This window comes from Carassius auratus, chromosome 19 (assembly GCF_003368295.1).
Source record: "Carassius auratus strain Wakin chromosome 19, ASM336829v1, whole genome shotgun sequence".
Classification (NCBI taxonomy): domain Eukaryota; kingdom Metazoa; phylum Chordata; class Actinopteri; order Cypriniformes; family Cyprinidae; genus Carassius; species Carassius auratus.
The window spans coordinates 25,500,771-25,612,375 of NC_039261.1; the positions used below are offsets into that span (position 1 = coordinate 25,500,771).

The window sequence follows — 111,605 nt, forward strand, 5'->3', positions numbered from 1 at the left end:
TCAGACAGATCGAGTTTCTAAACAGAATGGCTCCTTCAGGACGATCAGAGGTGGCTCGTGACCACGGAGACAAAAAGTCCTAACAGAGCTCTGGATGGAGCTGAAATCTGAGAACAGAACAGGAATCTGTATGAGAAAATGTGCAGGTCTGTATGTGCATGTGTGTGTGTGTGTGTGGTTTAATCTGTGTTTGTGCTGGACCACAGTAGAACTCACTTCTCACTTCCTGCTCTCCTGTGCTCCACTAAGACTAAAGATTTTTGTGTTTCTCCAAAATGTCATATATATATTTAAAATATTACTGAAAATTAAAAAAAAAAAAAAAAAAAAATATATATATATATATATATATATATATATATATATATATATATATATATACATATAACTTATTATATAAATATATAACTTATTTTTATAAAAAAAATTAATAAAAGCAATATAAAATAATACATAAAAGATAAAAAAGGACAAAATAGTGATTTTAATGACTATTGGGACAATTTACAAATATACAATAAATTAAATATATATTAATTTATAATTATTATAATTAAAATGTATATATATATATAAAGAAAGAGAGCATTAATAATATACATTTATATCAAGTTTCTATATATAATTGTATATATTATATATTAATTATCAATACGTATTGCCACAACTATAACACAACAAATGGCATGCATTACACTGACATAATTTTTTTGCCTCTGGAGTACATTTTGTTATTTTTATTTACCAAAATATATTGAGAGTGTGGAAAAATATACTTTTGCCGTAGGATACAACTGTGGTGGTCGGTCTTTTTCCATATGGTCCGAGCACAGTCTCCATGCACGGCAGCCGAGCTGAACAGATCCTGGACTGGCACTTCTAATCTCGACACCAAGGTAGGCTCCAAGAGCGCTATGGTTTCAAGCACCTAACAGAGAGCTTTTGTTTGAGATCAGGCAGGCCTGCAGGAATGAGGGAAGACACAGGACATCAAACTGGCCAGCAGAAATCTGGCCACATCTGCCAACAAGAGCAGCTGATGTGTAATAATACAGCTTTTCAATATGTCTTGTCATTCCACACTGCTCCTGGGATTGACACTGTACCAGCAGGTGGACATTTCTACTAGCAATAGTAGTCTAGTACTCGAGTACATGCAAAGCATTTTTATGAACAACTGATTCTTCCAAAAGCAAATGAGCCTAATATTTCTAGCAGGAAATAACTAAAACAAAAGCTAGCTGTAGTTACACATAATGTAAGCTAACATCTTTTACATTGTTTGGATTCATGTATTATTTTAATATGATAGTTCAGATCAATCGAAATACACACACACACACACACACATACAGTTCAACAAAGAAAGCTTGTTTAGCTCAAGAGCTCATTAGCTTTGTTGTGACACACGTCCATTTGGAGGAGTTTATCACAGAAATGCATTTCGAGGCCCGCTGGTGTTCGTTACATTGTAAAACAGCTTGATGTTAACTGGCACTCGCTACAGGAATGCAATCTTCCTGAGAGCTGCCAGATATTCTGTTACTGTGAGGGGACAGGAGCATTAGCTTATGCAAAACACAGATACCATAGTACTTGAATGGACCACGCTAATCCATCACAAGTCATTAAGTTATTGTCTTTCTCGAAAAGGCCTAGCAACACTTGTGGTCTTTATTTACTGAATATCATGCATAAATAAATGCAACAATAAAAAAAGTTACACATTTCTAGACTATATACATTGATTAATATAGATGCCTTATTTTTTGTTATTCAATATTTAGAAATATTGTACTTTAAGGTGTGAGATGTCATTTTATATTATAATGTCAGTTGTAAAAATGTAAAAAAAATGCTTACTGATTTTTTGATAATGTTTTTTGTAAACAAAGGTGAAAATAAAAATCTGAATAAAATAAATTATAAACTATAAAAGTAAATAAAAAGATAAATAAATAAAAAGATAAAGATGTAAATAAAGAAATGTATGATATAAAATGTCTGATATAAAATTTAAATAAATATGAAAATATGATTTATTAAATAAAAGCATATGCTTCAAAATAAGGTCCACCATTATCCATTCTTTAGAGTATTGCAGTGTTTTTGTAAGAACCAAATCACAAAACAAGCGTGAAAGAACCATCAGAAAACCTCTGATCTAAAACCAGCTAGGTGATCTTGTTTTCCAAGGGTGAACAAATGAGAAAACACCTGTAACTTCCTGCATGAGTTCCTGTGGCTCTGGTCTGTGTGTGATGTTGTGTAGGTGCCCTCCACTGGTTGAGCTGCCTTACTGATTCCACGCTGCCTGCTGGGCCAGAGAGATGATGGGACATACCATGAATTTGTATGCTATTCATCCAATTTTTTGGTATAATCAGTCAACAGCAAACGCGCAGAAGATATTCCTCATCATTTCTGCACTTTGATAAGTGAAGACACTGCAGATCTGATCTGAATATAAATTATGAATCAAAAATGTGTCAGTACTCACTCGTGGTTTGATTGGTGGGAGCAGGTTGAATGGCAGGGGCTGGGGTTAGAAGTCCTGCCCCTTACCAAGATGGGGGGCTGCAAGGGTATAAAAAGTATTTTGCTGGCCAGTCTAGCATAAGGAAGTCAAACGCACGTTTGCTGGTTGCTTTACGTCTGCTGCACAGTTTCCCACATAGACCTGTGCTAAAGATGCTGTCACGGTAAGTCAATGATGATTGATACAGAACAACTAATATCTCTGAAACTGACATCAGCGGACTAACTGAATGAGCAATTATCTATCTATCTATCTATCTATCTATCTATCTATCTATCTATCTATCTATCTATCTATCTATCTATCTATCTATCTATCTATCTATCTATCAAGAATAAGCAGTGGATTGGTTTATCAATGGCCTTGAATGAGGGGTTTATGCATTTATTTAACATGCATTCATTATTATATTCCTTAGGAATCAAACCCATAACTTTGGTGTTCCTAGCACTGTGTTTAAGCTACAAGAATGTTTTTTTTAATAGACTAAAAGCATGTTTTGGATAGGATTTGATGCTTATGACTTATATCTGGTTTAAAGTCTGTGTTGCTCCAATAATTTAATGCTGGGAATCTCTTTTAATAATAAAACGTGATGTAATGTCTGATAACTGAATGCTTTATGATTAAACAATGAAAAACTTGGAGCATAAATTGATGAACGAACATTGTATGCAAGTTAAATTTGAATTCATCTAATATTAAAAGCATGCATTTCTCAAGAGAATTAATTTGAATTCCCATTGTCAGATTTTTGAGAAATGCTTCACATGTGCTTATTCTGGACTCTTATCATTTTGCTTTCACAGAAATCTTGTAATTGCTTCAGTGGCTGTAGTGTTTCTGGCGTCCACCGTATCAACGGCTCCTGTTGAAGGTATGAGCTCCTTTCCCAGAGGGATTATTTAATGACACACTCCTATGTTTAACATACAGCGCCCATGTTCATTAAACAGCTCAGTTATTTCTCCGGACAGATAAGGAGCCTGAGGAAAATGACTTTGAGGCTGAAGAGGGTGAAGAAGAACTGTCTGAGGAGGAAGAGGGTAGGGGATGAAGTTCTTTTAGATGTTACTTCATCAACATCCTGATGAGAGCCGACCGTACCACACCAAGGAGCTCATATTGTAGACACTTTGACACTAGATGTGATCCTGCAAAAGGACAAGATGAGAAGTTAATTCTATAATGTTCGTGATAAACAGTTCTAAAGTAAACCTGAATTTATTTTTAATCCGTTCAGATTCATAAACCCATCAAAGTGGGTAAATGCAGTCTCAAAGAGAAAATAAAAGAGCATTTAACTTAAAACAGATCAGTGAATTCTAAACTCTGTGGACTCGGACAGAAAGAGGAGAAGGGCTAAACAAAGGAGCGGTTGTTATAAACTGTATCGATTTTCCCTTTTCTTTACAGATGATGATGACTCCAAAGGTCAGCATATGAAGGGTGGGTGACAAGTTCACAACTAACCACCATTGTGCAAAACCTCAGTCATCTTTAATAATCACATAATAAGTCATAATTTACTTCAAAAGTCAGTTTTTCTTAATGAGGCTGAGCTATTCAAAACATTTGGGGTTCTGCCATAATCAGAAATTGCACTTACAAAAAAAGTACTGTAGTACTTTTTGTTGGTATTCAATGATTTTTGGACATGGGATCAATGATAATACTTTGTTTTTCTAAGCTTGATTATTAAGATTTTAAAGTATAGTAACCATACAGAAAACCTAGTACAGTGGTGGTAATCTTATCAAACTTCGGTATACCATGATATAGTATTTGCAACATTCCTACATGGATTTAAGTACCATAATATATTTTAAAATACCATAGCATTGCCATCTGATACAACCATAGTACCAGTGTTAAAGACTAAATACTCATGATACATTTAGTTCTAATGGGGTAGCGACATTGCAAAAACTAAACTCAAATCAGATCTAAAATGCACATAAAAGCCAATAAAAACAACTTAAAATGTATATAGCTGGTTTATACAAGATGCAAAACCCCTTAAGCACGTGTAAAAAGAGTGTCTGTCTTTTATGAAGCCTCCTGGCCAGAATAGTTTGATTGGCCTGTGAGAAATGATCTCTGGGAATCTGTGTAAGAATATGTTTCTTGTTCCTCTCCCTCTTTTCCTAAAGGAGCCGGATCGCATCAGGCCACTGCAGCACCCAAAGGCTTGGGTAAGGTGAAGCTAATCCTCTTTAGAGCTGGAGGCAGAGAACACTGAACCTCTCAGCACTGGAAAATAGTTCACTGGGTGCACCCTACTCAGTAAGCAGAGTCAATCAGTACTTAATCTGGTTTAGGGATCAGGTATGTGGCTGAACGACATTGCTCGATTTATTAATAAATGTGGAAAGACGAAACATCAGGTGCACAGATCCGTGGAAAACAGAGGCCTGTAGCGCAGTGAGATTGCATGATTGTTGGGCCGATGTTTCAGGACCTTATGCACTTTAGACTGAAGGGCTGTTTTTCTCCAAGGTATGACTCCTGGCAGCGCCATCGCGGGCCAATCCCCAAACGGTAAGGAAAGTCTACTCGATAACGCAAAAACAAGTTCTTTTCGGAGTGCATTAGCCTCTCATGACCTCTGGTGAAAGGTGAATTTGTTGAGAGCTCAATGGCCTTTCTGAAGTCCAATACATCTTTTGACAAAACCTTTGCTCTCGTTTCCCAGGTCAGAAACTTAATGGCGGCACTCAAACTGGCCAAGTCTGTAAGTGTGAACCTGATCTATCAGGGGAAAAACTTTCACAGAAGCCACACTTTAGAAAAGCAACACAGACTGACCTTATGTAGGAAATGCACTACAGAGTTATATACGCACGGTCATAGCCAAACATCATGAGGTCAAATCTAGATATATTTTCTCTTTCTTGGCCAATCAGAAACTTAACTGGTGTTTTTGTCATTACAGCATCAGGCAGCACATCAACAGCTTCAAATGGAGCAAACGGTAACCAGCATTTCAGTCAGAATATGATATAACCTACTATTGTAAAAAAAAAATATATATATATATATATATATATATATATTACCTAATATTACCTAATTTGATGATACGGAGTTAAAAATAAAAATATTTTTTCACAAATGTATGTATTTATCTGCCTTAATGCACTTATGAAACAACAAAAGCAGCCAAATGTCAAAGGTTTTCACAAAAACACAAGTATTCAAAATTTATAATTTAACTCATAATATGCAAAGAATTAGAAAAACATATGTTCAAAATAAATTTATAAATATACATTTTCCACAAAATCTGTCATTTTCTGTTGCTGTTTGCATGTAGGAAAATGTTTGAAGCTCTAGATCATGTTTTCATTTTCTTCTGTTGCTGACCTTGAAATTAGGCATAAATAATGTTCGTACATGTGAAAAGTGGCTGAGAATTTAACAAATAGTTGTACTGGGCTCAGAGAAAGATAGTAATCTTGTCTTTATGGCAGTTTTTTACAATGATTAAGGGATATAACAAGACTTCCTAACCTTACAAATTGTTGTAGAATGCAAAAATGCTACAAAATGCACATTGTATTTAGTGTGAAAATGACGTGCTAGTGCCTAATAGGCACTATTTTTCGAATCTGCATCCATAATAATAAAAAATAAAATAAAAAAAACAGGGTGGTTCATGGTGGTGAATCATTAGTTTTGCTGTTAATGAAACCACTAACTGCGTGTCATGTCATTGGATTATTGGAGCAGTATCAGTATTGACATCTATCTTTCATTACTGGACAAGGGATGTTCTCTCAGAAATGTTTCTTTGTGGGTTACAGGAAGTAATGGAAGAGACGGGTTATCTCGCCCATCTGGCTCTAGTTCTCATGGTACTGGACCTGTTCACCTGCTGTATATGGTTTTCTTTTTGCCCTAACAAGTTGACTGCCTAATCACTGTATTCATTTTACTTACAGATGCAAGTTATGGTGGACAAGATGGGTCCAAATCAGACATAGTTCCTCCAGGTACCTGATCACTGATTCTGACATAAATAAAATAAAATAAAAGTTGCACATTTATATGTCACTTTTATATTTACCTTAAAATACTAAAATGTTTAATACAACCATTAATTTTTATATAAATAATATAATATACAGGTGCTGGTCATATAATTAGAATATCATCAAAAAGTAGATTTATTTCACTAATTCCATTCAAAAAGTGAAACTTGTATATTATATTCATTCATTACACACAGACTGATATATTTAAAAAAAAATTCATAATTAAAACTGACAACTAAGTAAAATAAAAAATTCAGTAACTCAGAAAATTTGAATATTGTGAAAAGGTTCAATATTGAAGACACCTGGTGACAAACTCTAATCAGCTAATTAACTCAAAATACCTTCAAAGGCCTTTAAATGGTCTCTCAGTCTAGTTCTGTCGGCTACACAATCATGGGGAAGACTGCTGACTTGACAGTTGTCCAAAAGACGACCATTGACACCTTGCACAAGGAGGGCAAGACACAAAAGGTCATTGCAAAAGAGGCTGGCTGTTCACAGAGCTCTGTGTCCAAGCACATTAAGAGGCGAAGGGAAGGAAAAGATGTGGTAGAAAGAAAGTGTACAAGTAATAGGTATAACCACACCCAAAAAACAAAACCCATTCAAAAATGTGGGGGAGATTCACAAAGGTGGACTGCAGCTGGAGTCAGTGCTTCAAGAATCACTTTGCACAGATGTATGCAAGACATGGTTTCAGCTGTCGCATTCCTTGTGTCAAGCAACTCTTAAACAACAGACAGCGTCAGAAGCGTCTGGCTTTAAAAAGGACTGGACAGCTGCTGAGTTGTCCACAGTTATGTTCTCTGATGTAAGTAAATTTTACATTTCCTTTAGAAATCAGGGTCCCAGCGTCTGGAGGAAGAAAGGAAAGGCACACAATCAATGTTGCTTAAGGTCCAGTGTAAAGTTTCCACAGTCAGTGATGGTTTGCGGTGCCATGTCATCTGCTGGTGTTGGTCCACTGTGTTTCCAAGTTCCAAGTTCAACACAGCCGAATACCAGGAAGTTTTAGAGCACTTCCTGCTTCCTGCTGCTGACCAACTTTATGGAGATGCAGATTTCATTTTTCAACAGGACTTGGCACCTGCACACAGTGCCAAAGCTACCAGTACCTGGTTTAAGGACAATGGTATCCCGGTTTTTAATTGGCCAGCAAACACACCTGACCTGAACCCCATAGAAAAGCTATGGGGTATTGTGAAGAGGAAGATACAATATGCCAGACCCAACAATGCAGAAGAGCTGAAGACCACTATCAGAGCAACCTGGGCTCTCATAACACCTGAGCATGTCACGGACTGATCGACTCCATGCCACGCCACATCGCTGCAGTAATTCAGGCAAAAGGGAGCCCCAACTAAGTATAGAGTACTGTACATGCTCATACTTTTCATATCCATACATTTCAGTTGGCTAAGATTTCTAAAACTCCTTTCTTTTTATTGGTCTTAAGTAATATTCAAATTTTCTGAGATTTCTGAATTTGGGATTTTCCTTAGTTGTCAGTAATAATCATCAAAATTAAAAGAAATAAACATTAGAAATATATCAGTCTGTGTGTAATGAATGGATATAATATACAAGTTTCACTTTTTGAATGGAACTAGTGAAATAAATAAACTTTTTGATTATATTCTAATTATATGACCAGCACCTGTAATATAATATATAACAACTTAACAATAACAACAGTTTGGGGTAAGAGGAAAAGTAGTAATTTCTTTAAATAAATTAATGGTTAAACAGTAGTGCATTACATGAAGAGTGATAAAGGGAATTATTCTCAGGTGTAGGAGCTGGAGGAGCAGGTGCTAATGGAGGTTCGGGATCAAAAGTCCCTGGTAATGGCATTTAGAAACAAAATGTTCAAAATATGATCTCAAATATTTGAAATTTTAGTAAAATCAGAAACCCAATATGTTTAATTTGTTTCAGGCACAGATGGGGGCGTCCATTCGGTTTCCATTTCTGCTGGTAAGAGGTTGTTCTGTTTATCCTAAGGCAGCCATGCCTTATAATGTGTATTTATATTATGCACATAACATCTAAATATAGCATTCACCTCATACCGAGATATCATTGTCAATATCACAGTGTCATCAGGTCAAGGGTCATCAGGCCACATAGCAGCAGGTCATGGGTCCACAATGATATCCAGCCAAACATTTGGCCAGGCTTCAGCAGGACAGATGTCAGACGGTGTGGGTGTAGTTTCCTCTGAGGTCCAATCACAGCCTGCAGGTATTTCAATCAAAAAGATGCAATAGTTCACCCAAAACTGAAAATTTGCTGACCCTCAGGCCATCCAAGTTGTAGATGAGAAATCTGTTTCAATGAAGAAACAAACTTACCCATCTTCGATAACCTGAGGGTGAATACATTTTCAGCAACTTTTAAATTTCGGGTGAACAATTCCTTAAAAAATTATTTTATTTTTATTATATATAAGGCTTCAAGTAAAAGATCTATGCAAAAGTTATACAATCATAATGCTCTTTGCGTGTGTGTTCAGGGTCAGAGGGATTCGCTCCACAAACAGATGGCTCACAGAATGAAAATGGTATGTGTATACCAGGGTCTTGCTATTGTATCTCATGGAGGTCTTTTCTTACTTTTTAAATGCTTTACACAATAATCAAGAACACATCTTGTCTTCTTGCATCAGGGGAAACAGCTCATGATGGATCTCAAATAGAATCTCCTGGTGATGAACATTAAAGTTTACATTCAGTTTACAAAATGTTTTCTATTAAATCATAATTATGTCATTTTTGTCTTGTACATTCAGAAACCCCTGAGATAGAATCTAACGGTGAGTGTCATTGTGTGTTAATGCACATCAAACAAAATTGTGCACCATATTAATCAGAAGAATGAGTGATGTAGTCTTTTTAATCGGGTTCCTCTCATAGGCAATGGACACAAACAGCTTCTGAATGGAGGAGAAACAGGATTTACAGGTGAGGAAAAAATTTGTTTTAATTGATTGACATTTCATATGACATGAAAAATAAAAACTAACTAACTGTCTCTGCTGTTAATTTGCAGGCATGGATCATTTCATGGCAGGCACATCTCAGATACAAGGAACAGGTATAAAAGCATGATTTAAAATCCTACCGAAAAACCATTCATTTCTGAGATAGAAAAAAGTATACTTACAGTGTTTTCAGTTTTTACTTTGTGTCACAGGAATTAACAACATTTTAAAAGTATTAAAATTAAGACTGTATTTTTGATCAGACTTCTTAAACATTACTGAAACCAACCTTTAATCTAGTGTATACATTTAAAATCAAAAACTTTATACATATTCACTAAATAATAATGTGAGCATCAGACCGTACTAGGAACTCAAACATTTAACTGCACATTTTTATTGCAGGCATAACAGATCAGTCAAGCCATGACTTCCTCGTTGGCTTGATGGGTGAGCATTTCTTTGTTCTCATTAATGAGTGGAAGAAATACTGAATGTGATTCTCAGTGTGGACCAGAATGTCTCCCTCTACAGGTGGAATAGGAGAGACCTTTGGTCCAGACACCCAAACAGACGGGCTAGGTACGCTTTTAGACCTCTTAGACAGTCCTCCAGACGTTCCACACACATACCTAGTAACTGACGCTGTCTCAACAGATCACATGGGACTCGCATTTCAGGTGGATTCGGCAGGTAAGCGTCCACTTCAACTCATCCAGGCTTGATGTTTATGGCTTTTGGGCTGCGGCCATCTGAATTGCTTTCTAATGATCTCATTGGCCTTGTAGCAAAAAAGGACGTCCCACACTTGTTAAGTTCACTTGATTTACTTTTATGCCCATGCTGTGAAACGGCTCACATACGGCACTGAGAGCCTCCCCTCCTTCTGTCCAGCTGTCATGCTGTACTAATTATGGGCCGCGCGAACAGAATAAACCAGCCAGATCCTGTTCTCTACCTAATAATTTATTGAAAGACGACTGGTGTGAATCAAAGCTGTCCTTTTTCTCTCACTGGTTCTCCTTTCCAGCCGCTGGCCTGAGTCCAGGGCACCCGTCCAGTGGCGGTCCGGTTCTAGAAGCTCCTCCAGGTAATGGCTGCTGGCTGCCGCTCTGCGCTCCTTTAGGTCCTGTAAATTTAGAGTGCTTTTACCCCAGTAGCCGTGGGATTATCCCAGCACACGTCTAATAAACTCTGTCAGACTTACAATCCTGACACTGGCTCCGAAGGGGGCATTACGACAACTTTCAGAGACGTTTTTAGTGTCATGAGAGGTCACTGGGGTTTCATGCATCCGTTTGAATTACACAGACTGATCACTGAGCTCATAACTCAGTTTACTGAATGAGTGTAGGAGCTTTTAAGATGGATAGATAGAACAACTGGTAGAATGAAGGAACAATAGGTGGAATGACACAAGACAGATTGTCCCTTGTTCTGTATATCAGACTCTCCAGGACTGGATTACCTGTCTGTTGACAATGGGAATGGTGTTTATACTCATTCAATCAGTAAGTAAAGTATTAATAGGTTTACTAGCATTACATTTGTAAAAGTATATTATGTTTCTAATAATATCTTTTATAATATCTCCAGACATGGCTGATAATGGAGCCCAATCCAAATCACCAGTTGATACAACAGGTAAACTGATGTTAAACAACATTTTCAGCAAAAATCCTGCATAGATTGGTGGAAACGGAAAGTGACATAAAATGCAAAAAAAAATTGAAGTTTAATCTGATTTTTACAGATTCTTCAGTAATCTTTGGCACAATGTCACATCCGGGCCATTCCTTCTTAGATTATTCAGGTAAGACAACTATTTTAGTAAAAGTTTGCAACAAAGCCTCATTTGTTAAAGGAATAGTAAAAAAGAAATTGCTGTAAATTTTCTCACCCTCAGGCCATCCAAGATAGACAGGTTTTTTCTTTAACAGACATCCAGAAATGTAGCATTACATCAATTGCTCACACTGAATGGGTGCCGTCAGAATGAGGATCCAATCTGTTATTGTGAAAAAAACTTCACTTGTAAAGCGAAAAGCTGCATGGACCTTCATTTTGACGGCACCCATTCTGCAAAATTTCTCAAAATCTGTTTTGATAAAGAAACAAACTCATCTAAATCTTGGGCTAAGAGTAATTTTTTTTTCCAGCAAATGTTCATATGTTTTGGTGAGCTATTCCTTTGACATTTATTTTGACATTTAGTGCCACATTTATTAATCTTTGTAAATGTTAATAAAAAGTTAATAAAAATGCAATTGTTATATGTATTAGTAAAGTTGAAATATATATATATATGAGATACGATATTATATTTATCAGTTTTGTTGTTCTCCTCAGATGGTGGGGCAGATAATAATGGTGCAGATTTACCTGATACAAATGGTGAGTTACAATCAACAAAATTCCAATCATAGCAGTTGTTGGCTACTTTTCCATGGTCCAAGCTGTTTTAGGTGGTTGACCACCTGCAGGGATTTCATCATAAAGTATCATTTTGACACATGATTCATAATTGCATTACAGGAAATGGAAACGGTCGGCACAAACCTGTGGTAGGCATGCAGAAAGGTATGTTGAAATGTCTATAAAAGCATATGAAACCTATGAACAGGATAGAACTACAGTGTGTGTCTGGATTCATTCACAGGTGACCCTCCAGGCATTCATCTCAACATCAGTATGTATCTAGCTATAAAACAAACACAATCAATCAACACACATTCACAACGTCATATTATTGATGGACTAATATCCTGGAATTGATGTGAATATTTCCAGTATCTTTCCAAACAGGCGGAACAGGCCATCAGGACGCTGCAGTGGAGATACATCACACAGCTGGTAATATATCACCTGGTTCTATCACACCACTGAAAGTCAATTGATTTGTTAGTCATAATTCAATGTTTATGGGACTTCTCCTGGCTAGTCTGTCTAGAATAGTGGGGTTGTGTGGGTTTACCAAAGGCTTGTGCTCAATACGAAAAATATTTTTCATGGCAGGTTTAAAGCCATGAAAACAAATATCAGAGTTTTGTTGATTTTAGCTCACATCACATCTATATGCTAGTGTACTACTTTCTTTTTTTTTTTTTTTTTTAAGTGGGAAACTTAGTTATTTAAACAATAGTTAAATTGTCAACATATTCACTTCTAACGTCTTGCCTTAAATGAAATTTTGCCTTCCTATACATCATTGGTTTGCTCACACAGTGAGGTCGGCAGCATTATTTAATGCATACCCAAAAACCTAAGGTATTTGGGAAAACAATCCCAGAATGCTTTGAGGGGAATTAGACTTGTCATTCACCTACCAGCATGCTAACTTCAAACTTATGAGTTAAGTCTTCCAAATACTATTTTATATATAGAAAGGCACCTATCTATTTAGACAACAAGGTATCCCACTAGATTTTGGAACAGCACTAATAAGTCAACACTAATCATCTTTACACATATATTAATCAAATATTAAACCACTTCGCCCTTTTAGAAACTATTTTTGTTGTTGCTTTTATTTTCAGTTGGTGCTCTAGATCAAAGTGACCACACTCTCAGTCCTTACGCTGACACGACCGGTAGGTAACCACATATAGAAGCCTGTTTCCACCACAGATTAAAATATATATATATATATATATTTTTTTTTTTTTTTTTCTGTGGTGGAATTCTGCAATTCTGCAATCTCTTGCAATTCTGAAGAAATCCGGAATCAGAATTCTGAATTTAAAATTCAAGAAAAATTTCGCAGTTCAAATTTTAAATATCGCAATTTTGTTTGTTTGTTTTTTTATGCCACAAAATAAAATATTAAATTTGTAATTCTTGCAATTGCAATTTTCATATCTCGCAATTCTGACTTTAGATTTCGCATTTCTGAAAAAAAAGTTTAACTTGTTACTTATAAACAGAATTATAATAGAATTTACAGACTTCCATAATAATCCTTATCTATCAGTTTAATATATTAAATAATAATTATAATAAAATAATTCACTTATTTTTTGTAAATCCATCTCTCTTTGCTTCTTTAAGATTAATTTTTAATATAATTCTTTGTATGTAATGCATTTTAAATTACCATTGTGTTTGAAATGTGCTTCATAAACTCGCCTTGGCTTCTCAAAGGATTTGACGGTGTCACCGGTGCAAGCATGCAGACAGATATGGCAGGTATTATCTTTAAGATTTTACCAAACATACTATTTACGAAATACACCATGAGTGAATGTAAAGCAGCATTGGATTTTGTGCACGTTCCTTTAATAACGGAGCCATGTGGTCAGGTGCGGCGGGTGATCCAGTGACTGAAGGACAGACTCAAACAGACATGACAGGTGAGTACAACACAATATGCAAAGAAATAATTAAAGTAAATCTGAAATATTTATGACATGCTGTTTCCTGTTATTCAGGGCAGGGAAACTTAGCTGTGACTGACGGCGTGCCGAGTTACACAGGTAAACGTGTTTCCTCAGCGCACCCAGACACATGTAGTCAATCACTCATGCAAGGCTTTCATGTGTAGTGTGTGTTTCTAAAAAGCAGATTCTGTGCGTGCGACTGGGACTGGATTTACAGGTGAGTGACCTTTAGATTATATGAATAAATCAGAATGAGCAAGTCACAGATAATATAAATGTTTAGAAAATATGGATATAAATATATATGTAATAATCAGCTGAAGTAACAAACTGTATGATTTTTTATGTTGGCATTTCAAATGTTCTTGTCAAACTTTCAGATGCCTCAGAGACACATGGTAGCATGGTTCAGACAGACTTATCAGGTAAATTACGTGTGAAAACCTCTGCCTCATCAGGTGGACTAACCATTCAGCTGCCCTTATAAAAATGTACCATGGTAAATGTAGTTTCTGCAGAAAGAATGACAAAGATACTGAAAGCCTGTTTGAAGGAAATTCTACAATGTAGAGTACAATAACAATGATACTTGGTGGAAACTGTGATTACCAAGGTCAATTTTCGCAAGGGTCTGCTTACAAAGCAGAAATTGTGGCAAACGTTTATTAAAAGTTAAAAATGAAACAAACCTTTTTTTAAACTCAACTCCAGTCACAGGGGATCCATTCACAGGGGTTTCCTCACAGACAGATGCCATGGGCACAGGTGGGTGACACACACACACACACACACAGGTATACCTATGGGACATTCCATAGGCATAATGTTTTTTATACTGAACCAAATGTATTTTCTATCACTGCACCCCTCACACAATTTTTAGATTTTCAAAGAACTTCATTCTATATGATTTAGAAGCTTGTTTCCTCATGGGGCCCTAAGAAATGTCCCCACAAGGTCAGAATTAAGTGGTGTTGCTATCATTGTGGGGACATTTGGTTCCCTTAATGTGGTGAATACCAGTTCAAACACACAATAAGGAAAAAGTATAATTTTCATTTTTATTTTTAAGCTACCGCTGAACCTCAAGGGACTCTCAGGAGTCCAAGTAAGTTTTTCTATACATACATACATGCATGAATGCATACACTACTAAATGTCTCTTAATATCAGTGTCTCTTAAATCATGTCAAAATGTCATTTTTGATTCACACTACATCTCTAAACCTGCTTTACCTGCTAACCCGTACATATTAAAGTAAACTAACAGGGTAAATTCATAAAATCAGTGGTTTTGATGTAAACCTCTGGTTTGTTCTCCTCTGACAGGCCAACCTGGTGCTACGGAACAGACACAGCCAGCTGGTAAGCTTCATGGGAGTTCAGATCTCCTTCACTTCAATCACACGATTCATTCTGATGATCTATCTCGCTTTCACCTCAAAGCCATGTCAAACCTGTCCATGAAACATATCGTTCATAAAACCAAATAAAGAAAATTCTAGAACAGAAATTAAATAATGAATACCTTGTGAATAAATCCCCGTTTATGTCTGATTGAGATGCAACAATGATGGAGTGTCTCCAGTGCTGGTGAACAGATGCTCAACAGCTCTTCTCTTTTCTCTGTTTTGCTTGTTCTGTCCAGTATCAGCAGGTGAACAGTACCACACATCTGGTCAGGGTCCTGAAGGTGGGTCTGAAAATTCTCCATGCAGATCATTCATGCTGAAACATCTATCAAATGAATAGAGCTATTCAAAACAAACGGCCCAAACCATCTCAATAATATTGCAAAAACAGTTAATAGGCAATTTAATTGTTCACACATTATGGCCCGGTTCCACAGACTGGGCTTAACTTAAAAATTTTGTAAACGTCTGTCAAGCTGTTTGGCCTCACTGAACTGATGTGTGCGCTTTATGAAAGGTGCAGAAAATGTGGAACTGGAAGATACCTGCTGATTTCCACATGAAGCCGCGAGTGAGGTTTCTGCGCTACAGATTCCAGTGCACAGACCTGAACGCCTGGCAGAGGAACCCTGAACCCGCTCGCTAGACTCAGCTCTCCTTTATCTGTGTGTGTGTGTCTGTTTGTTTTATTTTCGACTATTTAAACATTCAGAAGATACTGTAACTTAACGTTTTATTGCGCCTGTTTATAAAACTGCCCTGTAGCCTAAGTATTTTATTCATTAGTACAACGAAAGAAAAATAAATAAATCACGATTTTAAACATTATTTTCTGTGTAAATGTAACGGTTGTTTCCCCCATAAATGTCGCTACTGTATTTTCTTGCCTAGAAGTTGAAGCAATATCCTTTTCCAATGTCTCAGATTGTATATTGCTGAATGTATGTCATTTGATGATAATCTTTACATTAAATTGAACATCTATGTTAAACATCAAATTCTAATATTTGTAATTTTACCCGTTCGGAGGAATCGGCTCAAAAACGGGTAACGTTATTTGGATAATGGTTGACTGTCAACCCTAGGTTAAAGGGTAAGTTCACCGATTTTCAGACAACTTTGTATCGCTCATTGTCAGGTGACGTCACACTCGTGGAACACGAAATGCATTATGGGTATAGCCGCCATTTGTAAGGTATCAATGCTAGTGTGTTCAGTTGGGAGGATTGTGTTGGTCTTAAATGTGGTAAAATGGTACGTTCTTGTTGTGTGATAGGCTGCATATCTAGTCTCATGACAGAATGGGTCAAGAAGCTCAGATGCTGAAATTAATGCAAGCGTCATGCGCTTCAGTCTATGTAGTAAACAAACCAGCACTTGTCTGCCATTCATTCACACAGAGACGCGCAGAACACGGATTCATATTTCAAACAACTTTTGCTGCTTAACATGCACAGATACTGGTCCATATGGAGATTTGATTTGATTAATTTATGCTAACTTTGACAAATTCTGTGACTGTCCATATTAAAATGTAAGTTTCATTTCCATGACTGGATTTTGAGATTCCGTCCTCGTTTTCTGCTTCGCGGAAATCATAGCGCTGAACCGGGTTTGAACGGGACCTCGGTACTACCCGTACTTAAAGAAACCTGGTACAGTCACATTTTAAAAAATTTTAGTACCGACTTCTTTTGACAACACTATACCATAAAAAAGATAATTTACAATGTCTAAGTATGAGGATGAAGGTAGCAATGCGGGGTCAGCACTCCAACTTAATGCAGTCAGCTCATATGGATCTATGTTATGAATGGATGACAATTTCTCCATATAACGATCCCTGGCATCTTTATTGAATTTATCTCGGTACGGCCTTTTCTCAATCTTCTTTTGCTTCTCCAGGTTTTCGAGTTATATTTACTTATTATCTAGATAGTTATCTAAGTAGTTATATTAGTTATTTATTCTATTATTTACTTCTATTCTTGTAATCGTGGTTGTTTCAGTCAATAGCGATACTTCAAAAACGGCGCCGCGGTGACGTCACACACAACAAAACCACGCGTCTGACAAAGAGCGATTGTTACAATGTCGGCGGTATACATCAAACAATGGGCATTATTTTTTTCATCCAAGTATATTTGTCAGAAAAAGTACGCAATGTGACGTGAGCGCGTCATCCAGCGGGCTTTTATATATATATAGAAAGGGGAAAAAGATATTTGGTTTCTACTTTGTTTTTTATTGCTTCTCTCGTCTTCATTTGTAAGTGGCTTTGGATAAAAGCGTCTGCTAAATGACTTAATGTAAATGTCAGACAGTAAACTTTCAGGAAGACAAAATCTTGCCAGCTATGATAAACTATTTAGACCAGCTAATGATGACCAACGAGAAACTATGAAAATAAAAAGCTGGATTTAGCAGGTCCTAGCGGGGAAAATAAAAATCCAAACTACCTCCAAATACTTTCAAAAACATTTTATTTGAAACATCTCAATACACAAAGTATTGTTCACATGCGTAATAAAATAATTTATGCTTAATATTTATGTCTCTCTGGCTATGACAGTCACCCAATGACTAAAATGTGACTGAAAATGATCAGAATCAACAACAAGTGACATTCCTTTACCGAGCTGTCTGACCATCCCAAACATAAACAAGTGTTGAATAATGGAAGTCTATAGTGAACAGCATGTGTACAAATCACACCACAAAAAAAAAAAAAAACTCAACAAAAAAACAATTCCTATTTCATTTGGTTGTTTTGGTATCTATTTTGCACGTGAATCTTACAAAAAGGTTCATAAGATTCGCCTATTATATTTTCTAGTTCCTTTTGCTGAGCAAACAAAGGGGAAAAGTTAGAAAAAAAAAAGAATAAAAAGGAAAGCAGTGTGTTGCTGTGAAAGTTAAGTTGAATTATTGCACAAATTCATCAAAACAGATCATCTGATACACCTGTTATCAATGCATAAAATGACCTATCAATCTATAATACACTTATTGTGTAATTCATCCCTGCTGAATGTTTTCAAAGTCTGAAATGAATGTTTAATCAAAACAAACGCAGACTCTAAACTACTTTAAACTATATTCAGATGTATGTCCTATATACAGCATCAGTGGCTGTCCTGCTTATTAGAACTTTCAACAGCAAAAAAAAAATAATAATAGTAATATATGATTTTATTACAAAAACGTTTCATTAAAATGCACCTAAAACTGGCATTTTCAGAAGAGATACCCATCATCATCAACCAAGATTAGATGTTATATGTTGAGTAACAGCTATGGCTTTGAAGACAGCTAGTGGAAAGCTGGACAATTTTACGCAACATCGATTCTTGATGCTTGTTTTATGTTTGTCAAAATTAAACCGACTGCATTTTCTGGCTATAAAAGGTATTGGTTATGTTGTTTTATTGTTTTGTTTTTGCTTTAACAAGCATTTTAATATATATACTACAAAGAAAATATTCCTGAAGATAAATACTTTGCATACTTATGAGACGTAGGTGTCCAATATAACAATCTGGGGGGTCATCGCATCATAATTAGATCGAATAACAACAACCATAATAGCAGAAAAATGCACGTACAACAAGCCAAACTTGAAGTTTTTGAAATTCGGAAGTGGTGTCATACTGCAAGAGAATTGCTTAACATAGATGCAAACCCAATCCAAATAAATAAAAGGTAAGCACACAAAGCATGGGCGATAAATTTAGATTTACATCTGCAGCACTACACATTTAGTCTGAGGTTTTCTCACTGCCGGAAACTACCGAACCAACAAATAAAAGCTAACTTTGATGTCTCAACTCCATGACGGAGAGTTTTCAAGAATAACTGAATTCTCTCCACTGTTTTTTTTTTAGCGATTTTTCCCAGACTAAATGTGAAGAGAAATACCGGAGTAAAAATCTAATGGCTAGCCCTGACACGTTAAATGACCAAAAAATAAAAAACAAATGCAGAGAATACATCTTTAAAAAACCCACACGGACATAAATCCCTTTTATAAAAGCTGCTCTCTCTATGATAGTTTGGGGTCCTCAGGAACAGGGGACTGGAAGTTAAGAAGAGAGATGGTGGGGTCTTCAGCTGGTTCTGACCCGAAATACGAGTCGCCCTCCAGCTCCAGGAGGATGGGCAGGTCGGGGCCAGTGCTTTCAGTGCTGACGGGGTCAGGAAGAATCACGGGCTGAGACGTGTACTGGACCAGCTGCTTGCCTGAAAACACCATAAGTGCAAAGTCCAGTTGCTTACATTAGTAGCATTAAAACGAAACTCCATTTACACTACTAAATATCAAAAGACTAAAAAAAAAAATGCTTGCAATTTTAATGATAAAAGAATGTAAAAACGGTACAGGAAAAACCTGTTAGTTGGCTAACAGCAAGTTTTATATATGTGTGTGGTGAAAACCTGTAACAGATATTGTTACAATAAAATAATAATACAGATTTTGGACATTTTTACAGTGAATAACCATAACCTGCCATTTTGTTAAAAAATGGTTGTTACAAATTTTTGTACGAATTATGTACATATGGGTTTGATGCTACATCTTATGCTGTTTGTGATAAACTCCTTTACCACATTTACTGTTATGGTGGTAAAATGACAAAATATATTACTTTAGATGGAATATGAACACTATATTAGTTCATGAAATACACAGTTGTTCACCATCAAATTTATTTTAGTGCATAAAACCGAAAATACTGCTACCAAATTTTTTACGGATAAGCGGTGGCAATCATAACTGTCATTTCTTGCTTCATTTTTCCGGTTTATTATTGCACTATAAACAAAATGTTAATTTTCAAGCGTTCTAAATACCTGAATCTCCGCTGTTCGCACCAGATTCAGTTTCTTTCACAGGTTCAGGTGACAGAAGGTCCTGGATCTATAAAGAGACAGCAGATATGTGATTAACTAAAACAAGCAATATTCACATTTCTGCAGATGGAAAAAAAATGATGTTAAATTACTTCACACACACGATGCTTTTATGCAAAATGTAGGTAAGTTGTTCAGATATCTACAGTTTAACATCTTTACTACAAGCTGTGTAACATACATCTATCAACTGAAACAGTGTCAAATATTTTCCGTTAAACAGATCAGACGAGTTTGTTTGCATTCTGTACATTCTGTGAGCTGTGCTTCTTCTGGAGCTGACAGACACTGAACTTTGGCAGTCACACCAAAAGTCTGCTTTCTAGATTTCTTAATATTTGGACAATCTCTATGCTTTAAATAAAAAATAAAATAAAAAATAAAAACAGCTGACAGAAAAATCATATAATTGATAAAAAAAAATATATATAAATTAATATAAAATGTAAAAAAAAAAAATAATAATAATAATAATAATCCATTAGTAAATAAAAACTTACAATAGCCAGGCTGTCCAGATCCACATCACCTGAAGATGATGTGAAAATCTGTGAAACACAACAAACAAAGACCAACATCAAGAATAGATCGCTGACAAACAATAATACATAAGATAACAAGAACATTTGCTGTAGTAATATATATATATATATATATATATATATATATATATATATATATATATATATATATATATATATATATATATAAATAAATAATTCAACATTTTATTATGTACGTTTTAACTACAGTGATTTATACAGGCTTACATACATAAATATTTATATGTTAAGTCAAAGAAATGTTTAAAAATGCAATTATTAACAACGATGATAAGAACAACAATAATAATAGATCTAGAAGTATCAATTTGAAATTTAAAAGTACTTGGTTCTTAAACTTGGTGCTAGAGACTGAAAGAATATTTACATCAAAGAAAGGCGAGGTGTCGAAGTTAATGGACTGAGCATTGAGGATCTGCTGAAGGTTTTCTAATCCAGAGTCAATGGTCTCTAGATGATCACACAGTTCTGTCCTGTGGTAGAAAAGAGAAAACTAAGAAACTCCTCTCTCAAACACCACACACAAACCAGCCATCCACTCTCCAAAGACCAAACACTCAATTAAATGTTTAATTTTACAAAAGCAGCCGATAAAATTCAGCAATTTTGCTTCAGCAATAACAGGAAGCATTTAAACACACAGTAGAGAGGCCGGTCCCCAGAAAGACCACAACTGTGATGATAATGATGTCATTGAGGGAGGCGGGCAGCTAATCTCATCACATTAGCATCCACTCAGAGGTAGGAGGGGAACAGGGATCAAAGGGTGATTGGGTAATTGGGAGGATTCAAAACATGCATCTTGCATCAAATGCCATGCCATACTCCGTACTTCCTTCCCACTAGATTGTGCGTTCATGCCATTGCACTTCTCAAATTAAGCTCAGGACACCCTGAACACCCTATTCACACTCTCTACCATCTCCAGCACACCTGAGACCAGCAACAACCAATCAGCATTGAGCGTTTCTCAGGTATCCTGGGTATATAAATGAGTGAATGAGTCTGAGGCCCCGTCCACATGGAGATGCATTCAGCTGTATACGCATTATTTTTTATCGTATATCGGATCTGGCGTTTTGGGAGAGTGAAACCGATATATTTTTTTAAACCGGGATAAATGTGGATAAATATGAAAATGACAACCTTGTGTTTTCACGTGGACGGCGAATCCGTACATTTTCTGAAATGAAGACGTCATCAGTCCACGTCTCGCCCCTAGTCGGACACCGCTATGTCACGTAACAGCTACAAAACATGCACAAACACTGAACGATTGTCTTCTTATTAACAAACATTGACACAGATTAATAAATGTATTGTTCCATGTTCGTTTGAATACCACGCGCAAGGTTTATGCACATAGTCCAAGTCTCCTTCTCTGTTTTTAACGCATGTCCATGGCAGAATTACAGCACCACATGCTGGTCTGGCATGAATACTACATCATTTTGTGTCGTTTCATGGTTTCGTGTGGACGCATAAAATTCTTGAGATGAGGGGAAACGAAATTGGACAGGGAAAGTTCTGGCTTCGTGTGGACGTAGCCTGAGAAGACAAGCTAAACGCAGTTAGTGCTATGCGTTCTGGGGACGGATCGGCCAACTGAAATGCTGACCCGTTATGAGGCCTGAGGTGTAGAGACGAGGTGGAGAAGCCGGAGAAAAGGCGAGAGATCTCGGACATCTGAGGATAACTGAAAAGACAGAAGCACAACATGGGAGCGAAGACAGCAGGGGGCGCTACACACACCATCGGGCATCTGCCACAGTCAGAAACAGGGCTGTTTCAGAGGAAATTGGAACTACAGCCAATGGAGGCAGGGGTGAAGTACAGATCGTTCTGGGTTTTTATTGAGGTCCAGGTGTTTCGAAGCCACCAGACATTACTGAATGGTTATAGAGTGTTGTAAAAGTGCACTATTAAAACTATTTCCTCAATGAAAATCAATTATGTCCTTGGACAAACCTTAAATTCCTGTGAAAAAAATACCTATCTATCAATTTATCTATCGCCCTAGTGTTAGGTCTGTAAATCTGTTAAGGTGGACCAAATATCCAGTTAAGAGATTTGCACAGTAAATTTGAAACGAATCCAACTCAATTCCTGTGCAGCCGTATGAACTTTGAGTTTATGTTTAGCTATTTATTAACAAATCAAGCTTAAATTAGCTTGCACTTTAATTACTCGTCAAATAAAAAGGCCATCAAATTCAGTGCCATAGGGCCATGAGATGAATTGACATATGAAATAATGCACTGGCTCATAAAAATATCTGGAAAAGTATTAGTATTAGTCACTTTTGGGGCCCTATCTTGCACCCAGCGCAATTGACTTTGTACACCGACGCATGTGTCATTCCTATTTTGCACCCGCGCAAAGCGCGCTTTTCCCTCCACAGAAGCACGTCGCTAAACTAGTGAATGAACTTGCGCTCCCTGGGCGGATCAGCGCAAAAAAAGAGGCGTGTTCCGGCGCAAACAATCCCTGGTGCTATTTTGCTGTTCCATTAAGCAATTGCGCCACTGACCAGAAAAAACCTAGTCTAAAGTCAGTGGCGCGTTGCGCGCTGTTCATTATGCTATTTTAAGGGCGCATGTTTGACCTTAATGTATATAGCGTGCACAACGCGCATACACTTTGCTCATATAATCTACACAGATTTTTATTAAGATTCATAAATTGTTACACTAAAAAAATATTAACACATGAGATGACGGAAATCATTGTGGTGTGTCACGAAGATGTGAAAAAATAGGCATAAATCTTGCTTACAAATTATTCAGGCTAATTGTAGTAATTAAGGATCAGACCTGTTTGCCCAATAGTGGCAATACATATATGTATATAAGGACATCTGACAAATTGGTTTGTCCGTCAAGAACCAGGAAAAAAAATCGATGAAACAGTTGTGGCTATTTCCTCCCACGCCTGTTTAACCGACGCTATTTTGGGTGGGTTTCTCCCATCCCCATACAACACAACTTCTCTGTCTTTCACTGCTCTTACAAGAACATCAGTCTCCTCGGCTGTGAACCGCTCCTGGCGTGCGCCTGGTAAATACGCCATAATAATAGCAATCCATAATGGAACTTGCGCACCTGCTTTTAAAGGGAATGTTGGATGACGCTCTGATTGGTTTATTTCACGTTACGCCCAAACCACACCTATGAATAATGAAGCTACTTCAGACCCACCCATTTTAGATTTGCGCCGGGCGCAAGAGCCATTTATCCCGCCGGGAAAATAGCAACAGCGCCGAGACCCGCCCACAAACTTACTTGCGCTTCGCGCTTTGACACTTGCGTTTCAGATCGTTAAAATAGGGCCCTTGAAGTCTGCCAGCCTTAACCAAGCGGCCAAAGTCTACAAAGATGTCCAGCTGAACAGTTAGTTACGAGCAATGCTTCTGCAGGACATTTGTTTTTAAAAAAAGATCTGCTCATTAGTTTTTTAAGCTTTTTTGATTGGTGTGGAAATGGATGGTTTACCCAAAAGTGAAAGTTCTCTCAATACATTCTCACCACATTTATTTTTTATACAAAATTGAAAAAAAAACAATCTACAAGACATTGCTCTTTTACATACAATGAAAGTGGATGGTGACCATAGTTTTTCAAGTGTTCTTTTAGTATCATGGATATACTATTATAGTTTTTGTATAGTTTAAGATAGTTGTAATAAGTAAATGGCTTTAGTCTTAGTTAGCAATAACATCTCTTGGACAAAAAAAAAAAAAAAAGCAACAAAGTATCAAAGTAGTCCATTCAAGTTTTTTGATGCCATATTATCATTTTAAAAATGCTGTTTGTGATCTCGAGGATGTTTGATTTGCATAATACAGAAAAAGTGCTCACCATCCACTTTCATTGTATTGAAAAGAGCATTATGTTTTTTTGTAATACAAAGATTTTTTTTTTTTCATTTTTGGATAAACAATCCCTGCTTAAGCCATTAGGAGCACACCAAGAAAGGGCCCTCTGGGAATGAAGCGTTATTTGGTAAGGTAAGGGAAGATGAGTAGAGAAGCAGTAGCTTTGATGTGCATTTGTTGGTTAAACTCACTTGTCGAAGCAGGCCACACTCAGACACCTCTGGTCGTTGGGAGGCGGGGACGGGGCAGTGATGGGCTCACTGTCCTGGAGGATGGAATTGATGAAGGTTGTGGGGGAAAGGGGTGTATCCACAGGAACACCGGATACTGCCTCCACTTCCACTTCAACAGGACACACCTCCTCCACCTCAGGACTGTGGGTGGGGCTAGATGGTTCTTCCTTAATGTGGACCAATGGGCTTGTTCTGTGACAAAAAATAAATAGTTTTCATAATAACTAACAAATAATTTTTTTAAAAGCATTCTTTTAACTCTTGCAGGTGATCCATGCAAACAGCTAAATTGTCATTAGAAAGGATAGTCTTAAATACTATAGTAAAGAAAAGGTTTACTGAGATACATTGTAGGGTTGTGACGTTGAAGAAATTTTCCCACCGGTTAATCAATTAAATACCTTGTAAAAGCGGTGTGCACATTTTACTTTCACTTTCAAATGGCGGCAATTTAGCGTAAAGTAATTGTTTTTAGTCAGTTTGAATTTTCCCTCTTTTTCTTGCTTTCCTTATCTTTTAAATAACTTAAAAGCACCGTGCGAATTAGTGGCAGTTCAGTGTCAATTGCTTGAATGCAACAAAAAAAATACAACGTCAAACTCAGTTTAGCATATATGAAATTTTTTTTAACTTTTCTTAACAAAACAAATAAAAATACACCATGCTAAAGGGCAGGCTATGCCTAATATAAAACAACAATTAACTTACATAAAGTTTAAATAGGTATACAAAACTGGAAATAGGCCAAGTATACATGTATAATATATAACCAAATAAATAAGAAACGTAGCAGGTTTATTAGCAAACAGTAATAAAGCTTGAAGGCATGGCATAAACCTCGATGTCAAATAAAACAAATAAATGACACAAAGTTTATATAAAGTTAAAATCAGCAAACAATATGGAACCAATTAAATAAAGGAATCTTTAAAAAAAAACTTCCAAAATCACCTTGCAAAAGTCAACTGGCTTTTCAAAAATCGAAAATATTGCCAAACAGGAGCTTTTGCATTTTGTTTCGAAACCAAATCATCCACCATCGTCTTGACCCGACTCCTCACTGGAAAAATTAAATCTGATCTGTGAGGTGACTGTCGTTCAGCTTACTGCATTGAGCAGCCACATTCAGTTTTTTTTATGTGGTTTCTGTCCTTTTACTGAATTAAAGGATGATGTAGCGTAGCTCAACACCGGTATCACCATCAACACAGTCTATCGCGGCAAGCTTAATGCATTGTGACATAATTTTTCGGTTTTTGACCACATTTCTCTCAACAGTGATTTGTTTAATACCAACAAATACTGTGACAATGCTTTTAAAAAAAAAATTATAATATAATAAAATATACAATTACAATAAATTATTTTACACAGATAATTAAGCACATTTCTCCAATCCTTTCTTTGGTTTTAAAGTGAAATTTGACTTATTTTCTTAATTTATTTTTGAGATTCACCCTTTGCAGCTCTAACAGAAGGTGAAACTTGCCTGTCCTCGACCCACTCCTCTGTGGCCACAGGGTCGGACTGCGCCAGTTCAGTGATGTCAGAGATGATTGGCCCCGTCTTGACAGGTGATTCTGAGGTGAAGACACCCGTTCCTGTGAAAGCTGTAGAAGAGGGCTGCACACAAGAAAACATACATTACGCTTAAACCTAGCAATCATTGGTAAATCCAGCTCATGGTTTGAGATACAAGCATGCAGTACTCACAGAGAGAGCGGGAGACGACTCGAGGGAGTACTGCCGAGAGTATTTGGGCATGGAGTGTGTGGAGCTGCCATCATTCAACATCAGGGGCCTGTGCACAAACAGAACGAATGGGAGAGAGAGAGGAACATTCCCACATAAAATAAAGGGTAAATAAAAGGAGTGAAAAGTGAGAACAGATGACAATCACAATTTTTTATATTTAAGTAGCAGAATATCAATGTGGATGTGTGTGTTATTGTTAATCTGAGGTTGACTTGCATCTTCCGTTTCACTCCCAGGACTCTGTTGGACCGTGCCAGTGTGATCAAGAACTGAATGAGCTGTGGAAACAAAAAATAATCATACTACTTTTTTCTACGACATTTTCATGTACATATAACTTCTAAAATCCATTCAAAAGATACTGGTTTAAATACATCAGTTAAATGTATGAATTAAACATTGTCCAATTCCATACATCCATTATTTTAATATGCATAGACAATTTTATTATTTTTATATCACTTTCTCAGAAATGGATCCTTTGCAGTGAATGGGTGCCGTTAGAATAGGAGTTCAAACAGCTGATAAAAACATTGCAATAATCCACAAGTAATTCACACAACTCCAGTCCATCAATTAACATTCTGTGAAGTGAAAACCTGTTTGTTTGTAAGGAACAAATCCATCTTTCAGAAGTATTTAACTTCAAACCATTGCTTCTGGACAAAATACAAGACCATAATCCATTATAACAGTGCCTCCAGTGAAAACGTCTCTTCTATTTCCTTGTCACATCAAAATACACAACATATTTATTTAAAACAGTTTTTCCTTGTAAACAGTGTTTGATCTGTGCATATTTCTCTCCTGATTCAGACAATACTACTTTTTCACTGGATGATGCAATATTATACTGGAGTCTAGTGGATTATTATGATTTTAAATCAGCAGTTTGGACTCTGACGGCACCCATTCACCGCAGAGGATCCACTGGTAAATCTAAATTAACTGTTTCACACCATGATTTGTCATGTTATGAAAGTAAAATGTGATGCTTAAACGATTTCATTTTTACTTTAAACTGTGGCTGCCTGGATGAAAAAGTTTGCTGATTTTACCTTATTGACTACTTTCTGCTGTTGAGAATGTTTCTGTCTCAAAGTGGCAACTTCTCTCCAGAGCGCCTCATTCTCACTGCGGGAGAGAGACAGAAAGATGTTAAAGTTATAAAGTTTAAGGCAATGTGTTCTCATTTTCATACACGTTTTGTTCACAATTAACATAAATATGACACTAAACTCTGTACACGGTCAATGAAAGATCTCCGGGGTGGTTGTTTTTTTTCAGGTTGATTATATAAGGACTGCTTCTCTTAAACTCCCTTGACACTGATAAAATGGCATTTTAAGTGTGCGTTCATGAGTCCAATATGGCCACAGACACATGGCCTGAACACAGTCCAGCACTCAAGAACATAAACCACAGGCCAATACTGAACATCACTGTGGTGGAAATGGAAAATTCTAACAAAACAATGACAAAGAAATCCTACTAGTTAAAGGACATTTGAAATCATGAACCAAAAAAAGTTTGAAAGACACAAAAATGAAATAAAAAAAATCTACTACACAAACAACTGTGTGGTCGTTCCATAAGCACAGATGCATTTCATATATATTTTTCATATCACAGTTATTGTGGCCATAAGAATTCACGGTATCGATATATCGCGATATCTTAAGAAACCTGGGGGGGGGGGAGAGATATCAGTCAAATTATTTTGTTTTTACTTTGTTTATTGAGTTTTTCTTTTTCACCCAACGAACAATAGGTTACTGATAAACGCAGGGCACAAGACTCAGCTTTTCTCCATCTTCTTTGAAGCTCCTATGAAATAACAAGAGAAAATACTGTCAAGTTCAACAAGATGATGAAAAAATATTAAATTGTCACACTTTACATTAAGAGGTCATTTGTTAACATGAATGTATTAACTAACATGAACGAACAATACATTTATTTCACAATTTATTAATGTTTGTTAATGTTAATAAAAATAGAGTCATTAATTGTTAATGTTAGTTCATAGTGCATTAATGTTTACGAACACAACTTAATAATGCATAAGTAAATGCTGAAATTAACATGAATTAAGATAAGTAAATGCTGTGGAAATATTGTTAATTATTTATATATGTTAACTAATGTTTACTAATGAACCTTATTGGCACTGCGACCAACTTAACATTTTACAGAGTTTAATGTAGCAATGTGGTCGCTTAGTTTTTCAAGATCAGTTTTAACCGTGTAACTCTTAATAGATTTGAACAAAGAAATAAAGTGTTACTACGCACAGGCCGTATTGCTGCCACTGCCAATGCAAAAATAAGACAAGTAAAAAAAACGCGGTACTTATTAAAATAAATCTCCCTTTACTTCAATATATGAACAGAAAACCGCTGTTAACGGGTTAATATAAAGTTTCCCATTCTTTGACTAGTAAAATAATGGCAACTTACTCTGACAAACACAGCTCTTCTCGGAGTAGCTGCGTGCGCTGCGTCGTCTTCTTGTGTGACAGGTGTCAGCATTAAAACACAATACTGGCACCTGAGAGCTCAACCAGGTACTGGCGCTGGAGTATTTACACGTGGTGTCATCTTAACAGAACTGGTCATTTAAAATATTGCGTTTTTTGGTAATAACGGTATATCATCACACACCCACTAAATTAACAGGATATCGAGAACCGTTGCTATGAATATCACGGTTAACATCAGAGTGAAAAAGATTTCCAGGTAAATCCCATTTATATATATATATATATATATATATATATATATATATATACACACACACACACACACACACATACACACACATATATACACACACACACACTGGTCATATAATTAGAATGTCATCAAAAAGTAGATTTATTTCACTAGTTCCATTCAAAAAGTGAAACTTGTATATTATGATCATTCATTACACACAGACTGATATATTTCTAATGTTTATTTCTTTTCATTTTGATGATTATAACTGACAACTAAGGAAAATCCCAAATTCAGAAATCTCAGAAAATTAGAATATTACTTAAGACCAATACAAAGAAAGGATTTTTAGAAATCTTGGCCAACTGAAAAGTATGAACATGAAAAGTATGAGCATGTACAGCACTCAATACTTAGTTGGGGCTCCTTTTGCCTGAATTACTGCAGCGATGCGGCGTGGCATGGAGTCGATCAGTCTGTGGCACTGCTCAGGTGTTATGAGAGCCCAGGTTGCTCTGATAGTGGCCTTCAGCTCTTTTGCATTGTTGGGTCTGGCATATCGCATCTTCCTCTTCACAATACCCCATAGATTTTTTTGCCAAGTCCTGTTGGAAAATGAAATCTGCATCTCCATAAAGTCGGTCAGCAGCAGGAAGCGCTCTAAAACTTCCTGGTATAAAGCTGCGTTGACCTTGGACCTCAGAAAACACAGTGGACCAACACCAGCAGATGACATGGCACCCCAAACCATCACTGATTGTGGAAACTTTACACTCGACCTCAAGCAACATGGATGTGTGCCTCTCCTCTCTTCCTCCAAACTCTGGGACGCTGATTTCCAAAGGAAATGTAAAATTTACTTTCATCAGAGAACATAACTTTGGACCACTCAGCAGCTGTCCAGTCCTTTTTGAAGCGAGATGCTTTTGATGCCATCTATTGTTGAAGAGTTGCTTGACACAAGGAATCCAACAGCTGAAACCCATGTCTTGCATACATCTGTGCAAAGTGATTCTTGAAGCACTGACTCCAGCTGCAGTCCACTATTTGTGAATCTCCCCCACATTTTTGAATGGGTCTTGTTTCACAATCCTCTCCAGGGTGCGGTTATCCCAATTGATTGTACACTATTTTCTACTACATCTTTTCCTTCCCTTCGCCTCTCTATTAATGTGCTTGGACACAGAGCTCTGTGAACAGCCAGCCTTTTTTTCCCAATGACCTTTCTGCAAGGTGTCAAACGTCAGGAGTCTTCCCCATGAGTGTGTAGCCTACAGAACTAGACTGAGAGACCCTTTAAAGGCCTTTGCAGGTGTTTTGAGTTAATTAGCTGATTAGAGTGTGGCAGCAGGCGTCTTCAATATTGAACCTTTTCACAATAGTCTAATTTTCTGAGATCCTGAATTTGGGATTTTCCTTAGTTGTCAGTTAGATTTCTTTTATTTTTCTTTTGATGATTAAACATTTGAAATATATCAGTCTGTGATTAATGAATGAATATAATATACAACTTTCACTTTTTTAATGGAATTAGTGAAATAAATCTACTTTTTGATGATATTCTAATTATATGACCATTTGAGTGACATCATCTGTGTCTGACATTCATCTCATGGACTCCCTGTGGTCGGGGTTTCTAGATCGAGCAAGAGACCAAGATTATGAGAGGACTCAGCTGCATTATAATCCAGCGTCGCTCGGCTGTAAAACAGCAGAGTGCAGGAAGAAGCTCTTTAAGAGCCCCCTCCTCCCGTCATGTGACCCTCCCCCGCTTACCCCTCAGCAGATGGGACGGGGGTTTATAGAGGCAGGTGTGGATTCCAGTAAGCAGCGTGATCAGACCTTTCCCAAATCTCCATTCAGACTCAGAATGACACAAATTCCTTTCAAATCTTATTCAAAGTCTCCTTCACGCCAAAACACTTTCAAAAATCTAACAACAATCTAAATAAAAATACGACGGTTATCATAATCATTTAAAATAATCACAATTTGACTCAATTTCAATTTAACTGTTTGAAGGCACTGCAAATAATTGTCTATTTTTACACTCCAAAGTAGTTTTATAGATTATTTAATTATTAAATACTATTGAATAAGCATTTAATATAAATCAATTTCAATATATTTGTATTAGAAGTCTTTCTTAATTTTAGCACATTGGCTACAGCAGCCATTCTGAAAACATTACATTCGTTGACTTGAATTTAAAACGAATAATTAAAATTAACTTAAAACATGCCTTAAGTGTCAAAACATTAGATAGACCGGTGTTAAAATAAATTTTTAAAAAAATGAACAAAATAAAAACAAAAAATTAAGATGACTTGTAGGATTTTAGAAATCTGTAACATATTCAAAGGACTCAAACCCCAAAATCAAACACTCCTGTGTGCGTGTGTTTGTGTGTGACAAACACGTGACAAACCCTAGAGACGCGTCCAGCTGTGAGAGAAGAAAATGACAAAATGCCTTCGGACAAGCTGAGAGCAGCTGCGACATACGTCACACTGGCGTGAGGATGGCCGTCCGTTTTAGAGGCATGACTAACAGGGTTTAAAAAGGTGAAGCATTAATAAGTGGTCACAAACCCAGCAGAGATTAACCCACGTTCACATCTCAACCGTTACACATTAAACTGCTACTGAAATCAACACTGGATAAAGACAACTGTTACAATCAGTCAAACTTTCCCCAGTAGGTTTAGGAACTACATGAATGCCAGTTTAAGCTCAATTAACCCAGAACCGGAAGAGGAAATGGAGAAAGAGTCAAATGTTTTGGCCAAATGTAAATGCAATGCGACTTACTGTTTGAGGGTGCTGATTTTGGAGTCAATTGACTCCTGCTTGCCCTTCATGAGCTGGACATCTGTGATCATTTTAGACATTTCCTCAGTGCTCAACTTGAAGTCCTCTTGTTTAATATTTGACACCTGCAGATGGACACAATAAAACCGTCAAAGATACGGACTGGGGAGTGTGCATGTGTGTGATTGGAGGGCTGAGTCGAGTCTGTTGTGACCCGTTTCTGAACCCTCGCATAGGGGAAAGCATGTGTTAACGGTTTGATTTCCGCCCCGAGCTGGACATTTGGACAGAACGGGAGAGGAAACACTATAAATCGGAGGGTTGGAAAGTGGCGTCGATGGAGCATCAGAGTGACGCCAGATGAAGTGCCCCAGAACCTCGGCCTCTAATCCACACGTCTCCAGCTGGCTTCCTCTCAGACCTGCTGATTATCGCAATCTGTCACTGAGCCAACGTGAAAAAGAGGGACAACGGGATTTAAAGTGGCCCGAGGAAACCCAGCAGAGCACATGGAAACCATCACACACCAAGAACTTGATCTGTGCACTTCTCAGGAAACTGAATGGAAATTTAAAAACCACAAATATCCGAACAGAAGTGGTGTGTTTCTTAAATGGTCTGGTTAAATCCAGCTTTCCATTTACTCCATCATACTAAATATATTTAGGAAATGTATTTATGTTTACACCACCCTCCCAATTCATTTAAATATATATAATATCCCCCTTAAACTTTTTCATTTCAAAGCCTTCCAAAAACAACGATCCCCTTCCAAGAGCAGCTACACAGTTTCATGTACAAAAACATTTATAATGTATGAATCCAGTGATGATACAAAGACATGTTAGATTATGTTTTTAAATATTATATTATCATGACGCAGATTTGCATTTCAATTTTTACAAATTAGGGCTGTCAGTAGAATAAAATAAACTTTCTGACCATTATTTAGTTACATCAAATTTAGTAAATGTGGGAAAAAAATATATAGGTTAAATAGGTTGAAAGATGATTAAAATAAAGTGTAAATATTTAGTCAAATATTTCTGGACCCTAGTTTGAAAGAATACTAAATAAGAAAATAAATAAAGAAAAATAGCAAATATATCACTCAAATTGATACAGTGTACATTAAAAAAACCTTCACTGCTAGTTACACAGCTATATTACAAACTAAATGTAATGTTGGAAAGCCTCTGCTAGAGTCTTTTTGAACAAAAGTTCATTTATTATCCCATTTTATTATGTTTTCCCTGTGGGAGATCATAATTCTGGCAAAGTTTATTCAAAAGTGAAATCCTGCAGGTTTCAAAGCCAAACATGAGCAGCAGGGAATCCCCAAAACCCAGATCAATTCAGACCGCATTAGTGGTCTGACATCATGACCGTGTCCTAAATGAACTTCAGCCTGACTGGAAAGCTGCTTTGGATCAAAAAAGCCTCTCTGAAATACCAACTAATTATAAAAACCTGGAGATCATTCAAAACTCAAGGTCACTGCGGCTCTTCTCTCATATATTCTCAGATGTTTCAGGGCTCAAGAAGGCTATCAGGAAGAGGAGTTTCTACCTACCGTTGTGACTTTCCTCTTGATGTTCTCCAGCAAATGCTCCTGTCCGCGGATGAAATATGGATGCTGGAACTCTGTGTCATCTTTCTCTGGTTTTACCAGCCCACCCTGCTCGATGTGGACAACTTTCCGAAAACCATCTATTAAGGAATATATTAACATGTAATAAGCACAGATATCATATATTAACTGCTTTTGACTTTAAACTCAAAGAGTTTTTAAGCACATAAAGAATACAGCACCCTAAATGTATTATTGGTATCAAATACATCTAAACTGTTAAAGGTGGACAATCAGGGATTGACATAATGAAACACTGAGACAATGTGTTTTGTGAAAAAAAAAAAAAAAAGCTATAGAAATAAACCGACTTAACTTAAAATATTGATATTCATCCACATTTTTGTTTTTTTTCCAACAAAAATCTTACATTTTGACTGCACACAAAGTCAAGGTAAATATTTATTCTAAACATTCATGAAAAAAAATTAAGGCATGAGACTTCATACATATTGTGCATAATCAAATCAACATCTCAGTGTACCAAAGAGCTGTACAATAAAAAAATATATATACAATACATAAGCTAGAGAGAAATACAATATCAAATTAAAACATGGAGATACAAAACACAAATAGATTTTCAAGCTTAATGGTCTTTAAAAAAAAAAAAACACGAGTTGTTCAATTAGAAACAGAATTCTCTTATACTTACACATATTGAGCTGGCGAACAAAACTGGCCATGTTATTGTGCTTAAAATACTTTGGCAGAACATCTTTGGAAAACCTGCCCTGGTCAAACACATGAAAGCTGTTGCCGCTCTGAAAACACACCAGAAATGAATAAAACATCAACAACAAATCAACAAGAACAGCTTCAGTTCATTCTGAAACACAAGCATTAGGTAAATCCACTAATAATACTTATAATACAGATTTAAAGACATGTGACAAATACTATTCATTCAATATTTTTAACACGTTCTTAGCAGAGTTTCTTTTGTGTCTCTGGCTTAAACCTAAACTGGTTCATGAGGAGTGAATCTAAACCAAAAAGCAAAACTATTTCAGGCCCTTTAGTATCAACAGGGCTACTTATAACACAAGGTAAAGGCTACAGTAAACAAAGGTCCCTATGTCTCCATGTTAGAGGTTATTTTAGGCCTACACAAGCTCATAACAGATGAATATAACTGCAATCCCGATCTGTGAACATTTCTCAGACCACGTGAAAGCCGCGATGAGCCTCGTTACTTACGGGACTCCAGCAGATCAGCGGGTCTGTGTCCGGATCCTCTACCAGCGTCCAGAGCTTGGTCAGAAACGCAGGAACATTACTCCCCGAGACCATCACTCCTCCGGGCCCCACACTGTGATACTCCATCACAGATAGTTCAATGATTGTTGACGACAGTTACACTGATTGTTATGAGTCACTGACGAAGAGCAGAGTTACGCACTCGAACGCAGATTACACCAATCCGATTCTATTTTCACCTCGAAGTATCCGGATCTCGTTTAGAGAGCAATATATGGGCTTAAATTAATTTAGATACGTGTTTTTGATCATTCAAGAGTAGTGGAAATTTCCATTAAATCCCTACAGCGTACAAACTGCGTAGACACAAACAGCACTGAGAAGAGTCGCACGATTGATGACGCCACCGCGACGCGTCTTTAAAAATATCATACACATTTTTTTAACGAGTTTAGACACAAAATCATATACACAAAAGCACATAAATGTTAAATTTGGTTTTTTAAATGTGTTTAAAATTATTAATTTGTACAAATAAAATTTTAAATGTGCACACATTCACCGTTGAACTTTAACCTTTTGCTTCAGACGCAGTTTTAATAAAACGCACTCAAATCGAAAGCATAATTTTTTTTGGAAACCCGACAGATTGTTATTAAATGCAGATTAATGATATATGAAAATAAATTGTGTAAAAAATAAGTAAAACAAACCGACCGCGTCGCCTTTTGACGTCATAGATTCAAACCCACATGGTCGCATTTTCAGCATGCGTCCAACGCACAGCGGCACCATGAGTACATTAAAACATAAGAAACGAAATTTAGAAGAGAATGAAGACGAACAGGTATGATTTGATTTTTTACTGATATCGCGTTGTTTTGAAGCAGTAAGAGGCAGTTGTACATTATAACACGCGTGTTTATATAGCGTGAGGTTGACTTGAGGTGTTTGAGAGCAATAGTACAGACTGATGTATTTACGATTGTATTACTTATTTTATGATTGTTAATAGACTGTCAATAGACACTTCTGTTCACAAAGTACGCGCCCGCGTTCCCTAACCTCGGTTATTTGTATACTGTATTATTATATTAGATCTTATTATGTACTTTGCAGTCAAAAGTTTGGAAACACATGGCTAGGTATACAGTTTTAATGTCATTAAAAAACCTTATCATTAAATGAATGCTTAAAATGAGGTTGCAGACTAATACTAATTGTGCTTTTGTAGGAAATTCATCATCAAAAAGCAAGATTTGGTTTAAATGTGTGTTTATTATTATGTAGTAATGAGTTGGATGCATTTGTGATGGTCTTTCTTTCTCAGCTGCCCATCTTTGATAAGGACGTTGGTGAAGGTGTTCATCATCTAACGTTAGATGATGGTGAAGAAGATCAGGGTGATCTGTCGGACAGTGAAGAAAGCGTCTTCTCTGGGCTTGAAGAATCAGGAAGTGACAGTGATGATGAGGAGGAGGAGGAAGATGAAGAAGGTGTTTCTGAAGAAAAGAACTCTGATGTAGAGGGAGATGAAACAGCTGACGGTGATGGAGACGATCAGCTGTCTGCCAAAGAAGTCATCAAACCTCAGGTACCGTGATCCAGCATGTTGGCACTTTCTGGTGGAGATTTAAAGTTACCTTTTAAGTGGTGAAATCCACTCTAAATGTGAATATTGATCAGGACTGTCTATGCAGAAGACTGATTTATGTCACACAACATGTATTCTAGGGATAAGAAATTGTGTTATGAAGGATTCATTAAAAGACTTGGTCCATAAAGTTTTAGATACTCTGCTTCATAAATAATGTCAGTTTTAGACGGCTTATTTATTTATTCTTTAGGCCATGGATGCACACTGGTGCCATCAATAAATGTATGCACAGAAAGTTTTAGTTGCAAAAAGGCTTGATTGTTATGCCATATGCATCTTCAAAGTCTACGATCACCTACATGCACAATTAGCACCTATTAGCAACTTGATGTTTGACCTGCAAAAGGTCAGTCAGCAGCATGAATAATTTTACTGACAGAAATATTCATTTTAATTAAATCACAGTATGCCACTATGTGTATTTGTGCTGATTGTAGTGATTTCGGTGCTGAAAATAGAGGGGCTATTATCATATTAATCCCTTTGCGGTCAAAGATCGGCAACGGCCTCAGATTATTGTTTTTTGACTTTAACAGCACATTTAACATCACATTCTGGACAAACTGTGCATCAGTAGAAAGTTTAAAGATTCAAGCTTCGATATTTGACAACTGGTTTGATAAAACATTGTTGCAGTGACAGTAATTTTGTAGTTTATTTCAGTAGTCCAAAATGATAAAAATGCATGAGTCATTTTCAGAATAGAAATTCACCACGCATATTCGGTCACGTCTTCAGCGGTTTATTTGTGTTCACCTAGATTCACTGAACAGCGTCAATAAGGGTTTATAGTCCGAAGATGCATATACATGGATATATATTTACTAGGGTTGGGAATCGTTAAAAAATTTTCTGGTTCTGCCTAATGGTTCCGATAAAATCATTAAACAACTATTAAAAAATAGTGGTATAGCAAAATGCACAATACTCAACTATTCAATGCTCATTACTGTTTATTACTTACTGTAAACTTAATTTAAAGTTTGGCGATGTCAAAGTTCAACATATATTACAGTATACAAATTTTCAGCTTCTGATTCCAGTTCCATTTAAATGAACTATTATTATGGGTTTTTTTTTTTTTACTGAATGTAGTGTTGCTGGAAGGAAGTAAGTAATGTTGAGTAATGCTAGTCCATCAATCAGCATGTGCTTCAGAGTTGATGTTTTTTACACTTTCAATAACATTTTGCTTTTCAAGCAGGAATTAGTTGGCTGGCCAAATAGTCATTTGAGGGCTGAGACACTTGTTTATTTCCCTAAATTAATGAAATATCCAAATAATAAACACACGATTACGATAGTAAGTGGTTTTTATGTGATTTTCTTGAGATTTTGTGAATTTTTATAACAATAATGAATTTGTACATGTGAAATGCTATTTTGTGCAGCAATATAAAAGGCTATATAGTATATTTTTACAACAGTAAATGACTAAATTCCACCTGAGAACGCAAAAGGAAGTTATTACAAACACTCAATGGGGGTTTAAAGTGAGTTTTGAGTCTTATGCAGCTAGATGCTAACGTTAGCTCTAGTGCAGCGGCAGAACAGGTGCATCTCTTCTTCATAAAGCATTTCTTCATAATTTACGTAAGGTCATAAGAAAATGTTTTATTGTATTTTCATAGAAAGCTTTTTTGATAATAGGCCGGTAAATGTATACTGGGATTAAAATGATGTGGGTTGGTAAACCTTGTAATGCCAGAATTAAGACAAATAATGGCTGAATAAAACAAGAATAATGAGGATAATGTCTCATTCCTGGTGGACAACAATAGAATCATTGGGGCAGTTTTCCGAGCCAGATTTGAGACAGTAGCACACAGGAGAGCTTACAGCGCTCATAAATCAATTCTAATAGACTTCTCTAAAAACACACATGACATGGTTTTAGAAAAATTTCCTTAAATTCACAGTTTTTGGGATATGTTCTGAAACTTCAAATGAAGCTTTAGTAGATGTGTGGCTTTAGATTCATTGTGTTTCTGAAATCATATCTTAAACAACATGTTTTTTATACATTAAAAAAAAAAAAAAAACATTTTTTAAGCTTCAATATCTTTATTATCATAAGTCTGAGTAAATTTGATTCCTGAACAGTAAACTTTGAAGTGCCAGCTTTGTGAACATATGTTGATTATGTATCTAGTAAGAAAGACTCATGAGCAGCAACCTTTTTATTTTGGGTATTTAACTTGTGTCTCCATCCTGAAAATGGGGGGTGACCAGTAAGGGGTTACGACCTATAAAGACACTTCTGGAATGACATGAAGAAACAGAACAAACTTGAGACCGACTAAATCCAGAAGAGAATCCTTGGAGACGAACTGTGGAACATCTCCAAGATGCTTCAGAAACCTCACTGCAATCTCTGTGTGGAGCACTGGCTGTTAGAAATGAAAGAAAAAGTAAAGTCAGCTTTGAGAAAAGATCCTGCTTCATTTGAGCAGAGAAAACTGACACTTGATTTGATTTTTATTGTCTAATACAGTGACATTCAAATGTTTTCAGCTGTGACTTAATTGTCCAAATACTTTTTGGCTTCTGTGCATCATTTCCACTTCAGTCCGTGTCTCTGGATTCACTCTCTAGCGCCATCTAACGGTCTATCACTGATAGTGTGAGTGCCACTGGCCACCTCACCTCGTCCCGCTCTGTTTATCTGCTTAACCAACACTATATAACTTTTTCTGTGTTCGTCATACATTCATTTACAAAACCGCTTTTTTGTCTTATTCCAAATCACTATGGTACATTTATAATAAGTGATTATTTTTGGACTATTGTAGCCTGTTCGGGTCGTTACCACTGCGTAGTAACACACCTGCGTCAAACGCCATAAACATACTCTTGGAGAAGTAGCTCCGGTTAGAATGTTCTTCCGCGGGATTGCGTGCAGTTCTGTTTATTAACCGCTAGAGCTCCAAAATTGACATAGTGCTGCTTTAATGGAAGTCTACTGTCATTATGTGTTACACTCACAGAGACACAGACAGAGAAACAAGTGATTATGATGAATGAGTGAAATAATGAATGAATGAAAAAACTTTATTTCGAACATTATATATATATATATATATATATATATATATATATATATATATATATATATATATATATATATATATATATATACACACACAAACATAGTCATAATGATACAATTATTTTTCTTTTTTTTCTTCTTTCCTTTTCACCTCTTAACTTATACATGTCCGAAAAGGAGTAGGAAGAAGCATAAGCTTATTCAATCCTACCCCTTCTCAACTACTTTTAATAATTAACCGTGTTTTTATTGCCTTTGAAGGTATTCAAGAAGGATAAAATAATTTGATAAAAAAATAAAGCAAAATTTTCAGCATCATTACTCCAGTCTTCAAATATGCTGATTTACTGCTCAAGAAACATTTCTTCTTATTATGATGGAAATCATCAGATGTGTTTGTGTAAACCGTGATATATTTTTAATTAATATAATTTTTTTTAAATAAATTCATTTTAAATCGAGATCTTCTGTAGCATTATAAATGCGTTTACTGTCACTTTAAATGAATTTGGATGTTTGCTGAATAAATGTGTATTGTTTATTTTGAATGTATTCATAATTTTAATGATTAATTATTTATAATTATTGGATTTATTATATGTAACGGATAATCAAGACAGGATGATGACACTTGAACCATGAGCCAGCAGCTCTTGTATGTCTTCTGCCACTGCTAATTTACCTCAAATGATCCATTGTCAAGGCTGTTGGTAGACTTTATAACAGACCCAGGTTTCACAGTGGTCATGATTAGCAGCCACTGCTGATAAAAACTGACCTGTTTTGGTCTACCAGTAAAGTATTAGGCCCTTCACATGTGAGCAGAACTGTTTTCATGGAGTTCCTCCAGATCTTTCTGCTCTCGTTTGTCAGGATCAGCAGCACCTACAGTGTGAAGTTCAGGGCCAAAGTGTTTGCGCTCCAGCGGATGTCTGACTTACCGGGGGACACTATCAAATTCGCAGCTTTGAAATCTCTGTCTGGCGTTGCAGCAGAGACCGTGGGATGTATTGTTCCTGTCTCGACCCTTTAATCCACCCCCCTGGCGTGTTTTTTTCCTGTGCTCTTTTGTTGCTGGTCTTCTGAGAGACTGATCATGGCTCTGACTGATGCACACCAGGCAGAAGTTAACGCGGCTGCCGGAGACATTATGATTCCCGGGAGATTTCCAGCCGCCCCTGCAGCCGTGTGTCTGATCCAGCGGCGGCCGCGCTCGCGCCGCGTGAGGGGGTGGGAGATGACATCGGGACGGGGGCGGAAGAGACCGGAGAAACTTTCTCTCTCGCTTTAACGCACGCTGCAGACACGGCTGGTCCGCTTCCATCTCTGACACACGTGACTTGCTCCTATGGGGTCTTGCGAGGGCCAGATGGGGTGATGCGGATCCTGAGGCGTTTAATTGAGGGGCCACAGTCTTAATTAAGTATCAGCGTGAATGTTGACGAGTGGCGTCGGATTGTTCCATCCGCAGCTCACTCAATAACTCAACCGCAGTTCAGAGGAAGCAAGCGGAATAATGAGCAACTTGAGGCTTTCGGAGCGGAACCCGGGACGGTCCGCCAACAGACATTAAAATCACGTTATTGTGCAAACTTACATTGAGTGTGTGTGTGTGATTTAAAGAGACGTGCTCCAAAAGCCTGTCAGTTCTGTCTGATTCATGCGTCGTATGCCATTCGCAACTGTGGAGACTCGACCGCTCGTCGTCGCGCATTTGGTTTGCAACATCTGCAGCCCACGGCGGTTTTGCGGTCGACTGGCCAGATGTCCTGAAGAGCTTGTTTTTAATCCGAATCCACGCCGTGAGCTCCTCTGTTCTGTCCACTCACACGTCATCTGGTCAAATCATCTGTCAAAAGCTGATTTCTCAAGCCCCCTCATCCTTCTCTTATTACCGGAAACGAGTGTGTTCGGATCCGTGACTGTCTGGTTAGCTGTGAAACTCTATCCCAGCGCATCACAAATTAGGCCGGGGTGATATTAAGTTAAATAATCTTCTAAATAGATTATTTTCAGCCTTTGTTTCTTTCTGTAGCTGATGTAAAAAGCTATTATATTGTCAAATACTGTTAGCATTTGAAATATCAGTTTTCTATTTTCATTTTTCACATGTAATTTTATTCCTGTGATGCAAAACTGAATTTTCAGTCTTCAGTGTCACATGATCCTTCAGAAATCAGTCGCATGTGCTGAAGAAGCAGTTCTTATTAACAGCGTTGGAAAGATTTGTGCTCCTTATTGTTTGGGGAAACTGTCAGTTAATACAAAGTTGTAAGGAAACAGCATGTATTTATTTTAGAAATCTTTCGTAACATTATAAATGTCATTGATTTCACTTTCAAACTATTTAATGCATCACTGCTGAATAAAGTATTAATTTACTTCAAAACAATTCTTACTGGCCCCAAACTTTCGAAACAGTAGTGCATGCATTGTAATACACCATTGTCTGTTTTAATGTTTTTATACTCACAAATTGCAATGCAAGGGAGGAAATTAAGTTGAATGATTACAATGAAACGTGATGAAAGTCTACGTGATACTCACAATTTTGTAATGGCAGCAAATGGATTTTGAATACATCTGATATGGCTGCTTATCCTAACTGGTCACGTCCTGATTTGGTCTGCGGTTTAATGACTCAGAACAACCGGTGTCATACCCCCAAACCTTCCTTTCCAAAACTCTGTTTCAGCTTGTTTTTAGATCTTCAGTGCTAGCGGAAAAATTGGCCATCCCTCGGGCTGCACGAGGCATTCAGGAACACGGGGCTCGAGCGTCTTGATGTGGATTTAACTGGGCATGAGGGAGGAAGTGTTTCACTTAGCTCTGCAGTCCAAGAGATAGCGGGACGTTAAGGAGCCGTAAATCAGCACAGGTTGCTCACCTGCCCCATCTCGGGCTCGTGGGAGACGCGGCGGCTCAAAGCTGCTCTTCCTCTCGACCCTGTTTGGCCTTCTCGTGACTGATGGGCTGTGGTAAATAACAGGCGGTACTGTGAGCTTTCATCCCCGCTGTCCCGGCGTCTTGGGCAGGATGTGAGGTTCTGGTGACTGCTTTTCAACGGCACATGTGTAAATCACGCAGAGGAAGTTTGTGCGCAGAATGGAATAAACCGCATATCTGAAACATGTACACTCTAATGCTGCCATAAAGATTTTGTCTGGAAAATGCTGTGCTGAAGTATTTTTTTCTACAACAGCATTAAATGACTGGCTGCTTGTATGCCTGGACTGAAAAATTGAAAACCTGTATGGTTTATATATCAGTTAATTTTACAGAAATTAAATTTAGCCTTTTTAAGGCTTTTTATTTACATTTCAATATTTTTAATTGCAATCAAGCACAATGCACATTGCATACCATTTTTTTTTATGAATTTGGTTTTAAATTTGTATATTTTACATTTTTGTATTGTTAAACTACATTAAAATGAGATGTTGCTTTGGCATAAGACAATATTTTTCTGATTTTGTTTAAAGTTAACATTTATTTCACCTAATAAAATGTTTTTTTTTTTGCGGTTTTAGTTATAGTAAACCTGCTACATACCAGATGCATACCGTTATTATGTTAATAAGTAGTGCTTGTTACATTACGAAATGACTTGGACTAATTACATTAGTTTCAGTTACACAGTTATGCTTCTGTATATATTCTACCGTATATCTACTATACTACTATATATCCTAACGTTACTAGTTACAGAACAATGTAAATAAAGAAACTTGAACTGATTGTTGTACTGCAACTTTTTGTTTTTCTTAACCATTCAAATGTTTTTTTCTATTTTATGATATGGGATTCACTCAAAAGAAAAAAATGCTTTTTTTTAATGCTTAGGTTTTGTAGTCTATTTTATTGAGTTTATAGAAAATATTTGTCTGTTTATTCGAAACAGCTAATTTTGTTGTTTATTTTATTAATTTTTTTGTACAGACTGATGGCCAAAATTCAAAGGAAAAGAAGAAAAAGAAGAAAGCTGCTGGAAAGGAGGGAGGAAAGGAAAGTGTTGCGTCCGACACAGACAGTGGCCTGCAGATTTCCTCTCAGGTGGACGAGTATGAGCACGACACGTCTGATGAGGAGGTAAGAATCTGTCCATCCTCCAGACCAGTGTCCAGCCCGCAGACCTGGACAATCAACATCTCATTAATCTGTCAGATTGAGTTTGAAGTCTATTTCTCCACCGCTTTCCATGACTGGGGGAGATTTTAAAAACACTGTCCTTTAAAATATACCAAGGTAACTGTAGTTTTTACCAAAATACCATAGTTACAATGGTAAAATTGTAGTAATGTGATATTGGCAGCCACTACCATAACAAAATCTTTCTGAATATTTTCATATTGTTTATGGAAGTGTTGTAGAGATTAAACCATTTTTGTTGGAGCAAAGTGTGAGGCCATATTGAAACCGTATTTATTTTGACATATAAGTTGTTTTTGGATTTTTATTTTTAAATGAGAACTATTTGAAATTCTGCACTTTAAGCAAACAGTGCTCTTTGGATCATTTCAAATCATGCTGAAGAACCGGATCATTCAGGTTTTGTTGATGTCAGCTCCAGTGGTGCTGTAATGTTTTAATCCAGCTCTTCCCTCAAATTTTCATGCAACTTCTAACATCACAAAAATATTCTTGAAAAGAATAGTTCACCTGTGGTCTCAGACTGTTGGATGTTCGATGTATTTACTTCTTTTCAGGTCACTGAAAATCCATGGCATTGTTTTTTGTGCTCAACATTTGCTTATTTCCATTAAATTCCAGTTTCCAGTTGAGCAAGTCTGAATATGACCATTGTGTCCAGGTGTTAGTGCACCTGCATCTGTTGCGATGTGTCCTTTGCATGCTGTCCTCCTATCATTTGTTTCCAGATGGCTATTTGACTTTCAATTCTTCTGACTTTTATTTGGATGCATAACAAATGTATAATTTGACTACTTGAGGGAATTTTGGACTTTTTATGATAAGACTGTGTGAAATACAAGCCTAATTTCACAAAAAAACTAAATGGCAGAAATGCATAGTTTCACCTTTTGTGGAGATTCTTAGTGAGTTCGAGTGAGTTTTAATCAGGTTTTTTAGTTTAGGTCATGACAGCTGAGGTTAAAGTCACTCTTTAGCGTAACCATAGAGGAATACTTCACCTTACTCTTGGGCTATCCAAGATGTACATCATTAGTGGATCATTAGCAGTGAATGGGTGCCGTCAGAATGAGAGTTCAAACAGCTGATGAAAACATCACAGTAATCCACATAGTTTAGAACGGGTTTGGACCGTTTTCTCTTAAAACCAGTAGTTGATATGTGCATATTTCACTCCTGATTCAGACAAGAATAGCTTTTTTACTGGAGAAAGCAATATTATGAATGGAGGATTTGTATTTAAACCGGAAGCAATGGCTCAAATTTGGAAAAACATATTAATTGTAATTGTGGATTTGTTTCTTCTTCTTCTTGTTTCTTTGTTTCTTCTTCATGTGGATTACTTGTGAATTATTATGAGGTTTTTATCAGATGTTTGGTCTCTCATTCTGATGGCACCCATTCACTGCAGAGGACCCTCTGGTGAGCAAGTGATGTAATGCTAAATTTCTCCAAATCTGTTAAAGAAACAAACTCCTCTACATCTTGGATAGCCTGAGGGCAAGTCAGTTTTCAACAGAATCTCATGTTTGGGTAAAGTGTTCCTTTAAAAAAGTAATAATGTTAAATCCATTACAAGATGTTTCTTGAATGACATGACACTTAATAACTTCTGAATGACAAGTTGTCTAAAGATGATTTAAGCAAATCTAAATATAGCAGTGGCTTTTTCTGCTGCGTTTGCACAAGCATGATTACTTCATTATTCCGTAGAGGGGAATATGGTTAGTTGTGTAATCTTTCATGTAAAGGAAAAAGATTTTTGTCCTGTTCCTCAGGCTGGAAGTGTCTGAACCGCAGTATCTGATACCGTTCCCTTACGCCTGTCAGACGTTACCGCATTTCTGTAATGTCTCTGTTGGCTTTCTCGAGGGGAGACCATGATGCACCTCTGCAGTAAGGAGCTTTGTAACGTCTCATATTTACATGTAGGACCATTAAAGAATTCCTCTTCAGCTCTTTAATTTACATGCTCCATTGAAAACCGTTGAACCCTGGCACAATGCGGTCTGGATAATTTGCCAGCCCATACAACCTAAACACAGCAGCCATCCAAAACTGTTCTTGGCAATCTGCTACCGACCAGGAATGTTTAGCAGAAGTGCTATTGTTCTTGGGCAGATCCCCGATTTCAGAGTGACTTTTTAATGCCCCTTCGTAGTCATTCAGAACAGATCAGGAACGCTGACTTCCATCATTATTTGGTTTGTAAACGTTCACATTTTTTGCATTTCTGTGTCTTTGGAAGCTTTGCTCTAGTTATTTTCATTTAACGACAATATGAAATCAAAGTTGGGCTTGTTTACTTTCTTCATAAATGTCATGTGTTATTATGGACCATTTATCAGTGTTATCGTGAAAGAGCATAAAAAGTGGGCCTTGCTCGTAGGACTCGGTTTCAGCAATGATTTCTTGCACTCAGCTGATTGGAGTCCATTTCAGCAGTGATTTGTAAATTGATTATTGTAGTATTGCTGCATCATGATATGCCAATAATTGTTTCATTTTCGTTGCATTGTACAAATGGCATTTGAATTATTAGTATGTGTGTGAATCTCATAAGCTTGTCAATCTTGTCTTTTACTTCTCGTCTCACGGGCCTGATCTCTGCTGTGTTGTCAGGCATCTCTGCGTGCGCCGCACAGATAGGCGGTGGTCCCGCGGCTGTTTGGCGTACGCTAAATTAGCCCCCCTTGTCGGGAGACGGCAGATTGGGTTGCCTCCCTGTCCCTTCGCAGCTATCCAGCACAAGTTGTCTACAAATAAAACTCCAGACTTCTAAATCCCCTGTTTTTCATCCTCCCGTCCCCCCTTTGTAATAAAGGGCTATTTCCTGTTAGCCGTGTGAAGGGGGAATAGGCAAGAGTGCAGCGTCTATCCGAGACCTAGCCGGCAGGAAGGGGCTTTTCCCCCACAATAGCTTTTCCATGTGCTCTTGGAGATGAATGAAGACACATTGTGGAATTAAGGGGAAAAGGGGCTCTGGCTCCCGGCCGCAACTTCAGCTTCCTGCCGCCAAGCAGCTACCGCTCTCAAAGACTAAGACCCTGCACAGTAGCCTAGAAAGCTGTGTGTGTTTTTAGTGTGCAGCCGGTACTTTGATAGGAAATGAGTGTATACATCCAGATAAACCTGCATGGTGATGTCATTTGACCTAATGTCATTTTATTTTTGGTGATCATGGTTGAACAGGAAGTGTTTGTTAGCTTAATATCGACATATGACCAAATCTCGTCTCCAAAGTGTGTCTATCTTTCTATCCATCTATCTATCAACTAAATAAAATCTATCTATCTGTCTGTATATCTATATATCCATCTCATTCTGTCTATTGTTCTATCCATCATTGTCATTCTATTATTCCATCTTTCTATCTCTCTATCAATCTGTCATTCTATCTATTTATCTATCGTTCGTCCTATCTATCGTTCTTGTTATTGTGTGGTGTTATCTGTCTCTCTAGCTCTGTCATTTCCTATCTATCTGTCTGTCTGTCTATCTGTCTATATCATTCTGTCTGTTGTTCTATCCATCATTCTGTCATTCTGTTTATCATTCTATCTATCATTCTATTATTCTATCTATCTCTATGATTCTGTCATTCTATCCATTTATCTATCGTTTGTCTTATCTATCGTTCTGTTTATCGTTCTTATTGTGTGGTTTTATCTGTCTCTAATTCTGTAATTTCATCTATATCTATCTATCGTTTATTGTCATTCTGTTCTATTAAAGTAAACTTAGTTTAGTGAATATCTTTGTTTTACTTCTACCTAAAATTTCATTTCAAATTATAGTTCTTCCTGCAGTTTGCAACTTTTTGAATGCAAGTCATTCTCAGTTAAATTTTGAATGACACACAAACCTTGTTTTTAATATTTTCATTGTTAAATTTGCCTTTTCAGAACGTCAGTTTGTTTTCTGCCCATAGCGGGCGCTGTTTCTGCTGTCTGCACGACAGGCACACGGCTGAAATCTTATTTCCAATGTGCGGTAAGCCATGGATGAGTGATTCTCTTTTGAGGTTTCTCAGAACGGCCCTCTCTCTGGGCTCTAACGTAAAGCTCTAGTGACAGGTAGCGGATCGAGGTCACGTCTGCTAATCACATCGACTGACTGATTCCAGATTCCGGTCCAGTGACCCACTGAGGAGCTGTCATGAGCGCAGGAAACTTTACATCCTTTACAGTCTTGGTAGAATCAGGCACGTTCCAAAACCTTCTCTAACCTCAGTGCTTGCATGGCAACTGTTTTGTTTTAATTGGGAGGTTATATTTAGGGCCGGATATTTGCATATGTGGTTAAGTTTATAATGCGAGACTCTTGCTGTAGCTGAAGGACATGGGTGAGCATTTGATAGATCTAGTTAGCGATTTCCTCCAGTCCCAAATGATGTCAGAGTAATTACATGTCGAGGAGGTTTTGCGGTGTAGAGAGTTTCTTCAGGTGGTCAAATATCATTCAGGAAGGTAAGGGCTGGCTTTGTCATTTCCACCCAGACTTAAGAAAGACTTCGACCCACGCCGTCTGAAGAAAAGAGCCCTGTTTGCTTTCCCGAACAAAGTAAAACAAACACAACCTATAATGCCGACTGGTCAGGTGTCTAGATTGCTCCAGAGTTAAGAGGGAACCCAGCCTCCCCCTCCGGGGATCTGTGCCACCCACTCCTCGGAAATATGAAATCTGTTGAAACCGAGACACGGCGCACATGTCTCGAGGTGAATTTTATTTGTGTTGCTCTCTAAATTTTGGTAATCCCAAAGTTTAATTTCATGATTGGGCCATTTCCAAACGCTGGACTGATGAGTTCCAGATGGGATCTCAAATGATTGCGGTCAATCTGATGGCAAGCTTGAATTTTAGCAGTTCTGGCTTCTTAGAGGATAATTTAGGGAAGAAACTAATGCTGCACAATTTTTTTTTGGATGGCGATGGCAATTTAATTTTTGTTTTTTTTGTTTTTCAATTTACTTTTTATCAATTTGGCCAAAATGATGTAATTATGTATTAGTATGGCCCTATAAGAAATCCCATTACCCTCCCCCTTCCTTACTAGGCTCGGATCTGGTCTAACTTTAGCAGTGTTATTTTCTTTCCCTTTGTCTTTCCATTGGAGGCTCCCACTTTGATGGGCACTGAAAAGTTTCAAGAGACTCAGTGGAAGAGGAGAATTTCATTACCGGCCATCATTACCTCTTTCCAGTTGTCTCTGAATACCGTATCTGTTCCGCTCTGCTCATATGCACATTTGGAGAGCAGTGACCATCCATAGAGCACCAAGATTTAAATGGCTGAAAAGTTCCTGGATACTGAAAACTAATCAAAGACGTCAACGCGTTTCCCTTGGATGATGTTTCTTTCCCAAAGTTTAGCATCCCTAGCGGATGTCCTGGCTCTCTGTTCCGGCAGCAAATTCACATCAATTTATGAAACAGGAACCAGTGGGGTCGTATCTATTCACCCTTGGCAGCCCAGCACCAGTTGAGGCCTGAACTCACCTCCACCTTTGACCCTCAGCGTTCTGCAGAATACTCTCACTGCTTCTGAGTCGCAGTCTGCTTGCCAAGTGAAATAAGAACCCCTCTTGGTCAATATCCCATCATTCACTCTTTTTGCATTGTTACTACCAAACCAGCTTGTAAAATGAACCCACATAGCAAAAAAGGCTACTTAACAATGTCATATCTCAACAATGCCATATGAAATAATAGTCAGAAAAATGTAGTGTTTTGAAAAGGAGCTATTTGTTGAACTTTGAGACTACATATGTGGTATAGGTATATGTGTTTTTTGTTGAGAATCATTTGATGCATTAGGCTCTATTTTATGGCTCTTGTAGTATCAATAGAATATGGAGAAAGATGTTATGGAGATCATATTCTATTCGAGGAAGAAAAAATTTAAGTTTTAGTCCAAACTGACAAAACAAAATGCAATTTGATGCAAATTGTTGTTATATGGCCAAAAATATTAAATTCTAATAGCCTGTAATGTAAATCAATAAGATCCCAATGATAGTATAGCAGACTACTTGCATATATTAGATGTCATACAATATCTTACAGTATGTCTTAGTAGGAGGATATTTAAATGGTTAGTTTTCTGATCAGGGCTCTTTAAATTCAAAAGAAATAATGTAACTCAATAATGATTGAGAGATGAACAAATACACATTCCTCAAAAGCCTGTATCATATTAGATACATTTTAACATTATTTTGAAAAAAAAATAAGAAATGGATAATTAAGTGAACCTAATTTGATTCAGAACACTAAGTATTTGAATATATATGTATATTACATTTCCCTAGTAAAAAAAAAAAAATCTTTACCTCAAACAATTTGCAATTTATAGATCAATATTAAAAGGCCTTTTACTTGCTAAAAAAAACTATGAATCAGATGACATAAGGTATGTAATAGATTTTTTTTATCATGTTGAGGCCTTCTATTTCAAAATATGATCTAGTAGGCTTTATAGGGTAAAAATTAAATCCTAGAAGGATTTTTGGTACTATTTTCTCCAAAACTTCCTTTGTGGAAGGCAATGTAAATGTTAAATGTGTATGAATATAGTGCACCGTAGACCTCCTGAATTTTCCAGTTTCCAGAGATATTTTCTTGCACCATATTCTGTTCTCAAATTCCATTGATATCTGTTGTTTGTGTAGTTTCTATGCTTCTCTTTTTTTCCCCCAGCAGACCATTCACTTGAGCGTTTCAGGGAAGAGAATGATTAATATGTTTTTTTGCTATGGCAGACACAGGCATGGATTTTTACGAAAACGTCTGCGCTATTAAAACACAAAGAACTGTTTTGTTCTCCTGGATCCATTGGATCGAGCCGCTCTTTAGATTTATCAAATTAGACTCAAGTGAATGTGGGTGGTGTTCTGTTGCACATGCAGCAAGGTAAAGGGGGGGATTTAAGGGCTGTATCCCACAGGGAGCCATTGATCCCCACACAGACCTCACACCCACGCTGTACCTTCCAGATCAGAGTCAGGCCAATAATTCCTCCCTCTGGCAGGAGTCAAGCAAACGTGTAAGCTATTTGGACCATAAACTGAACAAACGTATTCATGTGTGTGTGTCAGAGGGGAGGAGCAGCTAGAACAGAGCTCAGGTTCTATACTATTTTTGTTTATTATATAATTTATTAATTTATTTTTATATCTGGACTTATTTTTGGCCTTGCATTATTTGCATCAATCATTTTAAACAATGGCAACTGCTAATGAATTTGTAAAACCAACAAATTACATTGAGTTAGAGGAAATTAATTTGTAGAATAACCACATTTTTAGATGAAAAGGCCCACAGTACTTAATTTCAACATTTATTCTCCCTGTCTAGTTCTGTGCAAAGCATACTGGGAACTAGAAATCCAATATTCAATTGAGTTTTTATTATCATGATAGAAATAGGACAGAAAATAAGAAAATTTAAGGTGGGATTAAAGTAAACTTGCATGAGCACCAGAGCTAAATTATTTTGTACACGTGCTAACAATTATGCTGCAACTTATTCTGTGCACTTGAGTAAATAGAGTCATTTTGCAGACAAAGGCTAAACTGTATATAAAAAAATAAAAATTAAATGAGGCTAATATTATTGCGGAAAAGTCCCATTTCAGTTTTTCTTTAAAATGTACTTTAGAATTTACTCGCTGTTTCTGTAATTGTTTGTGAAATTTAATAGCAGATCTGAATAAAAAGTTGTTTAAAAGGAAATCAGGAAACTTTAGGCCCAAATCATTCAATGCAAGGGCGGTTCTAGCTATACAAGCTCAGGTTTATGCGAAGATGTGTTCTGAAAAGTCTTAGAATGTGGTTCATAACATCATAAAGCAAGTTAATTTTGATATATTATAGTTAACATCAGCATAAACAACAGCTTCTGTCATGGCAGAGCATCCATTTATGGAGAATTTATGGAGAAGTTGATACAAGTTCAGTTCTGTTAGGCTTTTTTAACCCACACGAGTAAAAGGGAACATATTACTCCTATTTTAGCTTCTCTTCATTGGCTACCAGTGACATTTAGAATGCACTTACAAGGACAGGCGCCCCCATACATCTCTGACCTGATACAGCTGCGTACGTCCTCACGTAGTCTAAGGTCTACGTACGCTGCTTGGATTGTGAGGAAAATTTTAAAAACTCTTCTTTTTAGAGACGCTTTCAACTAGACTGTAGGGTGGCCTTATGTGTACTTCTGTTTATTTTTGATTATGTGCTGTAATGTATTTATAAGTGTTATGTATTTTGATTTTTATCTGTGAAATGTGCTATACAAATAAATTTTACTTACTTTGTCATAAATCGAGTCTCTTCAGGAAATTTAAACTAAATGGCTCAATTCATTTGGATTAGTTATGATCTTTTCATAAACTTTTTGATGCGTCAAATTGGTAGTTGTGTAGACTCAATGGAGGAATAGAATTTCATTAAATAATTTTGTGTTCTGAAGATGGTAGAAAGTTTTACAGGCTTTGAATGATGACCATTTAAATTTTTGGGTGAACTATAAGTTGTACCTTTTGTCTTTTGTTCAATTTTTAACTACTTATTATGCTACAAATGTAAGCTTGTAATGGTGTGATTCACCTTGAACCTGGTGGGCTTTAACTCTTTAAAGATATAGTTCACCCAAAAATGTCATTAATTACTCACCCTCATGTGGTTCCAAACCCGTAAGACCTTCGTTCATCGTCGAAACACAAATTAAGGTATTTTTTAAGAAATCCAAGAGCTTCCTTACCCTGCTAGACGGCAGCATAACGGAAACGTTCCCAGGTCCAGAAACGTAGTGAGGACAAAAAAACTTAAAAAAAAATAATTATGCGAGGGAAACATGAATGGGTGAAATACTTCTGGGCCACTGAAAAAGTGGTCGGCACTGTTGTACGCTATTGAGCTTAATTTCTGTCCCACCTGTGGGACACTTGTGGGGTGCTCTCTTTTTTTTTTCTGTATCAACTTTAGTAATCATCATACCTTTTATGTATCATTTGAAAGCTTAGAAGCCCAAGATTCATCATGTGAAAACCATTTAGAAATCAAACATTGCATTACCATGGAAAGGGTACTTTAAAATATTTTGGCGGTCTCCTCCCCCTTAGTGAGCAGTGTCATATTACAAAATGAATTATGGTCTTTTACAATCAAATCTTTTTATAATCTTGACAAGATTATATGAAGTTATTTTGAAGATAGAAGTAATATTGACAGAGAAATCTAGACATTTGTGACAGAAAAATGCATTTAAAAATTCAGTGGAGGTTGGATGGAACCCGGAGGCTGTGGTATGACGCCCTAAATAAAATCTCACAGGAACCTAACTTTTTTTCAGATCAACTTCAAATTTGGAACATAACTAATTTAGACATAAGGCTTTAATTTTAGAGTAAAACCTGCTATGTAAAACATTTATTATAAATAAAATATAATCAATTGAGTGCATTTAATTTAAAGTAAATTTAAACTTCTATAACGTTTTGATACTTTATTTCTTTTTTTAAATAATTCCACTTTTGCAATAATCTGCTGATTTGCTTCTTTAAAAAGAGACTTGTAGGACTGCTTTCCAAAGTGTTCATAAATGGTGACAGTTAAAGGGTTAACCCATACTATTCCTATAATGTTGGCAACAAGCTTCCTGGAGATGTTATTTCCACAGTGATACGAAAATACCAGTTAAGTATTTGCAAATGCCCCATTTGCATGGAGTACCCCTTCTGGGCATAGTGTTGCAAGTTGTCAGAGAATAGATGAAAACGATATCGATCAGCAAACGCTCAGCACTCGTCCGGGCTGTTGTCCAAAGACCCCGAGATGGATGGAAAAGCCTCGGTTGTCTTCTGAGGATGGAGTGATTTCCAAACCGTTCCTGTCTGAGGACACAAAGGTCTTCTTTCAGCCCAGCGCGTTTGCTGAAATCAATAGGCTGATAAAATTGATAGATCGCCGGTAAATTATGTGGATTCTTGGCCTGACACGCCGCTGTCAGCAGGAAATTTCTTTTTAATAGTCTATTTAAGGAGAAGCGGGGATGTGTTTTTCTTAGTCAGGGGGGAATGTTGATCCAGAGGGCCGAGGGTGGGGGGTCGGGTAAATCGCGTGCCGGTCAGACAAAGCAAACGGGACCCCAGGCTGCGGTCCGTTGGACTCTTGCAGGTGTGTGGAGGTGGGGGGTAGGCGTTGGAAAGCTGGCCTCTTTTTTACTTCGAGAGCAGCCAAAGTAGCCACCTGTCGTTCCACAGTTTTTAGGACTTCCTTTTCATCCGGTCTTCAGCACAACTCCCAGTTGGGCTAACATGCATCCTGCCAGAAGGCCTGATTGAAACCAACTGCCATGGGGGCTGCCTCAGGAACTCGAGGCGAAGACATGAATGGAGATACAGAGAACAGCATGCACTGACTGTTTATCTCGAACACAGGAAGGAGATGAGCTAGACTTCTCAAAATCCCATGATTACAACTCTGTTCCAAATCCTAGTCAGTTAGCTCCATATTGTGTACTGCCTACACCCAGATCGTTTAGCATCCTAAACGAAACATCGTAAGTGATTGATTTGGAGCGCTTGATGTAGGCAGCAACCTTGGGATTCGTTCAAATAGTGACTCTAATGTTTGACTTTGTTTTTTCTAGTGTTTAATCAATGCTTTACTCATCAGACACAATGACTTTAAATGGGGGATAGACGAAAAGACTATTTTTCTAGTCATATATTTTGTGATTGAAGATTTCTTAAAAATAGTGTTAAAATCTCATCTCTTTGTGTCAAAATTGTGTATCATCTCAAGTGTAACATCTCACCCCTAATATTTATATTTTTATATAGATTCTAAAATATAGTGAAAATATTGCAATTTGACATTACTATTTTCTATTTGAATATATTTTAAAATGTATTTTTATGAAGGCAAAGCTGAATTTTCAGTATCATTACTTCAGAATTCAGTGTCACATCATCCTTCAGAAATCATTCTTAATACGTTCAAAAATATTTATAAATCAGTTTCCAAACTTTTGACAGGTACTGTATGCATACTATTTTAAAGTCATATTGACACACATAATCATAACATTTAAAGAAAAAATTTAATTTATGAGAACAATTACAGTTATAGTAGTCGTGACTAATATAAAATGACATAAGGTTGAGAAAATGATGACTAAGTTTTTATTTTTGGGTGAACGGTCCCTTTAAATTTACCTTAAAATCCTCCCTATGTAGACAGCACACTAGGTTTTGGAAACGGAACCTTTATCTCTTGTATTTTAGCAGAGACATTTTTTCCGCATTGTGTTATAGGAGCACTATATTTTGTGCAACGAATGTGGAAAAACAACTTAAGGAAAAAAGAAATATGGCCCGTTTGCACCTTGGCGTTATCATCTCTCCGCAGGTCCTGGTGTAGATGCCTTCAGTCAGGCTTTCTCTGGGCCTGACCTCAAATTTTCAAATGAAAACATGCTTTTTTAACCATACGGGCAAACGGCTCTTCATGGCTTTTAGGACAGCAGAAGGGGAAAAAAACACTCACTGGGGTGTTTCGGTTAATGATATAAAGGAAAAGTCAAGCGCTTTGCTCTCATGGATTTGATTCGATGGCTTTCTCTTCTGTTATACGACCAGAGTCGTCATGTAGAAAAGCTTCAGGGCCTCATTAGATATTTAATTTTCAATGAATAATGACTTTCTCTAAATGATGTACCGGATGCTCCAAGGCCAGGTGGGAAACCCATTGGAAACCTACATTGCCAGAACACAAATTTTCCACATGCGTCCTCCAAGGTTAAAGCCCTGTGTGCGAAGATCTGCAGATTATTTATTTATCGGGGTGGTGTGGTGGTTTTTTGCCGTAAGTAATGAACGCTTGACCTTTTGATGACCTCTTTCGTGGTTTCATCTTTTTTTTAGAAATGATGTGATTTATTTTAACGGGCTTTGGTTCTGTATAAGAAGTTGGAAAATAAAAGTGGGATCTCCAGCTGCAGGTCTGTCAGGTGAGATCCGTTCCTTCTGGACGATTGCATGGCACCGTCTTTTTTGGGTAAGGCGGACGAGACTGGACGGAGCAGCAATGCTCTGATCCTAAACAGACGAGAATCGGCCCTGTGCAGCTGTCATCTGTTAGCCATCTTCCAGACGGTCTCGTGGGACCCGGGGGAGGCTGGATTATTACCCCCACGTCAAGCCTTTCATGGAAAGAACTGCGTCTGCTCTGGTCATCGGCCTGCTCTGTTTTGAAACTGTTTAGGCTGGTAATGAGGGGGACAATGTGTTTTCAGGATTCGTTTGCTGTTGTTTCCAATTTGTAACTTGACATTGGCGAATGTGTGTGTAGAGTAGATGTCTGTGTTTATTTAAAGTGAATACTATTACAAGTTCAGCATATATTTACTGTACAAAAGAGGCCAATTTCATGATATTGATCTTACAGTCGATAAATATCAGCATGACTGAATGTAATATACCTTGTTTGGACACTGGTTGTTTAGAGATATTATTCAGATACTTCTTAGCAGATTAATTGACTGATAATTGATCATTTGAAGAATATTTGCATTGGCACATAATGGTGTCCGTTCGGGAACAGAGTTGATCGTTCCCCTTGTGTCCTTTCCAAAATATACAGATGGTCTCGCCAGTGAATAAACAGTTTTGGTTTTCAACTTCTTTTCTCTGAATTGAGTAATGGTATAGAATTTATTTATTCACAATTCACACGGTTTAATTCACATTTGCTGCCATGTATATAAAATGAAATGTATATTGAATATAAAAATACAGACAAAAATATTTCATATATATTTCTATAAATGAGATATTCAAATTTAATTAAAATATGAAAATATATTATAATTTTATTATAATGTTATAGATTATAGGTTTATTTACTACGTTAAATGAGTTATATATATAATATGAATTCATTATATATTTTTATATTTAAATGTTGGTATTATATAATGCATATATATATTATGAGATACATGAGATATTCAAATTTAATTAAAATATGAAAATATATTATAATTTTATTATAATGTTATGGTTCATAGATTTATTTACTACGTTAAATAAGTTATATATAATATGAATTCATGATATATTTTTATATTTAAATGTTGGTATTATATGATACATATATAATACATTTTAAAATATATATTTTATGTATAGCATACATTTTTATATATATATATATATGTGTGTGTGTGTGTGTGTGTGTGTGTGTGTGTGTGTGTGTGTGTGTGTGTGTGTGTGTGTGTGTGTGTGTGTGTGTGTGTGTGTGTGTGTGTGTGTGTGTGTGTGCATACATTAATAAAGTTGATCAGCATTGGTCATGTCGAAGTCACTTCGCATTTATTTTCTGTTTTACGTGTCCATGACATTTGAATCTCTAGTAACTGCATCTTCATAAGTGACTAGAAAGTAGTTTTTTTTTTCTTTTTCTTAGATCAACATTATATTTTAGTGCATAGTCATCGCTGATCCTTCTTCTTTGTTATTCTTCTGTATGAGTGTTGATGTCTGTAGCTGGATGTGAGGCCTGCGTCAGACGCACAGGTAACCGGGTTCATGTGTGTCGATATGGAGCTGTTCTGTGAGATATGAGGGGATGACAGAATGACAGACCGGGGTGAACAGAGGGGTAAGACTCAGCGGGATGCCACCTAATGCTTTGCTTTTTGTCTTGCGTACCTCCACAGCCCCATCAGTAAAGATCAAGTACCGCTTCATTGACACCAGACTAGTTTGATTTACTTTTAAACTGAAAACAATCGATAATATAGCTGAAAAACAATCTGCTCTCTGCTCTCCAGTTAATGACACACCAGAGCTTGTATGTCTCATTGCAAGTTTTTGCCATTCTTGCACCAGTCATGGAGATTAACGGCAGATTTATTTATAAATGAAATCCAGATGGGGCATTTAACGAAAGTAAAATAATTAGCTGTTTTTGCGATGGTTGAATTGAAATATCACTGAAGCTCAGTATGAAATATCACCCATGAGAAGCTCTTTTGTGTGTATATATTTTTTCTTAAGAAGCAGCCGAATGTTTTAGACATTAACTACAAAAACAATCGCATGAATGAATTCCAATTATGATGATATTAACCTAATGTCATAAAATTAAAATAAAGCTATCACTCTTTTTCTTTTCTTTTTTTTTTTTTGTATTTTAACAAAGCAGAGTCTCATTTTATTTATCTGAAAGGAGAGATGATGTGATTTCAGTTTGGCGAGCAGGTGTGGAGGTTGTAGATGGTGATACATGAGTCAAGGCACTCAAGACCAAGACAAAATTTGTCCAAATTTCCACTCACACTTTTTTGGAGCTGTCAGGAGCGGACACTACTAGGACCACTGCCAAAAGCTTTACCTGTGAATCCCATCTGCGCCACCACACAGAACAGCTGTCTGTCTGACAGGCCTCACTTCCTCTGCCGTCCACCTTGGTTCGGTCGTCTGTTTAAGCACATACTTCTTGTCCACTGATTTCAGTAACTATTGTAACTTCTTCACACTTTCTGTAAGACAATGATATTTTTGTTCTTGTTGTTTTTTAATTTTTTTTGGATTGCAACCACAAAAAAAAACAAAAACTAATGTTGTATGTAAAGTTTGTATACAGGTGCATCTCAATATATTAGAATGTCACGGAAAAGTTCATTTATTTCAGTAATTCAACTCAAATTGCCAAACTTGTATATTAAATAAATAAAAAAAATGTAGTTTAAGTCTTTTATTTTTCTTTCTTTTTTTCTTTCTTTTTTTTTGATAATTATTTTGGCTCACATTTTACAAAAACCAACTAATTCAAATCTCCGCAAACTATAATACTTAATAAGACCAATAAAAAAAAAAACATTTTTAGTGAATTGTTTGCCTTCTGGAAAGTATGTTCATCTACTGTACATGTACTCAATACTTGATGAAGTCTGGAAGTCGTGGCCTAATGGTTAGAGGGTTGGACTCCCAATCGAAGGGTTGTGAGTTCTAGTCTCGGGCCGGACGGAATTGTGGGTGGGGGGAGTGCATGAACAGTTCTCTCTCCACCTTCAATACCATGACTTAGGTGCCCTTGAGCAAGGCATCGAACCCCCAACTGCTCCCTGGGCGCCGCAGCATAAATGGCTGCCCACTGCTCCGGGTGTGTGCTCACAGTGTGTGTGTGTGTGTGTGTTCACTGCTCTGTGTGTGTGCATTTCGGATGGGTTAAATGCAGAGCACAAATTCTGAGTATGGGTCACCATACTTGGCTGAATGTCACTTCACTTCACTTCACTTTTTTTTTTAAAAGATAGGGGCTCCTTTTGCTTTAATTACTTCCCCAATTCAAAGCCCATATTTCTTTGACCATGGCCTTCAGCTTATCTGCATTTTTTAGATTTTCTATGGGGCTCAGGTCTGGTGAGTTTGCTGGCCAGTCAAGCACACCACAGGTGTGGGCAGGTGCCAAATCCTGCTGGAAAATGAAATCAGCATCTTCAAAAAGCTGGTCAGCAGAAGGAAACAAGAAGTGCTCCAAAATTTATTGGTAAACAGGTGCAGTGACTTGGGTTTTCGAGAAAAACAATGGACCAACACCAGCAGATGACACCCCCAAATCATCACAGACTGTATACATTTAACACTAGACTTCAAGCAACTTGCTATGAGCTTCTCCACCCTTCCTACAGACCCCAGGACTTTGGTTTCCAAATGAAATAGAAACTTGCTCTCATCTGAAAGAGGACTTTGGACCAATGAGCAACAGTCCAGTTCTTCTTCTCCTTTGCCCAGGTAAGATGCCTCTGATGTTGCCTGTGGTTCAGCAGTGGCTTAACAAGAGGAATATGACAACTGTACTCAAATTCCTTGATGTGCGTGTGTGTGTGTATGGTGGCTCTTGGAGACTTGACCCCAGCCTCAATCTATTCCTTGTGAAGTTCACTCAAATTCACGAATCAGTTTTGCTTGACAATCCTCATAAGGCTGCTGTTCTCTTGGTTGGTTGTGTATCTTTTTCTTCCACACTTTTTCCTTCCACTCAACTTTCGGTTAACATGCTTGGATACAGCACTCTGTGAACAGCCAACTTTTTTGGCAATGAATGTTTGTGGCTTACACTCCTCGTGAAGGATGCCAATGATTGTCTTCTGGACAACTATCAGATCAGCAGTCTTCCTCATGATTGTGTAGCCTAGTGAACCAAACTGAGAGACCATTTTGAAGGCTCAGGAAACCTTTGTAGGTGTTTTGAGTTGATTAGCTGATTGGCATCTCACCACATTCTAATTGGAATAGAATTAGAATCGAAGTAAATTGGTGGATTTTTGTTAAATGTGAGCCATCATCACAATTTAAAGAACCAAATACTAAAACTACTTCAGTCTGTGTGCATTGAATTTATTTAATACACAAGTTTCACAATTTGAGTTGAATTACTGAAATGAACTTTTCCACGACATCCTAATTTGAGATGCACCTGTATATTTGTTTGTTGATAGACAGAGAGAAAGATTTAAAATAAGACAAAAAAAAGGATTAAAATAAGATTAAAAAATAAATAAAAAATCGTATAACTCCATGGGCATTTTTATAATGAATGTGTGTGTGTGTGTGTGTGTGTGTGTGTGTGTGTGTGTGTGTGTGTGTGTGCGTGCACTACTAGTCAAAAGTTTGGAATAAGAACACATTTCTTTGATCAAAAATACAGAAAAAAATATTAATATTGTAAAACATTATTACGATGTAAAAAAGTTTTTCGATTTTTAATATATATTAAAATCGAATATATTCCTGTGTTGCAAAGCTTTATTTTCAGCATCATAACTCCATTCTTCAGTGTCACATGATCCTTCAGAAATCATTCTAATATGCTGATTTATTATCAGTGCTGGAAATCGTTCTGCTGCTTAATATTTTTTGGGAAACTGTGATACTTTCAGGATTCTTTGATAAATAAAAATTTAAAAAGAAGAGCATTCATTTAAAATAAAAAAAATCCTTTCTAATAATGTACACTACCATTCAAAAGTTTTTGGGTCAGTACATTTCTTTCTTTTTTTTTTTTTATTCAGCAAGGATGTTAAATTGTTGAGTGATAGCAAAGATTTATATTGTTAGAAAATATTTATATTTTGAGTAAATGCTGTTCTTTTAAGCTTTTTATTGATCAAAGAATCCTGAAAAAAGTAACAGTTTTCAAAAAAATATTTGGCAGCACAAAAATCAGCATATTAGAATGATTTCTTAAGGATCACGTGACACTTAATACTGGAGTAATGACCGATGAAAATTCAGCTTTGCGTCACAGGAATAAATTATTATTGAAATAGAAACCAATGTTTAATAATAACATTTTGCAAGATTACTGTTTTTTTTCCCTGTGTTTTTGATTAAAAAAAATACAGCCTTGATGAGCAGAAGAGACTTCTTTAAAAAATAAAATAAAATAACAGTAGTGTTTACATATACATATAGACTTGTAATGTTTTTTTAAAGAAGTCTCTTGTGCGTATGTGTGTGTGTGTGTGTGTGTGTGTGTATGTGTATATATATATATATATATATATATATATATATATATATATATATATATATATATATATACACACATATATATATATATATATATATATATATATACATATATACATATATATAGAGAGAGAGAGAGAGAGAGAAAGAAAGAGAGTATTTATAAGCTCTAAAGTCTTTTATAAGGTAGAAATTGTGAATATAAAATTTTTAAAATATTTGTACAATTATGTCCAGAAAATCAAGAGGCAGAAATGTTGAGAATCACTGGAATAGATCATAAACAACTGTTCTTGCCAGTATTAGTTGATAACGTTGAATAAATCTTGAAGTATCATGTCTGAGTTTGTGAAATATAAGACTATGTAAGTGTCTCTAGATGTGTTTGTATTTCTTAGCCTAATCAAACACAGAAAGAGAATGTAAAATTAAATATTTAGTCTTCAAGGACTCGTGATGAAAGATGATCTACAGAGATGATCAAATGAAAGTGTTGATCTTTATCTGGAGGGACTGTTTTTGTAGCTGTTTTGAGGTTTTGGCTAAATTACAGGACGGCTGGATAACAAAGATATCCAAACGTCTTTGTGGCATGATGTTGAGACATACTAGAAAGAAACGCAGGTGGTTTTCAAGCTGTTTGCTTAGTCATTTTTAATTTAAACAATGAAGAATATATGTCATTTGCCATATTAGACATACAGTATACTGCATTTAATGAATTTATTGCATTTTCATAGTCAGGCTAAGTGTCTTTCGTGTTTTTGTTAGAAATAACGTGCCAAACATCAGTTTGTATTCATTCATGTCCTCAATATGAGCACTTTCCCAAGGTCCTCTTTGATTGAATATAGGAATATGTTCCTTTATTGTTTTGATTGGCAAAGCTGGGCTCCGTATGTTGTGTCTCCTGGGGAAGTCATGTGATCATTTGCAGCTTTGCGAATGCCGTCCTCTTGTACAGATAGTCTTTGGTAAATAGCTTTACCTCAGCTCCCTGTGGCCAAAAATAAACATTTGGTGGAGCTTGGTGTGTAAATGAACCGAAAAGGTGGAAATGGATGAAGGCTGTGGCGGGATGTTCAGCTCTTTGATAACCAAGTTGCTGCAGTCTGGTCTTTTTCCAGTCATACATGTGTTTTTTTTTTTCTCCAATAAAATGTCCAACAACGATTTACAAATAATTAAATATGAATTGATATTTGCATATATACACCACAACATTGCATTTTGCAGTCAACAGCTTTTGTACATTGGTGATGATGTTTAGTAAATCCATTCTCGTCGTGGCTTAACTCCTCAGGGCTGATTTCCTCTCTCTGTCTTTGCTCTGGAAAAGAAAAAAGAAAATAATTGATTAATTATAAAAAAACGTCAGGTTCAATTATTTATTTTGTTCTCATTCTCATTATTTTTTATCATTTATGTGATTGCTTTTATTCAAAATTTTACAAATGCTCAATATTTATTGATTTTCAATTTTCAGATTTTCAGTAGTTGTTGACTCTTGAGCGTTAATGTCGCCATTCTCCCTGTGGGCTGGTGGTTTGGCATTGACACGCCTGCTGTTTTTCTCCTATCACCTTTCCATTTGCGGTAGCATGCACACACACACACACACACCTGGCTCACATATCCCAGTTTGCTTTGCTTAGAACAGGAGCAGATGGAATGGCAATTCCTACGGCCCCCATCTGATGTAGGCGGAGTTTCTAGTCAAAACACTCAACCTTAACTGATGAAGTCAGACAGAATCCCATTTGAAAATAACCCTGACCCTCAACGTTTTCCTTTCTTTCTTTCCCCCAACAGCCCCTCCTTTAAATTCAGTGCCACTTTAAAGTCACCAGCACTCTGACTCCAGGGATCACTTATGGCCAAACTAATAGGATTTTGCCTACATTTGCTTTTCATATCCTGTCTAACACGCCGTAAAGAAATTATTATTGCTGGAGCTTACGTCCAAAGGCCCAGATTGATCGTATGCTCCCCTTGGTCTGAAGTCCTTTATAAACACATTATTTCCAAGTACTTTGAGGCAGGAAACAAATCACAGCAAATTCTCAAATATCTTTATATCAATAAATTGGTGTTCACCTCCTTTTTTTCTTCTTCAGGTGGCTGCGGTGCTCTTAACACAAATATTTGGCTTCACCTTAGGTTGACTGCTTTCTGAAGATCACAGTGAGACTGTGTGTGTGCTTGCATGTGTTTAGACGTGTAACTCTAGCCTCTTGGTGGTGACATGACAGGTAGATTATTAAAACCAGGCTTGTGTTTGCGCTAATCCCAATATACGAGTTTTGGACCCTTTGCATGCACCATTTATACTCTTTTGATTGTTTTTATAGTGTTCGGGAGTATTTGCACAGACCTTATTGCTGCTGCCCACAAGCGAAAACACTAGTTTCCCTTCGTTTATGGTTATGAAGCGTACCGCCCCACCTGTGGTAAATGATGACCCAATTCCAGCCCAACTTTAATTCATGTGGCTTCACTTTCCAGAAGGTATTGAAGTATTCACATTTGGCTGTTTTATAAGATCCCGCTTTTGGCCAATTCTTTCAGGATACATTCGAATGAAACGGCAGTTTACGGAGGGAAAAATGTTGGCTCTATAATGCGCACTACTAACACTTCAAATAATTTCATATTGTGTCAAATGCTTGGGCTCCCGTTAGAGCGAAAGACTCTAAACTCTTCCATATGCTCGTAATCAGAGAAGTCTCGATAATTATGTAGAAAATATGACCCAAGTTACTTTTTATTCAGTCACCATCTGAGCAGATGCCATAACTCTGAGGAAGGCATCCCACCTGCTTCAAAAAAAGGCATTTTCTGAGTAATCATGTCTGGTTATGTAATCTGTCCAAACCTATGTCCTCACCTGCGAGAAACCAAGCATCCACCACTAATGACTAGTGTGGTTTAGCTGAACAGAGAGAGGAAGATGGTGTCAAAACACAAAAATAGGGGGAATTTCTCCCTCTGTCATATTTGTGGTACAGCCATGTGGATAGAGTGATGTAGAAAATAGTAGTTACCAAGTGAGTGTGTGCGTGTGCAAAAATCTAGAAGCAATCCAAGATGAAAATAAATAGATAAAACTGCCAGATGCATCAAAAGGTGAAAAAAAAATGGTTAGGGTAAAATCGATCATTTTTATATAGACACAAATCTGTTTAAGGCTTGAACGTCTTAGCAGGCAAAAGTAGCAGTTTTCTGCCGCATGAATGTCTGCGTTTGATTTAAACTTCCATTTTGCTCATTCGCTGGAGAATCTCGATGCAGCTGTCTGTTTTGTGTCAGCTTGCAGACGCTTAACGAAAATCCGAACATTTGAATTCAGTTATACCTCTACGTCTTTCTCCTAGTGTGTGTGTTCTTTATTTCATCTTTCTCTTTCTTTAGAAACAATAAAGCCGTGCGTCTTGGCTGAGGGATACTTTCACGGCGTAATGAGCACTAAGTAGGGGTAAAAGAGACGAGTGCGGTTTTGGAGAGCGCAGACCTACTTCTGAAAGCGCACTACAAAGGCAAGGCCCGGTCTGTTTCAAATATCTGCCTGCCACTGGAATCCTGAAGACATGGACGTATAAAGATCTATCATTTCGTTTTGTACGGATTAAGGTTACGGCCTGAAATGGGAGTGTTGGCCTTTGGCCTATTGTTGTTCCTAACTCTGTGGTTTCTGGGTGTTTTCTATGTGATTTTCAACAATAGTTTAACCACAAACAGTTTAGTGAATAAAACCTTTATATTTCCATTATAAATTTGATTTATAATGAACCCTTATTTTGTACATTTGTTTCAGTCTTTTATATACAGTGTGGCTTGTGCAATATCAAATGTCTAGGAATTCGATTTGGATACTTTTATAGATGCTCAATGAGATAAATTTGTGCTTGATCGATATATAGAGAGAGCAACAGTGGCCAATGTCGAATTTGTTAGTAATGTATAGACAATTTAGAGTACATGAATTGCACACAGAGTCTTGAAATATTCTTCACTTTTTCGTACTTAGTGTTTTTCTTGCTACAAAATAAATCCATTGAAATCTTAACAATTTAATAGCCTTAATGCTCTCAGTTTAAAGTGCAAAGATCACTGTGTTCCTTTCAGAAATCGGTAAAAATCCTCCTCTGAAAGATTTCCGAAGGTCAGAGCAGGTTGCATGTCGTGCTTGACAAGGATATTAATTGGGCAACGAGGAAGCGACTAAGAACAACACAGGATGTGAGAGTGAAATGCTGAGGGTGGTGCATGGCTACTTGGGGGGAAAATACCCAGCAGCAGATGTTCCCTAGATTCTCATGCCCTGATATATAGATCACGGACCATTTACATTTGCATATTTATGCCTCCCATTTGTTCATTTGTCATAAATCGCCCAAACTAGGTTTGTTGTAATTCACCCGTGTGGTGCAGAGTATCCCCGGCAGAATCAGTTGCTATCTTTTATTGTTTATTTCCTTCACTACAGACTTTACTTTGAAAGATCCAGAAAAGAAAATGTAGCTCAGTGGCTTCTGGAAGCACTTCAGGTTTTTGAGGATTAAACACACGTTGCGGTGGTGAGATACCCTGACCAAAAATGCTCTTGTGTCATGGCGGAGTGTAATTGTCTTGAGCGTGTGTTATATTTCAACCTCTGACAGTTCTTCGCCATGCAAGTTTAAATTACAGTTTTCCCCCTGTTTTTGGTTTGGTGTCATTGTATTCCTCACAGCCAGAGCGTGATTTACGGTTTTATTTTTAATGTGCTGTGGTGTTGGCTCCACGGGCCAAGGTCAGTGCAGTCACGCTCGCCGGGGGAAGAGATGGATGATGTGTTTGTATATTACCTGACAGTCTCTTTGTTGATTGGATATTTTCCGTTGGGCTACATTTAATCCGATCTTTCACTGCATCTGTCTATGAGGTCATGGTAGCAGAGCACTCTGTAACAGAGATATCGCCCTTGATGGAAAAGGACATGTGGATGAAGTCATAACTCAGCTTCAGAGCGCAGAGGATGGTTTTCAGTGACAAACATTATCTTGGGGAGGCTGAGAATTATGACACTAAAAGACGCAGTTGGCCGGTGTAGGGCAGAATATCTGAAACCACTAGTTGATCATGCCTTGGAAAGCATGTATGAAATTATGCCTTATCAGCTTTCTGTTGAGTTATAAGTTTTTGCAGTGTCAGATCTAGAAGTAAGGAGTACACTCTTAAAAATAAAGTTGATTCACGATCCCATAGTAGAACCTTTTTTGTCAAAATAATTCCACAAAGGACCTTTAACATCTGAATGAAGGTTCTTCAGATTGTAAAAAGTTAAGAAAGAGATGGTTCTTCAAAGAACCTCTGACTGAACTGTCCTTTGTGGAACCAAAAAAGATTCTTCTATGGTGTCGCTGTGAAAAACCTTCTAATCCCCTTTATTTTTAAGAGTCTAGGTTTTGTGAATATATGCTGCTTAGATGTGGCTAGATTTATATAAATGCTTTGTAGAAAGGAAACAAACACTTACAACTACCTGTTTAAAAGGTAATCTTCAAGTTTATTTTGACAGTATTTAATACATCCCAAATTTGCCTCAAGTCTTTGCCCTCAGTGACCTTACTAGCAGAGAATGATTCAGACCCGCTTTTATCCCTCCCTAAGGTTCAGCCGTATTTCACACCTCTGTCTGTATTTCTTCAGCTTGTTTGTGGACTTTAACACATCTAGATCTTTGCACAACCTTAACGGCGAACACCTGTATGTGTCTCACTCACCATTTTCCTCTGGTTGCTGAGGCAAAACGTGCAGATCTGTTTGGGCTGCGAGTTCTCCGAGTCCTGGTTTGGCGAACCATGGTGGTGGTAGAAGTTTGAAGTCGAGGGTCCTCCGCTGTGGCACGGCTGTCCGTCCCCGCACGCTTCACCCACCAGGAGCACATTTCCAAGGTGGGATATGTAACTGGATGCCAACCGCAAGGTCTCGATCTTGGACAGCTTCCGGTCAGCAGGCTCTGTGGGGATCAGAGTTCTCAACGCGGTGAAGGCCGTGTTGACACTGTTGGTGCGATCCCGCTCCCGTGCATTGGCTGCATTGCGTTGACGGCCCTCTGGCAATGGACCCATTGTGCCCGTGCAGTTGCTTGGTGACCCTATCAGCCGTCCACCACCTCCTATGCCAGGTTTCCGCTTTCTTCCAACTTTAATGTCGTACCCTGAGGTGTCCAAGCGAAAAGAGCGGTCGTCCGAGCCTGAGCTCTCGCTGCCATTTTCATCGTCCTCTGACATCATTGAGATCTCCGAATACAGGTATCGGCTGGGAGCCGGTCGTACCATTGCGAAAGACATTGCAGAAACCTCCAAACCTCTCCACACGGATCTCAAATTTTGCTTGTAAGACTCTAGAGTTCTTAATGCATGGATCTCTTAGCTTCAGAACCAATCCTGCACTTGTTTGCTCTTTGGATAGTCCTCTAGTACAGTTGCACTCTGGTATTACATTTCTTTGCCACTACGGACCATTTGAAATTAGTTTTTCTTTGCCTTCAAGACTTGGAGAATTGATCCTGAAGGGTTGAACTTATCGTTTGTCCTCACTCACATCCCATCTGAGCTGAAATCCACGTCTTGATTCCTCACACACACATGCACACTTCTCCTGCGGCTCTCAGTCTCTGTGCAGCGCTGGCTCTCCCCCCTGAGCAGAGACCCACGTGTGGTTTCACTGAGTGTTTCAGTATGGTTGTGCTTTATAGGTTGTGGGAGTGCCTGGTATGATTCCTCCCTCTCTCACTCCCTCACTCTCTCGTTCTCTCTCTCCCTCTGTCCATCCCTCTCTTTTACTGCTTATGCAAATACACCAGCTGGCGGCTCAGGCAGGGAGCAAAGTGGTTCTATACAGCTATCAACTTCAGCTTTTTTAACTCCCAGTTAATAATGGCCTTTCTTTTTTCTTTTTTTCTGCTTGCTTGCTTTAGTGGTTTGAAATCGTTTCTTGCTTTCTTTCATACTCATTTGCTTGGTTCCTATCTGACAACAATCCTTTTTTCGGGTCACATTTTCCCTCTGCTTGCTCACTTTCTTGGTTGAAGATTTTTATTTCTTTGCTCGCTTTATTCTTTATTTCTTTTTTTCTTTCTCCCTCCTTCCTTCCTAACTGATTTAAAATTCCAATTAACCTTTCTTCATCTTTTTCATTTACTCTTTTTTTGCTTTCGTCATTTACTGAATTTAAATAATTCTTTATTTTTTTCTTTTATATTTCTTTCTTTTTTAGAAATTTTCCTAATTTCTTGCTTTCATCCTTGCCACCTTGTTTGCTTGCTTGCTGTTTTTGTTTTGACACCATTTACTCTTCTATCTTTATTTACCCGCTGCCTCTTCCTTTCACCCTTCATTTACAGTTATACTGCTTCCTAGAGGGACTATAAGACTCCAGGGCTTCAACTGTAGATCTGTAAGGTTTGGGTCATTCTTTCACCCATTCTGCTCTCCTCCCCCTGAACTCTGTTACCATTTACCTTACCTCAGTGGTGGTTTTACAGAGACCCTTGTGTCAGAGTCTGATCTTCCTCAGGGCCGGTCTTTTCCAGTGAGTCTATATTCCTGTGGTTTGTCTTCCACTCTGAGTCAGTGACTGTCCGGTAGTTTGATAAACTGTGTTGTCCGTGAAGATGAGTGGGTTATCTTACACTTCAGTACATTGCCTGGACCGGTTTAGTCACGGAAGGGAAATAGCAATATAACATCATCTAACTGAAGCATAACTCAGATCGTAGCACCTGTTCTTCTCTTAGTCATTACCACCAGTCACCTATTTATGATGAAATGAAGATGATACCTCTGAGAGACAGATTTTGCTCATGTTGTGTTTTTTTTTTTTCTTGTTCTGAGAATAACTTTGAGGAAATGTATATGGTCTTGCTTAGCATAACTATGGAAGTTTGAAAAGGTTGTCTGAACTTATTATATGTTCTGTCACGCTTTTGTAACTTTATAGCTGCAAGTCTTTAAAAATATTGTTCCCAAAACATATCAACTTGACTTTACCATCCTTACAGGTTTCGTTGAGGGAAAATTGCACAAGACCAGCATGGTATTTATTCAAGTTCAGGCCTTTTCTCATCCTAATGTTTTATTTCTGTTGTATAGGTGAAGTGTAAAGTGGCAGGAGGTAAAAACAAAAACAAAATACGTTTCCATACAACGCAACCATTTGATGGATTAAAAGTGTACTCCTTGATGTCATTATAAATTCAGCTCCTATTTACCCTCTGGAAAATATGAAGATATGAATGGTGGCTTGTCATTTTTCCCCCTTCATTTTCTCTAGATTTCATATTTTTGACATGAACTCAAGTCTAGTCTGGCGGCATAACGATGTGGTTTTCGTAGCATTTCTCTGCGAATGACGGCTTGAGATGGAGATGATGAAAAAGAAATTTTGAGGACGTGGTAAATCCATATTAATGCCATCTCATTTTTAGTTTCTTCGAACCGCAGCCTCATTAATAAGCGATGCGAGTTAAAGGCCAGACAGGATATCTGATTTCCGGCGTTTGCTCGTGGTCGAGACCACAGGAGAGGCGGATCCTCTCAAACACTTGCTTCCGTTCTTTTTGGCTCCATTTTTAATTCATTATTTGTTGTTAATAGTAGCGATATGTACTTTTTGAGCTAGACTATACAGTCTTTTCCTTTTTTAAGGGGAATTGATTAATTAATTCATTCCCCAAGCGGTCATTTGCAGCCCATCATCATGAAGAACAGGAACGTAACACTTAACACCTGAAACTTGCGTCCTCCTTAAATTTAAGATGGAAAACGTTCCCAGTCTGTTGAGGCACGAAGCCTTTGTTTCATGTTTTCATTAATGTAAATGGTTTTGTTAATGGCTGCTGTGAGCGAAGAGATTTATATTCCTCTGAGTGGGAGAGCACTCTTTAATTTTATTCTTGTAAAAAGGAATTTTGACCTGGTTTAACTAGCAGCAGTAAATCACTAGTTGAGTTTTTAACACAATTGTATTGAAATAATGTTTTCCGCATGTCGAAACATGTACGTTTATCCGGTTCTGAATGGACTTTTCCTCCTCTTTTCAGTTTTTTTAGGGCACTTGGAATAAAACCTTAAAGATGTCTTTTTTCCTTCTTGAAACCAATTTTGAAGTTGAATGGCTTTACCAGTCACTAGTCAGACATATTCACTCCCCAGACTAAAAAGTATCAGTTGCACTTCTGCAAAGATGTGTCTTCATAAAGAGGCGAACAAAGGCTTCGCTATGAAAGTGTCACTGTGAAGTCTCAGACATTTGTGTGCTTGCTTCTTTTGCAAATGAATCATTCTTTTAAATCAGATCATTTGGTTTGAACTGATTTGCTTGGTAATTGTAAATAACTTGACTAAGAAATTGGTTTAGGAGTCAAACTATGAGGTGAGTGAAATATTAGAGTCATAGAACACAGTATGGCTATGTGAAAATGTAGTGATGATGGCTCTTCTGAACATGAATGGTGAGTTGAATCAGTAGGTATAATTTAAAATCAACCATCTAAATGAACAGATTCACTAAAATGACTTAAGAGAAAATAAGGAGAGAGAATAAAACCCTTCTTGTTTCAGATTTTTTCCCCTAATGCATTGTGAAATATTGAATCATGACTTGTATCATATCATGAGGTTGATTTGCAATAACTTGCCCTTAAAGAGATTTTTAATTTACTCTTATTTATTTATTTATTTTTCCTAACTTGAAAGTTCATAAAATTGTGTACTAACGTAATGAGATGTTCTTTTGTCCTATTGGTAGATTTAGGGATTGGTTTTTCCTTTAAAAGACACGTTTTTAGGCTTATATTTAGCAGAAAAGTAAGTGCATTTGTCACTGTACACTGTAGAGAAAGATTCTTATTCAACAAAGCATTTATGTCTTTTAGTGTCACAGTCACGAACGCAATGACACGGTTATATTTCTTTCCAGACCCCAGTTGTGACCTTTCAGTCATTAAAGCAAGAGCTCACCGCGGCAGTCCGTATATCTAGGGACGAGTCATTAAGGAAAAAGGGTCGTAATGTGACGACATTCATTAGGGTCGTGTGAGACCACGGCAAGGATGGAATGTCTCGCTACCTCATAAAGATTGACCTCTGGGGTAACGAATGACAACGCTTGTTATCTGGCCATCGGCCTGCTTAAAGCGGAGAAACTGCATCCCATCTGACTGCCATTAGCTCCCACTGACCTCCTCCAGTGCTCTGCGACATCTAATCCAGCAGAAAAATGCTTTCTGGGCTCCGATCCTCTCAGGCCGCAGGGTTTTTGGTGTTTGGTTAAACACCCGGGGTGTGCTGTACTGCGATCGGCTAGTCAGCTCCGATCCGCTTGTCTGTACGGGTCCAAAAGTGCCCCTGTATCGCTTTCAGACCGGCAGAGATCGCTTAATCTAAGCCAGACGTGATCCTGTTCGTACACACGCATTCAAGACCTGCTGAAGTCACGGCGGCGATGACTTCAGTTAATTTATTCAGAAGAGAAGGCGGAGCCATATGAAGGGAACAAATAAAAGCAATTAGCCTGGCCGAGGGCTTTGTTCTCATTGCTCTTATTGTGACTTTTCCGTTGTTAAAGTGCTCCTGGTTCTTTTTTATGACGTGTTTTCTCTCGGGTACATTTACAGTGCATGAAGCTTATAAACATGCCAAAACTACAGAGACTCTGAGTTGGTTTGTTCCATTGTATTATGAAGGCCGGAAGACCTAATTGAGAGCGGTCCATCCACACATGCATTTTACACCCGTCCACTGACTCGCAAAGCTCTTATTTTAACATTTGTTCTAGACTAAGCTACTTTTTTGCCTGCAATTGAACACTTTTGTTGTTCAGTATTATCTTGGGGGGATTTGGGTTATGAGGTTACTGTAGGACTAGAAACCAGAAGAAAAGGGATTGTACCTTGATCTTTACATTTCTGCATGTATATCTCAAAGGCCCCTTAAGTCTAAGCCAGTACAATGCAATAATGAATTATGCATTTTTTTTTTACTTTATTTTTTTTAATTTTGAATAACTGTTTGTACTTCATCACTTGTTCCACATCTTTTTCTGTCGTTATTTTCTCGTGTTCGCTTTTATTGACGATTTAATATGGTTTTTTACAACTCGAAATGAAGTGAGCAGCAAATGTGAAAAGTGCTGTGTTTTGGAGAGCTCTTTGGGTCCCGCTCAGTTACTCATATTCCTTGCTGGATGCTTGCGTTTGGGTATTATTCCATGATCATTTTCCAATTTAGATTTTTCCAGCGAGCTGTTAGCGGTGGATGTTAGCGGCATCCTAATGGTCTGCGCACAGCTGCCACTCACCCACATTCGCGCACGGGGATGCGGTGCGCTAACACGTCTGCACGCATTCCTGCTGCAGACGCATGGCCTGTTTGGATGGACCTCATGGAAAGTGTGGATGTGGCAGCGCTCCACTGCGGAGTTTGAGTTTACTGGGATTATAAATGATCCCATTAGAGGGAAATGCAAACCTGCATTTGTGGGGAGGAGACGCAGGCTGCTCCGTCTGCAAATGGCTTGTCGCTCAGTGGCCCGTGCCGAGTGGGTAAAGCCATGGAACCGCTTCCATAAATCCCATCTTAAGCAGTTCTCCTGCCCGGTGCCCATCAAGAACCAGCGTCTACTCGTGTTAAACGCTCTGCGTCAAATCAGCACTGCTGCTGGAAAATATTCTGTGCCAGCATGCAATCATAAATCAAGTTACTTAATGCACCTAAACACGTTATTGAATTTGAAATGGCCACGTTTTTCAATTTCAAGCTAGGTTTCATAAATTGCCCCTGGAGAACTTCACAGATTAATTGACGTTATAAACGCACCAGTTTTGAGAGGGTGAGTCATCGCTTCTCAAAGCAAACTGCAGAAATGTTCAGGTGTTTTACAACCAAGGACCTGCTGGTTTGCAAAGGAGAGTCAGAGATGTACACAGCAACCATAAAATGTTTTGCAACCTTTGTGTATTTGCTGTCCCCGAGTATTCAAATCTCCCACAGGCTTACCAAAATCTTTACCCTTTGAGATAGTTCAACCAGGCACAGTTGGTAGCCAAACAGTTAACGATTGACTATACTTATAGAAGTCAATGGCTACCATCAACTGATTGGTTGCTAACATTCTTCAAAACATAATCTTTTGTGTTCAGCAGAGGAAGAAAAAACTACAGGATAGGACCAAGTAAAAGAAAACAGAATTGTCCTTTTTTTTTTTTTGAGTGAGCTATCACTTCAGTATCTCTGAATGCATCAGTATACTATGGCGCATTTCTTTTTGTTCTTCGATTAGGGTCAAAAAGAAGCTTGCATCACTTGAGCAGCGGTGCAATATTAAGCCGAAAGGCTGCTTTTCTTAAGGTTTTTTCCCAACTTTTTGGGACTGCGTCTGTCAGCGTTGGTGGTCAGTCAGTCTCTTAGTGAAAACAAGGGGCTCGTCGTCCCTCAGGACTTTCACTGCCATCCATCTGACAGACGTACAGGTGCTGTATCGCCCCAACCCCCACCCCTGCTGCCATACGCCGAGATCGGCCTGGTCAACCAGACACATCCATAAACGTCTGAAATATCAAACACACTTTCCTAATAACCTTCTCTGCCTGTACAAGGACCAGGGACTCCGACCGCAAGCCCTGTAGTCAATACGCCACATCCGTAACCCTTCCTTCAGCTGTTTAAGGCATTATCAGAGCCTGGGTCTAATATCTCTGCTTTTAATAACTGTCCCTTTTAGGTGGCTGTTTGCTATCACCAACTGTCATGGGGAAACTTGGCTGCCACCGTATCAGTCATTTCGAAATCATCGCTGCGCCACAAATGTGCTGTTTGTATGGATCTTAGGATGTCAACATCATGATTAGACACTCGCCGTATTGGGCCGTCTGGACATTTCCATAGATAAGTTGAATGAAAGAGAAGTGGTTTGCAAAATAAAGCAGATGGACTCGCGTTGATCTGTCTACTCGTGGGCGGCCAAGTGTGCTGTTACAGACCTTTGTCCAGCAGGGTCTGACCGCAGCTCATTCGTTATTACAAAACCTGCTGTAGAGAACACTCATGGTGAACAAATGGAGTATGGTTGTGTACACCAGTGGTTCCCAAACTTTTTTCAGCATGCACCCCTTTCTAGTGTTTGGCACCTGTTAAGCACCCCCCAACACCTTACTCTGGTTAGATTTCACATTTTTAATTGCAATAACTAAATACAAATATTCACTGTAAATTAGAAACCATAATAATAATAAAAGATCACTTCCTTTTTTTGTGAGATGGATGGGTCTGCATGTTTGCACACAGATCATATACATTAAATATATATGATATATACATATAAATATTTAATTTCTTTAAAGTGCCCGTTTTTAACCTGGATTCACGAAACATTCTTAAGAAGAAATTTCTCCTCAACTTCCATTTTCTTCTTATTTTTTAATTTTAGAAAAAACTTAAGGATATTTTGTATTCCCAAAAAAATTAATCTAAAGAATATTCTTATCTTTTCTTAAGATTGTTGAAGATAATCTTCTTAAATTTAGGACAGCCCCAGACTTGTCTTAAATCCAAATAATAATAATTATTTAATGAATTTATTGGGTTATTTGAAATTAATTGTTATATTTGAACATTACAGCAACAGCTAGGAGGACTAGAGATGTGCACAAGTTTTCTGAAGGGACAGCGATGACTGTTAATGTAAACATGATCGCTCATGATTAGCCTGTGTGTGACCTGCTTTTTGCTGACTTCAAAACTCATTAGCAACCCTGAAACGAGTCAGGGTTAATTTAGCTTATTAATACATCATCTTTGGCAATATTCAGTGCATATGAGTGCGCAGGATGCATTTGCTGTAGAAGCGCGGACTAAAATACCGGAAGCGTTCACTCAGATGAAAGTGCAAAAACACGACACAAAAATTAATGAAACATATTGCTGCAGCTTAAGACAGGCTATTTTAAAAGTAACTGTTCAAAAACAGGCCGCATTAAAACATGAAGCTGAGCGCCATTCAAAGTCGCAACAAAAATATACAGTCTGGTACGTGCTTATGATTATGATTATTAGGGTAATCTACAGGCGTGAGTTTAGCAGCAACATGTATTTATTCAGATAACGGCTGTTAATTTCTTCTTAAGAAAAAAAATTAAGATGTTCTTAGGAATATATTTGAGAACGTTTTAATATTTTAATTTATTTATTGAGAAGATTTTTGTGAATCCGGCCCCAGGTGTCCATTCTGTTGAATGTAGTAAGTGAAAAAAATGAACGAATTATCAGTTAGCGCCTAATATGAACTAAAAGAACAGGGCGGGGCTATTGTGACACAACATGCTTGTAAAAAGAAATGAAATCAATTGTAATTTATACAGTAATGTAGTGTGTAATGTGAAATGTGAAATTTTAGTTCTTAATTAAAATCTTTGCATGTAAAGTTTACCTCAGTTAAATACATAAAAATAATAAAGAGCGATCTTTTTCCCCGCCATTACAAACATTCTCTTGCGCACCCCTGGTGGTCAGTCTGCGCACCACTAGGGGTGCACGCACCCCAGTTTGGGAACCACTGGTGTACACGATCTGATTGATTAATTCATTCATTCCTTATTTGTTTATTCTTTTATTTATATTCTTTAATTGTTTTCATTTTATTTATTTTTTATTTATTCATTAATCCAATCATTGTATTATTTTTTTCAGAAATTTTGTCCGTTAATTTATTCAGTCATTTACATTCTTTTATTTAATCTTTTTGTTATTATTTTATTAATTCCTGAAGTTTATTATTTTATCAATTTATTCATTTATTTTATCTGCCTGTTCTTTTGTTCATTATATACTTATTTTTAGAAATTTTTGTAAGTTATTTTTATCATTTGTATTTTCATTAGTTATTCTTTTATGAATTGTATTATTCTTTTAAAGTTTTGGTATGTTTAATTAATACAATTTTATTTTATTCAAGTTAATTTATATTACTTTTTTATTTTATAATTAAAAAAAAAAAATCTTTATCCATTCATTAATTTACTTTTATTCATTATTATTTGTTAATAAATGATTTGTGCATTTTTATTTATTTATTTTTAATGATTATTAATTTAATCAGAATTAATTCTTATTCTTTTTTTATACTTTTTTCTGTTAGTCCTTTTTTAAATTGTTAATTTTTGTTTATTTACTCATTCTTTTATTCATTCAATTACTTTTATTTATTTTGTCTAGAGGAATCAGTCACTGATATTATTTTAATGTTTAACTTTTTTTTATTATTTTATTCAATTAATTCAATTGTTTATTATTATTTCATCATCACTGATGTTTGCAGGTTGTGATTGGCATTGTTGCATACAGCCAAGTGGGTTATGTGCATCTTATGAGCTCCTGATGTTTTTTAATGTATCTTAAACAAATTTTGCCATGATCAAGTGTATCATCAAGTGTAAACATCAAAATTGATCTGTGTTGAATACATGCAAACAAAAGAGTAAACTGGTATGTGCAATGGCTCAGAACCTCACATTAAAAAGTCAACTGGTCCACCTGAAAAGCTCATTGGTGCCCAACTGCTGGTGAATATGACCTGGCACAGGACAAGAATTCACCAGCTTGAATGGGTGATAACTTGCACTGTTCTGCCAGCCAGACTGGCCCCAAATAGTTACTTGAAAGATGAGTCACAGATGTTTAAGGGCAAATAGTTTGACACAGTCCTTCGATTGAAAGCAGACTCTTCTTTTTAACTCTTTTCGAGAATATGTATATATATTTTCCCCTGCGCTTCCAGGATTCGTTCAGGCAGCCGAGTGGGAATACTTCACTTCCAGGCATGCGGTTTTCACTCCAAAAACAACTTCCAGTCAGTGCTCCCGAGTGACAGCATGCTGGTGGGATGCTTTGAGCACTGGAGCCAAACAAGAAATGCGGAAAGAAGAGTAGAGGAGATTCTGAAGCTGCAGTAATGCAACAATTCTGCACCTTCTTCAAGCGGCTCACACTAACTCATGCAAGCCTGACCTGAATCACACTCATAGACACTGGCAGGATGCAACTTTCTCCCATGAGCCCATTCTGCTCGATTTCAAATGGCAATTGGCCTGTAGGCCTGACTCACTTTGGCAGCACGGTGACGTCGCATTCTCACCAAGCATATGATTTCCATTCTGTGGAAAGATGTCGTGTCTTGTGTCATTATTCCCGTGTGTTTTTTGCCCCTGTTAGAGATCAACGTTTTCTGTTTTGTGTCAGGAGGCAGTTCTCTGCGGTTTGGAGCCGACTGCTGGAAATGGGCATTTGAATGCCTTGATGCATTTGGTAGCAGCGAGGCTGTCTGCTCTTTCCTTCTGTCTAGACGGCCTCAGGTTGTTGTCAGCATTTAAGAAAGTGACTGAGTAATTTTATTCGTTTCAGTGTAAGTAGTGGTGGGTTCCCTCATGATGTAATGCCCTGTAAGACAGACCAACTGGGTATTTTGGGAACCTGGCAGGAATGTAGCAGTAAAATTGAAGAGACGTTTGCATTGAGAAAGAAAAGTTTATTTTTGTGTGTGTAAATGGACATGTATTTATATTCATTTTATACGTTTTTTTTTTTTCATTACACATATAATCATAAACGCATAACATGCTATACAACAATATATATATATATATATATATATATATATATATATATATATATATATATATATATATATATATATATATATACAAACACAAACACAAACTTAAGATTATTAGGAACACCATACTAATACTGTGTTTGTCCTGCCTTTAATTCTACGTTGCATTGATTCAAAAAAGTGCTGAAAGCATTCTTTAGAAATGTTGGCCCATATTGATAGGATAGCATCTTGCAGTTGATGGAGATTTGTGGGATGCACATCCAGAGCACGAAGCTCCCGTTCCACCACATCCCAAAGATGCTCTGTTGGGTTGAGATCTGGTGACTATTTGGGCCATTTTATTACAGTGAACTCATTGTCATGTTCAAGAAACCAATCTGAAATGATTCGAGCTTTGTGACATGGTGCATTATCCTGCTGGAAGTAGCCATCAGAGGATGGGTACATGGTGATCATAAAGGGATGGACATGGTCAGAAACAATGCTAAGGTAGGCCGTGGCATTTAAACGATGCCCAATTGGCACTAAGGGGCCAAAAGTGTGCCAAGAAAACATCCCCCACACCATTACACCACCACCAGCAGCCTGCACAGTGGTAACAAGGCATGATGGATCCATGTTCTCATTCTGTTTACGCCAAATTCTGACTCTGCCATCTGAATGTCTCAACAGAAATCGAGACTCATCAGACCAGGAAACATTTTTCCGGTCTTCACAGTCACCCCCCAAATCTTAATGCATTTTGTTTCCTTCTGGAGCATCAGTGAATGTTTGAATCTTTTTTAATAATTGTGTTGGAGTGCCTCAATTGTCCTTAGTGTGAAAAGATGCATCTCAAAATCATAAAGTCACTGCTGGAAAGGGTTCAAATATGCAAAGATGCTGGAAAACTGAAGAATCTGCAGCACCTTAAAGATTTTTCTGAAGAACGCTGCTCAGTTTATCTGTTCAGAACAAACAAGGGACTCATGCACAACCATCACAAAACAGAAAGACAGTCGAGGATCATCAGGTGACCACACACAGAATTAAGAACCAAGGGTTCCCAAACTTTTGAGTGGGGTTATTTTAATAATTTCAGCAATTTTTTTGTCTTGTGGACTAAATGTTAATATATTTTATGTACAATATCTTACTTGGGACAGTACTAAATAAAATATAACATGTATTTAGTATGATCTCTTTTGAAAATTACTCACATTTTCAGATTCTGCAAGGGGTGCCCAAACTTTCGAGCCCCACTGTATATATATTTATGGTCATAAAAGTGCTGTATCTTAAATAAAACACAGCTGCTGACTAATCAGAATTGAGTACTGGAACTAAGTGTTTTATAAATGTGTATTAATAAAATGTATAATAGTTATAGTATAATATAATATTAAGAAATAGTTCTTTTTTTATTAATAGACTTTTTAGAAATATTCTTTTTAATTTTATATGTATTTTAATGTTTTTTTTATAAAAAATCTTCCAAAATTTTACATGTAAAAAATACATATATAATATTTTTTGAACTGCAGATACGTTTAAGTATGCATTTTTCTTTATTTAAACAAATGGTGCATTCTAAATACAGTACATGCTGAATACAGTTTTTGGCATGATATTTAAATCTTGTGATTTGCCTTTGCTATTAGAAATGAAAAATGTTGTGGTTTTAACTTAAAGGGGGGGTGAAATGCTATTTCATGCATACTGAGTTTTTTACACTGTTAAAGAGTTGGATTCCCATGCTAAACATGGACAAAGTTTCAAAAATTAAGTTGTACATTTGAAGGAGTATTTTTGTTCCCAAAATACTACTTCCGGTTTGTCACAAGTTTCGGAAAGTTTTTTTCGAGAATGGCTCTGTGTGACGTTAGATGGAGCGGAATTTCCTTATATGGGTCCTAAGGCACTTCTGCCGGAAGAGCGCGCGCTCCCGTATAGCAGAGCACTGAGAGCACAACAGACGTTCACTGATCAGAGCGATTCACTGATCAGAGCGAGAGCGTCGCGAAAAGTCACAAAAGAAGTGTGTTTTTGGTTGCCAGGGCAAGACAACCCTGCACAGATTACCAAAAAAAATAAACAGCATTAAGGGACCAGTGGATGGACTTTATTTTTACAGAGCATCAACGGAGTTGTGCAAGTGTTTTTGTTTGTTCCCTGCATTTCGAAGATGCTTGTTCACAAGGCCCAGTTTGACGACGGATTTGCGTATCGTTTATTTCTTAAGGATGATACAATCCCAAGGAAAAAGGGTCACGATCGTGTGTTGGAACCGCAGGCGGTGAGTAAAACTGCTTCAAATATCTCTGCCTCCTTGTTAGTGCGTCCCCTCCAATGCCAGAGACCCGGGTTCGAGCCCTGCTCGGAGCGAGTCGTTGCTGCTGCTGCTTTCTTTCAGTTTCAGCCTCTGGATCTGATTCTGGATCATAAATAAATGGCTGAATCTGACTGTAAGCCATGGTTTGTTTTGGATGATGTGTTTTCCCTCAAGGTAATGTCACAGCTTCCACATGCTCTCAACGCAAAAGCCTATTCGCGTTCGTGATTCTTTAGCTCCGCCCACACGTCATGCCTCCAGTCGGTCGTGTTTTTCCGGCAAAAATCGGTACAGACTATCTTTCTCTTATGAATATAATAAAACTAAAGACTTTTTGGATTTATGAAGGATGCAGTACTACTCTATAGGTACTCAAGATTAACAGGATATTGAGTGAAAATGAGCATTTCACCCCCCCTTTAACATGGCATCTAGACGTTGAGCTCTGCAAGCTGCCGGATGCGAGTGCAATGGTCATACACGTCTTTCTGGCGCCAAATACACACACGGTATGTTTTAACAGGATTTAAAAAAAATTATATGGGAAAATTACGTCTGTTAGATATTCTGATTTTCAGTTTTGAATACTTTTTCGATTAATCGTCCAACCCTACTATAAGCCTAATCTTCCCTTTGTGCCACTTCCCAATCCTCATTTCGTTTTTCCCCACCATAACTTGTCCTTTCACTATTCCTATCAACAGATGTTTCAGGAACTCTTCAGCCTCAGACAAATCCTCTCCATAATCTCCTGCTCATTTCCATTCGTTCCACTGCACATTTATGCACTATCACACCATCTACGACCACACGGATCTGTTTTGCTAAGTCTTGGAAAATATACCATCACTTCAAACGCGGCATATGCGCTCTGGTTTACCCCTGCATGAGGTAAACTCCAGACTAGTTTAAAGACACATTCTCCTTTATTCAAACAAACAGTACTTGCTGAATCATTTTGAATAGTGTTTGTTTTGCCATATTATTTTGATCTCAACCTCATTACGAAAAATGAAGTCACAACTTTTCGCAAATTCCATGCTGCAATTCCAAGGATGTTCCCGCAGCCAAGGAATTCCGCTACCGTGAGGCAAAGGTCAACAGTGTCGAGGAGCGGAAAATGTGAGGCATTCTCTTGAAAGTCAGACCTGCGGATTTTCCTTCAGCTTTCTTATGACAGCACCACCAACTTTTATTTTTACCCACAGCTCTTATGGATATCACGGCGACAACGGCCTATATTTCTCTGTTATTATTGGGGGTTTTGAGGACTCCTGACCTGTTTTGATGGATTAACCTGTCACACATCTGCCACCGCGCATCTTGATGGGCTAGTGCCACTTTGGCCTGTGACCCAAGGAGCCCAGCAGAGAGCCGCATCCTTTCCAAAGCGGGACCGCCTGCCGGAGTCGTCCGTTTAATGATCAGATGCATTCAGTCATTCACTGCTGGAGCTCTCAGAAACCTGCGTCTGCATGTTGACTGACACCAAACTCACTGCTGCTCTGCCTTCTTAAGGGAATAGCTCATGGAAATATGCTGTTGCTTTAGAGCAAGAAAGGCACCATAAAAGTAGTCTAAATGACTTATTTGCAATATTTCTGGTCTTCTGCTGGGATATTATACTAGACTAAAACCATAAGTAATAATTAAAGTTTTTATATTTTCATCCAAAATCAAATCCATCCATAATTAATATTTATACAGTATTTTTATTTATTTATTTATATCCAAAACTGAATCCATCCGTAATTAATAATTATACAGTATTTGTATTTATGGATTAAAATTTTTGTGTAGATTTTAAGTCAATTGTATATTTTATATTAATGAACTGTATAATGTATTTTATTAATATGTGTTTTATTTAGATTTTAGGACATTAATATTACTTTTTTCAGAATTTTTGAGTATATAAAATAAATTTAAAATAACTAATTGAAAAAATTTAACAACTAAAATTAAAAAGAAAATGCAAACTTGTTCATAATGTTTTACATTATAACAGTGATACTAAAATAATACTTGTTTTCTGGAGTCATATAATAGTAAAAAAATTTTTTTTTAAAGATTCTATTCACAGTTTTTGCTTTTATCGCAGCAGCGATTTCCATTTTTGCATGAACAACTGTGTTAATGTGTGCTTGAGAAGGAAAGGAGCATGCTCTGTTTGTATGATAGAGAAATTTCAGATAAGACTTAATCACCAAAAGTATCAAAGCAGTGTGTTTTTCTTGGGATTCAACCCCATGATCTGTCGCCAGCATTAGGCTGGAGTAGCAGAGCTGTTTCATCAAGGAAACTTCACAGTGTTCAGGTTTGCATCATTAGTTCACAAAACATTGGTGCATTTTTAGTGAGCTCTGCTTCTCAGGAAAGTCCATGGCTCTCAGTGTGGCCTAATTCTCCAGCTCTCCAGGGTCTCTCAGGCCTCTTTACAAGTGTGCCTCATGAAAATCTGGGGGGTCATGTTAACTCTGTGGCCTGTGAAATGTGTGAACGCATGGGGCACCTTTTTGAGATCTGGGCCCGCTCTGTTTGATGTTGACCTGTAAAGAATCCCTTTCATGGGTAAGGCATCCTAGCAGAGATGTCGTAAAGCGCATTACGTCATTACAATCTGCACTTCCATTTTTATTATTAGTTAAAAATGTGCTGCTTAATGTTTTTTGGGACCTGTAATACTTTTTTTAGGATTCCTTTTATAAATATGAAGTTAAAAAGAGTTTAGTGTTTATTCAAGCTAGAAATCTTGTTACAATATACACTACGCAACTATTCAAAATTTTGGTGTCTGTTTATTTTTTTCATTATTTTTATTTTTTAAAGACATTATTACTTTCATTCACCAAGGATGTGTTAAATGGAAAAGAAGTTATAGTAAAGACTTATATCGTTAGAAAAGATTTCTGTTTTGAATAAAAGCTGTTCTTTTCAACTTTTTATTCATCAAAGAAGCAAAGAACAATTTTGTAATGATAAATAATTATTTTATAGATTTTTAAATAGTTTACTATTAGAAATTGATTTTTAAACTATATATTCTTGCATGCTTTTTGAAATATTATTGGCCACACCTACTAAGGTAAATAAGAGATGCAATAAATGGGCAAAAATCCAAGGCTGAAGCAGTTTGCTTTAATGTGTGAATGTTAAAAGTGATTTTTAGGTAATAAATTGGGTTAGATGCTAATTATTAGATGGCAACATTGAATGAAGAAGCTAATAGTTATGTATATGTGGTTGGTAATATGAAGACGCAGCTTTATGAAGTAGAATTAAATCCCAATAGTGGTCTAGAACCGTACTGCTTACTCTGAAGTATGTACTTCCCATCAGCAGTGAAGTGTGTACTTTCAGTGTGTACGTGAAGTATGTGAATTGAGATTCAGCCAGAGCTTTTTTCAAAGCTGATAAATGTCACGAAGATCGTCCTCTAAAGCTCTGTGCATATATTTCTGGATTGACAGTCTGATTTCTCAGGTGGTTTGTGAAGAGGGAATTTTTTCCACTTGTCTCTTGGAGTTTAATGATGTGGTTTGGAAATATCAGGGGTAGAGGTGCATGCTGCCAGCAGCGAGGTTTCTGACCATCTTCCCTTGAAGCTTCTGTCAGAAACGCACCCATCGCTCTGCTCTCCATCTCCCTGTCCCTACCGCAGTCTGAACAGGAAGTTGATAAGAGCATGCGGTACATTCTGGACTGACTGACACTCAATAAAGGCAGTGTTCAGCAGCTCAATTGAAAACAGGTGAGCTGTGCGTGGTGTTTTTGTGTCCACTTCTCTTGGACCGTCCCACTGAGAGAGCCCTGTTGAGCCTGCAAGCACCCTTTCTTCTGATCTTTTAATCTGTAGTGTTCAAATACAACATTTTTATTGTACATTATTCATAAAAAAGCACCCATTATTTCTTGCACTGTTGCTCATTTGCATAAAGCTGAGCTCCTGAAATTCAATGAAAAATGACCAGTTATGTGATCCCATAAACAGCCGTCTGTGTGAACGAGGCTTAGAGAGAATATTTGTCATCATTTATGAATATTAAATATCATCAAAATGTATGATGTAATTAGTATTAAAATTGTAAATAATTGTCAATAATAAACATATTCCACCCTAATATGTTGTGGTTATCCCATCTATTAAATGTTAATATAATATTTAGTATATTTTATTACTTGCTTAAGATTGTGCACTTCTGCATTTCTAGGTCCCTAATCATAAATGATTTTTTCTTGTTTTATATTAATATTCATTATTTTCTGCTGAATATTCTAACATGAATATATGTTTTCATATATTCATATCTCTGTTTTATTCATTTGTTACAACAAAAGCTGTCTTTCAAAAAAAGCTGCGTTCCATTTTCTTATTTTTCTCTGTTATATTAATATATTTAATCATAATATTATTAGGGCCGGGACTTTAACGCGTTAATTGAGATTAATTAATTACCCAAAAAATAACGCGTTAATTAAGATTACAAGATTACTAATTAATTACAGAAAAAAATTTCCCGTATTTTTAAGAACTTATTTTTGCACCGCGGAACGTTTCTCACTGGATGAGTTTCGGCGGACCGATTATACTGAAGCACCAACTAGCGTTCGCATATCACCGCAGCACACATCGAGCCTCAAGTATCACCTCAACGCAAAACATATAGCAGCTAGCGTGGACTTTACACTTTATGTTGAACTATGTATTATTTTTTTGGTGCAACAGTTTATGTTGAACTCTTTATCTTTTTGGCCAAGGTTATTGAGAGTTGGACTTAGTATGTTATGGCCTCTGAAGCAACAGAGAGATGTTTTCTAATAGTCAGTGTTTCCAATGTTCTGAATGTAATTTACAGTATTGTGTTTTACTTAAAAAAACTCCTTACAGAAGATTCCAGCACCTATAAGCTTCCTGAATTTCTGAAATGTACTATTTCTAAATTGTTTCTAAATATGCTATTGCTACACTTCATGGCAAAAATTGCACTGGTCTGCTAGACTTGGTTGAACAAAAATAAACAATATTTTGTTGCTTAAGCTTATGTATTCAGTCATTATTCAATGGTATACTATAAATCCATGTGAAAAAAAATTACTTCTCACTGTTCTCAGGTCAAATATTTATATGCGATTAAAATGCGATTAATTTCGATTAATTAATTACAAAGCCTCTAATTAATTAGATTAATTTTTTTAATCGAGTCCCGGCCCTAAATATTATATGTATATTACTGTTTTATTTTTTTATTGCATACTGCATTTTTAATCAAATATTTGCAGGATTGATAAACATAAGAGGAAAAAATCAAATACATAATACACAATTTTAAAACTTGACCAGTAGCATATAATATTACTACATTTAAAATGTAAAATATTATTTTATTAAATTATATTTAATATATACTTTTATATGTGCTTACAGATGATTCCTCATGGTTTTAAGTCACTAATAATAAATATTTATCTTTAGTTGAGAAGTTGGAAGTCATTTGGTTGTGCAATAGTTGGTTTCGCACCATTTAAATGCCTAAAATACTAGTGGTCTCAATACTTCGAAGCTCTGTAGGGGTCCCTAATTCCTTCTTTTTGAAAACTGTGTGAAGGTCCAGTGACAATCTGTGACGCCTCCACACAGGAAGTATCAGATTAGCAAGTCTTGCTTTCCTTCTGTCGTTCTTTCGCCGTCTTGGCATTGATTCCTTTGGCAAGTTGGCAAGGATGCCAGTCGCACCAGACAACACAAGCACTTCAGTCGGCCAGACATCAAGATTACTGTAAATATGTCTCTTAGACAGTTAGATTAAATTACAATCAGATGTCTGGGAGGTAGTCGGCATCAGCCAATCAGATGCCAGTCTTTGAAGATGAGTGGCGTGTGGGCGTGGCCTCCACAGCTGCTGTCGGCTGTGTGTGAAAGCGTGACAGCGCTGCCCACTCGGACATAATTGGATATGGAAGGGGTGTTTTTATAGAAATCACTCACAGGTGTTGGACTCACTTTAAAGTGGCGCTTGCAACCTCTGGGAACTTTCAGCTGTCCGCCGTTTCCAGTGTGTGTATGTGTGTGTGCGCGTCTTTCCCAGACAAAGAAATCTCTATTTTCAGACCAAAGCTCTGCTTGGTTTATTAGCAGTCATAGCTGTGTAATGTTCTTGTGGCGTACTGTAAAGTGGGCAGGTTAGTGAGCTTAAATAAAGAGCGGACGATGTTCTGCACCTGCAGAGCTGAGGCCTTCCTGACACTGACTGCTAGTAAAGAAGGACCAGGGAAAGACCGAGCAGAACTAGTCTAGGACTGGCAATCCACTGATGGTACAATGATGTATTGATATCTCATTTACTTTTGATTCATCAGTATTCGACTTAATTGCCCTACACAATGATTTGCAGAGTGTTTGAATTATTTTCTCAGTAATTGAGTTTTTAAGTTTTCTAATATTTTAGCTTTTTATGTTTTCTATAATATGTTATACTTTATATTTATGCTCCTGTACTATTTGCACATCACTAATCATGTATTTATTTTTACCGTAATTTTTTTCTGTATAATATAAATGTAGTAATTTAGTAATGTACTAATGTAGTAATTATATAAAAATGTATTCATATTTTATGTAAATATATATAAATATTATATTAGATAATACAGAATAGTTATATAAAATGTGTGTTTGTGTGTGTATATAAAACACTTGTCTAAAATATTTAATATATTATATTAAATTATAAAAATTGAGATTATATTTGTTTACAATTCTGCACATTTCAAGTCACTGATTCTTGACATTTTCCAACTTCATATGTGTGATTAACATTTTTTAAACCATTTACACATTTTTTTAAATATATTTTATGCATATTGTGTTTTCATATTTATGTTGAATATTTGTATTTTTTAACTACACTTCTTTTTATTAATCTTTATTGTATGATATAATTATAAATATAATGTCACATATAATTTTGCATATATAGTTCTGCATCTATAGGTCAAAAAAATCCTTTGTTTTCTCTTCTCTCCAAAATCATAAATGTTTTTTTAATTTATATATTTTTTTTTCATAACTCTTCATACATTATAAGGGTTGGTCTGCACTCATTAAGTCTATTGTTAGAACAAAGCAGAAGATGAAATAGACAAAGATTTTGGCTAACTTGGTCAGTGTGCCAATTCTTTTTCTCAGTGATTATATAACAGATGACATACATCAGGTGATTATAATTAATCAATCAATCCACAGACTCCACTTAAATATCAAGAATAAATAATGGGAACAATAATGACTTTACATTTTTAAATAAAAAAAACTTTCAGTGTGATCTTTTCAAACACTCTTAGTCTAGATTTTAATCTTTCCCCATTCAGAGGAGACAGAAACAGAAGAAATTGTTAGATACAGGCATGTCCAAGACTGACACAAATTTTGGCTTGCTTTAATACGAACCAGTCTTAATCTGCAGGTACAAGAGAAATGCACAATATTCAGTAGTGTTGATCTTTTTAATGAGTTTCCTGCTGGTCTTTATCACTTTCTCTGTTCGTTCACAGGACATCCGTAACACCGTCGGAAACATCCCCATGGAGTGGTACAAGGATTACCCCCACATCGGATACAATCTGGATGGCAAGAAGATCTTTAAACCAATCAGAAACAAAGATGAGCTGGATGAGTTTCTCGACAAGATGGAGAATCCCGATTACTGGTGAGGAGCATCTGGAACGTCCATTTACTCCCATTCAATCTCTGTAATTGTGTAACTCTGATTCTGTCTGTCATTACTAGGCGTACGGTCCAAGACAAGATGACGGGGGCTGAGATCCGTCTGTCGGATGAGCAGGTGGACCTCGTGCACCGTCTGCAGCAGGGCAAGTTTGGTGACGTCAACTTCAACGAATATGAGGTATTGAGATCTGGTTTTCTGCTCTGTTGGTGTTGGATTCGACACAGATCCGACAGTAACAGAATTTGTCACCTCAACATCTGCAGTCTGGGCTGTGAAAACCTCTTAAAATGGGCTTCTAGATAATAACCCCAGCACACGATGAGGAAAAAATGAAGCTGGTTGAATTACTCCTCTCGTTTGCGAAGCCACACGAAGCCCAGCCCGAGTCTGCACTCACCGCCGACAAATGAAATAACGAAACATTAACACGAGCGCAATTAGCTTTCTTAAGAAAACGCTGCAGCCCTGTCTGACCTCCGCAGGAGGTAATGAGTCTGGATGGTGTCATGGCCACCGTTTAGCCGCTTCGACTTTACGAGCATCAGTGCTAATTGCACATCGCTGTCTTTTCTGGTGCAAACAGGAAGTGAGTCAGTCCACAGTTGGTCTGTCTGTGATCAGTTAGTCGACCTCAGACAGGCTTTAAAGAGCGTGAGCGTGAAAAAGCCACCTGTCATCTGACTGCGATTCACTGTCTGGTTGATTAGCCCAGATGTTCTCATTCGTTTTTACAATGTCGAATTAAACACAACACAAATAAACTGCTCACTTTATATATGCATTGGTATATTCAAATAAATAAAATAATAGTAGGTCTTATAGTATTATTTGACTTTTATTTTAATAAAGATTGCACAGCAATTTTCTGTTATATTAGACAAATGCATGTATAAAGCATACGCTTTGTTTGATTGGTTATTTACATTTAAATCAATCTTAAGATTTGTTTTTTTTTAATCCAGAGCAATTTACAAATGAGGAAAAATAGAAGCCATGAAACCAACAAAAGAAGCAACAATATATAAGTGATATAATATATACATTATACTCATAGCAAGGTTTTTTTTTTTTTTTTTTTTTTTTTTTTTTTATACATATATATATATATATATGTATATATATGAAGAGTACATTTGCAAAAATGGATAACTCTCAGTAAATCACAATAAAAACCTGATAACAATAAAAAAAAAAACATGATTTAAATTTTTAATTTTTTTTTACAGACTAATTGTCAGTTATATTTTATATTAAAACAATATATAACAAAACAAAAGGATGCACAGGATTTGTCTGTCAGCAAAGCAAATTTTATTAATAAACGTATTTATTTTATTAATAAAGCTATTTATAGTTGCTTATTTAAGGCATATTTAATAGAAAATTACTCTGCACCCTTTTATTTTTTTTCAGACCAAGTATAATATATAATTGAAAATTATAAACAATCAATAAACAATTTTAGAAATATGTAATAAATAAACCGTCAAAAGGATTTACAACAGATTTTTTTTAAGCTAGATAAATGTTGCATTGTTTACTAATGTAAATGTCAAAATAAAGGTTTAAAGCAGGTACATATAAAGCATCTCTGAGAAGGTTTTGGCCTGCTGTGATTTAAGGTGTTAAGCTGTGGTTAGGACAGGTTGAGTTCTCAGCCTCCATCTGTGCTATCATTTCTGTGTGAGTGTAAGCACACAAGCTTTATGGCTCATATAGTTTTAAGCATTTATCAAAAGGGCTATTCATTTCCCCAGTTCTTTAAACCCCACCTTTAATTGCATCTAAAGTAATAATGATATGTTGTCATTGATTAGACTCTTACTTTGCATTAATGCTTCATTGTGTCTCTCCATTGTTTTCTAGCCTGCGATTGACTTCTTCTCCAATGAAGTGATGATTCACCCCGTCACCAACAGGCCGCAAGACAAACGGAGCTTTATTCCTTCACTAATCGAGAAAGAGAAGGCAAGTTCGGCTGTCCTGGTCACACCTTAGGTTTTATGTTTTTGGTGAAAGCATATATTTACTGTGAATCAGGAGACAGCATGAGAATAGTCATGTTTGGTCTTCCAAGTGCTGCCAGCTGTGCTGCGTTACAAATAATGATTCCCATATAGTTTTTAAAGTGGAAAGTGGTCTAAAATGCCAGCATAATGGCAATCTGAAACAGAGCGCTGAAAGAAATCAGACCTGCAAACGTTTCAGTAAAAAAAGAAAATCAGATATTCCGGTCACTATATACAGTGTGTTTAATGCAGTGAACTGGCGACGTGTGCAGCGAGTGTTTGGAGTAATGATCGTACACATGTGCTCTCAATCACGACAATGATGTGTTACTGTGTGTTTTTCTCTGTACTGAGCCGTCACTGCATCCATCTCTCTGTTAGGTCGGGAAGTTGGTCCATGCCATAAAAATGGGTTGGATCAAACCTCGCAGACCCAAAGAAACCACCCCGCAGTACTACGACCTGTGGGCCAAGGAGGACCCCAACAGCATCCTGGGACGCCACAAAATGCACGTCCCAGCACCCAAGATGAAGCTTCCTGGCCACGAGGAGTCTTATAACCCTCCTCCAGAATACCTGATGTCAGAGGAAGAGGTGTGCTCACCTGCATTTGTCAAATGCATACTCATTTTATGCAGAGATTTTCCATGCTGCAACTTAAAAAAAACACCATGAAATTCAAACAATGACACTGAACCTGTTTTAAAAGCAACCTTTATATATATTTATTTATTTATTTATTTATATATATATATATATATATATATATATATATATATATATATATATATATATATATATATATCTGTTTTTGTTATCAATAAATATGTTGATTTGTCTTCAGTAAAATAAATTAATATTATAGTAACAAGTAGTCAAATTCATGTTTTTAATATCTTGTAATAGAAGAATAAATATATATATCACTTAGTAATAGTAATTATAGTAAATAAAATATACTGTATTTATTAAAATTCTACTTGCATTAAATGTTGGATTTAATTTAAATATGGCCAATTTGGAGCAGGCATATATCGTCTTATTGTATTATATTATAACATTATAATAATAAATAATTATTATAACTAAAATAATTTAAATTAATATTTAATCAGTGTATTAAATTGATTATATTTACACCGCTTACACTGTGCATATGCTGGATTAATGATTTTAATGTCCAAAAACAAATATTTAATAAAAATGCATTTAATCTAACATTATATTTTTTTATAATTTATTAATATTTATCAATGAACTGAAATATTATTCAATTTACGCTGCCTTTGTTTCACTGAATCTGTTTAATCCACATATGCTAAATTAATGAATTTAATTCCAAGAACAAATGTTATTAATTTTATTAAAATAAAATTATTTAATTTATAACTAATAGTTATAATTAATATAAAACATATGCATTTTTATATTTATTAATATATTAAACTTTTATTACATTTACACAGAATAGATATTTAATTAAAATGTAGTTCTAGATGAGAATATTTTGGTTTGGAGACATGAGTGTGAGTAAATAAAGGCAGATTCATTAGGAGTGAACTCTTTCTTTAAAATGTCACTGGCCTAACGCTCACATCATTTCACACCTGTGCCTCCAGCTCCATTAGGCTTGTATGATTTGCCTATTAGTCATTTGCGTATGTTTTACATGCTATAGTTAACTCTGTGTGAACACGTGCATCCCCTCTGCAAGTTAATCTTTAAATACAACCAAATTTTGCCTGCACCTGTTCATTAGACCGGCTTTGTCCGAGTTCTCATAACGTTTGCTCTTTGTTGTGTATGTGTGTGTGTGTGTATGTGTTCAGAGACTGGCATGGGAGCAGCAGGACCCCGAGGACAGGAAGCTCAGTTTCCTGCCGCAGAAGTTTGCCTGCTTGCGGGCCGTTCCCGCATACTCACGTTTCATTCACGAGCGGTTCGAGCGCTGCCTCGACCTGTACCTGTGTCCCCGGCAGCGCAAGATGAGGGTATGAGACCTCTGCACCGGGTTCTGTACAAATAAACTGTACAGGCAATACTTAAAGATGAAGATGGCTGTTCTGTACGTCACCAAACAGAATTATGAATTTGCAGAATCACCAAAAAAAGAAAAAAAACTCTATTATACCCACCTTATTTTTATTTAATTATTGTAAATATTTTATATATATATATATATATATATATATATATATATATATATATATATAACTATATATATATATATATATATATATATATATATATATATATATATATATATATGTATATAACTATATATATATATATAACTATATATATATATATATATATATATAGTTATATATATATATATATATATATATAATAGTTATGTAGTTATATATAAAATGAGTGCTGTAAAATGATTAATCATGATTAATCTCATCCAAAGTAAGTTTTTGTTTACATATGTGTGTCTACTATGTATTTATTATATATATATATATATATATATAAATACACACACATTCAGAAATATATTTAAGAAAAATATTAAGTTATTATAATAAATATATTTTATATATTTAAAATGTTTAAATATAATTAATTCAAAATTGCTTTTATTTCTACTTTAATATACTGTATACCCTGCATATTATATATATATATTTTTTTAATGTTGTAACTGGTTTTTAAAGCAGTCAAATAATAAAACCAATCCTTCATCTAGTAGCTAATGACGTTACAGAAGTGAAATGCATTGCAAAAGCTTGTCTTCAAATTGTCAAGAATGTTGTCCTGACTTCATCCAGGTGAATGTGAACCCAGAGGACCTGATTCCCAAACTTCCCAAACCCAAAGACCTGCAGCCCTTCCCAACCACCCAGTCTCTGGTACGTCATCTTCAACTGGTCTGGGATCATGTTAACAGCCTGATTGGGATGATGACAGTCAGCGGAGCAGCTTGTAGATCAGATCCTCAGATATGTCTGGGCCAGACTTTATAATGGCAGGACAGTGAGCTCTGATTTTATTGAGACAGGAAACCATTACTTACTGTACCGCGTGGGTGAAAAAGATCAGAAGGAGAATATTTTTGTTGTTGAAATTGTAGAGTGGGGCTGTAAAACTGCAGACGTGTAACAGGGTTTGTCTGACGTTCTTTTGGACTGGGTTAAAGAAGAACAAAAATGTTAATAAATCAACTAAATATGTTTGGTGGTAATGGACTACTGTGAAATAATAGAGTCCCGAACTTGTCCTTGAATGATCTCTCGCTGTCTGCTTTTCTCTCTGCTGTTTCTGCATGTTGTGTTGATGTTGCTGGTGTTTGTGTTTGTGTCTGACAGGTGTACCGCGGACACTCTAGTCTGGTCCGAAGCATCAGCGTTTCTCCCAGTGGACAGTGGCTTATATCCGGTGAGTCCTGTCTTTCCCTGTCCATAATTCACCCTTATCTAAAACAGATATTCCCACTGAAATGTCCAGTACAGGTAGTGATTATCAAGAGACGTCTTACTTGGTGGAGTCACAGTGACCATACACTCACTGGCCACTTTATTAGGTACACCTTGCTAGTGCAGTGTTGGACCCTTTTGCCTTGATTAACTGCCTTAATTCTTCGTGGCATAGATTCAACAAGGTGTTGGAAACATTTCTCAGAGATTTTGGTCCATATTGACATGATAGATCCATCAGAAGATGAGTACACTGTAGTCTTAAAGGGATGGACATGGTCAGAAACAATAATTGAGCAGACCGTGGCATTTAAATGATGCTCAATTGATACTTTTGCCAAGAAAACATCCCCCACACCATTACACTACCACCAGCAGAGAGCAGGGCTTAAAGTTCTCCGGCACCGTGCCGGATTTCCAGCGTGCAGCATTTGGCTGTGAGAAAAAATGAATCATACATTAAAAAAAATAAATCTTGTTGATTATCACTTTCGAGTCCATGTGTTCGCCTAACAAGAGAGGAGTAGCTTTCACTCTCAACCAAACCAACATTACTAGCCAATCAGAATGTTTTGCTCTTATAAACACGAGTCCCAGCCCTGATGAATGGAGAAGCGCGACAAAAAGCTGCGAGGCGCAATAGTCAATGATGTCCATCTAGTGCATATTTACATAGAAAAGCTCATTATAAAGCAGCGGAGCTTTGTAAACAGCTCAGATTAATCATGACATCTCCATAAGAACGATATGATTGCCAGAACAAATTTGCCGGGATTTTGGAAAAGGTCCTGTTCACACATGATCTATTAATGGTAATTTCCCGGTAATTTACCAGTGAATATTGTATGTGTGAAAGGGGCTAAACTCTTCCTCTGTATTTGCTGTGAATGTGAATTAACGTTCATCTGGAAAAACAGTGCGCATTATCTCAGATTTGTAATGTAAATCATTTATAAACCTTTGCCAACACAGGAGAATACACCAACCTATGTCTAAATATGCCATGTATTTTACATTGCGATTTCAAAAAAGTTATTGCATGTGGCCAAATATAAAAATGTAATGGATTTAAACATGGTTTAATCAAGCTGTGAAGTGAAATGTCATCAGGCCGTTGGTGCACTCTGCGAGTATTTAATACATAATGTGCTTAAGTTGGATATGTTCATATTATTTATAAGCATATTCCATTATGTATTTTAACAGTGTTGTTCAATACAATCATGTAATTTCTTGGTTTTTATATTTTATAAATTATTATATTATATATATTATATATTATTGCATCATCGTTAGTTTATATATAAATAGTCATACTAAAGTCTGGTTTTCACTTAGGTCTGTTTGTGTTACTAAAAATATCAGATTGCTCAGTTGTCAAAATAATCAATTACTTCATTACCAAAATAATCATTAGTTACAGCCCTAGATTAGTTAAAATATTTCTAAATACAACTGCTTTGTTTAACTTTTTGTAATTAAAAGACAAATATTTTGTCATTGAAAATTTCTTTAAAAATAGCATTAAATTATTGTCATGTTCTATTGAACCAAGTATCTGTGTTTTGTCTCATCTGGTGAGCTAAATGGATTGTTACACCCCTAGTGTCGATAAGCAGTGATATAGCTCTTAATTTTCCAAGTCTATATGATACAGCTTTCATTCTTCAGGTCAACCACATATTCATGAAAATGAAAATCAGTTTGAATAAATAAAGCAATAACTTTGCCATAGTATCCTTTCAAATGTTAAAGTTGCCACAGTCATTGCATGCTTTGCATGTGCTACCCCATCCCCAGAAAAAAAGTTCAGGCTCAGGATTTTTATTTTTTTTGCTTTAACCCCTGAGAGAGAGGGAGAAAGTAATCTAGACCACTATCTAGAGAGGGAGAAAGTCATTCATAAATTTACATTGAGTCATTTAGCAGAAAATAAATATTCAATCCTAATAAGCTATGCATAAGAATTTATTACAAATATATTTAATTATTATAATATTTGATTGTTCTTTTAAATGTGGCCCCTGCTCTGTATGTGAGCTGTTATTGGACCGTCTGAGGTGAAGTCTGTCTCAGCGCTCTTACCTCAGCGGTAGCTAACAAGCTGCTGAAATCATTCCTCACTCACCCGCCATGATGTCATAGCTCTTGGCGGAGGGAGACGGGGCTCTGCGCTGACGGGACGAGCGACCCGTTTGTAGATGAGAGAGATTAAGGGAGGCCTGTGGGTTTCGGCAGAGCCAGGATGAGCACAGACGCTCCTGAAATGTCCTTATTCACTGGTGCTCCACAACACGCATAAATCAATCACAACATGCTCATGATTGGTCTCCTTTTCCTCCCTTCTAGATGGATTTCGGTTTTTATTTTTATAGGTTTTGGCAGCCTGTCCTTATTGTTAGCCGCTCTGGGAATCAGCTTCACTTGTTGACGTGTCCGTTTTAAGTCATTTTGAATGCAGGACAGACACTTTTTTAATCATGTCGTCAATTATTATAGTATTTAAATGCACTTTTCAGGATAAATTTGATCATTAGAAAATGACCTTATTTACTATTGTAATCATGGTCCTTTTGTCCATGATTATTAATGCATATTAATTTAAAGATTCAAAAATGTTTTCATAACCTTTCATAAAAATTTTATAACTTTCTATGCTGGACAATCACAGTGCAAATCTTTCATTTTTGGTTTTTATTCTTAAAGTTTTTATTCTTTAAAAAATATATATAATTCTAAAACGTAATTTTTTAATGCTGTACAAACACTTTGCAAATCTAGATTTTCCCTTTTATTTAAAAAAAAAAAAAAAAGTGTAATCAAAAACTTGAATTGTATTGAAAGTGTTTTTTTGTTTTTGTTTTTATCTTGACTTTCCTCATTATAATGAGAGCATACAAATGTGACTCCAGTTCTGCAAGTATTATATGTTCAGGTCTGAAAATATTTTATTCATAATGGAGTAGAAGGCCTCTCTTGAGTGCAGTCTGTTGATCATTATCCGTATTTTCAGTTTGTGGTCCTTTAGATACATAAATGCACACTATAATCCAACATACTCCCTCAGTAGGGCCGGCATCTGATTGCTATTAACTCGAGGGGTATATAAATTACTCGAACGAAACGAGTAGAAGGCATCATTTTAATAACACATGCAGTCAATTTCACTCAGCGTTAGCGATGGCAGCGGCGTGGCCAAATCCACAGAAACCAAATGGTATTTGTACAGTATGAAAATGCTTTCGAATTTGCCCGTCTAATTTGAATGAGGTGATCCAGGTAACAATACCCACCTTTCAGATGCAGAATGGAAATGGTTTCCCAGAGTGCTTTGCAGTTGGGGTTCAGATAAGCAGGAGGAAAGAGCGGAAAATATTGAAAAAGTGTGTAGATGGGGGCGGTTGCAGTTTAGAGGCAATATCTGCTCAGCCGTCCATAACAAAGAACTTCATAAAGCGCATATGCAAAACCACTACAGTGAGGGGTTGCTCTTTTGTCTAGCTTATAAAATATATTAAAGCAGTAATAAAATGCCCTTTCCCACAGTAAAAATTGCCAGTTGACAACCTCCCAGGCATTACAACCCTTCTCACCCTGGGCCTGCCCAACTTTCCTTGGGTTTGTTTGGTGTGTGTTTAATAGAGATCATTTCTTCCATATCAGTGGGTTGGGTGCTCATGACAAAGCACTGGTGACTCTTTTGTCCCAGGACTTTGTTCACCCTCTGCATTCTGGGCTTTCCCAGTGTTGTGTTGCTGATTTGGGAATTGCAAGTCGGAAAGTCTTTTGTAGAGGTAGTGCAGCCAATGGTTGTAAAACTGGGCTTATTAATTTTAAATGCCTGCAAATATCATGAAACACCAGAAGTTTGCTCCTCCTTTTAGTTTTTATTCTTGATAGTGGTGTTTACTAGGTCAAGCATCATTAATACCAGTTATTATACTTAAGGTTATTGATTTGATCAAGCCTTTAACCTTCAACTACTGTGTTCATTTGGGGTTAATAATGTTTTCGCAAGAAGTCTCTTATGCTCACTAAGTCAGCATTTATTTGATCAAAACAAACAGTAATTTTGTGAAATATAATTGCAAATTATTTCAAACAAGTGTTTTTCAGTTTATATGTTTTAAAATATGATGCGAGCAAAATTTTTGCATCATTACTCTAATATTCAGTGTCACATGATCCTTCAGAAATCATTGTGATTTGCTGATGTGCTACTTGGGAAATATGTTACCAATGAACCAATTTATCTTGCTGAATAAAAGTATTAATTTATTTCCCCCAAAAAATAAAATGTACTGACCCCAGACTTTAATTTAACAGTTAAGTATTAAACTTTGTCACGTAGCTCGTACCTTACTAAATCATCAGACACTTATAGATAAAACGGCGGGAAAAAATCCCACATTGAAGAGAACTTTTTTAGATGTCAACACACTTTTTCTGAAGACTTCAAACATGCAGCAAGGATGAGATCTCACAAGAATTTGGTTTTACAGACTCGCTAAACGAAAATGCTGCAATTACAGCACGTGAAACCTACAGTTACAGTTTTTTGCGCTGTAGTCAGATTGCAGTCTATGACATGAGAAAATGCGGTGAAGAAGGGCTGAGGTTACGCGACTGTGTACATATTTACATTTACAGAGCTCAGATCATGGACTGAGAGAGCCTCAAACAGCATTCCTCAGTAATGATGTGGCCAAACGAAGACGAGCGGTGACACTATAAACTCTAGATTGACACTGTCACTGAGGACACCATGAACTCACTGCAATACACGTGTTCTTGAATCAGCGGAGACCTCAATCTGAAGACTAATTTATTTGAGATATGAACATTTTGAACAGATTTAAAGTGTGGGGTCAAGATTATATACATTTGTTTAAATATACAGACAAACTGAATCCACCTGTTTTTAACTGTTCAATTTAACACCCAACACTAAGAAAAGTCCAACTGTGAAAAGAAAAGAAAAGAAAAGAAAAGAAAAGAAAAGAAAAGAAAAGAAAAGAAAAGAAAAGAAAAGAAGCTAGATCGAGAATTGATTCTCAGAGTGAAGGCATTGGGTGCATTTGTGAAGTTGGAGTTTAAAATAAAAAGGAAGCTCTTGGGCGCCGTCCAAAAACACAACTACAAATTAACAGAGCGGCTGAAAGAGATCAGAGTGGTCCTGCTCAGCCACAGGAAGTGCTTATGCCTCAGATCCATACAGTCCTAAAAATACACTACACACACATGACCCTGTGTGAGAAACCCTGGACATATAGGGGCCATTTCAAGCTATGAACCATGAGAAATAGATGCTTTTCATCACATGACCCTTTAAATTCATGGGCGTTTTTTGCCATTGTCATTCAATTGTACCAAAATCTACAGTATGTAAAATAAAAATGGGAGGCTTTCAACCTTAATAATAATAATTATGCCATGGTCTTTTTGTATTTATTTTGCACAGTTGTGAACAACAACTATATCACTTTCATTCAAGGGGGGGTGAAATGCTATTTCATGCATACTGAGTTTTTTACACTGTTAAAGAGTTGGATTCCCATGCTAAACATGGGCAAAGTTTCAAAAATTAAGTTGTACGTTTGAAGGAGTATTTCTGTTCCAAAAATACTACTTCCGGTTTGTCACAAGTTTCGGAAAGTTTTTTTCGAGTATGGCTCTGTGTGACGTTAAATGGAGCGGAATTTCCTTATATGGGTCCTGAGGGCACGTCTGCCGGAAGAGCGCGCGCTCCCGTATAGCGAGGCTGAGCAGCACAGACATTCACTGATCAGAGCGAGAGCGTCGCGAAAAGTCACAAAAGGAGTGTGTTTTTGGTTGCCAGGGCAAGACAACCCTGCACAGATTACCAAAAGAGAAACAGCATTAAGGGACCAGTGGATGGAGTTTATTTTTACAGAGCATCAACGGCGTTGTGCAAGTGTTTTTGTTTGTTCCCTGTATTACGAAGATGCTTGTTTTACAAACAAGGTCCAGTTTGATGCCGGATTTGCACATCGTTTATTTCTTAAGGATAATGCAGTCCCAACGAAAAAGGGTCACGATCGTGTGTTGGAACCGCATGCGGTGAGTAAAACTGCTTCAAATATATCTGTGTTATTAACTTAGCTATCGGCGCGTAAGCACATCAAGTAAACAACATGCGATGTTGTCATCAAACTGCACTTTCCACATGTACAGCTTAAAAAAAAAAAAAGATGACAAAGTGGAACTTAGTCATTTTCCAAAACCGCTAAGCAAATATATACGGTTTCAGTACATACCACATAGAGACTGATTGCTGATGCTGCTCTTGTTCAATTTCAGCCTCTGGATCTGATTCTGGATCATAAATATACGCTGAATCTGACTGTTAGCCATGGTTTGTTTTGGTTGGTTTTGTCCTCACGGTGTCACAGCTTCCAGACGCGCTCAACACAAAAGCCTACTCGCGCTCGTGATTCTTTAGCTCCGCCCACACGCCACACCTCCAGCCGGTCGTGTTTTTCCGGGAAAAATCGGTACAAACTATCTTTCTCTTATGAATATAATAAAACTAAAGACTTTTTGGAGTTATGAAGGATGCAGTACTACTCTATAGGTACTCAAGATTAACAGGATATTGAGTGAAAACGAGCATTTCACCCCCCCTTTCAGGTCTGGCTCCATTTGTGACTTTTATGAGCAATTACTGATATATTAAAGTACTTATCTATTATTAATTTATATTTTACTTTTAGAATATCCTATTTCACTTGTTTCAGATGTGAAATAGGTTGCTAATGCTGTTTCTTGTTAAATTTAACATCTAATTTCGATCATCCTTTGAGACACATTTCTGTATTTTTTTTCTCTGTCTCGAAGTCCCATTACTGTCCTATAAAATGAACTTTTAACATTGCTGTTTTTTCCCTCCATAAGGGCAAATATTACCGTCATCTCATTTTATTTATGGTCAGGATCCATATTTGAATGTCTACAGGAAAGTTGTGGTGTCCCCTGCATCACACACACACACACACACACACACACACCTACAGCTGTGCAGGTCAGACAGGCCTCTGACCGCCAGCGGGTGTCCGCCACAGAGCCCGTCCCTCCTGCTATATCTGTTGCCATACAGCTCAATACTTAAAATGTGATTATGGGATTTAAAGTTATTACACTCCACCCTCCAGGCCAGGCCCGTTTCCCTCGTGTTGTTTTTCCTGTGTTTATGAAGCATGCAGGTATAAAAGTTAAAATGAGATTTTCTGGCAGCTTATGATGTTGTGTGACTGATACAAGGAAGGGGTTTCCCGTCTAACACATCTAGCGCTTTTGAATGAAACAGAGTGGATACCTATTAGATGACTTGTTTTTTAAGTGAATCTAAAGAGAAATTATGAGTTAATTGTTACTAAACTGCATTATGCCATCACAACAATAATTATATTTTAATGTTATAATTAGGGATGCACGGATAGGATTTTTTTGGACGATACCAGAAGAAGCTTCTTTCAAAAACATTAATAATTGTAATGTTTCCAAACTTTTGGTTTTTTACCGTATATGTATGTATATATATATATATATATATATATATATATATATATATATATATATATATATATATATATATATAATTTACTTTTAAAAGAGAGAATAAAAATTAATTGCTAGACCTTTTTATTTCTTTAAAAAGAGTTATATTTTAACACATAGTAGGCTTTGACATCAGCTATTCATTATTATACTGTATGTATATGACATAAATGGCTCTCATTTTAAATGATGCCGTCTAACAGCAGTAACACACAAACTTTACACACCCGGCTTCTCCTTGTATATCACCTTCAGTAATCTTAGTATTATTATAGTGCACTCGTGCCAAAGTGCTGCTGTGTGTCACAGTGGTTGTGTGGCGCGAGGTTGAGTTATCCTCCATGTGTGCTGCTGAGAGAGGAAGTGCCGTTGAGCTGACAGTACGCTTTGCTTGTGCCAGAGACTTGAGCGTCTGTGTCCTCTCAGCTGTTCAGACGCTGAGACACAACCATGTTAAACACATTTACCCATAACCCTTTTTATTAAGTCATTCTGAAACACACTAGTTTATGTAAATTCTCTAATGAATGCATTGAAGTATTTGTTTTGACCCTTTGACCTCAGGCTCTGATGACTGTACAGTGCGTTTCTGGGAGGTCAGTACAGCACGATGCCTTAAGACTGTGGAAGTGGGCGGAGCCGTGAAGGGCGTGGCCTGGAATCCTAATCCATCCATCTGTCTGGTCGCTGTCAGCTAGTAAGACCCGCCCCTTTTTTCTCCTAAAATCTGCATCTGAATGTTTTTGTTGTTGTTGTTGTTGTTGTTGTTTTATTTTATTTTACATTCAGTTTGAGTTGTATATTAGTTTACAGCATATGATTTACAGGGTTTATTTTTAATGGGTGTAGAGCTGATGTCTGGTTAATTAGTTCGATTTATTTTAGTAAGCTTCAGGAAAGGCTCAGGAATTTAAAGAGTATTTGTTATTAAATAGCCAGCTTTTATCAATTGTTAGTTGATTAGATAGTTAGGAAGTAGGACTGCACAATTAATCAAATGCGATAGTCTAGGGATGCAGCGATTAACCAGTTTCACGATTAACCGTAAACGGCAAGGTTAATTAATCATAAAGGCTCCACTACACCGAGTGTTTCTGTTACATCGGACGAAACAGTTGCAACTTGCGCAAAATTAAAACTAAGTTACAATAGCACTGTGCTTATCAGAGATGTGGAAGCTACACACACTAGATTAACTATGACAGGAACCAAAAAGTGATCCTTTATTTCCACCAGAGAAATGACTGAAGTCGATAGTGTTGGACTATTTTGGGTTCACCAAGAAATATTGCTGTAAAAACTGCTGTTGATTGGTTTAAATAGTTCAAATGTTGACTGGTAAATAGGTTAGATAAATAGCTAGAGTGAATAGATAAACATTAGCTGCATATTCACTGCAGATTTATGCAAAACCTTTGCAATGTTTTATGAATGTCAAGTGAAAAAAATTATTTGAAATGACTGCGTTTCCATAAAAAATGTTACGCAATTTAAACATAAAGATTTTCTCTCGCAATAAGTCATGGCGACTGATTTTGGTAGATTTCCGTATTGCAGCCACCGCACCAGCCATTATTTTTAACTGAAGGAGACAAAGGCATGTATCTTTAGTGAAGCAACGCTGAGAGGCTCCCGTGGCCATGTAAGAGCTGCAATCCGCCACAGCGGTGTGCAGCGTACAAAAGGAGTTATCCAAGCATTAATGGGAAGGAAAGCCCCTTAAACTAAAGATTAATCTTGTATGAGGTTTTTCTTGGAGGTTCTAGTACATTAAAGAATGAACATGTGAATTTTACGTATGCCAAAAAACCTGTAATCGCGCAAAAACAAAAATGTATTTATTGAAATTTTGCGAAATATTCCTTTTTCAAATTACCTGAAAAAACACCCTTTTTTTACTGAAAAACTAAAACATTTTGCAATATAATACGGTGAGTTTGCAAAATGTACATGTTTAGAATTCGCAATTCCATTTTGTGCAATTTGAAAAGTAATGGAAATGCAGCTTTTCTTATAGTAATTATTATGTTTTTATAGTTCAATAAATGTTAAATAAACTAGTCAACATTTGAAGTGGATTATAGCTAGCTAGTTGCTAGTTAGCTAGGTGGGAATGCTAGGTAGTAGGTCAGTTGGATGATGGATGGATAGATGAATGTATAAATGATGGATGGATGGGTTGGTTGGTTGGAGAGGTAGAGGATGGATGGTTAAATATGTGTAAATAGGTAGGTTAGATACTTGGACTTGCAGATAGATGGATGGTTGGATAAATAGCTTGTTTTATCTGATGTATGGAGAGCTGGATGAAAATAAACATGATGTTTGTGTGCAGTGATGATACTGTTGTCCTGTTGAACCCTGGTCTGGGCGACCGGCTGGTTTGCACTGCTACGGATCAGCTGATCTCCTCCTATGAGGATCCAGAGGAAGTGAAGGATCAGCTTGTTCAGTGGGCCGTCGCAGAGGGCGAAGGTCACGAGCTGGGTCACCGCCTCATCCTCAAACACCCCAAGGTAATCAAAACTCATACAAGCACACCACAATGGTCTGATTATATATTCATAAGAATGACATCACGACAACCAATAGCAAGTCACATTTCTCCTCTGTTTAATTCAATATTTTCCAGATAACAATAGAAATGAAAAGTCTTACTTTCCTTCTCTCATCCCCTCTGAGAGAGTCCGTCCGTCTCTCACGTGAGCCACAGCCAGAGGCTTTTAGCTATTGGCAGAAGCCACAAGCCTGTGGTCGACTTTTTCCTGAAATGGAAAGAAATTTAAGACGCCTCTAGTGTCCAATTAAGCCTACTGGAAAAAGCAAAGCAGCGACACGCATTTGCAGACTGGCAGAGGCTGAGCCGGTGTTAATAACTGCAGTAAATTTAGTCCCGGCTTGTCTTTGAGGTTATAATTGGATTAATCATCTGTGGATTTACCACAGAATGACTTTGACCTCTGACCTCCAACCACCCACTTTCTCTCTCTTCTCTCTGTGAAGACCGTGCGGCAGGTGACGTGGCACGGGAAAGGCGACTACCTGGCATGTGTGATGCCGGACAATGGCAGCAGCCTCCAGGTGGTCATCCACCAGGTGAGCAAACGCAGGACGCAGAACCCCTTCCGAAAGAACAAGGGTCTGGTGCAGTGCGTGTCCTTCCACCCCATCAGGCCCTATTTCTTCGTGGCCACGCAGCGCTATGTGAGAGTATACAACCTCATCAAACAGGAGCTCACCAAGAAACTGATGGCCAACTGTAAATGGATTTCCAGCATGGCCATCCATCCAGGAGGTACGTAACTGGACGTTGAAAGGGTCACCAACATTTCATTCAAAACCTAATTTACTTTCTTTTCAAAAAGGAGATCTTATGGAGAATCTCCTATGAATATCCAATACAGTCAAAGCACACAAGGGCTATCAAATTAAAAACGCAGAGTAAACTCAAAGTTACTCAATAAAATTTTGTTGTTTAAAGGTGCTGTAGGGAACTTTTGTAAAAAAATATTTTTTTCATATTTATTAAACCTGTCATTATGTCATTATGTCCTATGACAGTAGAATATGAGACAGATAATATATGAAAAAAATCAATCTCCTCTGGCTCCTCCCAGTGTCCTATTGCCATTTGCAGAAACTCCATCGCTCCCGGGAAAAAATACCCAATCAGAGCTGCGGTCCGTAACTTTGTTTGTGTTCAAAATGTAGAAAAATGTATATAATAAGCGAGTACACCATGAATCCATTTTCCAAACCGTGTTTTTAGCTTGTCCTGAATCACTAGGGTGCACCTATAATAAGTGCTTATATTCTGACTATTTTAGATTGCTTCGGGGGTACCGCGGCGGAGTAACCCAGTACCTTTGTGATTCTTCATAGACATAAACAGAGAGAAGTAGCTCCGGCTACAATGTTCTTCCGCAAGACGCAAGCAGTTCTGTTTATTAACCGCTAGAGCGTCAAAAGTTCCCTACTGCAGCTTTAATGGAAATTATGTCTGAACATACTGTGATAAAGACATTTCCCTATGCAAATCCTTCAGTTTTACAGTAATTATTTACATTTTAATATTATGAAATGATCAATTTATCCTGTAACTTTTACCATCTTAGTTTTTGTACATCTTTTTACATCAGACTTGACTAAGCTTTGGACATTGTATTTAAAACTTGATGCTTACATACCACGCTTTTTGGCTCAAATGTACATAAAAATATGATGTTCAATTCCATTGGTGTGTCTCCCAACCAAATGATGCACAGAGTGTCTATCATTATGAGATGAGATTTGAGAGCTACAGCAGAGAAAAAGACTTTGAGTGAATGGTGATTGAAATGTTGGTCCGTTGTATGACTACAGATGACGTAAATCGAATGGATTAGTTTAATTGTGCTCTTTTGTCCTTTTGGGAGCTTCAGATGTCCAGAATAGGCTTTGAATGAATGGAAAATATAAGCTTGGACATTTTTTAAGAAACTTTGTGTGAAGAAAGTAAGTCATTGGTTTGGAATGAGATGAATAAATGAGAAGAAATTCATTTTTGGGTAAACGGCTATGGACGTTAACCTCTAACGGTAACCTTTGAAATGAGAACTGGCAGCATTCTGTAGCCTGTTACGGTACGTTATATAAAGTAAGTGTTTGGAAGTGACCAGAGGAAAGTTACTCTAGCTTTATATTTGTCTTGGTTTCTCAAAAATGTCCCTACATGTGACATCAGTGACCACTCTCTGGATGTCAGATGTCATTTGTTTCCCCTATTTTACCCGTTTTCCACAGGCGACAATGTGATATGCGGTAGCTACGACTGTCGTCTGGCCTGGTTTGATCTGGACCTGTCCACAAAACCGTACAAAGTTCTCCGGTGAGTCAGCACGAGCAGGTTTTTATAATCTGGACAGTCTGGGGCAGACTCAGGGGAAATTGTTGGTAATGCTGGCCTTGTCAAATAAATGAATGTCTCCTTCTGGGACTTGAAGCAGTTCTGTGTAACGTCCCTCTGCTGACAGGACGCTGATGGGTCTGTCTTGTGTCTCTGTCCATATAGACATCATAAGAAGGCTCTGAGGAGCGTGGCCTACCACAGGCACTACCCATTGTTCGCGTCTGGCTCTGATGACGGCAGTGTCATCGTCTGTCATGGGATGGTCTACAAGTGAGTCTAATCGCCTTCCTGTCCGTGTTTTTACTCTTTATTTTTTCCCAGTGTTATTAAGTCTGCTGGGTTCTCTCTTTTTTGATTTTCTAATCCCTCTCTATTCTTCGGCTGTGTTTTAAATAGCATACGAGCAGTAAATAGTGTGCGTACTGTGCTTACTGTACATAATGTGTGCTGTAAGCTAGTTTACTCTGTGCATAATATATCTGAGTTGCGATGTGCCGTATACAGAAGAGTATATTTCAAGGAGTACGGTTTCCCACAATGCAGTGTGCTCAACTTTCCATTTCCAGTGTAACAAATGAACTAGATATTAGATGTAATTTCTAACATCTCTCTTGACTTTATTTCAATGGATTGAGGTAATGTGACAAGAAAGCATAAAAAAAATTAAATAAATGTAACTGTTATATACTAATTTAGGGCATACAGTGTAGTTAGTGTACTGCCCACTACTAACAATATATATAATAATATATGGAAATATGAATAAATAAATATATATGGTTCAACTATTTTAAATCTATGAATGATAGTAATAAAAGAAATGAATGAAATAAATGAAAATAATAACATTTTGCAGTATGCAGTGATCATATTAAAACATAATGTTAATGTGTAATCTTTGTTAGTTTAAATATTTACATTTTAATAATTAAAAATATTATAAATGAATGCCAACCACTTTAAATAAATCTGAATAATATAAATATTTAACATTATATATATATATATATATATATATATATATATATATATATATATATATATATATATATATATCTCATGTTTAATTGAGTGAGTTGCATCCAGTCATAATCTTTGAATTAAAGGTTTGTTTTAACTAAATTGTCTCTGAAAACTCTTTATACAAAAATGTAAAATCTGTCCACATTCTCTAGGCCTCAGGTTGTTCCGATCATGTATTTTTTTGTTTTGCTGAACACAATAGAAGATATTTTGAAGAATGTTGATAACCAAACAGTTACTGGTAGCAATTGACTTCCATAGTATTCTTTTTTTTGTTTTTCATACTATGGAAGTCAGTTGCTAGGGACACTCTTTGAGCGGAGCTAATGATCCGTGTATGGTACAGGGCAAGCGAGATCAGGATGAAAAGCCTTCATCAGCTGGCCTTAATAGATCTCTTTATACTCAAAATGAGGATCTCATGTTATTTTTCCACTTTTTACTTTCCCTAGTCAAACTGTTGATGCATATACAGCAAACCATATTTCCAGAATTCACTGTTTTATGGCCTTTATGGCCCTTAGACAGTTAAAAGAAATGGGCAACAGATTTTACCACAAAATGTCTGTAGAGAAAAAGGAATTGTTTTCATTGGAATGGGACAGGATGATTGACTAATCTAAAAATAGAGTAGATATAATAAAGTAGACTAGATTAGAGAGCTCTGTTAGCAGTATAAAAAAAAATTTATTCAGTGTTTTTTTTTTTTTTTTTTAATGTTGAAATTGTTGAATGGTTTTTAGTTCTGTCATCTTTCCATAAGCAAGCATACTAACTTATAGATAAATTTTTGTTTGAAACAATTTGAGAATAATGTTTAAATTGGTTACATTTGTGGTCAAAATGAAAAAAAAAATATAAACCATTTTGAAAAATATTAGATTTTTACTCTAAATTATTATAGTATTCAAAATTTTATAATTTAATATTATTAAAAAAATAATCTGTGCATAAGACATTTAAGATATTTTATGTAAATCTGTACAGTATTCAAATTGTATGCATGTGATAATTGTTAATTTTAGTTTGTGTTAATTTTATTACATTAATACTGAAAACAAACCAAATGTAATTCATAATTAAATAATTAGCATTTCATTTTTAGACAATGCACATAAGACATTACATCTTTTAGTAAAACATATTTTAATTTAATATTTCAAACATAAATTTTAAAGGAATATAAATAATAGATGAAGGCATGGTAAAATGTTTAAAATATGGTTTTAATATGACTTTCATATAACAAAAACTTTTTTTGAAACTGTTAGGTTTAATGAAAATCAACTTGAGTGTCATAAAAGTGTCTGTAGTTGAAGAAACATCTATTGGCAGAAAAGAATTCAGGCATTTGAGATCTGTTATTGGTGCCAGACTTCATGAAAATCATTATTCAGAGGCATTTGTGAATAACTAACCTTTCTAATGTCTGTGTTAATCCTACAGTGACTTGCTGCAGAATCCTCTGATTGTTCCAGTGAAGGTTCTGAAGGGTCACACCATCACTCATGACCTCGGGGTCCTCGATGTGACCTTCCACCCAACTCAACCCTGGGTGTTTTCCTCAGGGGCCGACGGAACAGTCCGTCTTTTTACCTAGAGAACAAAAAGAAAATATCCCTCCATTGGGAGCCGTGACCTCGAATTTTGTAAACCAGAAATTACACGCCAGTTACGACTCGATGAGGATTTTTAGACTTGCTGCTCTCCGAGGCCACTGACATGTTGCTGGCAGGAATCAAGTGCCTGATCTGATATTGAACATGTCATTATAATATGTGTTTTGAGCTATGTTTTGCCTTTTTTATGTTAGAAGAAAATATATCCAGCCGCTCGTAGATTCCCACAGGACTCGAGTACAGCGTTAAAAGAGAGACCGGTTTGGTTTCAAACCCAAAACCATGTGCACTCGGAAAGGCCCGTTTCCGTATTGGGCTGTCAGTGCCCCACAGCAAATCAAGCACAACCGCTAATCCTTGGACAAGGAAGCTGAATTTGAAATGAAACAAATGTCCAACGTTGGGCCTGGCCAAAGCAAACAAGACATGAAACAAATCTGCAGACGTCTGTCCTTCACTTACACTTGATGTTTTCTTAAACCGCCTTCTGAAGTGTTTCATCCAAAAATGGCGTTACCATCGACTCCTACCAGCATCAGCATGTCGCTTTTTATTTTTTAACCTTTGAAACATTAACCAGTTGTAATTCAGATACCAGTTCCATTTTAATTAAACATGGTGTTTCTTGAAGGGTGTTTGGAGTTTGTTTTCTCTTCTGGTTTCTCGCCACAGGTCAGCGAGGGTGATTTTCAGGACTCCTGAATTATATGCAGCGAGGGTCTGGGAATTGGTTTCGTTTCCTCTGCTGAGAGGCCCAGACGCCGCTGATCAGACAGCATTGTGTGTTATAGATCATATTTCATGGAGGCCGTCCACCTGCGGGTCCTTCTCTCAAATCCAGACGTCGTCTCAAGGCTGTGAGCCTCTCTGTGTGGAGATTGCAGTCCTTTGTTAATTTTCCAGCATCTCCAGGGATTTAAGTGTTTGCGAAATGCTTACCGAGCATGAAAAGTACTGTAATATTTGATGTGGTAATTATATTGAAATACCTACATTCTCAAGTAAATGGAGTGTTTTTGTGCAATTGGTATATTGCAGTAATGGTTTGTGCTATGGTATCAGTTATTTTTTGCTGGAAATTTAGTATGAAGAGGTTTAAATTACCATGTTCTTGATAATTCATAGTTTATAATTGTTTACAAACCAAAAAAAACTGCTGAAAACTAAGATGGTCTTGGCAGGTTTAAATTGATCTCCAAGTTGTCCTCATTTGTAAGTCACTTTGGATAAAAGTGTCTGCTAAATGACTTAATGTAAGGTGCCCGAACCCCCTCTCAAAACCACCAGCAAAGACCAATTTAGGCTATTTTGGCATGTTTTTAGGGAATTCTCTACAAATCATCCATGAAAGGGTGATTTGAAAAGAAAAGACAGAAAACTGGTTGTAATAAGAATTGTCGTGAATCATTTGCATTTTAAGCAAAATGTTACTAAATAGTTGAAGGCAGTGAGCTGAAACTAGTGCTGCGTGGGTTTATGCCAAGTTGTCCGATTTCCTCCCACAACCCATGTAGGTTTGGTTATTTGAACATTGTATATTGTCCACAGAGGTGTGTGTGAAGAGAAGACTTGTGTATGGATGAACCGGTTTCTCGCCATGAATATAGTTAAAGAAGCGGAATTGGCGTTAGGAAAGAAATAAGGAAACAAACTGAAAAATGAATTTTCTTTTAATTAATTCACGCAATGTTGATAAGCATACTTTAATTCACCCTTTCCTCATTTGCTTTATCACGCAACGTTCCATTCTCTTTTCTTAATACTCTCATATTTCTTTATCACTCTCATGTGTAAATAATGTTTAACAGCATTTCGGATACATGTTGTTCTAAACATGTAAGACCCTCGTTCATCTTCAGACACAAATTAAGATATTTTTTGATGCATTCTGAACTCTCTGATCCTCCCATAGACAGCAAGGATCCTTACAGGATCTAGGTTAAGAAGCGTAGCAAGGACATCGCTAAAATAATCCATGTGACATCAGTGGTTCAACCATAATGTTTCGAAGCTACAAGAATACTTTTTGTATATTTACAGTACACGAAAATAAAAATAATGACTTTATTCAACGATTTGTCTCCTCACGTCATCCTACAGCGGCATTTTGGAGAAGTTACGTAAACAATTCAGCTCTTTGTCAGCAGCACCGGATTCGTGGATTCATTGTTAACATTGTTTGCGCTTTGAACTGAACGTAAACAACGTATCTGCGTACATACGTTGCATGCTTTGTTTACACGTGATACGCTCCAAAATGGCACTGGAGACAAATGGTTGAATAAAGACATTATTTTTATTTTTTTATGCACAAAAAGTATTCTAGTAGCTTTATAACATTATAGTTGAATCACTGATGTCATGTGGATTTTTTTTGCGATCTCCTTGCTGCTTTTCTGAACCTTGATCGTGTAGGGATTATTGCTGTCTATGGGAGGGTCAGAGAGCTCTCGGAATGCATCAAAAATATCTTAATTTGTGCTCTGAAGATGAACGAAGGTCTAACAGGTTTGGAGTGACATTTTCATTTTTGGGTGAACTATGCCTTTAAAGCTAAAATGATATGTTTTCAATGGCAATCCCTATTTGCGTGCTCATACACAATCTTTGATCATATTCCAAATTAGGAAATCATTTTAATGCAAAGATACCTCACGAGAAACACAAAGAATTAACTTGTCAAAATTAGTTTGACTTCTGATTCACTCGACCATTACCAAATGAACGGCTGTGGTATTTTATAATATAATGCATTTTTATCCAGGAAAGCACCTATTGTTTTGTTTCGTGCTGATTCAGCATTAATTTTATGGTCACTGACAGATTGCCAACCAGATGACCAGTCAGTGCTGAGTTTGTCCTTCAATCAGTTCAGCCAAAGTTGAGGTACGCCAAGCCAGTGGAGGATAGTGCGCGCGTCTTGTCCTGGA

At 36.9% G+C, this 111,605-nt stretch overlaps 4 protein-coding genes across 13 annotated transcripts; 2 read left to right on the forward strand and 2 right to left on the reverse strand.

Moving 5' to 3' along the window:
* Positions 1-2,625: 2,625 nt before the first annotated feature.
* Positions 2,626-16,341, forward strand: LOC113119947 (uncharacterized PE-PGRS family protein PE_PGRS54). 9 transcript variants are annotated; one of them, XM_026289699.1, is made up of 40 exons: positions 2,626-2,702; positions 3,349-3,416; positions 3,517-3,585; positions 3,956-3,988; positions 4,693-4,734; positions 5,039-5,080; positions 5,235-5,273; positions 5,475-5,513; positions 6,346-6,396; positions 6,484-6,534; positions 8,370-8,423; positions 8,518-8,556; positions 8,677-8,823; positions 9,095-9,142; positions 9,248-9,286; positions 9,371-9,394; positions 9,495-9,542; positions 9,631-9,675; positions 9,968-10,012; positions 10,097-10,144; positions 10,220-10,255; positions 10,593-10,652; positions 11,011-11,073; positions 11,159-11,206; positions 11,316-11,375; positions 11,912-11,956; positions 12,098-12,142; positions 12,222-12,251; positions 12,353-12,415; positions 13,099-13,152; positions 13,703-13,747; positions 13,861-13,911; positions 13,990-14,034; positions 14,103-14,155; positions 14,319-14,363; positions 14,650-14,703; positions 15,011-15,046; positions 15,268-15,303; positions 15,587-15,631; positions 15,868-16,341. In XM_026289699.1, exons 1-40 carry the CDS (start codon positions 2,692-2,694, stop codon positions 15,994-15,996), a joined length of 2,025 nt encoding a protein of 674 aa, XP_026145484.1. In that variant the 5' UTR covers positions 2,626-2,691; the 3' UTR covers positions 15,997-16,341. The 9 variants fall into 9 exon arrangements, with proteins under 9 accessions (XP_026145484.1, XP_026145490.1, XP_026145491.1 ...); XM_026289705.1 differs by having other exon boundaries at positions 14,120-14,155; XM_026289706.1 differs by having other exon boundaries at positions 14,123-14,155.
* Positions 16,342-17,816: 1,475 nt separating this feature from the next.
* Positions 17,817-35,445, reverse strand: hsf1 (heat shock transcription factor 1). 2 transcript variants are annotated; one of them, XM_026289710.1, is made up of 14 exons: positions 35,044-35,445; positions 34,499-34,607; positions 33,787-33,923; positions 32,214-32,338; positions 27,745-27,820; positions 26,903-26,964; positions 26,645-26,732; positions 26,421-26,554; positions 24,890-25,123; positions 22,443-22,520; positions 21,192-21,297; positions 20,762-20,809; positions 20,202-20,268; positions 17,817-19,589 (listed from the first exon to the last, which is right to left on the reverse strand). In XM_026289710.1, the coding sequence occupies exons 1-14, from the start codon at positions 35,167-35,169 to the stop codon at positions 19,393-19,395; spliced, it is 1,587 nt and encodes a 528-aa protein (XP_026145495.1). In that variant the 5' UTR covers positions 35,170-35,445; the 3' UTR covers positions 17,817-19,392. The 2 variants fall into 2 exon arrangements, with proteins under 2 accessions (XP_026145495.1, XP_026145496.1); XM_026289711.1 differs by lacking the exon at positions 22,443-22,520.
* Positions 35,446-35,678: 233 nt separating this feature from the next.
* Positions 35,679-109,305, forward strand: bop1 (BOP1 ribosomal biogenesis factor). The gene is made up of 16 exons (XM_026289709.1): positions 35,679-35,890; positions 36,374-36,637; positions 43,689-43,838; positions 87,961-88,115; positions 88,196-88,313; positions 90,003-90,104; positions 90,527-90,739; positions 91,975-92,136; positions 92,923-93,003; positions 93,460-93,529; positions 101,710-101,842; positions 103,481-103,661; positions 104,149-104,440; positions 105,928-106,012; positions 106,196-106,303; positions 108,503-109,305. The coding sequence occupies exons 1-16, from the start codon at positions 35,813-35,815 to the stop codon at positions 108,654-108,656; spliced, it is 2,346 nt and encodes a 781-aa protein (XP_026145494.1). The 5' UTR covers positions 35,679-35,812; the 3' UTR covers positions 108,657-109,305.
* Positions 61,587-74,661, reverse strand: scxa (scleraxis bHLH transcription factor a). The gene is made up of 2 exons (XM_026289713.1): positions 67,208-74,661; positions 61,587-62,772 (listed from the first exon to the last, which is right to left on the reverse strand). Exons 1-2 carry the CDS (start codon positions 67,775-67,777, stop codon positions 62,734-62,736), a joined length of 609 nt encoding a protein of 202 aa, XP_026145498.1. The 5' UTR covers positions 67,778-74,661; the 3' UTR covers positions 61,587-62,733.
* Positions 109,306-111,605: the final 2,300 nt, after the last annotated feature.

Excerpts from the sequence above, each read along its gene's own strand:
- hsf1 (XM_026289710.1), bottom strand. The coding sequence starts at position 35,169 with ATGGAGTATCACAGTGTGGGGCCCGGAGGAGTGATGGTCTCGGGGAGT. Across the intron at positions 26,555-26,644 it reads AGTCGTCTCCCGCTCTCTCT|CCCTCTTCTACAGCTTTCAC; the intron begins GTGAGTACTGCA and ends TCTTGTGTGCAG. Across the intron at positions 20,810-21,191 it reads ACACCTCGCCTTTCTTTGAT|ATTTTCACATCATCTTCAGG; the intron begins GTAAATATTCTT and ends TGTGTTTCACAG.
- bop1 (XM_026289709.1), top strand. The coding sequence starts at position 35,813 with ATGCGTCCAACGCACAGCGGCACCATGAGTACATTAAAACATAAGAAA. Across the intron at positions 93,530-101,709 it reads TGGACAGTGGCTTATATCCG|GCTCTGATGACTGTACAGTG; the intron begins GTGAGTCCTGTC and ends CTTTGACCTCAG. Across the intron at positions 101,843-103,480 it reads TGTCTGGTCGCTGTCAGCTA|TGATGATACTGTTGTCCTGT; the intron begins GTAAGACCCGCC and ends GTTTGTGTGCAG.
- LOC113119947 (XM_026289699.1), top strand. Across the intron at positions 10,013-10,096 it reads CTTCCTCGTTGGCTTGATGG|GTGGAATAGGAGAGACCTTT; the intron begins GTGAGCATTTCT and ends CTCCCTCTACAG. Across the intron at positions 12,252-12,352 it reads AGGCATTCATCTCAACATCA|TATCTTTCCAAACAGGCGGA; the intron begins GTATGTATCTAG and ends GAATATTTCCAG.
- scxa (XM_026289713.1), bottom strand. The coding sequence starts at position 67,777 with ATGTCTTTCGCAATGGTACGACCGGCTCCCAGCCGATACCTGTATTCG. Across the intron at positions 62,773-67,207 it reads TCAGCAACCAGAGGAAAATG|AGCAAAGACAGAGAGAGGAA; the intron begins GTGAGTGAGACA and ends TTTCTTTTCCAG.